The sequence below is a fragment of the Spermophilus citellus genome, assembly GCF_964194105.1.
Source record: "Spermophilus citellus genome assembly, chromosome: 11".
Classification (NCBI taxonomy): Eukaryota; Metazoa; Chordata; class Mammalia; order Rodentia; family Sciuridae; genus Spermophilus; species Spermophilus citellus.
This window is the reverse complement of record NC_138192.1, coordinates 128,995,966-129,140,144: the sequence shown is the minus strand read 5'-3', so window position 1 is coordinate 129,140,144 and position 144,179 is coordinate 128,995,966. Positions and strand designations below refer to the sequence as shown.

The following is a 144,179-nucleotide window of genomic DNA, read 5'->3' as shown; positions in this document are numbered from 1 at the left end:
ATTCCCTCCCCAACATGTTCCCTCACATAGGCAGGGAGAGTCAGCTGCCATCTTTGCTTCTGCTGCTGCCACAGAATGTCACTGCTACAAACTATTCTCATAGTCTAAAAGATACCTGTTGAACAATGCAGTTGATGCATCTTCTGGTCTCAGCCTGAGAGTGCCCCTTGTTACGGCACCCAGGCCCCAGGCTCCTTCTTGAGCTCAGGATTGCCCCCAAACTTCCACACCAGCAAGATGGCTCAGCCCCAGGACTCTCACCTTTGCCCACATTGTACCAGAGTAGCATGACCCTTTCATCAGGAGACCTTGGCTGGAACCCTCTAAATAACCCCACAGGTCTCCTAGCTTCAGATCTCAGGGAAATGGGGGCTAAGGCCCCTGTTCTTTCCTTCCAGGAGGCTCTGGTTTGCTTGTGCCAAATCTCTGCTCACCAGGGAGGCCAGCACCTGCTAAGCCTTGTCTACACTAACCTCCATCTGGAAAATAGGAACCGGCCCTCTTTCCACGGTAAAATAAAGAGGCCACCCAGGGACTTCAAGCAGAACACAGATCTACTCCAAGATGTCCTTCTGTGGGCTTGTTCAAAAGAGCAGCTGGGAGCTTTTCCTTTTCTATTAAAAACAATTGCTGCAGATTACATTGAGTTGAGAGGAATAGATGATGAGCCCCTGGGAAGATATTAATTTCCATTTTGTTACAAAAACATACAAGCAAACTGCTGAGAATCCAATACCCTCATTTTGCTTGTAAAACATATTTTGTATTAGTTCATTCCTTTTTTTCAGAGCATATTAATTTGTATTTGCTCTTTTTGAGAATCTGGTTAATGACTTATTAATTTTTTCACTGACTATAAAGGAATTTTCCTTCAGATAAACATAATATTAATCCTCTAAGCAGCCAGACCAAAAAGAACTTGAAGGCCTAGTTTAGCAGTCTCTCCATTCTGAGCCCATACTGATCACCTGTGCCCTGCTCCACCCTGCCTGGGCTACCTCATCCCCAAATGTTCTGGCAGAGGGCAGGCAGAACCAAGGCCTTGTCTTTTCTATCAGGGCAGAATTTTATTTAGTTATTTTTTTGGGAGGGTATTGGGGATTGAACTCAGGGGCACTCAACCGCTGAGCCACATCCCCGGCCCTGTTTTCTATTTTATTTAGAGACAGGGTCTTGCTGAGTTGCTTAGCACCTTGCTTTTGCTGAGGCTGGCTTTTAACTCCAATCCTCTTGCCTCAGCTTCCAGAGGCACTGAGATTACAGGCATGCACCACTGTACTCTGCTGGAATTTTAAAAAGAAATTTGACTAAAAACAAGAAAGACAGAGGGAAACAAACACCCTATAAGTATTATGACACCAGATGGATTGATGAAATGCCAAGGCGCCATACATGCTATGCCATGCTCACTGCTCACCCCAAGTTGTGCACCTCCTTTCCTCTGGATGCTGGTCCTGGATGCATTCCTAGTTCTGAACATTCTCTATCCCTCCCCAAATGTCTGGAGTTCTGGTTGGGTAAAAAGCTCTAGTCAGAAACCCATGGGCAGTGGTGGCCATGGGATCAACAGAAGCCCCTGCCCCAGACCCACTTGCCTCCAGATGTATGGTGAGAAGGCAGAGCCAGGCTCCTTGGCAGGACCTGTCCTGTCCCACACTGCTCTACTCTGCAGAAGTGGCCACTTCCTCCCAGGTGCTATTAATTAAGTTTATCAATTCTCTCTTCTTCCTCCATTTTCTTTAAATTTATTACTTCCTTTTTCCTCTTTCTCTAGGTTTGTAGCTTAAAGGGAACAAAGTTCATCAGGTACGGACTTGATTTATTATTTCTCTTTTTTTTCCCTCCCTAATGTAAGCACTGGGACCAATAAATCTCCTCTAAGTACTGCATTGGCAGCATCCCAGAAATAGAGATGTGTCACTTTCATGGCTGTGTTCTTAAAATATTCTGTGGAGTCCTGAATATCTTCCCTAACAAAAGTTTATTTAAGGAAGGATTCACTCTGCCGAATGCAATAAGAAACAGCTGAAAAAGAGGTACAGCTGGAGGAAGGAGATAAAATCATTATCTGTTGATAACATGGTTCTATACCCATGATAATCAAATGAAAAATTCTTAGAATCAGTAGGGATTTAATTAAAGTGAATGGATACCAAATAAATATTCATAAATCAATTCCTTCTTTCTGACCAACAACTAGAAAATAAAAGAAGGGGAAAGACCCACACACATAAATAGCACTGTAAAAATAAAGCTCCCTAGAAATTAGCTTAACAATAAATAAGCAGAGGAGGGGAAGATGGCGGCGAAGGGAGTGCATCACCCCAGTGCGCCGCGTCACTGTGCGGGAGAAAGACGAGGTGAAACAGCTGAAGGCTATCTTGTTGGGAATTTCCAGTGAAATTGAGGTGCACCAGAATCTAGTGGACGGATTTCCATCGCGCGAGGTTCGGCTGCGGGGGCTCGGTTGCGGGCGATTTCTCCGCACAGAGGGTCGCAGTGCCTGATCAGCGGATCGCCCCGCAGCTGGAGTCTGCGGCGTGTGCTGGGAAGCGGCGAGGTGCTGGAGCGGGAGTGCAGCGATGCAGATTCTGAGGGCTCCTGCCAGTGGTGCAATGGCCGTGCTTAGTGCTGAGCTCTGGCTTTGAGACAGAGAAGTGGTCCAGTTCGATTCTCGACACCGGTCGGACCACGGAGGAGGACAGCAGCCGCCATCTTGGAGAGCGGATATAATCATCCCTGTTTTCTACTGATCTCAGCTCATTCAGCTACGGAACAGGTGATTTCAGGCTGGTACTTGCCTGCGTCTCGCAGACAGATCGCTTAGGCTCGGGGCTGGAGAACCTGTGGAGAATACTCCTTGGGGCTCGCTCCTGGCAAGGCGTGCGCCGGGCTTTGAGCGGCCGGATTCTGGTTCCCCGGGCTGCTTTGGCCCAGGGCTGGGGAACCTGCGGAGACTGCATGTTGAGGCCAGCTCCAAGTGGAGCGTGCGCTGAGCTTGGGGCGGCTGGGCTGTGACTCCCGGAACAGTTTTGGCCCGGGGCTGGGGAGCCCGCGGGGACTGCGTCTTTGAGCCTGCTCCCAGCGGAGCGTGGCCGGGATCGGAGAGGCCGGGTTCTGGCTCCCGAAGCTGCTTTGGCCCAGGGCTGGGGAACCTGCGGTGACTGCTTCTCGGTCCGGGTCCTGCTGGGTGCTGTGGGGGCCAGGGGGGCAGAGTGGAGCTGCCGCCGGCGCCCAGAGCAGGCCAAGTGACCCGCCGGCGTGGTATCACGACACCCCAACTGCAGCTGGGGCCGAAGAGAGTAGCCGCCCACGCCTAGAACAGGACCAGCGACCCGACAGCGCGGTAGCCAAGTCACCCCATTTGGAGTAGGGGCTGTGCAGAGCCGCCGTCTGAGCCTGCAAGGTAGGCAGACCTGCGACCCACTGGCAGGACAGGCCTGGTAGCCTGCCAGCGTGGTGGACAAGTAGCACCGAGGCAGTCACGTCACACTGGTTGGAGTGGGGGTGGAGCAGAGCCGCCGCCCGTGTCCGGAAAAGGCCCAGCGACCTGTTGGAGAGGCAGTCAGGTACCCCTACTGGGAGTGGGGGCTGAGCAGAACTGCCGCCTGAGCCCGCAAGGTAGGCAGACCTGCGACCCACCGGCGGAACAGGCCCAGAGGCCTGCCAGCGTGGTAGACACGTCACACCAATTGGAGTAGGGGCCGAGCAGAGCCGCCGCCCACATCCGGATCAGGACCAACGACCCGAGGGCGTGGTAGTTACGTCACCACAATTGGAGTGGGGGCAGAGCAGAGCCGCCACCCGCGCCCGCAGGGTGGGCAGACCTGTGACCGACCAGCGTGGTAGACAGATCACCCTAATTAGAGGAGGAGCACAGCCACTACCCGCCCTGCAAGGGAGATTTCCCAACTATACAAGAGCAATATAAATAAATAGGGGGAAAATTTCAAAAACACAACAGTTTCACCAAGCAGAAAGAAACGCGAGCAGTATGAAAAGACAAGGAAAGAAAGGACCACAAGCAATGCAGGTCAACTCAACTTTAGAAGAGGTAATAGCTGCAACAGATGGAATGTCAGATAAAGAGTTCAGGATATACATGCTTCAGATGATCTGGAGTCTCAAGGAAGACATGAGACAGCAAAATCAGACAATGAAAGATCACTTTGACAAGGAACTACATAAACAAATCCAGGAAGTAAAAGATCAATTTCACAGGGAGATAGAGGTAATAAAAAACAAACAAATAGAAATCCTAGAAATGCAGGAAGCAATAAACCAACTTAAAAACTCAATTGAGAATACTACCAGCAGAGTAGATCACTTAGAAGATAGAACATCAGACAATGAAGACAAAGTATTTCAACTTGAAAAGAACATAGACAGCTCAGCAAGTCTGCTAAGAAACCATGAGCAGAACATCCAAGAAATATGGGATAACATTAAAAGACCAAACTTAAGAGTCATTGGGATACAGGAAGGCACAGAGCTCCAAACCAAAGGAATAAACAATCTATTCAATGAAATAATACAAGAAAACTTCCCAGACTTGAAGAATGAAACAGAATCCCAAATCCTAGAAGCCTACAGGACGCCGAATGTGCAAAATCATAAGAGATCCACACCTAGACACGTTATAATGAAGATGTCTAACATACAGAATAAGGAGAGAATTTTAAAAGCTACAAGAGAAAGGAAGCAGATTACATTTAGGGGTAAACCAATCATGATAACAGCTGATCTCTCAACACAGACTCTGAAAGCTAGAAGATCCTGGAATAATATATTTCAAACACTGAAAGAAAATGGGTTCCAACCAAGAATCATGTATCCGGCGAAATTAAGCTTCAGGATGGAAGATGAAATTAAAAACTTCCACGATAAACAAAAGTTAAAAGAATTCGCAGCTAGAAAACCATCTCTTCAAAAAATCCTTGGCAAAACATTACAGGAAGAGGAAATGGAAAATAACATTGAAAACCAACAGTGGGAGGTAGGACAGTAAAGGGGGGAAAGTAATCAAAGAGGAAAACAAATCAGGTTTAGTAACATTAATAAACAAATATGGCTGGAAGAACAAACCATATCTCAATAATAACCCTAAATGTTAATGGCTTAAACTCACCAATTAAGAGACACAGGCTAGTTGAATGGATCACAAAACAAGACCCAACAATATGCTGCCTACAGGAGACGCATTTGATAGGAAAAGATATACATAGACTGAAGGTGAAAGGTTGGGAAAAATCATACCACTCATATGGACTGCGGAAACAAGCAGGAGTGTCCATACTCATATCTAATAAAATAGATTTCAAGCCAAAGTTAATCAAAAGGGATAAAGAGGGACACTACATACTGCTCAAGGGAACCATACACCAAGACATAACAATCATAAATATATATGCCCCAAATAATGGTGCAGCTATGTTCATCAAGCAAACTCTTCTCAAGTTCAAGAGTCTAATAGACCACCATACAATAATCATGGGAGACTTCAACACACCTCTCTCACCACTGGACAGATCTTCCAAACAAAAGTTAAATAAGGAAACTATAGAACTCAATAACACAATTAACAACCTAGACTTAATTGACATATATAAAATATACCAACCAACATCAAGTAGTTACACTTTTTTCTCAGCAGCACATGGATCCTTCTCAAAAATAGATCATATATTATGTCACAGGGCAACTCTTAGACAATATAAAGGAGTAGAGATAATACCATGCATCTTATCTGATCATAATGGAATGAAACTGAAAATCAACAATAAAAGAAGGAAGGAAAAATCATGCATCACTTGGAGAATGAACAATAGGTTACTGAATGATCAATGGGTTTTAGAAGACATCAAGGAGGAAATTAAAAACTTCTTAGAGTTAAATGAAAAAACAGACACAACATATCGGAATCTATGGGACACATTGAAAGCAGTTCTAAGAGGAAAATTCATTGCTTGGAGCTCATTCCTTAAAAAAAGAAAAAACCAACAAATAAATGATCTCATACTTCATCTCAAAATCCTAGAAAAAGAAGAGCAAAACAACAGCAAAGGAAGTAGAAGGCAAGAAATAATTAAAATCAGAGCTGAAATTAATGAAATCGAAACAAAAGAAACAATTGAAAAAATTGACAAAACTAAAAGTTGGTTCTTTGAAAAAATAAATAAAATCGACAGACCCTTAGCCATGCTAACGAAGAGAAGAAGAGAGAGAACCCAAATTACTAGCATACAGGATGAAAAAGGCAATATCACAACAGACACTTCAGAAATACAGAAGATAATCAGAAATTATTTTGAATCCTTATACTCCAATAAAATAGAAGATAGTGAAGGCATCGAGAAATTTCTTAAGTCATATGATCTGCCCAGATTGAGTCAGGAGGATATAGACAACCTAAACAGACCAATAACAATAGAGGAAATAGAAGAAACCATCAAAAGACTACCAACTAAGAAAACCCCAGGACCGATGGGTATACAGCAGAGTTTTACAAAACCTTTAAAGAGGAACTAACACCAATACTTTTCAAGCTATTTCAGGAAATAGAAAAAGAGGGAGAACTTCCAAATACATTCTACGAGGCCAACATCACCCTGATGCCTAAACCAGACAGAGACACTTCAAAGAAAGAAAACTACAGACCAATATCTCTAATGAACCTAGATGCAAAAATCCTCAATAAAATTCTGGTGAATCGGATTCAAAAACATATCAAAAAAATTATACACCATGATCAAGTAGGATTCATCCCTGGGATGCAAGCCTGGTTCAATATATGGAAATCAATAAATGTTATTCACCACATCAATAGACTTAGAAATAAGAACCATATGATCATCTCGATAGATGCAGAAAAAGCATTTGACAAAGTACAGCATCCCTTTATGTTCAAAACTCTAGAAAAATTAGGGATAACAGGATCATACCTCAACATTGTAAAAGCAATCTATGATAAGCCACAGGCCAGCATCATTCTGAATGGAGAAAAATTGAAGGCATTCCCTCTAAGATCTGGTACAAGACAGGGATGCCCTCTCTCACCACTTCTGTTCAACATAGTCCTCGAAACACTGGCCAGAGCAATTAGACAGACAAAAGAAATTAAAGGCATAAAAATAGGAAAAGAAGAACTTAAATTATCACTATTTGCAGATGACATGATTCTATACCTAGCAGACCCAAAAGGGTCTACAAAGAAACTATTAGAGCTAATAAATGAATTCAGCAAAGTGGCAGGATATAAAATCAACATGCATAAATCAAATGCATTCCTGTATATCAGCAACAAATCCGCTGAAACGGAAATGAGGACAACTACTCCATTCACAATATCCCCCCAAAAAATAAAATACTTGGGAATCAACCTAACAAAAGAGGTGAAAGACTTATACAATGAAAACTACAGAACCCTAAAGAGAGATATAGAAGAAGACCTTAGAAGATGGAAAAATATACCCTGTTCATGGATAGGCAGAACTAACATCATCAAAATGGCGATATTACCAAAAGTTCTCTATAAGTTCGATGCAATGCCAATCAAAATCCCAACAGCATTTCTTGTAGAAATAGATAAAACAATCATGAAATTCATATGGAATAATAAAAGACCCAGAATAGCAAAAACAATGCTAAGCAGGAAGTGTGAATCAGGCGGTATAGCGATACCAGACTTCAAACTATACTACAGAGCAATAGTAACAAGAACAGCATGGTACTGGTACCAAAACAGGCGGGTGGACCAATGGTACAGAATAGAGGACACAGTAACCAATCCACAAAACTACAACTATCTTATATTTGATAAAGGGGCTAAAAGCATGCAATGGAGGAAGGATAGCATCTTCAACAAATGGTGTTGGGAAAACTGGAAATCCATTTGCATCAAAATGAAACTGAATCCCTTTCTCTCGCCATGCACAAAAGGCAACTCAAAATGGATCAAGGAGCTTGATATTAAATCAGAGACACGACATCTGATAGAAGAAAAAGTTGGCTATGATCTACATACTGTGGGGTCGGGCTCCAAATTCCTCAATAGGACACCCATAGCGCAAGAGTTAACAACTAGAATCAACAAATGGGACTTATTCAAACTAAAAAGTTTTTTCTCAGCAAAAGAAACAATAAGAGAGATAAACAGGGAGCCTACATCCTGGGAATAAATCTTTACTCCACACACTTCAGATAGAGCCCTAATATCCAGAGTATACAAAGAACTCAAAAAATTAGACAATAAGATAACAAATAACCCAATCAACAAATGGGCCAAGGACCTGAACAGACACTTCTCAGAGGAGGACATACAATCAATCAATAAGTACATGAAAAAATGCTCACCATCGCTAGCAGTCAGAGAAATGCAAATCAAAACTACCCTAAGATACTATCTCACTCCAGTAAGATTGGCAGCCATTATGAAGTCCAACAACAACAAGTGCTGGAGAGGATGCGGGGAAAAGGGTACACTTGTTCATTGTTGGTGGGACTGCAAAATGGTGCAGCCAATTTGGAAAGCAGTATGGAGATTTCTTGGAAAGCTGGGAATGGAACCACCATTTGACCCAGCTATTCCCCTTCTTGGTCTATTCCCTAAAGACCTAATAAGAGCATGCTACAGGGACACTGCTACATCTATGTTCATAGCAGCACAATTCACTATAGCAAGATTGTGGAACCAACCTAGATGTCCTTCAATAGATGAATGGATAAAAAAAAATGTGGCATTTATACACAATGGAGTATTACTCTGCATTAAAAAATGACAAAATCATAGAATTTGGAGGGAAATGGATGGCATTAGAGCAGATTATGCTAAGTGAAGCTAGCCAATCCTTTAAAAAAATGCCAAATGACTTCTTTGATATAAGGGGAGTAACCAAGGACAGGGTAGGGATGAAGAGCTTGAGAAGAAGATTAACATTAAACAGGGATGAGAGGTGGGAGGGAAAGGGAGTGAGAAGGGAAATCGCATGGAAATGGAAGGTGATCCTCAGGGTTATACAAAATTACATATAAGAGGAAAGGAGGGGTAAGAGAAGAATAATACAAGTAGAAGAAATGATTTACAGTAGAGGGGGTAGAGAGAGAAAAGGGGAGGGGAGGGGTGGGGAGGGGAAGGGGGATAGTAGAGAATAGGATAGACAGCGGAATACATCAGACACTAGAATGGCAATATGTAAATCAATGGAAGTGTAACTGATGCGATACAGCAATCTGTATACGGGGTAAAAATGGGAGTTCATAACCCACTTGAATCAAACTGTGAAATATGATATATTAAGAACTATGTAATGTTTTGAACGACCAACAATAAAAAAAATCAATAAGCAGAAGCAATATAAAAACTACAGAATTTTACTGAGATTTTAAAGGAAATCTAGAAAATAAAGAGACATGTCATGTTCATTGTGAAAATAATTAATGTTGTAACCATGTCTTTTCAGATGGATGTGTATATTTAGAGTAATGTCAATGAAAATCTCAAAGAAGCTTCTCGGGAAACTTGCCCAAATAATTCTGAAGCTCTCCTGGAAAAATAGAGAGACAATGAGAAGTGATTATCCCCACCTCTCTTCTTGGGGAGGTAAAGGTCTGAACTGGGTGTGGGGGAGTCCAGATGGCTGGGAGAAAGGCAGGCAGGGGACAGGGGATAGTCACCACCTGGAGTTTTGTGGTCCCCAGGACAAGACTTTGGGCATTTCCCACTGGGGAGGATGTCAGTCTATTCATTCATTCAACAAATCCTCACTGAGCATCTGACATGTCTGAAGGAACATGTCTGTAGGAACAAAAGTCCCTTGGGGATCTCAGGATCTTGTCGGGGAGACTGACACCAGACAAATGAACTTGTATTACCACATCCAGCATGGTCAAGGAAAACTTAAGCCCTGTAAAGGGACAGAAGAGGGTCTGGTGGCTTTGCAGAGGAAGCAGGAGGCAGATTCTTCTTAGGAGACGGCAGGGGGCCCTGATGAAGGGATGGGAGGATTGGTCATGCAGGGTGAAGGCACCTCTAAAACCCAATCTAGGGGAAGAAGGGTGAGAAGCCAGGCAGGGACAAGCTCAGTGGGACCAAGAAGCTGTCACTGCCTCCTTAGAGGACCGTCCTGGTTCCAGCAGGTGTGGTTCCACAGGAACAATGAGACACTGACCTAAGCCCAGCCAGGCAGCCTCTTTGGGAATCTGGAATTCAAAGTCCTGAATACAGTTCTTGAGAAATGAGGCACCCACTGGCAGGGAATGGGGAGTAAGGCTCCAAGTACAGGCTGGACACACCTGCCACATGAGGAGTGGAGCTGAAGGCAGAAGTGGGTGTTAGAAGATGAGGCCAGAGCCAGGAGGGGCAGAGAAGAGCTAGACAGGAATGTCCAGAGGGAGAGAGACAGACAGTCAAAGACAGATAAGAGACATAGAAGCCACCATGACTTTCAGCTGTGGATCTCACAAATTCCATGAGAATTCATCGTTTATCAATTGGTCATCAAATGACCAATTCACCAAACATAGCTAGGACACTAAGTTCTCAAATACCATTTTAGCCAATATGTTTTTTAGCTATTTCATATTCTTTAATATCTTGCCAACATTTTAAGAAATGTTCAAATTGTTAAATGCTACAAGATGAATTTAGCCTTCACTATTCTAAATCTGTAACATCTCATAGAAGAGATTTTAAGTTGACAATGATTTTTTCTTGAATTCTTTTAAAGTCATTTTCTGTTTTGCCAACATTTAACATTTTTAGAATTATACCAATTTCTCTGAGTGACCAATTTGATGAGTTTAGCAAATGTACAGATGTACCAGACTTACTGCTTCTCACTATTTATAAAGTTGACAAGTAACTTGTATTTTATGAAATGGTTTTAGAAAAATTTGAAAGCAGTTTGATTTCTGTCTTCAGATGACATGTGAAGGAATATGCAGTATGTCTCTGTCCCAGAGCTACTGACAGAGGAGAAAAAAACAGAATGGAGAATCGGCACCTCCCACAGCCTGGCTGCCAATTCTAGTAAGGGTCTGGGGCAAAGGTAGGCAATTTTGTCCGCAAGGAAGAAAGGGGCACTGGAAATTGGGTGCCTGTCACATGAAGGCAATCAAGAGAAAACAGAACAGTCCTGAGGTAAGACCTGTAGGAAGACCCCAGAGAAGGGACAGAGGCCCCAAGGCAGTGTGGTTTGGGCAGCTTTCCTGACCCAGGCTTCCACATCCTTACAGTGAGCACATAATTCTTTCTTCCTCACAACCAGAAAAAACAAGTGGAAGGCAAGGAAACTAAATATTTGCCTAACCCATATGCAGGTAAAATTAGGTTGCTTATGCTCCCCATTACAATAATGTTATATAGAATATAATTGAGCATTGAGCTTTTGTTGTCATTTTTAGGATTACTTTCTTAGGATAGAATTCCTAGGAATTAGTGTGTCAAAAAGTTCAAAAATTAGCGTTCATGTGAAATGGCTTCCCCATTTGGTGGAAAGGGATTTACCAGCAATGTCTAAGAAAACCAATAAAACAAGCCTATAGACCCATGAAATGCTTGTTGAGTGTTTGTCCTTAAGATAATTCTTATATTTTACTGTATTAGTTTGTTTCTGATCACCATAACAAAATATATGAGGCAGCCTAACTTTATAAAGTAAAGAGGTTTATTTAGCTCATGAAAATCCAAACAACATGGTTCAGGTTCATACAAGGGCCTCCCTAGGTTGTGTCACCTCATGGTAGATGGCAATGGAGGAGTGCATGTGGGAAAAAGTGATTATATCACCCAAAAAAGAAGGTGAAGAGGCTAATGTCCCATGATCCTTTCCAAGGTCACACCCTTCCCAATGACCTACAGAATTCTACTAGGGTCCATTTCTTAGAGCTTCCATACTACCTACATACTGCCACACTGAAGACCACACCCCATGCATGAATATTGGAGGAAAAATACATCCAAACCACAGTAGTGTGAAGCCTAAGTTCTCTGAAAAAGCAACATCTGAATTGAAAATCCTGCACACTGTTTGACTGCAGCCGAGTAGAACATTGTGACTATGGAGAGATGGTGTTACAGTGGCCGAGCCTTTGAAAGTTATACTTTGTTTATTCTTGTTGTTAACTCTTGGGCTATGGGTGTCCTATTAAGGAATTTGGAGCCCGACCCCACAATATGTAGATCGTAGCCAACTTTTTCTTCTATCAGACGCAGTGTCTCTGATTTGATATCTAGCTCCCTGATCCATTTTGAGTTAATTTTTGTGGATGGCGAGAGAAAGGGATTCAATTTCATTTTGTTGCATATGGATTTCCAATTTTCCTAGCACCATTTGTTGAAGATGCTATCCTTCCTCCATTGCATGCTTTTAGCCCCTTTATCAAATATAAGATAGTTGTAACTTTGTGGATTAGTCTCTGTGTCTTCTATTCTGTACCATTGGTCCACCTGCCTGTTTTGGTACCAGTACCATGCTGTTTTTGTTACTATTGCTTTGTAGTACAGTTTGACCTCTGGTATCGCTATACCTCCAGATTCACACTTCCTGCTTAGAATTGCTTTTGCTATTCTGGGTCTTTTGTTTTTCCATATGAATTTCATGATTGCTTTGTCTATTTCTACAAGAACTGCCGTTGGGATTTTGATTGGCATCGCATTAAACCTGTAGAGAACTTTGGGTAATATCGCCATTTTGATGATGTTAGTTCTGCCTATCCATGAACAGGGTACATTTTTCCATCTTCTGAGATCTTCTTCTATCTCTCTCTTTAGGGTTCTGTAGTTTTCATTGTATAAATCTTTCACCTCTTTTGTTAGGTTGATTCCCAAGTATCTTATTTTCTTTGAGGATATTGTGAATGGAGTGGTTTTCCTTATTTCCATTTCAGAGGTTTTGTTGCTGATATACAGGAATGCCTTTGATTTATGCATGTTGATTTTATATCCTGCCACTTTGCTGAATTCCTTTATTAACTCTAGCAGCTTCTTTGTAGACTCTTTTGGGTCTGTTAAGTATATTATCATGTCATCCGCAAATAGCGATAGTTTAATTTCTTCTTTTCCTATTTTTATGCCTTTAATTTCTTTTGTCTGTCTAATTGCTCTGGCTAGTACTTCGAGAACTAAATTGAACAGAAGTGGTGAGAGAGGGCATCCCTGTCTTGTACCAGATCTTAGAGGGAATGCCTTCAATTTTTCTCCATTCAGAATGATGCTGGCCTGTGGCTTATCATAGATTGCTTTTACAATGTTGAGGTATGATCCTGTTATCCCTAATTTTTCTAGAGTTTTGAACATAAAGGGATGCTGTACTTTGTCGAATGCTTTTTCTGCATCTATCGAGATGATCATATGGTTCTTATTTTTAAGTCTATTGATGTGGTGAATAACATTTATTGAATAAACAAATGGGACTTACTTAAACTAAAAAGTTTTTTCTCAGCAAGAGAAACAATAAAAGAGGTAAATAGAGAGCCTACATCCTGGGAACAAATTTTTACCCCCCACACCTCCGATAGAGCCCTAATATCCAGAATGTATAAAGAACTCAAAAAATTAAACAATAAGATAACAAATAACCCAATTAACAAATGGGCCAAGGACCTGAACAGACACTTCTCAGAGGAGGACATACAATCAATCAACAAGTACATGAAAAAATGCTCACCATCTCTAGCAATCAGAGAAATGCAAATCAAAACCACCCTAAGATACCATCTCACTCCAGTAAGATTGGCAGCCATTATGAAGTCAAACAACAATAAGTGTTGGCGGGGATGTGGGGAAAAGGGTACACTTGTACACTGCTGGTGGGGCTGCAAAATGGTGAGGCCAATTTGGAAAGCAGTATGGAGATTCCTGGGAAAGCTGGGAATGGATCCACCATTTGACCCTGCTATTGCCCTTCTCGGACTATTCCCTGAGGACCTTAAAAAAGCGCTCTATAGGGATACGGCTGCATCAATGATTATAGCGGCACAATTCACAATAGCTAGACTGTGGAACCAATCTAGATGCCCCTTGATAGATGAATGGATAAAAAAAAATGTGGCATCTATACACAATGGAGTATTATGCAGCACTAAGAAATGACAAAATCATAGAATTTGCAGGAAATGGATGGCATTAGAGCAGATTATGCTAAGCGAAGCTAGCCAAGCCCTAAAAAACAAATGCCAAATGTCTGCTTTGATATAAAGAGAACTAAGAACAGAACAGGAAGGAAGAGCATGAGGAAAAGACTACAGTAAACAAAGACGAATGGGGGGAGAGAAACGGAGAGAGAAGGGAAAGCACATGGAAATAGTAGGAGACCTTCAATGATACATAAAATTATAAGAGGTTATGAGGGGCAAGGGGGAGGGAAAAAAAGGGAGAGAATTGAACAACAGCAGGGGAGGTAGAGAGGGAAGATGGGAGGGGAGGGGAGGGGAGGGGGGATAGTAGGGGATAGGAAAGGTAGCAGAATACAACAGTCACTAATATGGCATTATGTAAAAATGTGAATATGTAACAGATGTGATTCTGCAATCTGTATTTGGGGTGAAAATGGGAGTTCAAAACACAATTTGAGTCAAATGTATGAAAGATGATATATCATGAGCTATGTAATGCTTTAAATAATCAATAAAAAAAAAAAGAAAGTTATACTTTGGCTTCCCCTCCTTGGAATTCTAAATTCTAGAGGAAAAACCACATCTAGATGATTCAAACTGCTAAATAATCTTTCTTTAGATTTACAGAACTCAGAACATCTGGTGACCTTCAGCTAACATCAGAATATGCAATGCCTCTCTTTATTTTTCAGTCCTGTGCATCGACTAACTCAAAGCATGTACATTGCTATGAGGTTTAACTTCAGAAAAACAATATGTTTGTCTAATGAATTACAGGAATTAGCCCCAGGAGGTCAAGGTTTGTTGTGATGTTCTGGCCAGAGGAAAATAAATAAATCAATAAAGGAGACATGTGCTCTGGATGACAAAGACCTTGCCCAGCACATAATCTTCCTGTCCGCTGCCCCTTGCACCTTCTCTTCCTCCCTGCATAATACCTTTTACATACTTTAATTCTCTGAAAGTCTTTTTCTTGGGGGTGAGCAGAGATGATAGCTCCCCCATATTCTCAGGGTGTCCTTAAATAGATCTGATTTCCTTTCTACCAATTCTTAGGTCCCAAGTATTGGCTTTGTAGTGGTGAGCAGATGGAGTTGGGTCTGGCAACAACGAAGGTCAAAAAACAAAATTATTTTGGGCTATCTTAATTCTTTAATTGCCATTTACCTTCAACCTCTGAATCTGACTTAATATCCTCATGACTCTTAGGCAAATCTCTCAGAATATATCCATAAGCTTAGCAGATCTCTGTTCTCCACTAACCCTAAAGCTAAGAATATTATAACATCTAAAACCTATGGAAGAGGTTTTACCCACTTTTCTGTAGCCTGCCTATCTAATGCCCCCATAATGTATTAAATAGATGTATTGGTTTATGAACTTTTTAAAAAATATTTTGTAGTTGTTGTTGGACACAATACCTTTCTTCTATTTATTTTTATGTGTTGCTGAGGATCAAACTCAGTGCCTCACATGCACTAGGCGAGTGCTCTACTGCTGAGCTACAACCCCAGCCCCTTATGAACTTTTTTGTTCTGTGGCTATAAACTTCATGTAGCTTTTTCCATGGTGGAAAACATCATTCAGGGTAATTTTAATCCATGTTCCTAGGCCACAGTCACTCTTACTTGGCTCAAAAAAAAATCTATTTTCTTGGTTCTTATTATAGTTTATATATAAACTGCAAAAGTTCAGGTGTGAGACAATGCAAGATGTTTAAAGGTGACATGATTGGGTTATGAAAGCCTTAACCTAATCAGTGCTTTGATCCACTTAATGGATTAAATTGGTGGTAACTATAGACAGGTAGGGGTGGGCTGGAGGAGGTGGGTCAATGGGGATGTGCCTTTAGGGTATATATTTTGTCTGTGGTGAGGGGAGTATTCTTTCTTTTTTCTCTCTTTTCCCTCCACCTCTTCCTTGTTGTCATGTCCTGAACTATATTCCTCTGCCATGCCCTTTTGCCTTGATGTGCTGCCACACCTTGGACTCAAAGCAATGGATTTGGCAATCTATGGAATGAGACCTCTGAAACAATGAGCCCCCAAAAAACTTTTTCCTCCTCTATATTGTTCTTGTCAGGTCTTTTGGTCACTGCAGAAAAAAACAAACAAAAAAACTGAGTAAAACAGTTCGCCAAGTAGAGCTATTATTTTATATATGTAGCAGTTAGTGATCTACAGCTATGAACCATGAGAGAAGAGTTTCAGTTTGGCTCTTGAAACATAATCAAACTCTGTGGCAACACACACTGTCTCCTGTCATAATTGTCACTGATTCTAACTCAGGAAAGGAAGGAGCTCTATCTTCTGGCAGCATTACTGCATTTTGGTCTTTTTCAAGTCCATTCAGCAATTGCTAAATTTGGAGATCTGCATTTTTAAAAAATAAAATGCAGCGACTGTCATCATTGAACACTATCAATTTTCTCAAGAGGTGGACTGACTGGAAAAGGAGCTCCTGTAGTGGAAAGAATGGGAGGGGGAGAATTCATAGTGGAAAGTCTGAGAGGGGAACAACAAAATCCTTATACACATGAGAATTTTACCCAGAGAATTTTACCCAAAAATATGATACCCCAATATGCAAATTATTTTGTCATTTATTTATTTTTGCTGAGTATTGAACCCAGGGCCTTGCACACACTAAGCAAACACTATACCTCTGAGCTATGCCCCCAACCCCCATGATCATTGTAAATTGAAGGCTCTTGAAGATGAGCAGTCACTGGAAGAGGCTTTACTATTATATTTGCTTATCTGCCTTCAGATTGGATTCACCAAAGTGGAAGAAGCTGTGCCTTCCATTCCCTCTCTGAAATTTTACCATCTATCAAAGAAAAGAATACTTAGGAATGAACCACACCTGGATGGACTTCGTGACAAAACATTGTTTCTCTCTCTGGCTCATTCAAATCCCAAAGAGAATCATTTTCAAGATATTATCTCTCTCTGGGGATCATCCCAATTCCAAAGAGAATCATTTACAAGCTAATTTCTTTTTCCCGGAGTCCATTCAACTTCCCTAAAATAATTTACTGCCCCTCAAAATTACATACATCTTCCCTGCTCCCCTCCTATGTAGAAAGGTACTTAGCATCTGCAGTTCACCCGAGTTATTGAGCAATTACTCAACTATGATTTTTACCCCATGATTGTTAAATAAATTTGTATGCCTTTTCTCCTAATCACATGGCTACTATTGGTTCATGTCAATGGACCCTCAAAGGGATAAAGTGGATAAACACCTTCAAACAACCTCCTCATTAGTTGATTCTACTGTGTCTCTTCTGCACCAAAGAGCAGCAGATGCATACACTGCTAAAGTGGTTGGTGGCAACCTAAGTGGATCAAGAGGATGGAGCTAGGCAGAGGTCCCTGTGTGGAACCCGTGAAGCTAAATTTCTCTGAAGAGAATAAAATTTTTCCTTTAAAGCACAGTTGTTATTTTGTGTCAACAACCCTGATGTCTTGGTACAAGCAACTGTCCTAAGCCAGCAATAGACAAGTTCAGAAACCACTTAAAATCTCAATCTATAGTCTACATGTTTTCTGTTTTGAAATTCTTTTTTATTATTATTTTTTAATTTTTTAGTTGTAGTTGGACCCAATACCCTTATTTTATTTATTATTTAATGTGGTGCTGAGGATCGAACCCAGGGCTTCACACATGCTAAGCGAGCACTCTACCACTGAGCCACAACCTCAGCCCCTTTGAAATGCTTTGAATGATTTAAGATGAACAATGAAAATGCAATTTTTTAAGAAAACAGTTTTTATTGAGGCAAGAGTCAAAATTATAGGTTTTAGATGGTTGCTAGGAGAACTGCTATCTCCAAATCCTGGATGGATGAAGAGTGTGTGTATGCATGAGTGCGTGTGAGAACCTGGGGCAGGGGGTGGGTGGAAGGGAACTTAAGTTACCAAGCCATCCTTTTCACTCATTACAAAACCAACCTTGTGTTCAGTGTCCCTTTCAGCAATTAAAAAAAAAAAAAAAAGCTCTGGGAAAAGCTTTCATCTTCATGCTGACCCAATGTGAGAAACCATTATCAACATGTGGATGGAAAAATCCCAATATTCTCTAATTCCAAGTACATCCCTGTTGGAATCCTCAGGGCTTTGTGTGATCAGGCTGTTCATATACTGACCACTGTTTGAAAATCCACAGCAGGGAGGATCTCAGAAAATCAGATCTCCAAAGAAGAACAGGGTCTCTCTGCTGGGCCCAGACTTGAACCCCCAGAATTCCATCAGGGCCCTTGGAGCTTTGAAGAGGACTCTGCCTACCTAGTCCAGGTTCCACTCCACCCCAGAGATTCTGACACCTCCTGGCCTCACCTGCCCTCCAAGATAGCAGGGTCCTGGAAAATCAGCCACGAGCAGCAGGTGGGGAGGCTAGTGTGCCTCTGGAGGGAATCAGTCTACAAAATGGGCAGCACAGGGGGCTGTGGAGTTTGTTCCCGGGACCTGGACAGACCAGGGAAAGTCCTGCTTTCCAGAAAAGGGATGCATGGTTTGCTCATTCATTCACTGAGTACCTACTATGTGCCAGATATTTTGATAGATGCTTGTATAAAGGGAAATACAAATCTTTTTTTTTAGTTGTAGATGGACACAATACCTTTGCTTATTAATTTTTATGTGGTGCTAAGGATCAAACCCGTGCCTCACATGTACTAGGCAAGTGCTCTACCACTGAGCCATAACCCCACCCCACAAATATTTTTTTAAAAAATTAAAATTTTCCCTCGTGCCAAAAAGGAAAAAGAGCTTCCCACCTATCATAGTTTGGGTATGAGGTATCCTCCAGAAAGCTCATGTTAGGCAAAGCAGGAATGTTTAGAGGTGAGATGATTAGATTATGAGAGTTGTGACCTGATTTGTGGATTAATTCATTTGATGGTTTAATAATTTGGATTACTAAGTGATAACTGTAGGCAGGTGGAGCATGGCTGGAGAAAGCAGGTTACTGGGTGTGTGCCCTCTGGAATTATGATTTATCCCTGGTTCATGGCACCCTCTCTGCTTCTTGGCTGCCATGAGCTTAGCAGGTTTCCTCCACCACATCCATCTGCCATGCTGTTCTGCCTTTCTTCTGGCCCAGAGCAATGGAGCTGGCTGACCATGGACTGAACCTCTGAAACCATGAGCCCCAAATAAACTTTTCGTCCTCTAAATTTTTCTTATCAGGCATTTTGGTCATAGCAACAAAAAGCTGACTACTACACCACCTTTTAAGCATTTCCTCTAGAAGCATTAGAAAACTTCCTCTGTCATTTTGACATCATAAAAATTTTTTAAAAATTCAGATAAGTCTCTTGCCAGTTTGTTGTCCTGGGAATTACTTTCTTGGGGGGGGGTCTTTTAAATATGAACATTGAGTAGGACACCCCAGTCTCTCTGTGGGAGTCTAGGAGTTCAAGCCTAGTTCTCTGCTCTAGGATGTGACTTCCCATTTACTGAAAAAACCCAGTGTTTAAACATGTATGTGATAATGGGTTGTATGTGATAATGGGTTGACTCTGATTGCTTTGGTGGATTGGCCTGAGATAGATGTCCATTGCAGCCTAATTTAATATTTATTCAATAGTAAGACCATTTTCTTTCTCTTTTACCTTTATGCAGATATTCTGGATTGGCTGGGAAGTTTACTTTCAACTACTCTCCTAGCATCTGGAGACATCCATGAATGAGGTACAAATGATCCCAGATTTTAGAAGTTTATGATCTACTTGTTTAGAAGTTTATGATCTTCCTTGTTATGAAACAAGGAAGACAGTACCCATGGGCTCTCTCTCATCCAACGAGGAGGTCCACAGAACAGAGTAGAGGACAGTGTGGCTGTGGAGTCGCTAATCAAGACCTCCAGAGACCAAGCAAGAAGCAGGTCTGATGTTATTACACAGTTACCATGTATATATACTCAGGCAGTAGCTAAGCAGATTACAGGCAGCCACCAATGCAATTCCTGCTAACTGTCCTTGCAGTGACCAATTGAGGAGTGGGCCATGGAGCAAGCGCAGGTACTGCAATACCTGGCCTCACGCCCAAGGCTGTGCCTACGGGCTAAGCAGCCTGCTGCTCATGCACCTAGCATGAGGGGAATGGCCTGCCACTCAGATGCCCTTAATGTATCCCATGTATGCAGTACTCCCCGTACCTGTCCTCATGAGTATCAAAATATTGCCAGAAATGAAGACATAGTTAGGGATGGATAATCCTGAACAAGGGTGGGGGGTGGGGATCCCCTCTTCCTTAGGCCAAGTCCAGGCCCCTCTTCCTGGGGAGGAGAACAGGGAGCCTGTTGCCCTGGGGGTTTGTCCTGAGTTAACAGCAGATCAGTACTGTCGCCTAAAGATAAAAGACATAGATTGGTTATAAACTATGCTGGAGAATCTGTGAAGCAAAGGAAGAAATAGCAAAGAAAAACATGAACAGATGTGATCACATAGAAATTTAAAATTTGGTTTTTCTTCTACTTTACCACATTTTTAAAAATTTATTTTTTAGGTGTAGATGGACACAACACAATGCCTTTATTTTTAAGTGGTGCTGAGAATCAAACTCGGGTCCCGGCCATGCTAGACGAGGGCTCTACTGCTGAGCCACAATCCCAGCCCAACTTTACCACAATTTTAGGGCTGATCCTACATGGAACATATTCATATTAATATTCTATAAAAGGTTTGCAAATGTTGATAAAAAGACAAATACTCTAAAAACAGGCCCAACTCAAAAAGAAAACACAGTATAGGGGATATGTTTCCCCTAGAAATAAAAATATCTATAACACAAACCAATAGGGCTATTTCTCACAGTTACCAATTGACACCTCCCAACAGCAGTAACTAGAGGTTATACAGAGATAAATGAGACCTAGTGGAGGCCTGTAAAAATCTGTAAACCAGAGGGGTATGTATACAGGCTCAGATATAGGCTATCTAGCATCTTAAGGAAGTGCCTTAAAAGCTGCCCTAGGAATGGGTGTGGGGATGGGTGCAGGAGAGAAGCACAGGATGGAGCCTGAGGACACGACCTTGAGGAAGGTGAGTCTTAAACAGGGAAAGTCAGGAGCAGTGGTAAAGCACTTGCTTAGCATATAAGAGGTGCCAGCACTGATATTAAAAATTATTTAAGTCTTCTAGGGTTTCCCTCTTATATAATAATTTCTTCACTGATCAAAAATAAAAATAAAGTAAATAAATATATTGAGAAAGGGGAGAGGGTAAGAGGGGTCAAGCTCATACCCTGGTCTCAGTTCCAACAAGAAACTACCCTGCCCTTTTGTACCAAGGTGCTTCCAGACCTCACACATGCCACATGCCTACTTCCCAGATTAAGTCCTGCCCTAGGCCTCTACTGTAGGACCTGAGTGCCAAGTCTCAGAAAACAGGTGAAAAGGAAAATAGGACTGGGGGTGTGGCTCTGATAGAGCACTTGCCCAGCATGTGGAAGTATCCCCAGCACTGAAAGAGAGAGAAAGAGAGAAAGAAAGAGAGAGAGAGAGAGAGAGAGAGAGAGAGAGAGAGAGAGAGAGAGAGAGAATGAGAATTGCTGTGGAAGCAGGTTCTTTACAAAGGAACTTAGCTTGTTATCCTCATTAGCCAAGGAGAGAGCATGTTGTGGAAGTGAGGCTGGTTGTCTTATAGCATTCTTTGCTTTCCTTTTTGCATTGAAGGCAATACATCTTCCAAGAGTCATAAAAAGAAAGCTTTAGTGCCAGGTAATAAACTTTCAGGGTGTTATTTAGTGACAAAGATGAGGCAGTTTTTTGATGACAGTGTGAAAGTATAAGTAGGATATTATATTCCTATATAAATCATGGTTGAGACCAGGTTAATTTTTTCTAGGGTTACATATGGCTGATAAAAAGGGTGCTTGCATTTTTATAAAGCCACAGAATGTCAGAGCTGACTAATGTTTCTGAACAAGTATCTTGTGTATGGAATTTAACCCTCTCCCAACTGCTTCTTGGAGGAAAAGCCAAATAGAGAGCCACCTGCAGACTGACAATTTCTGTGTTGGGGCACTTGATGAAAGACTCACTTTCCCCACAGGGAGGGAGGCCCTTGGAAGTGATCCATGGCATGAGTGACTGATAATCAGCCTCCAGACTGCTTGAGGCTTGACCAAACAGTGAGAAATGCACAGGCCTGGGACATACTCACTGTATTTATAGCATCCAAGTCACAGTTCAGGTCCCACACCAGAGGCCCTGATGGAGTACTAAATTAGTTATATCTCTTTGATGGCACTCCTCAGCACTTGTAATGACACTTTCCCCAAACCCTCCAAGAATATATAAGATGGTAGAACAGAGTGCCTTTAAAATCTACAAAAAGAGCCTGGAGGGCTGGGGCTATAGCTCAGTGGTAGAGTGTTTGCCTCACACGTATGAGGCACTGGGTTCAGTCTTTCAGCACTGCATAAAAATAAATTAATAAACAAAGATACTGGGTCCATCCACAACTAAAAATATATTTTTTTAAAAAGGTGTCAATTGGCCTACATCTTGGAAGCAAATCTTTACCCCTCACACATCAGATAGAGCACTAATCTCTAGGGTATATAAAGAACTCAAAAAGTTAAACACCAAAAAACCAAATAACCCAATCATAAATGGGCCAAGGACCTGAACAGACATTTCTCAGAAGAGGATACAATCAATCAACAAATATATGAAAAAATGTTCATCATCACTAGCAATTAGAGAAATGCAAATCAAAACCACTCACTCTAGTCAGAATAGCAGCTATTATGAAGACAAACAATAAGTGTTGGCGAGGATGTGGGGAACAAAGGTGCACTCATACACTGCTGGTGAGACTGCAAATTGGTGCAGCCAATATGGAAAGCAGTATGGAGATTTCTTGGAAAATTGGGAATGGAACCACCATTTGACCCAGCTATCCCTCTCCTCGGTCTATACCCAAAGGACTTAAAAACAGCATACTACAGGGACACAGCCACATCAATGTTTATAGCAACACAATTCACAATAGCTAAACTGTGGAACCAACCTAGATGCCCTTCAATTGATGAATAGATAAAAAATGTGGCATATATACACAATGGAATATTACTCGACAATAAAAGAGAACAAAATCATAGCATTTGCAGGTAAATAGATGGAGTTAGAGAAGATAAAGTGAAGTTAGCCAATCCCAAAAACCAAATGCCAAATGTTTTCTCTGATACAAGGAGGCTGATTCATAGTGGGGTAGGGAGAGGGAGCATGGGAGGAATAGATGAATTCTAGATAGGGCAGAGGTGGGAGGGGAAGAGGGGGCATGGGGTTAGAAATGACGGTGGAATGTGATGGTCATTATTATCCAAGGCACATGTATGAAGACACGAATTGGTGTGAATATACTTTGTATACAACCAGAGATATGAAAAATTGTGCTATATATGTGCAATAATTGTAATGTAATAATTATAATAATTGTAATGCATTCTGCTGTCATATATAAATAAAATAAAATTTTTCTTAAAAAAGAGCCTGGAAAGGATCCCGAAGAGCTATGCAAACCCATCAGACAGACCTAAAATAACTCCCAGGCCTCTAAAACTCTGGGAGCTCTGCAGATGGAAGACTATCTCTCAAAAACAATCACATCCTCCAGAAGGGGGCTGTCAATGGACACACCAAATGGAATCATAGTGGGACTGGCAAAATCTTGGAGGTCAGAGAATCTGCCCACAGTCTCTAGTTCTCACCCCTTGGAGAAGGCTGCCCCTTTAATAGATAGATGTGCCTTACTATGTTGACCTGATGCCTTTAGCTGTTGATTTATCAGATTTCCTTGTTCTGAAGATGTGGCGACACATAACAGTAATTCTAGCTACCAGGGAGGCTGAGACAAGATGATCCCAAGTTTGAGGTCACCCTGGGCAACTTAGACTTTGTTTCAAAAAATAAAAGGACTGAGGATGTGACTCAATGATAAAAGTGCAACTCTAACATGCATGAGGCCTTGGGTTTAATCTCCTTTACCTCAACAATAACAACAAAATCCTTGTCCTGATTCCATCTTCCCCAAATAATCTGCTTATGGTTTGTTTAACCAAATGTGGGTCTGCCACAGAGATTATAATTTGTGGATTTGGAGCCAGGAGTTTCCCAATTCCTCTGGCAGCAATATTTATCAAGAAAAAGAACTAAATTGATGTTCTTTGGTTGATAAATCAATCTCATGTTTGGTTACTGTGAATCTGTCCTAGCAAGGAGATGGGACTGCTAAATCCAATCAGGACTAACACAGGCCTGACCACCACCCTCCCCAATAGAAAGAACAGGTGACATTCATGTATGTTTTTTTGTGTGTGCACATGTGTGTGCTTTTAGTTCTTTGAGGCATATACCTAGGAGTTTTGGAATTGCTGGATCAAATGGTAACTCTAGTCTAAATTTCTGAAGAACCACTATACTGCTTCCAAAAGTGGCTGTTCCATCTTGTATTCCCACCAGCAGCACAGAGACTCTATCTTTTCCTTATTATCTCCAACACTTGCTGTCCTTTTAATTATAACTATTCCAGTAGATATGAAGTAGTATCTCATTGTGGTTAGTTTGTTCATTTGTTTGTCTTTTGAGTTGACTGTGTTGGTCTAGAATTCTTGGGCTCAAGTGATCCTCCTGCTTCAGCTTCCTGTGTGCTGGAATTACAGGTGTACACCACTGTACCTATACCTGGATCCTTATTGTGGTTCTGATTTGCATTTTTTGTTGGCTAATGATGTTGAGCACATTTTCATGTGCTTATTGGACTTCTGTGTATCTTCTTTTATATAAGTATAAAAATATATCACACATTGGTATGTGTTATATATTCTAATATTTATGTCTATTCAGATATTTTGCTTATTTTTAATTGGGTTGTCTTTTTATTATTTATTGTATTCTAAGAGTTCTTTACATATTCTAGATAATGATCCTTTATCAAATATATGATTTTCAATTCTTTTCTCCCATCAATGGGCTGTCTTTTTACTTTTTTTCTTTTTTGATTTAATATTTGTAGCTGTAGATGGACACAATATCTTTATTTATTTTTATGTGATACTGAGGATCAAACTCAGTGCCTCACATGTGCCAAGCAAGTGCTCTACTGCTGAGCTACAATCTCAGCCCCTAATTTTCTTGTTGGTATCTTTCAAAGCACAAATGCTTTTAATTTTGATCAAGTTCAATTTTCCTGTTTTTCTCTTTGCATGTGAATATCCAGTTGTCCCAGAACCATTTGTTGAAAATACTATTCTTTCCCCTTTAGATACTATTCTTACCATGTAAAAAATCAGTTAACTGCTGCTGTGCATTTATTTCTGAATTCTCAATTCTATTTGGTCTTTACAGCTATCCCTTTGTCAGTACCACACTAAGTTCCTTACTGCTGCTTTTTAGTAAGTTTTGAAGTCAGGAAGTGTGAGTCCTCCAATATTTTTCTTAATTTTCAAGATTGTTTTGGCTGTTCTAGACCCCTTGATTTTCCATTTGAAATATAGGTTCAGTTTGTCAATTTCTGCAAAAAAGCCTGTCAGAATATTGGCAAGAATTGCATTGAATCTGTAGATCAGTTAGGGAAGTAGTGCCATTTTAACAATATTAAATCTTTCAACCAACAAACATGTCTTTCCATTTATTTAGGTCTTTTAAAATTTCTTTAAATGATATTTTGTAGTATTAAGAGTACATTTTACACTTCTATGCATTTTATTTTTTGCTATATAAATTAAATTGCTTTCTTAATTTCATTTTAATTTTTTCTTTGCAAATTCATTTGATTTAGTTATGGATCTTGTATCCTGCAACCTTGCTGAACTTAATTAGTTCTAGTGGTATGCCATACTTTTTAAATACATTATACAACAACAGTAGAGAGAGCACTGAGAATTTAGAGTAGCTTCCTCATTCTACCTCATCCCAAAAGTTCAGGGAAACTAATTTTATATACAAAATAGGTAATACAAAGTAATGCCAAACTCCATTCAAAATGTCTATATCTAACAAAGAACTAAGGAGGCTAGGGTTGTGGCTCAGAGGTAGAGTGCTCGCCTACCATGCTTTAGGCACTGGGTTCGATCCTCAGCACCACACAAAAATAAAATAAAAATATTGTGTCCACCCATAACTAAAAAATATTTAATAAAAAGACTAAGGAGCAGGAAAAGATCCATATAGACAATGAGCTATGCCGGCTATTTCAAACCAAGAAAAAAGGGGCAAGGGATATGGTTCATTGGTGGAGTGCTTTGATCTGCAAGATCCTCCTCCAGTGTCCCTACAGTGCCCTCTACTGACAAAGTTGGCCCCTCGGCAAGAGAGAACTTGCTCCCTTGTTGCAGAACCAACCATTTGAAGGATGGATTGGAGCTGGTATATAATAGATTAACAACTGATACATATGTAAAAAAAAAAAAATTACATAATATTCATGAGAAAAATGGACCCAGAGGGCTACAGATGTAGCTCAGTGGTAGACTGCTTGCCTGGTGTGTACTAGGCCCTGGGTTTGATCTCTAGTGAATGAACAATGCCAAGACATATTTAGCAAATGTACAGAATATTAAAAAGGCTGGGGCTGGGGGCATAATTCAATGGTAGAGCTTGTGCTTAGCATGTACGTAGCACATGCAAGGCTCTGAGTTCAATATCCATCCCCCCAAAACGGGAGAGGATTCCTTGAAGAATCAAGGGGGGAAAGGAGCAAGAGATTTATAAAGGAAAGAAATTTAGATAATCATCACACTTTTCAATAGCATTGCTCTTTATCAGAAAAAATAAAAGTCAGGACTGGGGTTGTGGCTCAATGGTAGAGCGCTCACCTAGCATGTACGAGGCACTGGGTTTGATCCTCAGCACCACATAAATGTAAAATAAAGATATTGTGTCCACCTAAAACTTAAGAATAAATTTTAAAAAATAAAAGAAAAAAAAGGCAAGTATATCTAAAGGAGTAAAATTTGAGCCAAGGATCTGATACCCAGGAAAACTGACTTTGAAATATAAAAGATACAGTGTTATCTAGGGAATATTGTTCCCATAAGCCTTACCTAAAGAATCAAGACTCAGACTTGAGACATCAAGTGGGACATCACACATACACAGGTACTTGTCAAACCAAAACAATATGAGGCTTAGAAGGAAGGAAATGTATAAATAGGCTGCAAGCTCTAACCTAATAGAACAGCTGTAAGACTCAGTGAGTACTTTTAAACTCTCCAATTACCATCTGGGAGGGTAGCACTAGGATTGTTACTTCCTTTTGCCTGAAACAATAGATATTTTTACTATTATCCCCCATGTTCCAAAGAATCAGGATTCTTAAGTGAAAAAGGAGATACATGTGTAATATTCTAAGAAAAGAGTAAATTTAAAAATATGCTACTAAAATTTCAATAGAAAATAACAGTACACACTAATGTGGCATCTTATCTGTCATTCTATGTCTGTTATCTCAGTTAACAGTGAGCGGCTTTGGGGGTCCATGTGTGGTCAGGGTTGTGTGGAAAAAGGCTGATTCTAGGTCTAAGGAGAAAAACATTCAAAAGGAGCCTGGAACATCTTGACATGCATGACAGCATGGAAGCCACACTCCAGAGCCAGCCAGGAGAGGCTCCTACTGGCCAAAGCTGGGACAATATGAGCCACAGTAATAATTTTAACAAAGTGAGACCCACCAAATACATTTAAATCCCCATGGGTTCATAATGGTGTTGAAAAAATGAATTGGTCACCTCCAGAGGATAAAAGAGACCAGTTTATGGCTTTGCAAATGGATACATAAAGGACAAGAAGGAGCATTTATCCTGCCCCTTCTATATGAGCTGTCCTGCTGGATAAACTCACAGTAGATGAAAGGAAGCATCTGTTGATGGAAATAAATGAAAAAGAAATGATGGAATTAAAATATCATCATTTGGTAGTGGCAGCAGCTGAGGTTCTCTCCATTACCTTATGTAAAACACTGGAGCAGCCTCACACGTGCCTCCATCATCTGTCTAGCATTCACAGTCTATTTTCTCAAAGTCTATTTACTTATATATTGTGTGGAATAACAAAATTAAGAAGCAATAAAATCTGCATCAGAGTACAATGACAATATATGTTACCACTCTGCAACTCCCAGGAAGTTAATGGACCCTAGTTCTGAGCATCAATAGTATGAACACCCCTAAAGGAGGGGCAGGTGAACATGACACACCCCCATGAATGAACACACTACCTCCTCGAGTCTCACTAGAGAATAAGCAGATCTGATCAAACTTCCAGGTATGGCTAACAATGAGCAGCACCCACAGAGCAGGAGAAGCACACCAAACCGACCCATGAGTAGGGGGCCAGCAGAATTCAGTAGAAATGCTACAAAAGAAAAGGATGAAGGGATAACATGTGGATTAAAAGAGAGGTAAAAACATGTATTTTTTTAAGTTGGCAAAACAATACCATAATGGCTAGACATGCATGCTTGGTTGACAAAACTATAAAGGAGAATAAGAAGTGGCTGTGTATCCAGGCACAGTGGCATGCTCCTGTAATCCCAGAAACTCAGGAGGCTGAGGCAGGAGGATAGCAAGCTTGAGGTTAGCCACTGCAACCTAGTAAGACCCTCAGCAACTTCATGAGACCCTGTAGATGTAGCTCTGTGGTGAAATGCCCCTGGGTTCAATTAGAGAAAGAGAAAGGGGAGGGGAGAGGGGAGGGGAGGGGAGGGGAAAGGGGGAAGGGGAGAGGAGGGGAAAGGGGGAGGGGAGGGGGAGGGGAGGGGGAGGGGGAGGGGAGGGGGAAGGGGGAAGGGGAGGGGAGAAGGGAGGGGAAGGGAGAGGGAAGGAAAGGGAGAGGGGAGGGGAGGGGAGAAGGGAGGGGAGGGGAGGGGAGAGGGGAAGGGAGAGGGGAGAAGGGAGAGGAGAGGAGGGGGAGGGGAGGGGGGAGGGGAGAGGAGAGGAGGGGAAAAGGAGGGGAGGGGGGAGGGGAGGGGAGGGAGAGGGGAGGGGAGGGGAGGGGAGAGGAGGGGGAGAGGAGGGGAGGGGGGAGAGGAGGGGAGGGGGAGAGGAGGGGAGGGGGGAGAGGAGGGGAGAGGAGGGGAGGGGGAGTGGGGAGAAGATGAGGGGGGGAGGCCGAGGGGAGGGGAGAGGAAGAGAGGGGAGGGGAGGGGAGAGGAGGAGAGGGGAGGGGAGGGGAGGGGGAGGGGAGAGAAGGGAAAGGAGGAGGGGGGAGGGGAGGGGAGAGAAGGGAAAGGAGGAGGGGGAGGGGAGGGGGAGGGGAGGGAGGAGGGGGAGGGGAGGGGGAGCGGAGGGAGGAGGAAGGGAGGGGGAGAGGGAGAAAAAGAAAGGGAAGAAGGAAGGAAGAAAGAAAAAAGTGGTTATATAAAAGAATTGGTTATATAAAAGCAGGCAATTGTTGCTTTGGCAGGGAGTTAGGGGCTATAATGGGGAGAGAGAACCCTCTAACTCTTGGGTTACAAGAGCACTTTGGGTGTTTGCTTTATAATACTTCATTAAGCTCTAGATCCATTTGTATGTTTCTTGGAGACCTCCTGAGAGATCTGTCCAGCTGTCACCCCATTATGTAAGAACTACAGCCCCATCTCAGTAAACACCCTGTACTATGTGATGCTACCCATCTGGTCATAACTGATTTGACCAGGGAGAAACTTGAGACCCCATGCTGGAGGTAGTAGATACCTGTGATTTACTGTTCAGCATCAATTTCCCCTCCCTTCTGCTAACAGCATCTCAAATTTCTTTTCTGAAGCCTCTCCCATCTGGTCTGGGTGGGATAAGCCCACCTCCAATTGAAATCAAATGAATAATACTACTGTAGCCACTACCGGGAATTTGAGGGAAGGAGCCCTAAGGATGAAACCAGAACTCAGAAGTTCACAGAAGTTGCAGAGAAATACAGCAAACTCTCTGATGACATTCTGAACCTGTAGAGTCAATTCAGTCACCCTCTGGATTTTATTACATAAACCAATATTCCCTCTTCTTTTTTTGAGTTTGCATTAGATTATCTGTTCCTTGAAACTAGATGTATATAGGAATGTTATGGCTGCAAAGAAGGAAAACCCAGCTTATGATGATGTAAACAAATACAGATACTTACACAAATCAAGAAGTCAACAGATGACATCGGGGCTGCTCATGTAGCTCAGCAGTGTCATTAAGGACCCTGGCCCTTTCCATACTTTCATTGTATCATCCTCAGTATGTTGGCTTCTTGTCCCTATAGTTGTCACCTGACATCACAGCTGCTGCTGCTGCTCCAGAAATCACTTCTGTGATAAAGGCAGGAGGAGGAAAGGACTGCACAAGCTTCAAGCCACACCTGACTCTTTTTCTTAGGCAAGAAAAAAAAAAACTTTTACAGAAAAGGATGGAGACTGGGGACTTAAATATCCAGTGAAAAAAAGATTAGCTTAGACAATCACAATTTATCACCTGGGCTGGGTACATTGGCATTTAAAACAAAACGGGAATAGTTTGTTTGCTTAGCAAGAATGAAGGGGCAAGTGACTTTTAGGTAGGCATCCAATAGTGCCTGCCAGTTAGATTCTCTCTCCCAGAAATGTGGAGTTGAGACTTGGAGACACTGGTCAGTGCAGTTGGCCACTTCCCAGGGAGTGATGTCAGCCTTGGGAATGACAGCCCATGCCTGGAGAAGTGAGGCAGGGATCTGCAGAGACAGAGCAGGGAGGAGCAGATGGGCAGGAAGCAGAGAAGAGAAAGCAATAGCCCCAAAGAGGAAAGAAAGTATGTGTAAGACAAATATTTCAGTTCTGGTGCCCATCATAACTGGCCACAAGTCCCAGCTCAAGTCCCAGTTTCAGAGCACACATTTCAAGGACCTAAATAGCTGCCAATTCACATGTCTGCTGCCTATTCCTTGGACAATGGGATCAGATAGGGTATTCTAGGACCTATGATCTTCAGCAGCACACCTGTTCACCTGCCTTCCAGGGGTGTTCCCTATAAGTAATCATTGACTGTAGTGGCATTATTAAAGTAATAGCTAGTGTTCATTGAGTACTTATTAAGTGCTACATACTATCTGATATGGTTGAATTGTGACCCCTCCTCCCAAATTCATATATTGAAGCCCTAACTCCCAATAACTCAGAATGTGATCTTATTTGGAGGCAAAGTCTTTATAGAATTGATCAAGTTAAAGGGAGATCATTGCAATGGGAGGAAGTTAATCCTTGTGAAAAAGGGAAACTTTGAACACAGGGGGAAGATGATGTGAAGATAGAGAAGGTCAGGTGAATATGAAGATGACCACCTACAAACCAAGGAGAGAGGCCTAGAACAGATCCTTTCCTCACAGCCCTGGGGAGGAACCAACCCTAACAATCCCTTGAATTTGAACTTCTAGCTCCAGAACTGTGAGACAATAAATCTGTCATTTTAAGTCAGCCAGTTCATGGTACTTCGTTATAGCATATAAATTTTCATTCATTTTATTTAATCCTTAGAATTAACCTTTATATGTGCCAAAGGTCACATGGCACATAAAATTTGAATTTCTCTTGACCCTTCTGCCACACCACTTTCTAAGATACTGTTCATCCAGCCAACCCAGAGGAGGCAAATCATTCTCCCAGCAATGACCTTCCTAAAAAGTCCCCTAAGGAAGTCTGTATGGAGACGAGAGGAAGGGACACAATGGCGATTTTTATTTTTCCATAAGAGCTTCAGCTCTTCTTCATGAGGAGCTGGACTGGGTCCCAAGGAGTGCTCTCAGAGCAGAGCAAGGCTGGCCACAGGGGATGGGAACCAACCAAGGACAAGCCCACATTCCACTATGTCTAACCTTGGGGTGCTTTGGTTCTTAGTAAAGGGTCCAATACTGGCCAACTCAAGCAAGAGGGAGACTGAAAGGATCTCTGGAGCCTTTAATTGATGGGCAGCGGATAAAGGCTTGAAAATGGGCAAGAAGCAAAGGTCCCCTGGGGTAGGCTGGGGGAACATGGCTGCGGCCCAGGTGCAGGGACATGGGGCCACCAACATGATGACTCTGCATCAGACTTAAGCTCCATGGGAGCTTGTGTGAGTGGCTGAGTTTGGCACCAGCAGAGAAAGGTCTGGCTCCATGGCTTCTGGCTTTTGCAGCTGGAATAACTCCCTTCAAGAATACAAAAAAATGGAGTGGGGCATGGTGGTGCACACCTGTAATCCCAGCTACTCAGGAGGCTCAGGCAAGAGGACTACAAGTGTGAGGCCAGCCTGCACAATTTAGTGAAAAGGGCTGAGGATGCATTTCAGTGGTAGAGTGCTTGCCTAGCATGTGCAAGGCCCTGGGTTCAATTCCCTACACCTTTGAAGAAAAAAATAGATGAAAGATAGATAAATTCCACAAAGGGAAATGGAGTGATTGTAGAAAGAGGAAACATGGGCTGAAGGGCCAACAGTCCTGATGGTCACTGCAGGCCTCAACAGGAAAACCTAGGAGGATTCAGATCTCTTCCACTTCAACAAGAAATGAGCCCAGACAGTAGAGCCAAACCAAAAGAAAATCCATCCAAGTGCGTGCCACAGTCTGGTCCCCAACCCCACCTAGTCTTTTCTTTTGGGGGGAATAGTGAAGTAGTGTAAGGGCTCATGCTACCAAGATAAGAGATGGAGACAGAAAGTATCAACAGAAGGGCTGGGGTTGTGGCTCAGCAGTAGAGTGATTGCCTAGCACGTGTGAGGCCCTGGGTTTGATCCTCATCACCACATAAAAGTAAATAAAATAAAGGTATTGTGTCCAACTACAACTAAAAAATAAATATTTGAAAAAAATAAAAAGAAAGAAAGTATCAACAGAAGTAGCTAGCTTTCTCCAAATGAGGCCTGTCTCCAAAAGAGGTCTCTTCCTGGAGGAAGAGATCAAATGTACAGAATTTTGACCAAATTTAGAGAAACGTGTTCCATCAGTTAGTGCCATAATCTACCATTGTCTGTGTACTCCATTACTTCTTAGTAATTCTGCCTACCTCTCCCCCTCCTCCACATGCACACACTTATCTGGGCTACCAAGTACTGCCATGATTTGGAAAGTCACTTAGCACTTAGGTGAACTTGGTTTCACCACAAACCAGCAGGCCACCCTCCAGGAAGTTATGATACAGCCAGCCCTGGCAGCAAGCTCCCTTACCAGAAACACCCACAGGGCTGGTGCTCTCCCAGCCATATATGTCACTCATACACTTCCTGCTAGCACAAGGACTGGTTTCTGGACTAGCCTAAGTTTTTGCTACCAGATGAGCCCTTCCAAGCAAATCTGTCTCCTTTTTTAATCATTCCTGCTTAAGCACAGGCGCAGAGAACTCATTCCTACTCTGATGCTTATGGCTGTGTGGCCTTGGGCAGGTGACTTAACCTCTGTGAGTCTCCAATGCCTCACACATAGTAATCACTCAGCAGACCCTGGTGGTTATTTCTCACACCCAGAGAGCACTTGGCATTGGGGCTACTTCTCCTGCTCAGCTTCCTGTAGCAATTGCATCAGGCTTCTGCAATTTTAGCACTTTATTTTGGATGCCCTTGAGAATATACCTTAGTCTGTCTTCTGTTATACAATATCTGGGACTGGATAATTTGTAAAGAAATTGGTTTATTTGGCTGAAAAGTCCAAGATTTGGGTGGCCACATATGGCTTCAACTCATGAAGGATAGGCAGGTTCATGTGAAAGGAACAAGAGGAGGCAGCCTCACTTTATAACAACCTGCCCTCGGGTAACTAATACAATCCCCCAAGAACTACATTAAATCCTTTTAACATCCTGATCACCTCTTAAAGGCCCTGCCTCCCAGCACCACCACAATGACTATCTTTAGCACAAGCTGTGGAGAGGACAAACCATAGCACATCTGATGACTGCTCTGGATCCTTTCAAGAAAACACATTAAGTAACAATCTTGAAATGATCAAAGTATAAAGATTGAGAATAGGTAGTGGTTGTTAGGAGTTAGGGATGGGGTGGCTATAAAGGGGTAACATTAGAAATCTTTGGGGTGACAGCAAATTCTTGATTGTGGGGGGAGTTACATGAATCTATATATATAATTAAATTGCATAGAACCATACACATATATGTGCACACAAGAATTCATGTAAAACTCATACAGTCCAAAAACCACCTGGATTATACTCATGTCAATTTCCTGATTTAGCTATTGTATTTAAGTTACATAAGAAGTTACTGTTGGGGGAAACTGGTTGAAAGGTATACAGGCCTCTCTACTACTCCTGGGACTTCTTGTAAATCTATAATTACTTCCAAATTTTAAGTTTTTTAAAAGGAAAATATATAAGTGTATGCACAATTCTGCATGATCTCAAGGACTTAACATCTTGCTGAGGCTCATCTGGCCTCCAAGGGTGAAAGGAGCTTGGAGATGCATTCTCAGGCCCTTTCCCCACCACAGCACACACTCCTGCAGCACCACCCAGGACTCTACCCAGGACTCTTTCAGCTGCTTCAATCCTCAAGAGACTGAGAACTTCACGGTGGAGAAATGCTGGCATATAGAAAAGCTTATTCAGCTAGCTTTCAATGGGGGTGGGGTGGGCATCTATGCAAACCCAAACATACACACACACTGCACATATACCATGTTCTGGCAAAGCCTGGAACTCATGCAATGCCAAAACAACTTGAAAAGTGCCTTCTAGGGGCCAGGGATGGAGCTCAGTAGTAGCATTTGCCTTACATGTGTGAGGTCCTGAGTTTAATCCCAGTACCACATACACATGAAAAGATTAGTTAAAAAGTGCCTTCTAGTCAGGCAGGGTGGTACATACCCATATCCAAATATCCCCAGCAACTCTAGAAGGTGAGACAGGATGATGGCAAGTTCAAAGCCAGCCTCAGCAACTTAGCAAGGCCGTAGCAACTCAGCAAGACCCTGTCTCAAAATAAAAAATAAAAAGGTCTTGGGGTGTGATTCAGTGGTTAAGCACCCCTGGGTTCAATGGCTGGTACCAAAAACAACAACAACAAATATGCCTCTAAATCTCTTATGGACAGAATTCATCTACCTCTCTGGGACCTAGAGTCTTGGCCTTTCAAAGTTGATTTTCTTGTTCCCAGTTCACACCACAGACTCTTAGACAAATAACTCCAATCTGGAAAGGACCTTAACCACCTCCACCCCTAGGGCCAAGCTCTCTGCCTTTGCCCAGGATGTACTACTGCTAAGCCTCAGGTTCCAGCACCATTCCCTTAGCATGCTGATGCACTGCTGCCCTCTGCTGTTCATTTCAGGAAGCATTTAAAAAACTATTTTTAAAAATAACCCTAATAGGAAAAGGAGAGAGAACAAGTAACAAAATAAGAAATGCAATGGGATAATAAGCCTATAAAAAAAAGTTACTCTCATTTGTAACTCAAGAAATGCAAACTAAAACACAAAGGGGATGCTCTCCTCTGAGGATGGAAAGATGACAGGCGTCTAGTGCTGTCCAGAGCTAGGGCACATGGCTTTTCACAAGAGGGCACCAATAGAAACTGACCACATCAGCAGGGAACCCTGGGCTCAAAAGAAGCAAATGCTCTGGCCCAGAGACAGGAAGGGTCCACGCTTGGTACCTGTATGGTACCAAATGGAGGTCCTGGCATCCTGCTCTGAAGTTCTGGCTTCAGAACCTGGGGGGATGCAAGTTGGCAAGACCTTCTAGGAGTTGTTTGGTTCTATGTGCCAGTGGCCTTAAAATTCCAACTTAATATCGCAACTCTGAACCTCAAACAGTCCATTTATAGGAACTTTTCTTAAAGAATTTGTCAGACAATTAGGTGAAGTAATTTCAATCAGAAGATCAAATCTTCATATTGCCATATTCTTAGGCAAGGTTTTCCCATTCTGCTCCCAGAAACTAAAGTAACCCTCCTAGACTCACAGAACTGGGGCCAGTTCTGTCTGACATCCTCTCCTATTTATTGTCTATCTCCATCTCCCCACAAGAACAAAAAGTTCTGCATAGTCAGAGATGCCACTCTATTTTGTCCAGTGCTCAGAAAAAAGCCTGATGTGCTATAGACACAATACTTGTTGAACGAATGAACAAATGAACAACCCCATGGGCTTCTGGCCTAGTCTGGAGGGAAGTGGGTAAATAAGGGTGATTGCTGCCCAATATAACAAAGGCAAACGCCAATCACACTGGAATGGTGTTAGATTTAGGGAAATATTTCTCTTCTATAACAGACATCTCAGGGAGGCAACACTGTAGAGCAGCTGAGAGCAGAGACCTCCCCCACTTTCTAGCTATATCTATCATCTTAGGTAAGCTATATCACTTCTCTGACCTCACCTAAAAAAGAGATAATGACACATGCTTTGAAGGGTTAGTGTAGGACATGATCCATGTAAAGTGCTAAGCACAGTGCTCTGAAGAGCAGTGTCATTCAAGAATGTTGTTGGTATGAATGTGTGCACAGGGAGAAGGAAAACCCACTTCTCTCCTCACAACACTTTTGATACAAATGAATGGATTTTTCACACCAAAGCAAGTTTCCAATTTTTAGTGGACATCAACTTGGTGGTTTTTGTAGTTTAATTCAATTCTGAAACTGAGTACCTGGAGTTAGCATAGATCCTGCAAGGGTTTAGTCCCCAAAATTGTTCCCACTTCAGATGTCAATTATAAGTACTGGTTACCCCACTCCCATTTGATGTGGCCACAAATCAGGGGTTCTCACAATTCCCTCCTAGGTTGGATAATATGCTGTAACAGCTCCCAGAACTTAGGAAAACACTTTGCTAATAGTCTATTATAAAGGCGATCATAAAGAATATAAACAAACAGTTATTGAAGAGGTGCATTGGATGAAGCCAAGCAGGGTCCCCAACACAGGAGCTTGTGTCCCTGTGGCACTGTAGTGCCCCACCCTCCCAGCTTGTAGAGACATTCACCAATTCCAAAAAAGCTCTCTGAAACACTTCCTTTAGGATTTTATGGAGGCTCCATTATATGGGCATTATTGATTAAACAACAGATTATTAATTGACTGACCATTGCTTAGCTCAATCCCAGCCCCTCTGTACTTCCTGGAGGTCAGTGGGATGGGGCTAAAAGTTCCTACCCTTGAATTACATGGCTGATTCCTTTGGCAACCAAATACCATTCTGAAGCTCTCATTAAGCTATACCTCATTGTGGGCTGGGGGTATAACAATGGCAGAATACTTGCCCAGCATGCAAGAGGTCCTGGGTTCAATACCTAGCACCCCCAAAAAAGACAAAAGGTGGGGGTCCTTGTGGTGATGGAAATGCTACCTTGACTGCTGTGGCCACACAAATCTACAGAGGTGGTTAAAATTGCAAGAATTTCACACACACACACACACACACACGTAAATCTGAACTTACCTGAGTAAAATCTGCGGATTGAGTCAATGTCAGTATCCTGTCAATCCCCCCCCAAAAAAAAGGCTAAATGTTTTTTCTATGATAAGCGGATGCTGATCCATAGTGGGGGCGGGGGAAGGGGCAGGGAAGAATGAAGGAACTTTGGATTGTGCAGAGGGTAGTGAAGGGAGGGGAGGGGCTGTGGGAATGGGAAGGACAGTAGAATGAGACAGATATTATTACACTATATACATGTATGATTACACTACTGGTGTGACTCACCAGAGGAATGAGAAGTTGTGCTCCATTTGTGTAAATGTGTCAAAATGCATTCTACTGTCATGTATCACTAACTAGAACAAATTGTAAAAATTAAAAAACAAAACAAATTAATTAAAAACATATATCTTGGTTGTCATATGCTAGTTTTCCAAAATGTTACCACTGGGGGAAGCTGAGCAAACTGTACAAGAAATCTCTCTGTATTATCTCTTATGATTGCATATAAAGCTATAATTATCTCAATAAAAATTTTTATGTGGTGCTAGGAATGAAACCCAGGGGCTCATGCATGCTAGGCAAGTCTCTACCTCCAGTTCCCCAATTTCAAAAATAATTTTAAGTCTCCAGTTATCACCAAATGGCCCCATGAACAAAATTATCCCTTGGTTAAGAACTGTTGTGAACAAAAAAGTTCTGACTTTTGGAGTATGCTCCTGGGATTTGAGGAACTGCTGGACCCAGATGCCTGGTGAGGATGGGGGTGGGCCTAGGGCAAGAAGGCAAAGAGGCAGAGATAGGTTTAGTCTGAACAATAGGTGCTGCACTAGGGGCTGAGGTTGTGGCTCAGTGGCAGAACGCTTGCCTGGCACGTATGAGGCACTGGGTTCGATCCTCAGCACCATATAAAAACCAGTAAATAAAATGAAGGTATTGTGTCCATCTACACCCTACTCTCCCCCCCCCAAAAAAAAGAGGTGCTGGGCTAGAGAGGGGCTGAACCCAGGACAGGGGAGGAGGCTGGCTCAGGGCACAGTGTTGCCTCCAGGAAGACAATGGATCCGGAAGCTCCAAGGGGCTGAGTAGCAGGGGAGGAGTGAAGCGCAGCCTGGGAGAGCCAAAACATGGTTAAGGAGGAGCTGCCATCCAGCAGTAAATGTGAAATAACATCTGCCCTTCCACGCACCAGCCTTCAGAGACAGCTGACCTCAGATTACATGTACAAACTTCAGTATGAATAGAGATATTTTTCTCAGAGTCACTTTTTTTGTATGTGTGGGTGGATAACTGGGGATGGAACCCAGGGGCATTCATCCACTGAGTCACATCCCCAGACCTTTTTGGTATTTAGAGACGGGTCTCACTGAGTTGCTTAGAGCCTCCTTAAGTTGCTGAAGCTGATTTTGAACTCATGATCCTCCTGCCTCAGCCTCCTGAGCCACTGGGATAACAGGCATGCACCCCAGCACCCAGCAAAGGATCACTTCTAATAAAAGAAAATACTGAGGTTGGGGTTGTGACTCAGCAGTAGAGCACTCACCTCGCACATGCAAGGCCCTGCACCACATAAAAATAAATAAAATAAAGGTATTATGTCCAACTATAACTAAAAAAATAAACATTGAAAGAAAGAAAATACTGGGGGCTTGGAGTGCAGCTCAGTGGTAGAGTACAGGTTTAGCATGCATGAGTCTGATTTCTAGCACCAAAAAAATAATAATAATAAAAAATCAAAAAGAACATACTGGATGAGTTATAGAATGGATGTACAAATTGGCACATTCACATTATGGAATTCAAATGAGGTAGCACTATCCTCATTGATATGGATTCAAACTATCTAATGCTGGGTAATAAACCACTCCAAATTGCATGCTCAAGCAGCAGCATTTATTTTCCTAACTGATCTGCAGTCTGTGGAGGACTGGGCAGAGATGCCCTGCTCTATTTGGCACCAGCCTTGAAGATGGGGCCTGCTCACTCCCACATGGCGCATGTGCTGTGAAGACTCCTTGGGCATCTCTTTCCCCTCTCCCTGACTCCCCAGTGATCTCTCCAGTAAGGCAGCTTCAGCCAAGTCCTGTGACTCTAGAAAGACAGCTAGGTAGATGCTGGAGTATCTTTTCTAATTTAGCCTCATGTCACTAACCCTCAGTCTGCCACACTGTAGTCAATGGTGTCACTGAGTCAGGGGCAGTGTAATCCCAGTGACTCGGGAGGCTGAGGCAGGAGAATCCCAAATTCCAGGTCAGCCTCAGCAACGTAGTAAGGCCTTGTCTCAATAAATAAAAAGGGCAGGCTGGGGATGTGGCTCAAGTGGTAGCGCCTTGAGCTACCTGGCATATGTGAGGCACTGGGTTCGATCCTCAACACCACATAAAAATGAAATAAAGATATTGTTTCCACCTAAAACTAATAAATAAATAAATAAATAAATAAATAAATAAATAGGGCTGGGGATGTAGTTCAGTGGTAAAGCACCCCTGGGTTTAATCCCCAGTATTAAAAAAAAAAAATGACCTCACTGAGGCTGACCCCTACACAAGGTGAGGGAAATCTGACTACACCTTCCATGGTAGGAGTGCCCAAGAGACATTTTAAAATTACTGCATGGAAAGTTGAGAACAGAGCAAAGTATGAATAGACTGGCTGAGCTGACAGCTCCTCTGCTGCCCACCCACATCCAGTCCTGGGCCCTGAACTTGGGCTTGATCCCTGCCAGTCCCAGTCTCCCAGAGGCAAAGCAGTGCCTGAACTTCAAATCCCACAGGAGAGTGGTCAGGGGCTGAGCCTGTATCACTCTCAGATCTGAGTCCCAGCTCTACCAAACAGCAAGCCAGGACTTGTTCCCTCAATAGCAGGTCAGGAGTTGTAACAGTTCTCACCTTGAGAATTGTTCTGAGAAAGTGAGCTTCCCATGTTTACCCACAACCGCTCTGTACTAAGTGCTCACATGCAACTCTCTGCCCAGACAAGCCTAAACTGGCATAGGCCCACCCCCTGGAAGCTAAGTCCCTGGTGCACATTTTCTGGCAAAGATAGAATGTCTCTGGCAAGGACTAGTTTATGTCTGGACAACAGCTGAGTGGGACTCCACACTCCATAGCTCTTGGAAACCTCAGTGGCCACCTTCCACCCACTCTGGTCTAGACTGCGGCTTCAGCAGTTCCTGTGGGACCCATACATGACCTGTTGGATGGTGTCCCCTTGCCAGGAGTCTTTTTTTTTTTTCTTTTTTAGCTGTAGAAGGACACAATACCTTTACTTATTTGGTGCTGAGGATCAAACGCAATACCTCACATGTGCTAGACAAGTGTTCTACCACTGAGCCACAACCATAGCAACACAACTTCTTAATTTGTCTCTCATGAATAAATTATGATCATTTCACCTTTCCAGAAAATTGTCATTATCATTAAACTTAAAATTGACTAATAGTAATGCATTTTTAAATTTCTTTTCCTGTTTTTTGTTTAGTTTTGTGTTGCTGGGGACTGAACCCAGGTCCTTGCACATGCTAGGCAAGCGCTCTACCACTGAGGTACACCACCACTCCTTTAATTAGGTTTGACAGGTATTTCTTCTTTTTCATGGTATCAAAATCTTTAGATTCATAATTTTGATTTTGCCCATTTATTTCTGCATTTGCCTTTTATCATTTCTTTCTATCTACTTGTTTTTAATATTTTAAATTTCTTTGGTTACATCCCTAGCACATAATGTGTATCTGAAGAGTATATTGAATAAATAAAATGAGTTTTCAAATGCTTGAGGTAGCAGAGGAAATGGAAAAAGGATTGGTTCAAATAATAAAAGTACAATGGTCAGGATGTGATGAATCAAGAGATGGGACAGGCAGGAGTTAAAGATGAATCCCAGCTTGTGGCTCAGGTAAATAATTGTATTGGACTGAATGTGCTGGGACTCTGCCCTAGACTCACATGTTGAAGGCCTAACTCAAAATGTGGCTATATTTATACCCAGAGCCTTTAAAGAGGTAAAGCTAAATGGATGGGAACATCTAATATGACCAGTATCCTTTTAAAAGAGACATGAAGGATATGTATGCACAGAGAAAAGACCACATGAGGACCCAAAGAGAAAGCAACCACCTGCTGGCCAAGAGGAGGCGCCTCAGGACAAGCCAATGCTGCCAACACTCTAATCTTGGACTTTCAGCCTCCAGAACTGTGGAAAAATACATTTGTTATGTAAGCCATAAGAAACTAATAATCTTGGATGATGGGCATCATTTACTGACCGTGGTAGGACCAGAAGATGGCAAGTAAAAATGCTAATTATTCATGTTGGTAGAATGAGCCAAAGATGGAGATCTGGGTGTTATAAATGGAATTAGAGCTATGGGAATGAATCATACAAGCCATGGAGAAGAAAAATAAGGTCACAGTGTAACCCTAGGAAACATTCCCAACTGGACTTTCTTTAGAGGTGTCCTAAAGAAATTTTAGAAATAGGCAGAGAAACCCAGGAAACTCAGGAGATTAGGGCCAGGAAAGCTAAGAACACCTGCAGTGGACTCACCAGTCCCTCTGCAAACCAAAGACCAAGCCAGAGGGAGGCTGAGCAACTCAGCAAGAAAATGATCTGGAGTTGGCCAGGTACCAGTGAGGCAGAAGCAGAGATAAAGTACAGACAAGTCTCAAGAATCTTGGTCACTGAACAGGAAAAAGTTTGGTCATCAGAGGCTGGAAAGACACATCATATTCAGAAAGGGTCTCCTGAAGATGTGAAATTCTTCACCATATCCAGCCACTAGAGGCTAAGGGTGCAAGAGTGAAGACTTCTGGAAGAAAAGGTGAAGTGGATGAAGAGGCGGAGGCATAGGGGGATAAACTGTGCTCACACGGAAGGAGGAGTCTTTTCCACTGTGAAGAACAAGAGATAAGGATGGATGGAGACGAGAAACTGCGAGAGACCCACCTGATATTCTCTATTTTTTCCTATGAAGGAAGTATAATCCTCACTGCAGTGAGAGGAGTGATGGGCTAAGCCACTGTCAGAGACAGTGACAGCTGTGGGGAAAGAGTGAGAGCTCACTGGAGACACATAATGGATGCCTCCCAGCAAAGGCTGGTGAGAGCAAGCCCACAGCAGCCCACAGCAGTACCGTCTGCAGCTGTGAGGTCTCCTCCAGCAAGGAGGAAAGGTAAGTCACCAAACTGATTCACAACTGGGGGTGGGGGGATGGGGGAAGTAGGGAATGCAGGGGAAAATAAGGAAAGGATGGGCACAAATAACCCCAGGGAGAGTGTGGCCACCTCACCTTTTCCTTATGGACTTCATCCTTAACCACGGACAGCAATTCTTATCCCTAATCATTAGACCCAACACTCCATTTTCATAATCAACAGCACCCATGTTTATTGTCCCAAGGTCAAGTCAGTGACAACCTACTTAGCAGACGTAAGTTTAAAGATCAGAGGCCCCAAGGGTAGCATAAAGGAGATGTATGAGGTTTATAATGTGTATTCCAATCCACACATCTCACGTGAAACTACAAGAACACTTTCTGAAGGTGTCAGATGCTCACGGCTCTACAGTCCCCAGGGGGCCACAAGTGCATCCAGACTACCGAAGGAGTGCTACCCTTGACAATCAAATACCATTAGTAGTGTGATGGTTCCTTCAGGACCAGTAAAATTCAACCAACTACCACTTTTCTAAAAAAGTGCTTGAAGTCTCAGGCTGTTAGAGCAACTTGACACACAAGAACTGGAATGCTTGGTGGGGTTTGCACGACCTGGCACTTCAGAGATGCAGCCCACAGCAGTTCTCTCTTGGTATCTTTGGTCATCCATTAACCCCTGACTCAAAGTTTGAGGAGTCAAGTTTGGGGAGAGGAGAATTGGCAGCGTCTTCCAATTTGGGACATAAGAATAGCCTGTATTGGCTTTGACCACCTCTCTAATATTACACAAGTAGGGCCCATAATGAATAATGACTCTTATCTGAACAAACAGTAAAGAGGAAAAGGGGCTTCAGGAAGCAGAAAGCTCTGGCTTGGGCCATCCCCAGGCACTTCCATGGAGCTGAATCTGTTTAATATGGCAGCATCTTCTTCCCTATGATGTTCCACTGTTGAGGACACCTCTTTTGAATGTTGCACATCTGCACATCTCAGTCCTAAGCTCAGCTGTCGCAGTGTGCAAGGTGAGAAACTGCATGGTTTGGAGGCAAGGTCTTTACTCAAGTCCCAGTGGAGCAATGGACCTTCCAGCTGAACCCTCTGCCCCATATTCTCTGCATCCTTATGAAGTGGCTGGGTGAGTCTGGGAAGCAGAGGCTGAGGCATGTGTGTGGTGGGGTGTCCATTAAAAGCAAGACAAGCCTTCAGAAGAACAAGCAGGGAAGGAGTACAGTCAGCTGGAAAGTAGACTGTAGGTTAGTCTTAACCTAGAATGTCAGCACAAGTCAGGATCTGGGAGTCCTCGTTTTACCACCTATCAGGGCACTTTAAACCTTTGAGTTTCTGCTTCATATGTAAAGTGAGGATGACTGTAATAATACTTACCCTTACCAACCTCAGAAGATTAGGCAGGCAACTCACTATACAGGAAGACACTTTGTAAAGTCCTTTACTAATGTGTCATTACTATCACCATCTTCTCTTCAAGGAAGCAGCTCTGTAGCATGGCACATGTCAAACCATGTTTCTTGATCTACTCACCAATGGGAAAAACAAGGATGAAAGGTAGCTTGCCAACAGTGAGTGTGCAAGTTTGGGGTCCAAAAAGAATAACTGGAAAAACCTATGAGGCTGGAGGATGTACAAAACAAGCCCCTATTAAGGTTTTTGAAAAATGATTCCCTAAACTTTCCCACAACGTGTCCCACTAGTTATGACCTGGAAGGATCTGGTGGTGACATGAGTGTAGGCATAGGCTTCCTCCCCCAGGAATTCTCTATGACCTTAGCAATTAACTTCCAATGAGGATAGGGGATGCAGGGAGTGCCACGTTTATTAATAATAGAACCCCCTTTCCACAAGTATGTGACCAGGGAATCATGAAAGACTCTTTGGGAATTACACTTCTCTCTCTCATTGGGCACAGTGTTGTTCGGGCACACATACCAACATGAAAGAGACATGAGAATACTGCAACATCTGCTGAACATTTTAGGAAAAGGAAAAACCCATTTTTTAACCATGGTAGCATCTCATTTTCCTGAACCACCCGACTCCCCACCCCTCCAGATCTACCAGCTATGGGACCCCACACTCCAGGCACATACATCAAATCTACATTTTTATTTTTTTTTTGTTCTAAAATGTGCTTTTTCCTCAATGAACTTTAGTATCAGTCCAGGACTTCCACCTCCCTTTATAAAAACAAAACAATACACACACACACATACACACATGCCACCCTCCAACCAGGTAAAAAAATCCCCGGCGATTAGTCTATAACAAATATTGACACAAGGGGAGAAAAAAGTATGTTGAAATGTATTAGAATTAACCTGTACAAAAAAAAAAAAAATTAAAATATAACCTGAAACTGTTCAAGTTCAGAAAGTCTAGTCAAGTCCTTTTCTCTGGCCAGGAGTATGCTGTCATCAGAGGGCTCTGGATCACCAGCCAAGGAGGGGAAGGAAGGAAGAGAAGCAGCAGCAACAGTCCTTCACCAGACTAAGGGGCCCCAACACCACCACCCCTGCCACAGGGGCGGCCAAGAAGTGTGGAAGGTCTTGGGAGAACAAGTGCTGGCAGACAGCCCCCGAGAGCAGCTGGGGCCTATACACCAAAACAAAGCTGAGCAGTCAGAGGCAGCAGGAAGAGTGGCCAGCAGAAGACACCAAGCTGGGAGAAACACTTCTGCCACCAGCAGACCCACAGCACCCTCTGTGCTCAGATACCAGAGGTTAGTCAGTGTAGCACTCCCAAATAACGAGAGATCCAAGCTGGGTTTAAGAGGCTGAAAACCCAAAGGTTTAGTAAACATAGCCCAGCATCACATCCCTCCATGGTTGAACTGGAGCTGCCAACAGGGATAAGGCAGGAGAGGGAAAACAAGCATGTGGGTACCTGGCTAGAGAGCGCCTGCACCATCATGGGGACTGTGGTACATGGGGCTAGAGAAGGAACGCCCCCTCCTTGCCCAGAGAGGGGCCTTCTCCGCAGTCATCCCTGTGGGCCGGTTAAAGCTGCCTTCGGCTTACGACCAGCCTGACAAAATGACATGGAGCAAAAGAAAACTGGCAGGGAGACAAGCCCATACAGAGACAAGAACCTCCTGGAGAGAAGTGGGCAGTGTCCACCCTGTTAGGATGGCATCCACGGAGCCCCTGAGTCTGAGGGAACAACAGGGATGAGGGAGTGGGTGGGGAAAGGAGTAATGATTTTTCTGGAACGGTACCAATGGGTGGGGAGACGCTGGTGAGGGGATGGGCAGGTCTGGAACTCACTGTAGGTAGAGAAGGGAGGAAATAGGCCCTTGGTGTCCCCTCCCCACCTGACCCAGGCCTGGTGAGTGCCAGCTGCCCCAGCCGGTCCTAGTGGCGGCTGGAGACCAGACCTTTCACTTTGGACATCTTCTTGGTAGGCTGCCTCTGCTCAGCATGAGGGGGACACTCCCGCTCAGCAAGTTGCTGCTCCATTTCCTGAGCTGAAGAGGACGCAGTGGCTTTAAGTGTCTTCTTGATGTTGGTAACCTGGAGAGAGACAGAAGTGGATGTGAGCATCTGACATGCACAACAACTTGTTCTCAGTATAGTGAGGCAGAGAAGTCGCCAAAAATTGTCTGTAAGAAAATTTCCAATGATCTTCAGAAATCCAGGTGAGAAGAAACAAACAGGGGATGCTTAGGAAGGTAAACAGAAATGAGTCTGGCAAAAATGTGGGACCAGGCCTGGGGATGTATCTCAGTGGTGAAGCACTTGCCTAGTGTGTATAATGAGTTCCATCCCCAGTACTATTGGAAGGGGGGAAAAAAGTGGAACCAATGCTTTCTTGTTTAAAACAAGTAGAAGTAAACCATCTAACAAAGCAGTATGACCCAGAAGGTAAAAGAAATTAATGGTAAAAACACGCTTAGAAAAAGAAGGGCAAACCAGGCACAGTGGCACATGCCTATAATCCCAGCAGCTCAGGAGGACTGCAAGTTCAAAGGCAGCCTCAGCAACTTAGCATGGCCCTCAGCAACTTAGTGACACCCTGTCTCAAAATAAAAAATAAGTAAATAAAAGGGCTGGGGATATGGCTCATGGTTAAGTACCCCTAGGTTCAATCCCCAGCACACAAAAAAAGAGTAATGGAATAATTCTAAACTCACCTAACTAAGGCAATGTATGAAACCAAATATTTCTACAAGTACCTTGGACTCCTCTTGAATAAACAACTAGGGCATGAATTTCAACCAAATAATTGACAAAAGAAAATTAAGGAAAAGAACTGGCAAGTCTACTGTTTGCAACATACCTTTTTTTCTGTTAACAAAGTAAGGGCTCAAAAATACCCAAGCAACGTTTTTCCATGTCAACACATGTCCTCTACTGTGCTGTAAATGTTCTACCATTTAAAATTAGCTCCTTGTTTGTTTTCTGGTGTGGGGATAAATGGCCTTCTACATCTACCCTGCATACTTTGTGAAAATCTGTGGAAGACATACTCCAGGACATGAGCTTTCTGGATGAAAGGGGTTCCACATTTTCCCAAAATCAGTATTGCTTATCTAAAATGCCCAGAGCCAGAAGTGTTTCAGATTTCAGAGTTTGGCAGATTTGGGAATATTTGCATAGATTTTACCTATGCTCAAAAATTTCCAGATTTTGGAATGTTTCAGATTAGGGATGCTCAACCTGTACCTTCTGAAAACTGATGATACCAATCCATGGAGCATGTACTCCAGTGCAGTGCCTGTTTAAACGCCCATCCCCCAATACCAGTCCTGATAGCTTTTACATTTTTGCTCTTCAGCTCATTGAAGGGAAGAAAACAGGGCTGGGGGTTGTAGCTCAGTGGTAGAGCACTTGCCTAACAAGTGTGAGGTACTGGGTTCGATCCTCAGCATCTACAACTAAAAAACAAATTTAAAAAAAAGGAAGAAAACATGAAGGAAAAGCAAGCAGAGAAGGAGGTGCTAGGCAAGAGTTCATTCAAATATAAGCCTTCTTTTAAAAAAAAAAAACACACACACACATTAGAAGGAAGGAGAAGGATGCTGCAGAGTAAGTGTATCTTTCCTGTTTGATGGTTTCCACATTCTCTGAGAAGCAGTAATTTGGTTTTCTACAGGGCAAGAAGGGAGTAGGCAAATCAAAAATTCAAAACAGTCAGACTATCAGGAGCTTGAGTAAGAAACAGTCCAAATGCAAATACCAAATAATGACTATGAAAGTGAGAGTAATATTCAGTTCCAGAAGAGGAGCAATCATCTTCAGAGTCAACCAAACTCCACTGTAGGTGGGTATTTGTTGTCACTGTCATTTTGTGAAGTGGAAACAACCAAACCCCAAACTTCTATTACTCACCATCATCTGAATCTTTCTGCCAGGAGAGTTACACAGGACTGTGGGCTGGGACAGGTAATACGGAACAAGGTCTAGGTCAAGTTTGGGTGTATCAGCTGTTCTGCCAGGCCGAACACCCAACTCAGTAGCCCTCCCTCCCTTGGGCTCCCTGCCATTTCGGTATCTCTGCTTCAGCAGTTACTGGTGGAGCTGGTAAGTAAAAGCATGGGGCAAGCAGGCATACCTCTCTTTCTTAAGAGAAAGATTTGTTATTGCCAGTTTAACTTCTAGTACTATTTTGATGGCCTTGAAGGAGAGATTTAAAAATATGATTTCTCAGGTGTCACTGTTTTATAAAATAACATTCCAATGCTTCTGTAGTTTGATATGCTTTCTAAACATTAGGAGGAATATTAAAATCTTAAGAGGTAATGCATGAATTAAATTTGTTTCTTTGCATGCCAGTCACCTCTGACTTCCACAATGTGAGAAGGTCCTGCAATGACAGTACCTGAGGGTTTATTTTGAGGTTTCCTCAAAAGCTAACAAAATTTTAATCAAGCAAGACGATAGTTTTCTATGTTGATTAAGATGTCTTGAGATTTACTGATAGTCTATTAACCCCTACATGAGTTAAAAAAAAAAAGTAATCAATATCCAAATAATGGTTATTTTCAATTACTTTGTACCTGTGTTTCTGTAGCATAAAGTCACTTCAAGTCTATCAAAAATTAATTAGTGCCAGGCTTTGTGGTACACACCTATAAATCCCAGAAACTTGGGAGGTTGAGGCAGGAGGATTCCAAGTTCCAGGCCAGCCTGAACAACCTGACAAGACCCTGCCTCAAAAGAAAAATTGTGGGCTCAGTGGTAGAGCATCCCTGGGTTCAATTCCCAGCACCAGGAAAAGAAAAAAAAAAAAAGGTAAAAAGAAAAAGAATATTAACTAGCATCTCTTTTTTCTGAGTGGTCTCAGGGGTCCTGGGCTAGCTCTGGACTATCTGGAGTATCTACAGCTCAACTGAGCAGTCAGTCCCTGACCTGCCAGCCAGGAGCAAACCTTGTCTGGGCATATTCATTCCCTGAAGCAAGGTTCCCTTGTTGACCTCTGGAACTGCCCCCAGTGTTCTATTTTACTCTTTAAGCTGTACATAGACTTGTTCTTGTCAAAGTTTACTACTTCCAGTGTCATGTCCTCACATAGGAACCCACAGATTCTCACTGCAGCTCCAGAGGAGCCTGCACACAGCCCCTTCTCCTGGCTACACCAGCACCCCTCAGGAGGGTGACATAGCCACCCCATCACAGGCGACTCAATTCTATTGATTCAAGATCCTGTCAAAACCTTTTGAGCAAGAAACAGAACCAGAGCCACTCTCCCCTTCATTCCAATGCCTGTTTACCTTCAAGCAGCTTTCACTTATGGTTTGTACCCACTTGATAAGCTGCTATCCTGGGTGCTTAGTGACCCTGGAAAGCAAGGGACTTGACTCAGGAGAAAACTTGGTTCTTTCTTTAGTTTTAAACACCACTCAACCACTCAAGATCTGGTACCTTCCTTCCCTGCTCCTCAACACAGACCCTTCACTCCGGCTACATTCACTGTCCCTCCCCACCACACCAACACTCAGAAGCACTCATTTTATCTCCGCCTTTCACGACCCTGCAAGTCCAGCCTGGGCAAAACGCCTCCTTAGCTAATCTCCTTACCTGCCTGGAGAGTCAAGTGCCTCTTCCATACAACCTTTCCTGACCACTCCAACCCACACTGACCTGTCTGGAGTTCCCAGGCTGCTTTTTTTTTTTTTTTAAAGAGAGAGTGAGGGGGGGGGGGGAGAGAGAGAGAGAGAGAGATATTTATTTTTTAGTTCTCGGCGGACACAACATCTTTGTTGGTATGTGGTGCTGAGGATCGAACCCGGGCCGCACGCATGCCAGTCGAGCGCGCTACCGCTTGAGCCACATCCCCAGCCCCCCAGGCTGCTTTTGCCTGGCAGTGCTCTCACTCCATCGCCTCCTCTAGCACTGGGTCTCCATGTCTCATGCATACACCTCTCCCTGTACCAACAGGATTACCAACAAATCTAAGTCCTCCACAGTAGTTATCACACAGAAGCAAAATGTAAATACTAAGGGAAAGAAAAGAGGGCTTCTTGGGCAAGTATCTCTATGTGGAAGAAACAAGGCCTGAGAACTCCACAAAGACAACCTCAGGAGGGGGAGTGCTGTGGCCCCCACACTGGGTGCTAGTGTGACAGATACCTTGCTTGGACATCAGCTGTAGTGTTGGCAATTTTTTTCCCCCAAAAAAAGTCTTGTGTGTGCCAGGCAAGCACTTTGCCAGTCCTACCGTTGGCATTTTAAACATACAGAACTCACAAAAAGGACTGCTAAGGCCAATTACAGACGCTTAGGGTTAAAAGGAATATTAGAGCCAGGTGTAGTGGCACACGCCTATCATCCCAGAGGCTTGGGAGGCTGAGGCAGAAGGACTGCAAGTTCAAAGCCAGCCTAAGCAACTTATTGAGTCCTTGTCTCAAAATAAAATAAAAAGGCTTGGGATGTAGCTCAGTGGTAAGAATTTTGCCTAGTACATGCAATGTACTGTGTTCAATCCCCAGTACCACAAAAATGAAGAAGTAGTCAATTAACTTCTGCCAGGAGCTGGGCAGGCTTAAGCACAGAGCTCCTTCCAGAACTCCAGACTGGCCCTGCAGGTAGGTGCACCAGTTACATCTGTTTCAACCTCTTAGACTTTGAGATGTCTAATCCTCTTCCACAGAACCCCATTCAATTGATGACAAATAGCCTCAGACTTGTCTTCTTTGGTGTAAATCTGACCCGACTCCTCCTGATTTTCCTCTTGGAGGAGCCTGGCTTACAAGCCACCCCACCCCACCTACCCACAGATGACCTAGAGTTTGTCAAGCTCTTCAAAACATGGACTTCAGGAATTTCCCAGTTAAGACACCTGCTGGCAAAAAAATAAAAAAATAAATGCAGCCTGGCTCTATTACAGACCTTAAATATTCAGGCAAATGGAGAGAGAAGAGCTTTCTGGGGCAGGAAAACTTCCTTTAGCTGTGGGGCAAAGCAAAAGCAGACAATAGGAAATAGAACCCACAGTTGGAAAATTGCTATAAAGAAAAGGAGCAGCAGGAGCTGGGTGCAGTAACACACGCCTGTAACCCCAATGGCTCAGGAGGCCGAGGCAGGAGAAACACAAAGACAAGACTAGCATAAGCAAATTAGTGAGGCCCTAAGAAACTTAGTGAGACCCTGTCTCAAAATTAAAAATATAAAGGGCTGGGAATATGGCTCAATGACAAAGCACTCCCAGGCTCAAACTCCAGTGCCAAAATAAAAAAAAAAAAAGGGGGAAGCAGGAGATGGGAGACAGCCTATCTAGCAGGTACTGTTAGTGCCACTATAACAGTCAGAAAGCTCAAGATTTGTCACTGACTTAGCTCCTGGGGGATTTTCTACATAACTGAAAATAGAGCCTTCTTTAGCTTTATTACCTATATGAATTGAACACAGCCTATTTTGTAAATGTTTAACTACAGCTATATATTAACATTTCACAGAACATCAGACATGGGCACATTCAATATAAAGAAAAATCTCTTCTAAAATCAAATGAGAGTTGCTTTGTGAACTTCCTTCCCCTCCAGAGCACTTTCTCAGAAACAATGAACTAGCTCATAATATTACTGTTCTGTACCCCCAGACTTGCTGGAATTATAATTAAATACGTTATTTCTATAAAGAGCTAAAAGGAAAGAATATTTCTTTTTATAATTTTGTAATAGGGCTATCTTCATTCAGAGGGAAGGTTTTCTGGAAGGTCCAACTCACCAGAAGAAAGCTATTGTGAGATTTTGGGGAAAAACATTAAGTTTTGCCCTTTGAGAACAGCAATGGACTTTAAGGACCAATAAAGAAAAGATCACCTGTGCTGTGATTGTAGCTCAGTATAAGAACGCTTGCCTAGCATTTGTGAGGCACTGGTTTCGATTCTCAGCACCACATACAAATAAACTAAAAAAAAGGTCCATCAACAACTAAAACAATATTAAAAAAAAAAAAAAAGAAAAGAAAAAGATTACCCATCCAGTTAAGAAAATGGCTATAAATGGCCAAGGGTAACTGAAGTACAAAAGTAAGCAGAATATAACAGAACTACCTTTGTTTTCTGAAGATCGCTGTTTTCTTTTCAACTCTGAGCGTTTGGTAAGCACGTTCCATGTGCCTTAAGCAGGGGATGATCAGCACCTACCCTGGGCTTCAGACCATGAACTAACTGAACAGAAAATAACCAGCCTCTGCGATTCACTCTCTCTTTTCCTATCCATCTGTTCCAAGTTTTCTAGAAGATTATTAAGTCAACAGATCATTTTAAATAGTGATGGAGGTGGCCTTGGTCTTCTCAGATCTCTCTCTCAAACCTAAGTCCTTAGCGCCACCTAGTGGGCACCAGGCTTTACCAGCAGAGGTAGCTGTATTTTCCAAAAATGGACTACCATGACAAACTTGTTCACTTTTTTTTTTCTTTAAATAACCATGATTCGAAGAGTATACACTATTGAGTAAGAACAGAGCATGGTTCACATTGGCCCAGTGTCTACAACAACTCCATGCTCACTTGCTTTTTTTTTTTTTTTTTTTTTTTTTCAGAAAAAGGAAAAAGATTTATTACTTTGCTAGCAAAGAAGAAACACAGGGACTCCTGTCCCAGAGGCTATGATTCTCACACCAGCTTTTCTTCCTTCTGATGCCAGTCACTGAAAGTAACCTTGAACAGTTCAAAATCCTAAAACTAGCATCATTCATCTTTTCAATGACCACAATGATGCCCCTTCCCTACTCACTTTTCACCAGCTGCCACAATCAGCAACAGTCCAGCAACCCGTGTCCCCTGCTAGGTTAAAGGCGGTAGGTTTTACCTAGGCTTCCCTAGGACTAGGTCTCCAAACCTTGTTTTCCTCAGAAATTGATTTACAAGGAAAAATAAAAAGAAAGGAAAGTGGTTAGCCTGTCCTAAGTTGCTCACATCTCAATCCTAGATCAGACAGGAGGCCATATATCCAAGAGGATGGTTGCCCAGCTTACTAAAGAAGTAGGAGGCTTAATTTCCTAATTGACTTTGCCTTTGCTAATGTTAAATTAGAAGTAATTTATCCTTCCTGGCTAGAAGTAGGATTTAAAAAGTACCATGAACTGAACATCCAGAGTGTATACACATGGGGAGGAGGGTATTTGAAATAAATTAGCACTAGTTCATGAAAGTCCTACTTCAGCAGTCCACTGACACACATATATGGAATACCAGAAGCATTCAGTTCAAAATCTGAGTACCTATTGTGGGTGAAGCAGAGAACAAGAGCCAGTTTTATGGAGATAAATAAGCACAGGTTTTCTTTTTAAGGTGTAGAAGACTCTCCAAATTCACAAACCCCTCTGTGAAAAGCATGTCTACTCATTTTTTATGTTCCTGAAACACCTGGAATTCTGAGCCCCACTCTTAAAACACCTGATTTTTAAAACTCATTCAATACCACTGACATTTCAAGCCCCAGCCACACTTAAAAAGGACTTTAATTGCTAAAACAAACCAATACTTTTAATCTTAAGGGCTCCGCGCATCATACTGTAGGCACACAAATGCACAGAACACAAAAGTCAGAGCCTGCATCCATGCAAGAGATTGCAAGTGTCCTGGACAATAAGGCATCACTAAAATCCCACTCACATCCTATGTTTTCCTTTCATGCACAGAATTTTTCGCTTTTCTAGTATAAAACATCATGAAATTAAAAATGTTTGTAATATATGTATATAGTTGAGAGAAGAATAACACAAACACTCTGCACCTGCCATACCACTTAGCCAGGACATTACCAGGCCTTGAAGCCCGTACCTCCTCCACATCTGACAACCACCATCCTTTTAGCTTTCTTCTCCCCAGTGCTGGCTCTTGAACAGGTCCTTGTGCATGCTTGGCAAGCACTCTACCATTGAGCCACATTTCCCAACTCCTTCTAACAAAAAAGATTTTTTTTTTTTTGGGGGGGGGGGGTTATAGATGGACACAATACCTTTACTTTATTTACTGATTTTTATGTGGTGCTGAGGATAGAACACCCTCCAGGGAAGCACTGAGCTACAACACCAGCCTCCTTCTAACCATTTTTAAGATCCATTCCCAAATGTGTTTTCTTCTGCTCTATAGTTGCAAATGCATGTATATCAGAGAATTACAACCTTCTCTGTAATCCAAGTCTGCACACCCTCTACTGACCAAGAATCAGAAGACAGAGAGGATCAAGAGCAGGAGCTATGTCCCACTATGTTTTCCTATGTTCCAGCAACAAAAACAATGCCTAATTGGGGGGACTGCTTGTTTTGGCAATACCAAGGCTCACACAACAAAAACAAAAACACTACAAAGAACAGCCAGGTTACACCCTGGAGAAGAGCCATTCTCTTCTTGCTTACCTCTGCCTCCACCTGCTGCTGAGTCCGGTGGTGGTTCTCTTTGTACTGGTTGGCTCTCAGGACCTGTTGTTCAATGCCCAGCAGAACTGCTTCACAGCCATCACACCTGTAACAGAGAAAACCAGCCCTGAGCTGCAAGAAGGCCCAGAACTCTCCCCTAGCCTCAGGAATCTCTTTCCCAATAAGTCTCCCTAGCACCTTGTAGGACTTCCTTTAACCTCCTCTGCCCTTGCCCCAGATTGTCCAAATAGGAAAGATGGTGATAAATATGGTGGCTTGTGTGTACTTTCTTGGAATACAGCTCTCATATCCAACTTCTGTAGACCATGGGAAATGGTTTTACAGACTGTGGACTAAAGAAGGTGAGCAAGACTTGATAGGTTACACTAATCACTCTCAACAGAAAAAAAAAAAATCCCCAAAGGCATCCTATTTGGGAGATTACCCCTTTCCTCAGAAGCTGAAGTGCCTTTCTAATTGCCATACCCCTCCTATTGCTCATTGTTATTTTCTCCACTTTCTGTGTTTTGAAATTTTTAAAATAAAAAAAATTTTTTTTGAAAGCACAATATTCATATCCCCTCCATTTAAGATTCGATATTAAGCCAGACGCAGTGGCACACACATGTAATTCCAGTGCCTTGAGAGGCTGAGGCAGGAACATCATGAGTTCAAAGCCAGCCTCAGCAACAGGGAGGCATTAAGCAACTCAGTGAGACCCAGTCTCTAAAATACAAAATAAGGCTGGGGATGTGACTCTGTGGTTGAGTGCCCCTGAGTTCAATCCCTGGTACAAAAAATAAAATAAAATAAAATAAAATTCAATATTGTAAACATTTTGCCATTTTTGTGGGACCTCTCAATGTAGCAATTCTGTTCCAAATTGAGTGCCAAACCTCAACAGAAGTTCTAAGAATCTTTCCTGGTGAACACTCTGGGCTAGGAGTCAAGGTACCACATCTTGGCCCAACATACTAGGGGCTTAAAACAGGAAACCAGGCCCTGGTTGTGAAAACCATACCAGCCATGTCAAAACTGGACTGGAACAGACAACTTTAGTAGGATCAGAAATCTAGATTTTGTTTCTAGACCATTTTTTTTTGTGCTGTGGACATTTTATAAGTTTATTCTGATTTAACAGTTTAACAATCTTTGAAAGCTCTTGCTTTTGTCATATGTTGCACAGGGAAGGAGTTTGGGGCTACACTTGGGTCAGAACATAATGTGAGGAGTGGGAAGCACATGCCTGAGGTTTAAGAGTAGTGTCAATGAGGGAAACTGGGGCGGGGGGGGGGGGGGGGGAGGGCATTAGACCTCAGGGATCAAAGGTGGGCCATTCATCCCTGAAAAGACTCCAGGGGATAAAATAGAGATCATTGGTTTTAAGGAAAACAATTTGCCTGTCCCTCTGCATGAAGCCTGCCTGCTTACATTCTCCCCTCACCTCAAATTCTACTCTACTCCTGGCCCTCCTTCAAAGCTCACTAAAACTTCTCTTAAGTCTACCTAAGCTTTATAAGCCCTAAATCATTTAAATAACTCCACAACAAATCCTTGTAGAATGTGTAACAGCTCTTGCAAATATCACATTTCATTGAGAATATACAAATGTCCCAATTCTTTTTATATATCAGGATATAGTTATCAAATATTCTGCATGAGGCTGTGTTCCAAATTAGAACCACCCATTACTTATCCCTTACAGTGTTTCACAAACACCAGCCCAATGTTACTGACACTGAACAAAGGTTTCTTATTCAAAAAAAAAAAAACAACAACAACTTACAAAAAACTTTCTGAGCTTGGCCAAACTTTGAGTCTACATCTGCAAAGTATAGGACTGGCATCACAATAACTAGGATGTGAAGTTCTACCTGCTAGGTCTGGATATTTTAGAGCCCACTGTTAAACAACCCTCGGCTGCATTTAAGGCAAGAACAATCGTACAAATGAAATGAGTGAAATGATTCCTGTTGCCACATATTTGTAATCACAAATGCAGCTCACTATCTGGTTCACCCCAAGCCCTCAGCTGACTCCTGGTGATCACATTTTTGCATGTAGATGCACAAAGGACAAGCTAGCTATCCCCCTCCTCATTTCAGCTTTACCATTCATGCAAGGTCTTGACAATATTATTGATATCCTTCTTGCGGATGTCACGGCCAATGCAGAAATCCACCTCTAGCAGCTGATTTCGCTGGTCCAGCTTGCCCTGGATGATGTCAGTGTAGACAGCCTCTATGATGAGGTCTTCTAATTCCCGGAGATTCCTCATTTCCAGATCCTTCAGCAGCACAGAGTAGGGAATACACTGTGGATAAGGCCATGTGATAGTTATAAAAACCATCTGGCAAGCATTAATGAAAATATGGGCATTACCCACATAGACAACAGCCAATTTTGGGCTCAGGTGATGCAGGTCAGTGATAATCATTCATGTCTAAGGCAACAAAAGTAGATGAATGAATCACAGGACCTGTAACAAGACCCTATGGCATCCAAGAAGGTGCCCTCTTTATTCTTTACATCCTAGACTTCACCCAGACTTCAATTTTCACACCCTGGAGCACAGGGTGTGAAAGATGCCTTTCAGAGAAAAAGGAAACAGTGTGTGCCAGGCTGCCACCTTCCGGAAGCTTGCATATTCTGCATACAATGCCAGATTATCATAAACCTCCAAGAGATCCCAGGCCCTGGAGAGAACTGGCTGCTTGCCCAGCAAAGTGCCATAGCAAAAAAAAATGTGCAGGCCATCACTTGTTCCTACAGGTGGCCAGTGAAGACAGCCAGCAAAGATGGCACCTTAAGGTCTGTATCTGTTTTCTCAGATTTTTGCAACCAATGCAAATCCCCAACAAATCCTTTATTGGATTGTACCAATATACTGCATGCAAGGTCTTGACAATATATAAATATCCAGTTTTCTGCAAATCCTGCCACATTACTACAGTTTGGAAATAAAATACAGAAATCAAATTTGTAGACACAAAGAAAAGAATGATGCGCGCACACACACACACACACACACACACAAAAAAAAAAAAAAAATACAGCAAACACATCTAGAAGGGCACTCCATGGCTAAGGGCATGCTATCCAGGGGTGATGGCTGGGCTTACAATAATAGGCTGCAGAAAGAAGAAAAGTCATCCTACCCTTATAACACTTGAGAAGTCCATGTGCAGGACTAGAAAAAGGTCAGGTCTTCACTTCCCAAAGTTGGACCCACTGGGCTGGTGATATAGTTCAGTGATAGAGAGCAAGCCTAGTGTGCACAAGGCCCTGAGTTCAATCCTCTGCACCACCAAAAGGGATGGGGGGAGGGGGAGAGCCTTCTACTTAAAATGAGTTTCAGAAATTTGTGAATAGATCAGGTAAAATAATTTCAGCAACTGAAACAGCAGCCCAAGAACACATACATATCTCAAGTGCAATCAAAAAAATCAAACTTTTTCAAAAGCATATTCCCACAAAAACTTAGGAGGCTAGGCAAAGAATCCAAGTCAACTATAAATTAACTGAGTCTGGACTGTCTTTATTAATGGCTGGGAGCAGCTGGCTGCAAGGCTTCTTCTAAATCCACTGGAGCACAGAACTCCAAAGTATGATGGAATGAAATCTTACAGAAGGATAGAATGTAAAATTAGCATAAGAGGCAAAAATTCCAATTAGAATAATAACCTTGAAAATAATAATAATAAAAAAGGCTGAGGGTATGGCTCAGTGGTAGAGCATTTGCAAAATATGGGCAAGACCGTAGGTTTAATCCTCAACATGGGGGGCGGGGGGCGGAGGGCGGACACACTCACTCTCAGTAAATCCAATATACCAAGATCTTCCTCCAACATGGGTATAGTTCACTGTGCACTGAGCAACAGAAGAAGTTGTAACTTGCTGCAAGATACCCTGCCATTTGAAAAATATGTATCTTTCAATAGCAGTCTCCCTTTAACATGCCAAAATGCTCAGTTCACGTGAGGACCCATGGCATGCCAGAACAAGACCTGGTGATTCAGCCCCTGCAGGACATGTTTTTCCTAAACACAGGAATGAGAAGTAACTGTTTATGCCACCTTGTCACCTTTTCCTCTTTGCCAAGTAAATTTTATGTATTTAGGATACAATTCTACTGTAAGTAGGTGTGAGTTCCCTCATTGATGCCAATGAGACACCTGACTCGGGATATGGAGGAAGGCAGGGAAGGAGCTGGGACTGTACCTTCATTCTTGATGCCAAGCTCACGATGGTAAGATGTTTCAGCTTGTTCTGCTGAGCTGTACTCAGTTCTGGCAGGCTCTCCTTGTTGGCTGCTCAGTCCCACCCACCACAAAAACCAAGACACAAAATAAAATTAGGATATTTTATGGAATAAGCTCATCAACTCCCCACCAAATGTACTACTAAATCACTATCATGCCTCTGCATTTATTCACTGGGCAAACATTCTATAAGCACCTCCCATCTTCTCTGAAAGACAACATGCTTCCAAAAAAGGAAAGACCAGTCTCTAAACACAAGGAGTTTAGTGTCCTAAAAAGCCAGGCACGAACAAACAAAATCTTCTTAAGTGGAATTATCTTAATGGAATACTGTCTGTGCTCCTTGTGACACTCTCATTTTAAGTTCAACATATCTTCACTGAGCATCTGTTCTATGCAAGGTGCTGTCTTAAGAGAAATCAAGGATGAATAAGATGGGCTTTGTCAAGGCTGCTGCACCACACAACTTCAGGAGCTCCAAACACCTACTGCTGTGCAACTCTTTGGCCCTGGACTTATCCTGTCTTATAATTCAATGTTTCACTAGCTACAAATGCAAAGCAGAGCTACCAGAAGGATACAAACTTCCAAGAGAAAAGGGGAGAGGGAGGAATAGACAAAAAGAGGGGGAGAAAGGATAGAGAAGGAGGAGGGGGGGAGAAGGGGACAGTGAAAACAATCTCATCTGGGAGGTATAGAAGAGAAAGAAAGGCAGGCTTCATGGAAGAGGTGGAGTTTTTTTTGAGATGAGCCTTGAGAGATAAGCAAAACTTTAGTAATAGTAAGAATCACAGCAGCAATCAGGGAGGGCAGTAGCTGCAGATGACATACAGCACACACACACGCAGGCACACAGGCAAACATCCAGTTATCACAACAAACCCAAGACAGATTCCAAATGTCCTCAATCCCTTTACATAATTCTGGATTTCAAAAAGCTGAACCCAAACTGATTGCTTTTTTCTTAAGCAGGGTGCTGAAATTCATGTGGTGGCAGTTCCTGTCCTAAGGACAGGACTGAACTGAGGCTGGCTTTTATCTCACTTGTTGTGAATATTTACTTATTTTGTTGCAAAATTGTGGATATGTTCAAATATAGATGCTGCCCATATCCTTCTTAGAATGTTACATGAAAAGGCAAACACATATTACTTTTTCAAAGTCCACCAAATTCTAAACTGTTAAAACATCTAGCCTCAAGAAGTGCAAGTAAGGGATCATGGACTTGTATTGTTACTCTCATTTTACAACTAAGAAAACTGAGGCACATAAGATTACTTCATTTGCTGGAGAGCACACAACTAGCAGAAGTAGAGTTAGAATATAGGCAATCTGCTTCCAGAGTCTACAATGCTGCCTCCTTAGTAAGTGAGGACAGAAACAGGACACATTCATTGGAACAAAAGAGATTAGAAAAATGTGGTGTACCAAGAAGTGGCAAACTGTTCAGTCTAACAGCAGCACAGAATAAGGAGAAATGAGCAATGAGAAAGGAGGGAAAGTGGAGGATAAAGTAGAAAACAGCTGAGTGTCAGTCTACTTTCATGTGAAAAAAAGCAAGCAAAAAAGAGAAGGAGAGAGGAAGAATGGGAGGGTGCGAGGGGGGGAGAGAGAGAAGGGAAGAGGAAGGAAGAAAAAGGAAAGGAAATCAAAGAGAAAAAAAAAGTGGTTTGGGTATAAGACAAGTTAGCATTTGGATATGCAAGTTCCTTATTCCTGAAACTTAAGATTCTAATTTAAAAACGACTCAAATGGGGTGGGGATGTATCTTTGTGGTAGAATAGGAGATTGTGAGATGTTAAAATTGAGTAAATCCACGTACAGTGGTGCACTTCTACAATCCCAGCAACTCAGGAGCCTGAGGCAGGAAAATTGCATGTTTCAGGCCAATCTGGGCAACTTGGACAATTTAGAGACAATTTAGAGAGACCCTGTCTCAAAATAAAAGGGGATGGGAATTAATTCAATGATAAAGCATCCTTGGGTTCAATCCCCAGTACCAATAAATAAATAAAGTACAAACTTAAAATATAAAGACTTGTGAAGCAAATGAAGTCAAAATATGAAATTGTATATATAAAATCTAATTACACCAATGAATAGAACATTCAAGCATAATGGGAAACAAGTCCAGCACTAAAAAGCTACTAGTAATTTAATGGAGGTACAACTATAAGTTACTTTTAAAATCTATTTTTCAAACATTCTTCAATATAGTATGTTATTTTGATAACATTTAAAACAATGAAATATTTTACAAGTGGGTATTCTGACACTTTATCACATACCAAGTGCCCTATGAACACTAGGTCTCAAGAATCTCACCTGGAAGATAAACAAGGGCTTTGTTTATGGATGTGCATACACACAGCCCCTATTTTACCTGATGGAAAATAAAAAGTGAGAAGGAAAATCCCTTTTGTGAGGTCACCTGCAGTAACATGATAACAGCCCTTTCAAGAATTCTCCCATAAACACAAGCAACATTTTATCTAGAACCTCTATCATCCTCCAAATGGATCAACATAGTTAAGTCTTTTGAAGGATCTTAATCAACTCACCTATATAATCTGGGTATGTTCCATAGGCAAACAGGTTCAGCAACTGCAAATAAGCAGCATTTGCTCCTTCTGCAAGCTGAGGAGGAAAAACAAAGTTTACCACAGACCAAGCTATATACCAATCACTAGAGTGCTTGAACAGAGGTGGGTGACCATGTGCCAAAGATGCCACAGCTGTTTATTCTGTATTGTTTGATAAGGTGGCCCCTGAGGTCCCTTAACTCTTGATTCTTTGGGGAAAAAAAATAAGATTATTAAAATCCCAAATTCAATCTCTCTTCCTTAGGATGACATTTTATTCTACACCTAGCATGTCCCAGTAGCTGCTTCTGACTGACAGACAGACAGACAGACAGACAGACAGACAGACAGACACACACACACACACACACACACACGGCATTAAGCACTGGAAGCAGGTCAACTTTTCTCAGGTCTCCTTTTGCATTAAAACAAAGACTGGGGGCTGGGGTTGTGGCTTGGTGGTAGACTGCTTGCCTAGCACACGTGAGGCACTGGGTTCAATCCCCAGCACAATATAAAAATGAACAAATAAAATATACAACTTAAAAAAAAAAAAAGACTGGGCATCCACCTACGACTTAAAAAAAAAAAAGACTGGGCCAGGTGTGGTGGCCCAGCAACTTCAGAGGCTGAGGTAAGAAGATTTGAGTTCAAAGCCAGCCTGAGCAATTTAGCAAGGCCCTGAGCAACTTAGTGAGACCCTATCTCAAAATAAAACATAAAAAGGGCTGGGAATGTAGCTCTGCGGGTAAGTACCTCCAGGTTCAATCTCCAGTATCAAAACAAAGACAGTCCTGTCCACACAACAGTTCAGGAGGTTGAGAATCACTATCAACCCAACCGAACACAGCTTAGGATACAACTTTCAGGACCATATATGGATTATTCACCCTGGGAAAGAGTAGCACAGCATAAAGTGTGAAAGAAAAGCCAGACTAGGACAGGAAACCAGGATATCAGGCTTCCCCAAATAAAAACTTTCATTAAAATTACTTATTCTTCACTGAAGACACTGTAGAAAAACAGAAGAACTACTACTCTGCCTGGAACTGCTCTGCTGTCAATTACCTTAACTGGGTGCTTCTTTTACTACAATCAAGCACCAATTTTGTTTATGGATGTGCATACACACAGCCCCAATTTACCAAACTCAGTAATATCTAAACGGTAATAACAATACTACTACTATTCAATTTTAGCCATTTAAAAGAAAATTCCAAAAAATTAAAAATTAAAAAAAAAAGTTCCAAGAACTATAATTTCAGACCACTGAAAGGCAGCTAGCTTATTCCCAGCTCACAAATGGAAAAACGCAAACTGTGGAGATAAAGGTGATCTGCTAAGCATAAGAGTAAGAACTCTACCACTCTCTACCTCAGCCTACCTTCTAAGGTATTACAAACCTCTATAGGTCCCTGAATCAGTGTTGGAAGAGACCTGTAAAGACCACCAAATCTAGTCCCCTTTTCAGAGAGACAGTTAAAACACTAGCTGGAACAGACTATTTTCTCGAAAACAGATAAGGCCATAAGGTCTTGCCAGCTTTAATTTCCATGTATTTCCTCTTCACCAATCTTGCACAGTTTCAGAATCAACTGTTTGGCATTTTCATTCAGGCTTTTCATGAATCTAAAGGTCATGTCTTCTGTTGAAAAGTAAACCCAGTTCTCTCAAATCTTCCCAAAATATTAATTTTCCATCTCTGGTAAACTAAATATTCACTGAAAGCCTACTGTGTGTCAGTCTATGTATTCCACTCCAATAAAGTTATGGTGAGCACAAGTCTTTCTTATCCCCACAGAGCTTACAGCAAACAAGACTAACATTAAATAAAAATTTACAGTTAAAAAATACAGTGGCAGGGCTGGGGTTGTGGCTCAGTGGTAGAGCGCTCACCTAGCATGCACGAGGCCCTGAATTTGATCCTCAGCACCACATAAATGTAAAATAAAGATATTATGTCTACCTAAAACTAAAAAGTAAATAAATAAATAAATAAATAAAAAATACAGTGGCTCTCTAGTTCCATTTCTGGCCAGCAGAAGAAGAGGAGACATATGCAGAATGGTCATAAGGAACTACTCTACCTCCTGACCAAGAATTAGAAGCAGACATACAGCACCAAGCTCAATACCCTTAAGGCCCACTGCTGTGTTTACAACTGGCTATGGACACAGACCCAGCAGCTAATGGCAAAGGTGTCATGATGCTCATGAAGATAATGATCCATCCAGCAAAAGTCAGCCACTTAGAGGGAAAACATACAGTTTTCCTACATACAGAACACCACCACCACCAAGAATACAAAGGCCACTCTCAGAAGCATCCAGTACCACGCCTGGATCTGCCCATAGTGGCCATCCTTTAGTCGGCGCCATTCTGCACCACCAGAAACCCAGGATGGCAAAGAGAAAGCGAACCTGCCACCAACACATCAAAGCTTCTGAGAGTTCCCTTCCAAAGCAAAAACATGCTTGCACACTTCTCTAAATAAAATATAAAATAGGGCTGGGGATGTGGCTCAGTAGTTAAGTGCCCCTGAATCCAAATAAAAACACAAGTGCCTAAAGTAGTGTAAGTTGCTTTCCATCTCTTTGTTCCACTTGGTCACTCTTAAAATACCTCATTTTTTAAGGCACATTGACCAAAAAGAATACAACAATCAAACAAATCAACAAAGCTAAATGGAATACTTTCTTGCTTTATTTTTCTTAACTTTTTAACACATCTATTTTAACACAACATTGACCTTTTCCACAGGAACAACACTTTCCTATTCATGCCCATCTCAGGTTCAACACAGCAATAATTTTCTATTATGTCCCTGACCAATCTTCCTTTTCTATATTGTGCTGGAGGATTTTTGTTCCTCAGAATGCCTGAAACTATCCCTATTAAACATCATACCTCACTTATAGCACCATTTTGACTTTTTTGCTATCTTTCAGATAACTAGCAACCCAATCTAATTTTGCCCAAGGGACTAATATTGAATAAAGAAACCCAAGACAACATCCTTAATCTTTTCCTCTGCCTCACCATCTCCTATCACTCCTTAAATAGTACCCTAGAGGTACACAATACTTCAGCAGTGAAATTCCTTGGAAACCTAGAGAAGTCACAGAAAAGGTTTAGAGAAAAAAAAACAGACCAATTATTTGGAAACTGCTCTTACCTCCTGCACATTGGCCAACTCCAGCAGCTCTCCAAAGACATATACTCCAGGAGCTTCCAACACCTGGCTTATGAGAGCAGTGAGGGCTGAGCCACTGGTACCTTTGGCTAATAAAATAAACTGTTCCAGAAGGTTACTTGAGGGTTTCTGTTCACCTGCCATTCTCTGACCTTGAGATCTGTCCAAAAGAAAGGTATGTCAGTCATTCTTCCTTCTCCTTTCCAAAGTCTGTATTTATTTAAAGCTGGACCAGACGCCAGAATAATTTTATAGTGTTCATAAAGATAAAATAGCTACTCAGTCCAGATACAATGACCACTTTTTGAGATGGGTAGGGTTCAACCTGAAGTTAAGAGGATTTTGTCCTAACAATTTTGAGGTTTGAAACACACTTTGTCTAAATCACTTCCCCATCTGTCCCTCTCCCAGAGGCATCCCTTATAGGCTCTTAAAGAGCAGGATGTGGTGGTGCACTCCTATAATCCCAGAGGCTCAGGAGGCTGAGACAGGAGGTCAAAGCCAGCTTCAGCAAAGCGAGGTGCTAAGCAACTCAGTGAGATCCTGTCTCTAAATAAAATACAAAATAGGACTGAGGATGTGGCTCAGCAGCCAAGTTCCCTGGGTTAAATACCCACTCCCCACCAAAAAAAGATTACCAGCCTAAATAAACACAGGAGTTTTTCTCCATACTTGTTTTATATCTACCTCATTTACAAATTCTGGTTCAGAGACAAAGGATATTGCCCATAAACAGAGGCAACTCATTTCAGCTTCCTATGTGTTATCAGAATCTCATCTACAAAAAGAACAAAATAAAACAAACAGCTGACAAGAACCATATTTCATTTAATTTAAAAAGTAATTTAAGGTTTGAGGATGTAGCCCAGTGGTAGAGTGTATGCTTCACATGCATAAGGCCCTGGGTTCCACACCTAGCAAAACACACACACGTTATTTAAGCATTAAGAAAGGAGAAAAAGCATTGTAAAAGATAAGCAACAATATATTCAAACTTAGAAAATACTGTGTAAGTCCACAGGGTAAATTCCTCTATTGATATGTGACATTTTACTAAACATAACTCAATATCTGTATAAAACCTCAATAATAACAGGATTTGGAAAAACAATGCGGATATTGTATTGCTATCCCTAAGACATTAGGTACAGGAAGGCCCCTCAATTTTGTAATCTAATTACATGTTGAGTGTATGTGGACACACAACATACCTACTTGAGTCCCACATAAGCAGAGATGTGTCCTCCATAAATGATGCAAATCGGGGAGTATGACAAAATGAAGGAAAAGAGTTTTGTATAGTAAAATAAAGAACAACTTACAAAAGCATAGTCTGGTTAACAACAACAACAAAAGAAACACTTTTACAATGTTGGTGGGATTATAAATTAGTACAACCACTACAGAAATCAGTATGGAGGTACCTCAAAAGACTAGGAATGGAAACACCATATGACCCAGCTATACCATTTCTCAATATTTATCCTAAAGAATTAAAAGTCAGCATAACTACAGTAACACATGCCAACCTGGTTTATAGCAGCACAATTCCAAACTATGGAACCAGCCTAGTTGTCCATCAATGGATAAACGGATAAAAAAAAGTATATACACACAATGGAGTTTTACTCAGTCATAAAAAATGAAATTATGTCATTTGCAGGAAAACGGATGGAACCTGAGATTATGGTAAGTGAAAAAAGCCAAACTCAGAAAGTCAAAACTGTATGTTTTCTAAGTGGAAGCGAGAGAGGAAAAAGAAAAAGAAAGAAAGGGGGGAGGGGTGTCAAAAAAAAATCCAAGGTAGATCAGAAGAGAAAAGGGACAAGGGGGAAGGAGGAGGAGAGGGAAAGGGTAAATACCGGGGAACCACAATGACCAAATTATATTGTTTGCATGTACAAATAGGGCACAATTAAACCCACCACTATGTACAACTATAATGTACCAATGAAAAATAAGGAAAAAATTTAAGATAGTTTGGTACCAGAAAAACTTAAGTTTTCTTGTGGAGTCAGGCATAACAAAGCTACAATCCTTTCACACTATTATGTTGCCTCACTTAGCATTACCTAAAAAGGTCCTGCCAGAAAAAGAGAAGTGTTAAGAAATGAGTTCTGAGGAGACAAGAGGAAAGGGAGGAAGGGGCGAGATGGGGGAGAAGAGTAAAGGAAGGTAGGTGATGGTGGTAAGGAAACGAGAGGAAAATTGTCCTTCCACGTGGACACGTGTAAAGAGACAGGTGGGTATCTAAGGAAAGAGAGTAAATGGAAGCAGCTGGGGTGGAAAGGAGGTAGGGAAATGGGGAGAAACTTCTGTGCATGCAAAAGATCTCAGCCTGAAGCGCACAGTGTGTGAGGGAGAGTTTAAGAAAACGGTGATAGTCGTTTTCTTTTGGAGTCAAAGGCCCCCTAGGAGGCTAGGGACCCAGCGGAGGTGAATTCCCAACAGCGGAGGGCGCTATTTTGATGAACCGGAGAGGGGCAAAGGGGTGGCCTTTGGGGGGATGGGGCAGCGAAGATATCCACAACGAGGAAGCTGAGGGCGCAAGCTGGGTGGTCCTCAGGGCTGGCAGCTTGCTTCAGGCAGGGCCGCTGGCGTGGAGTGAGGAGCCGCGGGGCGCGCTCCTGGGGCGGGGGCGGGGCGGCGTGGCCGCGGGTTTCTCTGGCAGAGGCCGCCAAGCCGGAGGTCTGGACGAGCCTGGAGCGTCGGCCCCGGCGCGGCCTGCCCTTTCACCGGCCCCTACCTGTCCCTGCCGCCTCTGGGTCCTCTTCGTTGCTGGCTCGGCCTCCCGGCGCCTGACCGCAGGTTGTCAAGCGTCCATGATCAGTCCAGCGTCCGGCGTTTTTCTATCTCCGCCGACCCGTCGACCGTGCGGTTCCCCCCGGAAGCCTCCCACCGCTGCACTCAAGTTCCGCCCACACAAGGTTCCCCGCGCTGAGTTCACCGCCTCTGATCTTCAGGTGGGGCACGGCGAGAGAAGAGGGTCCTGGATGGGCTGCAGCCCGGGAACCGTGAGGGGAGGCGAGTGGAGAGGGGCTCCAGGAGAAGAATGCGGCCTAGGTGATATGGGAACCCAAACCATAGCAGCCACCAATCACCATCCTGGACCCCCGAAACTCATCCCTTTGGCTGAGCTTTACCCCAGGAGCTCTCTGTGGCAATTGCTGCTACCCCTAGGAACAGTGAAACATTAAGCCTAAAAACAACTTCCATTTATTGAGCCTTTTTTCCCCAGGTGCTTTATATGTATTATCTTGTTGAATTCTCATAACATCATGACCTGTAATCATTTCATTTTTCAGGTAAGCTGAAATCTAAAAGTCCAAGTGCCAAGCCTACTTTGGAATCCGGACTGTGTGAGCCAGAGACCATGTTCTTGATCTCTATTCAGAATAAAATAAACAGGAGATGGCTGCAGCCAACAACAATAGTTCTAAAACTAAAATGTCATTCGTGGCATTGCATTTTTGTCAACCGACTCCCCTAGAAAGATGGCTAAGAAATGCCACATAACTGAACGCTTGAACTAATTTTATTTCAATATTTTTAAGTTGTTGATAGACGTTTATTTATTCATAAATATGTGGTGCTGAGATTCAAACCCAGTACTTCACACATGCCAGTCAAGTGCACTACAGCTGAGCCCCAGCCCCAGCCCTCAAACTGATTTTTTTTTTAAGATTACATGACACAGATCTTCAGGTCTCAAAGTCGAGGAAAAGAGCCCCATTTACTTACTGTGCATTATAGTGCAGAAGTCAGAACAATGCTATAGAGTCTAGCCCCAACCAATTCATTCATTTACTCAAAAAAATTAGTGCGTATTATGTTCTAGAAGGTTACATAAAATTAAAACAAGGTTCTTGTGCTCAAAAAGCTCCAATGTATTAAGTGCTACGAGATGAATATGATATAACTTTGGAGGTACGAAATAGATTTGGAAAGGAAAAAAATCATTTTCCAGGCCAAAAAAAAGCAGAAGAGGGTAGTGACCATAATCACAGAGACATGCACTGTGCAGCATACACTGATGCAGAAAAAGAACCAAGAGTGGCTGGAACCCAGGTTTCAGGTGCGGGAAATGAGGAGCACAAAGCTGGAGCCCAGTCATCAAGGGTCTTGGAATTCACATGCCAGTACTATACACTGTGAAAGTCTAAATACAGCAAAGTCCCCACTTGGAGATCTCACAGCCCCCTGGGGGAACAAATATGACTGACCTCACTGTGGCCTGGGGAAGGGTGATTAAGGATGGGCATCTGGAGGAGATGAGGCTTGAGTTAAGTCAGGAAAAATGAATAAGCAAATCAGAAAGGACAAGTCAAGGGGTTTTTAGTTTATCTTAAGGGCACTGAATAACCATTTAAGTTTCTAAAGCTGAAAATAGGAAGAACAGTCAATTTAGAATGGTTGTACTAGTTAGAACAGGAACTAACTATGTGAAAAGAACTGGAAGCAGATGACTTATTTCAGATACGAGACTATAAGATCTTAAACAAAGGTAGTAGCAGTTGGAGATGAAAAAGGAGACGTTGTTGGAGACATTTAGACTATTATATCTATGAGGCTTGGTGACCAGTTGAATGCAGGGAGAGGGAAGGAGGATACCCAGGATTCTGGCCCAGGAAGCCAAAGCTGTCTGACAGTGGTGTTAAAACACAGCAACGAAGGATGAGGGGCAAGTTTAAGGGTGAGAGAAAGACAACTGAGTTCAATTTGAGCTTATAAATATTCTGGCAATCCCTCTGCTTCTTCCAGAATAATGTCCATACTCCAGGGCTACAGTTTAAGTCCTTTGCAGTATGCCTTTCTTCTAATATTCCAGCTTTGCCTCACCCCACTCCCTTCACAGGCCTCTCCACTCCAAGCCTTCCAATGCCCATCATGAATTCAAACAGGCCTGTGTCCAGGCTTGCTTTAGATAAAGCTTTTTTTTTTTTTTTTTTTTTTTTGCCATGTTCTTCTCTCACATTTGCCTGTAAAAATCCTATTAACCCCACAGCCAAAGCTTTCTTAAAGTCAATGCAAAAAGTGTTACATAAACACAAAACCATTACACTTCATTGTAATTAAGAAATTCTGTTTCAAACGACACCAGTAAGAGTGAAAAAACATGCCTCAGCAACTTAGAGAGGCCTTAAGCAACTCAGTGAGACCCTGTCTCTAAATAAGATACAAAAAAAGGCTGGGGATGTGGCTCAGTGGTTAAGTGCCCCTGAGTTCAGTCCCCCTTACCAAAAAAATTAATAAGTAAAAGTGGGCAAAATACTTGAGCAGTCACTTCACAAAAGAGGACATTCAAATTGGCAATAAGCATTCTGACACTGATGCTCAGTGTCAGAAAAATGTAAATAAATACTTTGATGAAATTCCACATTTAGCCAAAATTGCTAACATAAAGACTGACAACAAAAACCCTGTGTCAGCAAGGATAAGAGGCAACTAGAACTCTCTTATATTGCTGGACAAGACACTTTGGAAAACTGGCAATATCTCTGTTGCTGATCACATACATACTCTACAAGACAGCGACTTCTTCCCTAGAAATGTGTGCTTATGTCCACAAGAAGAAACAAAGGTTCATATAAGAATGTAGCTTTGGGGCTGGGGTTGTGGCTCAGTGGTAGCGTGCTTGCCCGGCATGTGTGAGGCACTGGGTTCGATTCTCAGCACCACATAAAAATAAATAAAGTTCCATTGACAAATAAAAGAAATATGTTTTTTAAAAAAGTATTTTAAAAAAGAATGTAGCTTTGTTAATAACAGCCAAAAAATGATAGCAACCCAGATGACCATCAACAGATCAAATAAACTGTGATCATATGGCATACTACTAAGCAAATGAAAAAAAATTAAAAAAAGATATACATACCAAGGATGAATCTCATAAAAAACACCAATGAACAAGAAAAGCCAGACATATAATGTACACACTGTATAAGTGAAATTCAAGTACAGACAAAATTACCTATGGTAATAAAGCCAGAAGAGTGGTTATTTCTAGATGTGTGGATGTAGTACAGATTGAGAAGGGGCACAGTGAATGCTGGAAACGTTCTCTATCTTGATTTGGGTGATGGCAATATGGGTGTATACATATGTGAAAAGTCTTTCTCTACTCTTTTACCTCATTGACAAAAGCATTTAAGGATAAATTTTTTAATGTAGGAAAAAATCCATCCTTCAAGTTCAAATGCCACTTCCTCCATAAAGTTTGTCAGTGGTTATAAATCTCCCCAGCAGGACCTCTGTGGCATTCTGATGTTATTTCTTTTATGCATCATAATCCAACTTGAATCTCAATGGAGTCTCCTTATTTCCCTAAATCAATGGTTATCTTCCTAGTGACAGTGATCATGCCTTTCACCTTTTACCCACTCAGTGCCTGACAAATGACAGAGCTGAAAACATGTTTGTTGAATTATACGGAAGAAAAAATTGAGTGTGTGCTCAGATGGGTGAGAAGAGGGAAAGAAAGAGGAAGACAAACCTAGGAAGATCTCCAAGGAAATTGTGGCTTAAATCAATTCTACCTACTTCCTGAAATCATGTTAAACATCTTCCTTGAGTGACAAAGAAAGAACAAGTCAAAACATGAAATCCTACCTAGACTCAAGAAAAACAAATATCACACTTCCTCACTTGCAGTAAATTCACTAAATAAATGCTTACCTAATTTCTGGATATTTCAATCCTGGATGAAGGTTGATTTCCTGTTCATCAAGAATAACAATCACATTGTCATACTGCTGAAAATATCACCTTCCTAGTGGAACCCACACTCTGGGGTCAGCAGGCTTAGAACTGAATTCTAATTCTGTCCTAACTTGCTAGAACTGTGGCCAACATCTCCCCTCTCTGGGCCTCAACTTCCTCATGAGTAAAAACAACAGGGATTGGATTAGCACATTCTTTAGTGTCCCTTCCCGTACTGATATTCCGAATATACACAATCGGTAGATTTCCCAGTTCAAAGAAGGAATGAACCAGAAAACCCTGCGAAACACTTAAAAGACGCCCCAAACAAACGAAGACGATTTGAGGAAGTCATTTTGTTCCACAATCTTTCATGGTTTAATCAGTTTTTGTTTGTTGTTTGCAACCTTACCATGATTTGCATAAGACTTCTGAGCTGCATGTAAACAGAAGTTAATTCTCTGTGGGTTGTCATCTTCTTGTGAGAATGAAGTGGGTCTTCTCGTCTAGTTTTAAGTCTCGGATTCAGAACCCACCATCCCCGCCTGCGGGATTCCGAATTTGCGCACATTGCGCGGCACATTAGAGTCTAAGTTAGGAGAGTGGGGCGCGCGGCATGCTGGGATTTGTAGTATCTGGCCTCTCGGCGGTGCGCCGGGATCTGTGGTCCCCGGGCGCGCCCTGGAATGCTGGGAAATGTAGTTTCCAACACTTCGCACTGGGCAACCTGCCGTCGTCTCAGACCGCTAGTATGTCAACCAGCGAGAGCAGGTCCCTGGAGTCTGCAGATCTCAAGCCAACCCTCCGCTGGGGCAAACTCTAGGCAACAACATCGAATGAAATTTTTGTCCCACGGGACTTCTTGGGGAGGGCCTTTCCCATTGACGCTCTCCGTCCCCCTGCGAAGCCGCTGAACGTTTCTATTGGCTGGCCAGGATGCCAATCTCCGAGACGGGTTTTCCATTGGCTGCGGGGCGGGCGCTCCGAGGCTAGAGGGAAGGAGAAGGGATCAGGAGCTGGAGCGAGGGGGAGGGAGAGGCCGGTCAGTGTCTGGCCGCTGCTTGCCCGAGGTCTCCAGGCCCGGCTGCGGCTCCTTCCTCGACTCCTGGGCACGGTCTGCGAGGCTCCGCCGGCTAGTGTGGGAGAGCCGCGGGCGGCGGCCGCCGCATCATGTCAGCCAAGGACGAGCGGGCCAGGGAGATCCTGAGAGGCTTCAAACTGTATCCGCCCGGGAGCGGGGCGGGGCCGGGAGGACTTGGGAGGCGGCCGCTCCCTGAGGAGACCGGCCGGGGCGGGGGCGCCGGGTGGGCACCCGAAAACGAGGGCAGCGAGAGCCGCCAGGAAAGGAACGGCGTCCCGGGCCCCAGTGGGACCAGGCGCGGGCAGCGGGCTCAGGGGCGACCTGCGGGAGGAAGGGGACGGTGACGGGAGCCTCAGGGGGTGGAGACGGAGGAGTCCCGGGACGGGCTGCAGAGGCTCCGGCGTCGGAGACTGGCGTCCAGCAGACCAGCTGGGTTCGGAGCTCCGGCCGGGACCCGGAAGCCGGGAGGGGCCGCGGCCCGTGGACCAGGGCCGAGGGGGCGCGGCGAGCTGGCCTCGGAGACTGGAAGCGTCTTTGGCGGGAAGCCCACGGGGGAGCAGGGAAAAGTGACTCCGAGCGAGTGACCTTGTGTTTGACAGATGCAAAATGCTACGTTAAACTCTGTCAGTCCCCACCCTACTCCACCCCGTCTGTTTCCCCAACTTCTTTGCCTCACTTGTGGCGTCTCGCAGGGCTGTAGTAGCCGAGGAAGGTGGGGACAGAGAAATTATTAACTCTCTCGGCCTTTAGAGACGTTGGGTGGTCACTGCTTCTCTCAGCTCAGTTTTCGTTCCAGCGAGATGAGTGAGGACGGTGAGCTTGTGTGCGGGATGCCTTGTACTCGTTTGCACTGAGACTTCTGGTAAAGGGAACTTCGGGCTGGCATTGGTGTGGCTGCAGCTAGCTGTGGTGGAGCTGTCCAGCTTCACCAGTGGTGAAGACCCGGTAGGTAGGACGTGGTAGGATATGGAAATCATTGCCTCGGGCCTGTTGTGCCGCTTTTGCAACCTGCTTCTCCTTCATATAGCAAGGAAGTTTTGTTTTTCAATGGAGTATTGGTCTGTCACCCTAAGATGCCGACAGAAAAATACGATCTTGTGTATTCCAATTTTACGATCTCCTGCCGACCTTAATCTCTTCTTACATCCCATCTCTACAGTATAGACCGGTCTTAAATTCCTCTCTTAGTGAAATGCAGTCATCCCTTTAGGGTTCCTCCCCGCTAAGGTTTAGTAAAGCACTATTCTCTGAACTGCCTGTTTCCTCCCCAGGAAATTTTAACTGCTTTGTCATGTCAAAAACCAAGTTGGTAGTAAATTTTAGGATACAATGCAAAAGTGTACACAGGATGTACAACTGAAATATTACAAATGAAAACTGACCCACTATACTTTTTTAAAAAACTGAAAGCTGTATCATTTTTTATAGACTGTCATATTTGTGATAAACTTTCAGTACTTTAATATAGTGAAGTTTACTGACTTTTTCATAGTTCCATGTATTTTTTCTGTTTCTCTTCATAACAGAACCTTTAAGTAGATAAGGATAACCAAAGTGTTAGAAAGCTATGGCATGCCAGGTAAGGTGGCACAAGCCTGTAACCCCAGTGAATCAGGAGCCCGAGGCAGGAGGATCCCAAGTTCAAAGTCAGCCAAGGTAAAACACCCCTAGGCTCAATCCCCAGTACCAAAAAAAAAAAAAAAAAAAAAAAAAAAAAAAAAAAAAAATCCACACCCTATGGCATGATTTTATTTTATTTTTCCCTTAAGCTATTTACATTATTTAAGTTGTTTATATTGTTAAGTTATTTATATAATTATTTATTATGCTATAAACGGTAAATTAGATACTATGGAGTATTGAGAAATTTCGGAAGCAAAATTTTTGTTTAATTGTAAGTAATATATTACTGAAAAAAAAGAAATGTTTTCAACACATTTTTTTTGAGGGTGCTACCAGGGATTGAACTCAGGAGCACTCAATCAATGAGCCACATCCTCAGCCCTATTTTGTATTTTTTATTTAGAGACAGGATCTCACTGAGTTGCTTAGCACTTCACTGTTGCTGAAACTGGCTTTGAACTTGTGATCCTCCTCCCTCAGCCTCCTGAGCTGCACGATTACAGGCATCTGCCACCCCACACTGCTAACAACAAAAGGTTTTTGAACATGGCAAAAAAAGGAAAGTTTGAACTTCTTACCTTCCATCTTGGCTCTTGAACCTGTTCAGAAAGAGGCTAAGGGGCAAATATGAAAAAGAGTAGAAAACAGACCTGTTGTTAGCCCACTAGAAAGAAAGGTGAATTAATCAATTCCATGATGGTGTTAGTGCATCAAGAAAGTTTGACCTGAATTGACTGAATCCTGAAACACAAGGGAAGCAAGGCATATAGAAGTGTGGGAACAAGAGAGTGCCCATCCATCATACAGTGGCCTTTGTTGATGTCTGAGGATTAAGAAAGAAGAGGCAAACAGAAACATTTAAGATTTGATCCTACTTTCATGGAATAATAATAATGTGTTAGTAAGAAACCACAATTATTGTCCACCCATTATTGGGTAAATTTGGTTTACATGAACTTTCAGAGTGTCTGTTTCTTTAAAAAATACATATATATTTTTTTGTAGTTGTAGATGGGCAGCATTCCTTTATTTATTTATTTATTTATTATTTGGTGCTAAGGATCAAACTCAGTGCCTCACACATGGTAGGCAGTCCACTACTGAGCTACAGCCCCAGACCTTAAGAGTGTCTATTTCTGTAAGAATCATTTTTGTTACTTTAAAAAAAAAGGGAAAATACCCTTATGTTTTCTCACCAACAATGTTGACAATCCTTAATTTTCCATATTTCCTATGTGAATCTTAAATTTTTGCAAATTTGGACAACAAATGGTATTTTGCTTTAATTTGTATTTTCCTGGATCCCTAGAGAGTATGGTATAGTGGTTAAAAGCTATACTGGAGTTTACAACACGGTGCATACCTGTAATACCAGCAATTCAAGAGGCTGAGGCAGGAGATTGCAAGTTTGAGGCTAGCCTTGGCAATTCAATGAGACCCTGTCTCAAAGTAAAAATGTGGTAGAGCATGTCTGGGCTCAAACCGCAGTACCCCCCCCAAAAAAAAAAAAAAAAAACTAGGTCAGGAAGCTGTATTGTCTACATTAGAATTCTAGTCCGCACTCCTAGTTGTGTGTCCCTACACAATTTCCTTAAACCTCTGCCTCAGTTTCCTCATGTATAAAATAGAAATGATACTAGGACCTGACTCTGGGGCTGTTGTGAGATTAAATGAGTTGATACCTAAAGCATTTTGAAAAACACTTGATGCGCATTATGTGTTGGCTAATATTATTACTGTTGTTATTAGAGAAGTTGCAAGTCTCATATTTGGTCATTTCATTTTCTTTTGTGAAATGCTTGTTAATTTTGTTTTTGCCCATTTGACTTATTTTTCTTGTTGCTTTGTGGGTGTTCTTTTTATTTATTTATTTTTTAGTTGTAGTTGGACACAATACCTTTATTTATTTATTTTTATTTGGTGCTGAGGATCGAACCTAGGGCCTCGCACATGCTAGGCAAGCACTCTACTGCTAAGCCACAACCCCAGCCCTGTGGGTGTTCTTTATATATTTTAATATCAATCATTTGCCTGTTATGTTGCAAATACTTTTTCTCAATGTAAAATGGTCTCCTTTTTAAAGAAATATTTATTTTTTAGGTGTAGTTGGACACAATGCCTTTATTTTATTTACTTATTTTTATGTGGTGCTGAGGATTGAACCCAGGGCCTCACATGTGCTAGGCAAGCACTCTAACGCTGAGCTACAACTCCAGCCCCAAATTGTCTTCTTTTTTCATTGAACAGAATTTTAAAATTATTATTTCAAATTTATTAATATTTTTCATTTGATTCTGTGGTTAGTTCATCTTTTCCCCATTATTTTGAAATGCTGCCTTTGTTATAAACCAAATCTCCACAAGACATGGGTTTATTATAAATATTTCTGTTTCATTGATCTATTTGTCTTATGCTAGCATGCATTTTGTTTAACTATAGCTTTATAGTATAATTAGTATAGTTTATAATAGAATTGGTATGTCATAAACAGAGTATGTGTGTTAAAGTCATATTGTGCTGGGTGCAGTGGTACACACCTGTAATCCTAGCTGAAACAAGAGGATCATGAGTTCAAAGCCAGCCTCAACAATGGTAAGGCACTAAGCAACTCAGTAAGACCCTGTCTCTAAATAAAAAATACAAAATAGGGCTGGGGATTTGACTCAGTGGTTGAATGCCCCTGAGTTCAATCCCCGGTATGAAAAAAAAAAGTCATATTATAAGCTCCATATAAATATTGGTGTTCCTTTTATTCACACAGAATCTTTCTCTGTAGATCTTCAATGAGTGTGAATATCATATTGCATAAATCAGGTGTGGTCTGAGATAATTCAGTGTTCGTGTGTATCTTAAGTTATTTCAAAAATAAAATATTTGGGGCTGGGGTTGTGGCTCAGTGGAAGCGTGCTTGCCCGGCATGTATGAGGCCCTGGGTTCGATCCTCAGCACCACATATAAATAAAAATAAAGATATTGTGTCCAACTAAAAAAAATAAACATTTAAAAATAAATAAATAAAATATTTTGCCAGGTGTGGTAGTGCATGCCTGTAATCCCAGCTACTTAGGAGGCAAAGGCAGGAGGACAGCAAGTTGGAGGCCAGCCTGGGCAATTTATCTAGATCCTGTCTCAAAATAAAAAATAGAAAGAGCTCAGTGGTAGAGTACCCCTGGGTTCAAACCCCAGTACCCCAAAATAATATATTTGTAAGATTTCTTTCTCATATCACTTCCAGCCCATCCCACCCCACTCCTTTTTAATTCGTACACATCAAAGACTCGAATTTCTCTCTTGTTGTTAAATTATAAATCAAAGTTATGAATGAAATGTTACTTGGGAAACAAATGTGATTGTTTTGTGAGTTTTGGATTTGATAATTTTAAGCAGCTGATATAGAGTCTTCCATTTCATTCATTAAACAAGACTATTGGGTGACTGTTATGCATAAGGGCTCTCTGTTCTTGAAAGGATATGAAAATGAGTCTCAGTTCCTTCTTTATCTATATTTAGAAGGGATATCTTCCAAAGCACAATGTATTTTTTAAAGTAATGTTCAATTTTTCTATCATAAACCCCAGCACCTAGAATGACCTTTATTAATATTTTAATGTAGGCTTCAAATGTGGTTAGTGTTTATTATATTTGTTTTTTGCCTTTTTCTTCCCTTCTTATTTTTTGGGGGGTCAGGGTGTACTGAGGATTGAACCCCAGGGCACTCTACCATAAAGCTACATTCCCACCCCTTTTTATTTTCATTTGAGACTGAGTCTTACTAAGTTGCTCAGACTGCCCTTGAATGTTGATCCTCCTGCCTCAGCCTCCTAAGTTACTGGAATTATAAGTGTGCACCACTGCATCTGGCTGTATTTGCTTTTATAAAAATGGATCTAGAGCTAGATGTGGGGGTGCACACCTATAATCCCAGGAAATCCCGAGGCTGAGGCAGGAAAATCACCAAGTTCAAGGCCAGCCTTAGCTACTTAGCCAGGCCCTACACAACTTAGCAAGATCTTTCCTAAAAATAAAAAAGGCTGGGAATGTGGCTCAGTAGTTAAGCACCCCTGGCTTCAATCCCCAGTACCAAAAATAAATAAATAAGTAATGGAACTAGAATAATGTTTTGTAAATTACCTTTTCACTTAATGTATCATGTTCATAATTTCCAAAAATGGTTATTATGAATTGTTTCAATGCCATACATTCATCATAGTACTCTTATAGTAGCTTTCTAATATAGTCTATAATGTACTGTTTTGCCTATTTGAATTACTTTTTCAGTGGCATAAATACATATCTTATTACATTAATATCAAGAAACCAACAGACAGTCATCAGAAAGGATTATGCTTTTATGATTTTATTACCTTTAATCCACCTGGAATTTGCTTTGATAGATGGTATAGAGTAGTGATTTAGCTTTTTTTTTTTTTTTTTAAGCTTAACTAATAGTCTCTCTCTCTCTCTTTTTTTTTGTAAGCCATGCTGGGGATTGAACACAGGGCCTCACACCTGCTAGGCAAGTACTCCACCACTGAACTGTGACCCCAGATCTCATTTATTTATTTACCTATACTCCAAATATTAATGTAATATCCAGAATATAAATGGCTGCCTATATATCAATAACATAATTATTTAACTCAAAATGGGAAAAGGAGCCAGATATGGTTGCACCCACCTATAATTCCAGTGAATTAAGAGGCTGAGGCAGGAGAATCACAGGTTCAAGGCCAGCTTGAGCAACTCAGCAAGACCCCTATCTCCAAATAAAAATTTAAAAGGGTTGGGAGTATAACTCAGTGGTAGAGTACCCCAGTACCACACACACAAAAAAAAAAAGGTGTGGGGGGGGAGATATGGACAATTCCCAGAAGAAACAAATAAATGAAGGAGCTACTCAGGCTTATCAAAACAATAGGTTATCCCCTAATTTCAAATCTGACAGAAATTTTAAAGATTGATAATATTCAGGATTGGCAGCTTTTCCGGGAAAACTGAAAAGCTTTTCATTCTCATTTGCTCTGTGTGTGTGTGTGTGTGTGTGTGTGTGTGTGTGTGTATCCTCTATGGAAGGTAGTTGGTGCCCATCAAAACTTACCATGTAACTTCAGGGGAGCATGGGACACAGTGATTAAGAGCGGGAAGAGTGGTAGGCAAGCAATCCACTACTGAGCTATAGCCCCAGACCTTAGAGTGTTTCTGTAAGAACCATTTTTGTTACTTTAAAAAAAGGGAAAATATCCTCATGTTCTCTCACCAACAATGTTGACAATCCTCAATTTTCCACATTAACTATATGAATCCTAAATTTTTGCAAATTTGGACAACAAATGGTATTTTGCTTTAATTTGTATTTTCCTGGACAGGGTGTGGTATAGCAGGCCTGTAATTCCAAATGTTCGAGAAACTGAGGCAGGAGGATCATGAGTTCAAAGCCAGCCTCAGCAATGTCGAGGTGCTAAGCAACTCAATGAGACCCTGTCTCTAAATAAAATACAAAATAGGGCTGGGGATGTGGCTCAATGGTTAAGTGCTCCTGAGTTCAATCCCTGGTACCCGCCCCCCTCAAAAAAAGAGCACAAACAGTTAAGGTTCAGCCTTGCTGCCTCCACATAGTGCCTCTCAGTGGAGCACTCATGCTCTTTGCACCTCTGTATCCATATCTCATACCTCTGAGGGTTGTTATCATAATTAAATGAAATGAAATTTTTAAAATGCTTTGCATAATGGTACCTGGCACATGGTGAATAATAAATGTTAACTACTGTTAACCATTCTATTAATAATTATGAATGATAATAACTATAGTGTTAATAGTTCCATAAAACCACTATTTCTCTGGGATGTAACCAGTTCCTTAATGCTACTATCAAATTTTCTTACTGGGAATCTCTAACATTTGTTTTGCTCTTGAAGAAATGACTCAGTTTATAAACATTGATATGTACCTGGTGTTTATATTATTATCTAGGAAAGACTCTTAATCCAATTTATGGCAGGTTGACAAAAAAAAAATTAGTTCAGAAGCTTTCTGAAAGCACTCTTCTCTTTTTTTTTTTTTTTTTTTTTTTTTTTGCTTTTCCTCTCCCATAGTTTGGTCTTAGAACCCAGATATCCTCTTTCCCATAACACTTTGAAGTTTGATTTTTTTTTCAATATTTATTTATTAGTTTTCGGTGGACACAACATCTTTATTTGTATGTGGTGCTGAGGATTGAACCCAGGCCACATGCATGCCAGGCGAGCGCGCTACCGCTAGAGCCACATCCCTAGCCCCTTGATTTTTATTTCTAGTCTAAAATAATTGGCTTTACATTTTCTATTCACTTAGATTTCCTAATTAAGATAGACTGTTCAACTTCTCTTGAATGTAACTATTGCCTTATACTATTGCCTTGGTCAGGTGTTAGAAATGAATTTGAAGTTTATGATTTTCCTAAAACAGTTTTATCTGTCAACCAAAGTACTTGGAGAGCAGCCAAAACATACCACCCATGCAGCCTTAAAAACTGTGGTCACAGGTCATCTAGTCATGGATTCCAGGTAGATTATGATTGTTTGCTTGTTTCTCTCCCGCATGGACTCTGAGAAGTTGTTATTGTTATCCTAAATAGATTAAATTAATATAATGTCCTATTGATTATATTACTTAGGATTCTTAAACAGGCATTCCTACTTTTGCAGTTCAGGAAGAAGTTGGGATAAAATTCAACATTTTTGATCTTCTTCAGACCTTCTTTTTTTTTTTTTTAAAGAGAGAGTGAGAGAGGAGGGGGATAGAGAGAGAGAGAGAGAGAGAGAAAAGAGAAGAGAATTTTTAATATTTATTTTTTAGTTCTCGACAGACACAACATCTTTGTTGGTATGTGGTGCTGAGGATCGAACCCGGGCCGCACGCATGCCAGACGAGCGCGCTACCGCTTGAGCCACATCCCCAGCCCATTTTCTTCAGACCTTCTAAGTTTCTTTACAGGAGTATGTCATATGGTTTATAGTGAAACATGATAATAACTTCTGGAATAGTGAGGCAGAATTCTGGTAAGACTGTCGTGGAAAAATTGGGTAGTACTGTCACTGTATTTGATAAAGGACTAGTGGTGGTGCTAAGGCTTGGCAGCTCTAGCTTCTTATGAGTTTTGACATCACTTTTCCCCCCACAGGCCTCATTTGTGGACATTCTGTGTCCACAAATTCCCATTTGGGGGCGGGATTTGACTTCTGAATTTGTAGACCTGTCCCTATTCCTGAGCTTTAACATCATAGGAAGGAATATTAAAGGTCATCTTGTCTAGTAACCTGACAGTTCTTAAACATTGCTTGAATGCTTAAACTCAAAATTGTCAAGGTTTCAAAAACAGCATTCTTTGTTTGCCTTTGACCTGCTGATAATTTTAAAGCTGGAAGGAAAAGAAAATATATTTTCTTACAGTCTGATATGCATAAAGATATCAGTGGCTTGGACAAAAGAAGCATCCTGTTTCTGGCAAAAAGGTGATAGTCTCACTGTAGGGGTACACACAAAAGCTTATTTAATCTGCAGTGATGCGGCCAGGGCCAAGTGGAGCTGGTTCAGAGAAGAGGTACTTGAAATGTGCCAGTAATTAGGAAACGCAGGGGCCTTTAGCCTAAAAATGAAAAGAGTTGTTCAAAGAGCAAGGGTGTTCTTTCCTAAATTTTAAAAAACTGCTCTAAAGGAGAGGAATTAAATGTATGTGGTGTTGCTCTCAGAGGAAGTATAAGACTCAGGAATAGAAATTATAGGAATCAGAGTTTAGCCCAATTTCTAACTATTAGAGTTACCTAGAAAAAAAAAAAAAGACTTTTCCAATAAACATTTTAGGCAACAGATGAATGTTCGACAATCCAGAGTGTTTGCAGAGGGAAATTGTATGCATTATCAAATGTGTATATTATCAGAACAGGTGATCTCCAGAAGGACTCTAAGATCCTTTTCCAATACTACAATCTTTTGATTTGGTTGACAACCTTTTTTAATTGTAAGAACTCTTTCCAGCAAGTATTTCTATTGATGTATGTTCCACACCTAAAATAGGCACAGTTTTTTTGTGATGTAACTAAAGAATATAGTCTGGTTTCCTTTTTGTTTTTAACCAACTCTTTTCCTAGTATTGATGAATTATCTTATTTAGTGAATTTTGGATACACTGATTCAGAGTCAAGAGGAGCAATTATTGCCTCTGAATCTAGATAAAGGGTAGAGAATTAAACCTAAATAGCTTTGCTATAAATAATGCTATTAATTTGGTCACAAGAAGAAAGGATGTGGCCTAATAATATCTGGTATTCCTATTGTTTTTCAGGTTTTCAAAGCACTTTAGTACATTATTATGTTATTACAACAACCCTACATTATTGTCTTTACTTTATAGATTAGGGAATTGAGGATCGACATTTGATAAAGGTGAACCTCTATTTAAACCTTGTTTCTGTACAAAGTCCATATTTTCCATAATATATTATGCTGCCTTCCTGGGGAATCTATTTTTGATACTATATCCTTGATTTTTGAGTCAAAAATTTTCCTCATTATTTAAGTCACAGATTTATTTTTCACTTGAAAATTATTTTCTTCCATTATAGCTATAAATCCTATACTATTTTTAGTTTTTCTTCGATTCTCAGATACAAAAGGCAGGGCCTAGCCTGGGATAAGGAAGAATAATTTAGCAATTCGTTATCTGCAAACAAGAGACAGTCTCCCCAAAGTAATTAAGCAGCAATTGGTTGTTTTCTTTCACGTGTAGTCAAGAGGTGGTCATATACAGGAATCTGATTAGCAACTTTGATCATAATCAAACATACTAAAATCTAATAAACACAAAGATTGTGAACCATGCAGTTTTATCCAGTTAAATTATTCACACAGTTTATTCCATGAGGAAGTGGTCTCAGATGAGCAATTCACGTCATCTCATAGGATGAGGAGAAAGAATGTCTTACGGGATCCCTTTGGACCTCGCACAAATAAGTGAGCATTTCCTGGCATTTCAGATAGACAGTCCTACCTGTGAGCAGCTTAAGTTATTTTAGTTTCATAATGCAACCTTTTCTTTAAAACTTCTATGAAAATTATCAAGTGAAAGTATATTGGGTGTGGATTTTGGAACCAACTCCAGGGTTCCTGTTACAGAGTGTTACATACTTTTAGGATTAGTTTTAAAGGTTTCTTGAAGTATTTATAGATTGAGACAAGAATCTAGCAGACCCTCCTGAGAACCTGAGCACTTTCATGGAATAAGAAGTGAGAAATGTCACCATAAGCCTTAATTACTTTTGAGCCATCTTCTATGTAAGTATTAAATAGGGAGGATCCAGAAGAGCTAGGTTCTAGTCCTAGGGCTGTCATTTACTGGCAGTTGTTTCAGACATTTTTTAAGATAATCTGTAAGTGGCAAATCACCTGCTAAATCCAAGATAAAAGATATAAATAAATAAACTGGTTTCTGTGTCCAAAGGACATTTCTGGTATAAGGGAGAGAGAATAACAATGAGAATACAATGTGATAGGGGCCTAGCAGTAGACATTAAGTGCTATAGAAACAGGAAGAATGACTAGTGCTGGGGGTGGTGTGGAAGACTTCAGAATTGTCATTTGAATAGTACCATGAAAGATGAGTAGGTGTTAAGTAGTTTAATCTTTTAAGTTACTGAGGAGTTAGAGAAGGAAAATAAGTAATGACATGAAAAATGAGGGAGGAGAGTGTTTCAGGAGTGAGTTGGAATCAAGAGTGAGGAAGAATGGAGGATCAAAAACAAGTCCTTGAGATTCCGGAAATTTTATTCATTCAACAAATATTTAAGAATATACTAAGAGTCCCATTATACCTTATAGTAACTAGTGATTTAAGAACAATTGAGGGCTGGGGATGTGGCTCAAGCGGTTGCACGCTCGCCTGGCGTGCGTTAAAAAAAAGAGTGCACCACCCTGGCAGAAGATGTATTTAAAAAAACAAAACAAAAAAAATTGATATTTGAGGAAACAAATTAACTATAGTCTGCAAAAATTAGAAAATGAATAATGAGAAAAGAAAGTCATCAGGAATCAATTTCTCTTCAAGAAATCTGGTGGCCTAGGAAAGCAGAGTTTAGGGGACTAGCTTGAATGGGTAAAAAGATTAGGACTGGGTATATAAATCAGTGGTAAGCACTTGCCTAGTATGCATAAGGCCCTAGGTTCCATTACCAACAATGCAAAAAATAATAAAAAGGGAAATCACTTTTTAAGTTGTCACTTTTGCACAAGTCACTTATTCTGTAAAATGAGGTTAAAGCTTGCCCCATCTGATTTACAAAGATGTTATGAAATTTGAATGACATAATGTATGCCACCTCATTTTAAAAACCATAGCTCCTCACCAGGCACTGTGGTACATATGCCCCTAATCCTAGCAATTCAAGAGGCTGAGGCAGGTAGATAGTCGGTTCAAAGCCAGGCTCAGCAATTTAGCAAGGCCCTAAGCATCTTAGCTATGCCGTGTCTCAAAAAATAAAAAGATCTGAAGATATGGCTCAGTGTTTAAGTGTCCCTGGGTTCAATCCCTGTACAAAAAACAAAACCAAAAAAATTTAAATGCATTTTTTTTAAAGAGAGAGAGAGAGAGAATTTTTTTTAATATTTATTTTTTAGTTATCGGCGGACACAACATCTTTGTTTGTATGTGGTGCTGAGGATCGAACCCGGGCCGCACACATGCCAGGTGAGCGCGCTACCACTTGAGCCACATCCCCAGCCCCTTAAATGCATTTTTGTTATTATATTGTTACAGTCATTTATCTCTGCTGTACAATTCATGATTGGGTCCATTTTGCAAATTTGTAGATTTCATATATCAGGGTGACAGAAAAGCCAGAGACTTGATAATTCTTTTTTTTTTTTTTTTTACTCTAGCTTAGACATCTGAACATCTTTTTTCACAATTCTAGTAAGCAATTGGCCATGGAGTGACAACAGAAGAAGCCCCCTAGACAACACTTAAGTCCCACTTGAAAACTAAAATTATCTTTGGCTTTGCTTTTGCATGTTTTTAAAGGATTATCATTTGAGAAAGATGTTTTCCCTCTCAATAATATAGCGTTTTAAAAAAACTAGGTGAAGCTTAGGAATCTCTGAATGTAGATTTTGATAGGATTTAAGGCAATATCCCAGTGCCTCCAAATAACATGAAAGAAAATGCCCTTTGGGAGAAAGGCCCCTGGGAAAGACCTTGTATTATCCCTTCTTCAATCAAGAGGTTGGGAAGCAAAGGAAAATGCAGAGAGAGTCTCCTAAGAATCCCTTTGGTTGTCTCTCCCAGCTTGTTTCTGACCAATTTCAGGCATATAACTGCTCACAGTAGAATAATAGACATACTAGAAAAAGAAAGATTTGTTTTATTGTTTGACTTTGCTAGTGAGAAGACATTACGTTTCAAATGGTGATCTCTTTCTCATTACTAAATTACTTACCTCCACTGTTTCCCAGGCCAATTTGGATTTTTATTGTACCCTTTCCAAGCATAGTAACTTTGCCAGGCCAGAGTATCATTTCATAGGGATATCAACCACTGATTACAGTGCTGCATATTAAGTTTCAAGGATACTGAAACCTGGGTTACCAGGGATCCATTTATATTTTCTCATCTTGTCTCTCATAAATGGAACATCACTGAGAAATAATTGAGTAGAAAGTATGTTTAAATGTTTGTGAATTAGAATTGTTTTTTTTTTGTTTTTTGGTTTTGGAATTTTTTTTTTTTTTTTTTGGTACCATGGATTGAACCCAAGAGTGCTTAACCACTGAGCCACATCCTCAGCCCTTTTTATTTTTAATTTTGAAACAGACTCTCAGTGGCTTAGAGTCTTGCTAAATTGCTGAGGCTGGCTTCAAACCTGCAATCCTGCCTCACCCTCCCAAGCCTCTAGGATTACAATCCTGTGCCACCACTGGCTAGAATTGATTCTTAAAAATGTACAAACAGCTGGGTGTGGTGGCATATGCCTGTAATCCCAGTTTATCCAGAGGCTGAAGCAGGAGTATTGCAAGTTCAAGGCCAGCCTAGGCAGCTTAACTTAGCAAGACCCTGTCTCAAAAGAAAAAGGACAGGGGTGAAGCTCAGTGGTAAAGTGCCCCTGAGTCAACCCCCTACCACAACAAAAGGGGGCAGCTGGGTATGTAGTTCAGTAGAAGCAAAAGGAAAGAAGGGAGAGAGGGAAACAAGGGAAAGAAAAAGAAAAGAATGAACTAAAAGACATCATCCTGCTCTGTATAACCAAGACTAGCACAGAAGAAACAGGAGGATTTTAGCAGAGGGGCATTTGAGAATTAGTGAAGGTAGGAGTGAGAGAAGGAAATGAGTTCAGAAACTGAACAAGGAGGGGAGACTGAGAGGAGAGAGATCATAAAGGGAGAGTATTGAAAGACAAAGACAACAAGAAGAAAATGAAAAAAAAAAAAAAAACACACAACCAGAAACTGGGAGAGCAAAGCAAAGAAAGGCATTTCTGTGATGAAAATGAATGTTCAGAATGCCACCAAATATAAGCTCCCTTTGTTTACTGCTAGTCACTGCAGTTGCTGCCACCCCAAAGGAATAAGAAGGGAGAAGTTTTTCTTTATGCCTATGACCTTGGTATTGAAGCTTTGCCTGGTATTGAAGCTTTGCCTGTATTGCTCTGGTCTGCCATGGTAGACATTAGCATATATCATTATGTGCTTAGTCAGCCATTTTGCCTGAAAAATCTATTTACCTTGAAATTACTCAGAACCACATGCCTGTATATAATTTACAAGTATTCTGCCAAGTCATGAATTCAAACTTAATGCAGAACAGCCTTTTTTTATTATGAAAAATTAATTATTTTGATTCTCACATTGGTTTCACAGTTACATATACATGAAATAAATAAACAAAAATTGTACACCCTAATGATGTTCAGTATATTATAGGTCAGTTTTACTTCAATAAGTATAAAAATGAACTATTAAAAATGTTAAAGGTCAAGTAATTTTCCTCAGAGAAGTCCTCTTTTAACTCCTTTTCACCATGTCCTGCCTATCAGGCATCATGTTTATATAATACAAATTAATTTTTAAAAAAATTTTTTTAAGAGAGAGTGAGAGGGGGGGAGAGAGAGAGAGAGAGAGAATTTTTTAATATTTATTTATTTAGTTAGTTTTCGGCGGACACAACATCTTTGTTTGTATGTGGTGCTGAGGATCGAACCCGGGCCGCACGCATGCCAGGAGAGCACGCTACTGCTTGAGCCACATCCCCAGCCCTAAAAAAATTTTTTTAATTAGCTACACATGACATTACAATGATCTTGGCGATTCGTACATTTGAATCATTGGGGTATAATTTCTCATTTTTCTAATTGTACATTTTTCTAATTGCAGAATCACACTGGTCATTAGAGTCACCTATATACATACAGCAATCATAATGTCTATTCTATTCTGCTGCCCTTCCTATGCAGAACAGCCTTTTAAATCTAATGTTTTTACATGCAATTCAGCTGCCTGACTTTGCTGTTCTCCGTAGGGGGGTAGATTTGGTTTGTTTACTTGTTGTTTTTGCTGAGAACCAGCTCTAAGTTGCCCCTTGTACAGGCTTCGGAACCTAAATGAGCAGCTCCCCTGCATTGCCTTCTAGATACTCTTCAGTAAGACTTGTTTTCTGATGCTTAACCTGAAAGAGAATTCTAATCAACCCTTAAAACTTGCTCACTGATGCTCAGTGTGGTTCAACATGTATTTGAGTGTCCATTATGTGCTGAGAAAGTGGAATTTGACTTGCAAACTTAAGTGTACATAGTACACCCTGGTAAGTACTACTGTAACAGATAGCACTGAAAAGTAGATTGGATAGCAGGGCCTGGACTCAGTGTCTTCCTCCTTCCAATAAGCCTTGATTTGCCTTCCTGACTTTTTCACCTCAATCTTGTAGCAGTTTGTAACCTTTAACCTAGTTGCCTGTGATTTCCTGTTTATCAAACTGTCTTTCTCTCAGCTCTACCTTCCTATTTTACCCTCCTCTCTTATCCTTTTAACCTATTAGTAATTCACTTTTTCAAAAAATTTGTATTTTCCAAACCTACTTACAAAGCCTAAATTTTATATTTCTTCAGAAATGTGAATGTCTGAACCGGGCATGGTGGTGCATGCCTGTAATCCCAACAGCTCCGGAGGCTGAGGCAGGAGGATCACAGGTTTGAAGCCAGCCTCAGCAACTTAGCCATTTGTAAACAACCTAGTGAGACCATGTCTCTAAATAAAAAATAAAAAGGGTTGAGGATGTGGCTCAGTGGTTAAGCACCCTTGGGTTCAATTCCCAGTACCACCCCCCCCCGCGCCAAAAAAAAAACCAAACAAACAAGTTTATGTCTGAATGTGAAAGGATTTTTTTTGTTGGACACTTATATAACACTAGACAAACCTTGTCAAGAGCAGAAGCCGTGGAATAATACTGTTTAAACTATCACTGATGAATAGCCCAGTTTTAACTTCTAATTCTTTATAGACCAATCTTTTTTAAATACAATAAAATAAAGTGAATTATTACAAAGATGACATACAAAATAAAAGTTTAAAAAATTGTTAGAATCCACAAACAAATTACTCTGCTAAGTTGATATTAAAAATTTTAGGAATAGATGAACTCTAAATAGGGCAGAGGGTGGGAGGGAAATCGGGGGGGGGGGCAGGGGGTTAGCAAGGATGGTGGAATATGATAGACATCGTTATCCATAGTACATGTATGAAGACACGAATTGGTGTCAACATACTTTATATACAACCAGAGATGAAAAATTGTGTTGTATGTGTAATAAGAATTATAATGCATTCCACTGTCATTTATTTTTTAAAAAATCAATTTTAAAAAAGTGAAAAAAAATTTAAATATTAGCCAGGTGCTGTGACACATGCCTGTAATCCTAGCTACTCAGGAGGCTGAAGCAAGAGAATCACAAGTTAGAGGCCAGCCAGAGCAATTTAACAAGACCATGTCTCACAAAAAATATTTAAACAAATAAATAAAAGACTGGGGATGTAGCTCAATGGTGAAAGCACTCTGAGTTCAATCCCTCATGACACAGGAAAAACAAATGTTTTAAACACTGTCACAGATGTGCAAATGGATTCATATTAATCTAAATATGTATAGACTACATTCTGAGTAGTCACACAGAATGGGGATTCACAGCAGTGGAATCCCCAAAACAATCTGTGCTTAACATGTAGTACTTCTATATGTGTTTGGGAAATAAATAGTGAGTGAGATGGTTGGCAAGATTATAGTTATAGGCAAGGCAAAAGAACAGTAGAGGCTCTTTGGAGAGCTGGAGGGAAACGAAGATAAGGGAAGAAGGTAAGCAAGCCTTCAGGTAAAACTTTTCCCATTACTCACTCTGAACATCATTCCTTGAGCTCTCTTGTGAGACAGACCTATTCTAATAAATCCCATGTGAATTCCTGAGAAAGTTTTGATAATGCAGATATAGTTATGATCTCCTAAATGACTGGAGAAGGATGGCAACCTGATTCTCTAACTACCTCTTAGAAGCAGATCTGTGGTTGGCATTAACCCCTTCTCTTAAAATCAGTGTGTTTCTCCATCTTGTACTATGGAACATAATTGCCAAATGTCCACCTAAGATTTCTTGTTTCCTGTCTTCTCAGAGATTAGCTGAATAGGGTAAGAATTCTGGGACTGGAGTTGTGGCTCAGTGGTGGAGCACTTGCCTAGCATATGTGAGGCACTGGGTTCCGTTCTTGGCACCACATATAAATAAATGAATAAAATAAAGGTCTATCAACAACTAAAAAAATAAAAAGAACTATTTTTTACCAAAAATTTTGTAACAAGCAAAACTTCTATGTCAATTGAGGTAATTTTGGGTTCTTTGCAACACTAAATCTTTATAAAACCAAATTGTAGTTAAGAACCTATCAGATAACCTATCCCCTTCAGATAAAAGAAATTCATGGTCACATTCAGTATATATTGAAAGCAGGGAGACTACTTTTTAATAGCCAAACCCACAGCTCAATTGAAGGAGATCATTATTTTGAAATATTTAAGCTCAAATAATATGTAACCACTGCTTGTAATAGGGAAGTTTTATTATGCATAGAATTTTGTTTCCATCATGGATCAATCAGTACAGCTTCCTAGCTGCATACCTCTACTAAGCTTATCCCAAAAGACCATTTCCATGGTGTATTTGCCTTTTTCGCTCTTTCACCAGTTCTCTCAGCTCTTTCATCTCTGTTAGGCTATCCACAAAGGGAAGACCTAAAACCCTGCAGATGCCTGAAGTCACTCTTCCCAGGCAACGTGGACAGACCTGAATGTTACTTACATTGTTTTCCAGCTGTAAGTTCCTAAGAAAAGTATTTAACTGCTGGGAGCACCATTATTTCATGTGGGCATGAGTACTAAATGAATATTGAAAAATAGGAGAAAAGAGGAGCCCGAACACTACTACACTTGACATATTTATTGAAAGTAGGTACTGAAATATCATTCTTTTACCTGCCTCTTCTTTCTTTGAAGACTGCCTGTAAACCAAGAATATACCTAGCTAAATGCTAGATAAGCCTGTAAATATTGTTTATGTTTTACATTGCCTTATGCTGTTTTCAGTTATCATGTTAAACATAACTGTTAGGAAGGTAGCCCTGAGAAGTGCAAGAGTTAAGACTTAATCTATCTGTACCGATAACAAAATATAGATTAAGGATTATTTACCTCATTGGGCATGGTGCCACACACCTGTAATCCCAGCAACTTGGAATGCTAAGGCAAGAGCATTGCAAGTTTGAGGTCAGCCTGGGCAACTTTGTGAGACACTGCCTCAAAAATAAAAATACAGCCTGGTGTGGTGGTGCAAGTCTGCAATTCCAGCAGCTCAGGAGGCTGAGGCAGGAGGATGGCAAGTTCAAAGCCAGCCTCAGCAAAAAAAAAAAAAAAAAAAAAAAGCTGCTAAGCAACACAACGAAACCCTGTCTCTAAATAAAATACAAAAAAGGGCTGTGATGTGGCTCAGTGGTTGAATTCCCCTGTATTCAATCCCCAGTACCAAAAAAAAAAAAAAGAAAAAGAAAAAAATAAAATACAAAGGGCTAGGGATATAGCTCATTAGTAGAGTGCCCCTAGGCTGAGTGTTTGAGTGCTTGCCTAGCGTGCATAAGGCTCTGGGTTCCATCCTCAGCATCACAAAAAAAAAAAAAAAAAAAAAAAAAAGATTGGCCTTTGTAGCCATTATTGGCTAGTATAATGAATGGGATTTTCCTGAACCTTTGGAGATTTATAGAAATTCAAAATAGAGACAGGAACCTCAATCTTGGACTGATTTGTTCTGATAGATTTTAGTATCAAGATGTCAGAAAACACTATCATTTAATGTAAATGAGACCAACCCTCAACTGGTATTAGATTTATTTCCTAGAAACTGTTGTGGCTGATCAATTTTATATAGTTTGATGTAGTTCAATAATTTCTGGAAAGCTTGCCTGAACTAGAAAATAGTGTATCTTCTTTTAAATGTATCTTTTACCCATCAAAGATATATAAAAAGATCAAGAATCAAGGACCCCAAATGAAATGAGATCTGACTTGTGGGATACACTAGCATAATCTGCTAGTCAGATTTCATCTCATCTGAGTTGGCATTCCATGACACCAAAACCTATTCTGCTTCCTATAGTATTGAGAGTGCCTTTCTTGTGTCCTGGAAGCACTACTTGTCTTGAACTTAAGGATCATACCTTATTCATCTTGTATCCCCCAGTCTTGAGTATAGCCCCTCCCTGGGACAAACAGCATGCAGGATAGCTGATAATATCATATAAATATTAAAAGAATGGCCTTTGGAATCAGGCAGTCAAAAAAACCAACTTTACCACTTTCTGGTGTTATGAACTTTGAGCAATGTACGTACCATCCCCAGACCATAGATTCCTCATCAACATATGGGTTATATAATAATGCCTGTTTTATAGAATTTGAGGATTCATGTGGATATGGATAAAGTACACATCACAGTATCAGACACTCACTACATGTTAACATCACCATCATACAATAAATAGCCGCTAAATGTAAAGATTGCTAACATTTCTGCAAAGACACATACAGCATGCATGAATCATCTGACAACAGAATTCCTTCCACTTCTTAGTAAAGTCTTCTCCTTTAGTTTCTTCTATTTAAACACAAATTTACCTAGATATGGCCCCTGTTTTATATTGCTCCAGATAATTTTACATGAAAGTTGACTTATTGTTTTTAGAAATTATCTTGCAGGAATAAGTCTGGTAGTGATTTATGAACATTTTTATACTAAAAGTTTACTTTGTCATTCTAAAAAATGTACTAATTAATATACTAATATTTCCAATTACCATGGGAAAACCCTCAGGAAAAAAATGGTTTGTTTGTTTGTTTTTGCCTTTTGTTGTTGTTATGTGTCTAGTGAAGTAGGTCTGGATGTTTAGAAATTCACAGAAGGGTGCTGTCAGGAAGCTGCAAAGGGACCCCATGTTTGAGCCCAGATGTTCTCTTTGCTCACAGAAAAAGGCATTTAAACAAATGGTTCACTGTTTGTTGTTAGTTCCCAAAGCACTGCCAGGGGAAACTTATACTCCTGGGGTCCCTTCTGTCCCCAGAAGGGATTTGATAGAAGATGGTTGTTAATCTGCACCAACGTCAGTTTATTAGCTGTACTGGTTCCCAGATGTTTTTGGCAGAGAAATAGATTCTGAAGATCCCCTTATACCCTTCCAGATTCACTCTATACCTTTCTAGTACTATGGCCAAGGGCTTTATTTTTTCCACAACTTTCTAGATATTTGATATTTTTTTTTCTCTCACTGCCCACTCTTCTCCCCCATGCCTGCTTATGCTCTATTGTTCACACAAATACATAAACTCTAATGACTGTTCCCCGGCCCCCCCCCCAAAAAAAAACGTGCTATTCCAAATATTGGGTGGGATAGTTCCAGTGCTGGGGATAGAACCCAGGACCTGATATATGCGAGGCAAGTGCTCTACCGCTGACAACATCACCAGTCCTTTTTTATTTTATTTTGAGATAAGGTCTATCTAAGTTGCACATGTTAGCCTCAAACTTTTGATCAGTCATCCTTGCTGATGATAAAGAGTATGGACTTCAATGGCCATATTTTGGCTATATTTTTCTTACTGTTCTGTAGGAGAATTTTCTTTCCCAGAATGAAAAACAAAGTGTTCATCAAAGTGTGGTCCCTGGGCTGATAGCATTGGCCTCACCTAGAGCTGTTTAGATATGTTTAATTTCAGGTCCCACCGCAGACCTACTGATCCAGAATGTAGTTTAACAAGATCCCCAGGTGATTAGTATGCACATGAAATTTGAAGAAAGCCTGTCCTGCTTTACCTTTTACTCAAGGAGTGTAAAACTGTGTCAAGTAGTGTTTCTCAATTCTGGCTTCCTTGGAATCACCCAGGGAACTTTGAAAAATACTGATGCCTGAGTTCCAACTCTGGAGATCCTGATTTGATTGGTTGGCTTTTTTTGGGGGGTGTCTAGTCCAGGTATTGGGAATTTAAAAATTCCCCCACTGCCAAGGTTGAGAACCACTGTTGTACATGAATCTTATAATTTGCCTTAGTTTTCTTAGAGCATCATGTGTGTATAAATTTATTATTGGGGCTGGGGATGTGGCTCAAGCGGTAGCACGCTCGCCTGGCATGCGTGAGGCCCGGGTTCGATCCTCAGCACCACATACCAACAAAGATGTTGTGTCCGCCGAGAACTAAAAAATAAATATTAAAAATTCTCTCTCTCTCTCCTCTCTCACTCTCTCTTTAAAAAAAATTTATTATTACATTTACTGGGGAAAGTATATATTCACAGAAAAAATATAAAATGATAATCTCTGGACTAAAGAATTATAGCTATTTCTTATTTTTTTTGTCCTTTTCCAAACTTTCAGTAATAGTCATGATTCTTTTAATCAAGAATCCTTAAATGTACATACATACTGTTTAATGAACATGATCATATTATACAAGTTTTATAAATGATTTTTAATTTTTAAAAATTTTTATCCTGGGATGGGGATGTAGCTGGTCTGTAGAATTCTTGGTTAGCATGTGCGAGGCCTGGAGTTCAATCCCTAGTACCAGAAAAAAAATTTTATTCAACCATGTCACCTTTTATATTGTTTTAAGTGAATTCTGACCCAAGGTAACCTGATTCACTGACTTGGGTTGGGGCTGGGGCTCAGCCTGGCATGTGTGTGGCACTGGGTTTGGTTCTCAGCACCACATATAAATAAATAAAGATCTATGAACAACTAAAAAAAATTTTTTTAATTCACTTTCTTTACAATGTGGGGTCTTTGACAGACTATTTTACTTTTGGAAACATTTTTATACATTTAGTATAAAAGATGAGAAATGTGCAATTTTTCATTTCAGAGAAATAGACTTAATATTCTATTCACAGAACTTGTTGTTCTTCTACACAGAAAGAGACATGTGTAAAGGGAGATGTCACAGTGAAGTCAGAGACCTTCCCAGAGGCTCTTACAACTACCATCAACTAAGCACCAGCATTTTTTTTGTGTTTAAACCTAACACATAGAACTTGACCTTACCATCTCTTAAGATGCTTTGCCATAGGAAATTCTTAATGGTGTTTAGATTGTAATTTATGAATCATATTGGAGGGAATTATATTTCTAAATTTTTTTAATTCCTTGATTTAGTTGGAATTTTGCTTCAAGACAACCAATATCTGAAAGTTAGAGGTTCCTCTGCATTAATATGTCTGTGTGGTAAGCAAACTGGAAAATCCTGAGAGCAAATCCTTGAAAACTTAAGCAATTTATGGTTAGCCACACTGTGTTATAATCAAAGAAAGTCATGGATAACCTCTTTCCCAAACTTTTGAGAATAAATACCAGTCTTATTACTTCAGAAACAATGGTCTGCACAAGTGTAGCTCAATGGTAGGGTACTTGCCCAACTTGCCTAGCATGTAGAAAGTCCTAGGTTTGATCCCCTGCACTGCCAAAAAAAAAAAAAAAAAAAAAAAAAAAAAAATCTGTTCTTGCCTGGTCCAATTGCATTATGAAGACATCCTGCAGCTAGGAACCTTTTTAAAAGATACACACTGGTTTACTCTGCAGGAGAAAAGCTCTACTTGGCATATTATTGCCCCTTTTTCTACCAGTATCTGTGTATAAAAGATGAGAAATGTGCAGTTTTTCATTTCAGAGAAATAGACTTAATATTCTATTAACAGAACTTTTAAACTTAGCATTTCTTCTGAGGAAGATTACAAGGTAGTTCATGACCAAAAGAATTTAGGAGCTGTAGCTATACCTGTTGAACAAAGTCAGGACAAGATGTGAGCTCTTTTGAGTCATGTTTGATCTCTGTGTGCCTTAACCTGATATGGTAACCCTATCAACCTTGGCCATCTTGTCTGGATATGCAAATCAGGCAAGAAGGAGACACCTGGGTATGGCAAAGTACTGAAAGGTGATACAAGTTAGTGAGTAGATATTCACCTTAGGAGGCATGTTTTAGACACTGATACTTATCTCACAAAACCTGAGCACAGGCAAGCCCAAGATGGTACTTTGTAAAAGCCTCCTTTGTAGATAGTGCATCTCACATTACATTGTAATTACTTTTTTACCTGGTGGTTTTCCCCACCTGGAGGAAACTCCAGAGACTATTGCAGGGACTATGTCTTATTAAATCATACTATGTGTTAGCCCTGAGTCAAACACATAAGTTTTCAGCAAATGTTGGACAAATGAAATGCCCACTTAAGCCTTGTTATAGCCCAAATAGCTTGTTAGAATTCAAGTCTGGATTAATTTCACTTTTTAAAAAAATATTTATTTTTTAGTTGTAGTTGGACACAATATATTTAATGTATTTACTTATTTTTCAAAATTTATAGTTGTAGATGGACAGCATGCCTTTATTTGTTTAGTTTTTTTTTTTTTTAACGTGGTGCTAAGGATCAAACCCAATTTCACTCTGCCACTGAGCTATAGCTACAGCCCCGTTATTTACTTATTTTTATGTGGTGCTATGGATTGAACCCAGAGCCTCGCCTGTGCTAGGGGAGCACTCTACCGCTGAACCACAACCCCAACCCCAATTTCACTTTTTTAGGTACCAATTATATGTTGATTATTATCTGATACTGAAAAGGGTTTAACAACTATAAAGTAGATAATGATTTTGGATATTCTAGATGAAAAATGGAGAATAATAACTATAAAACTTTCCATATAAAATTACATCAAAATTTAGTGATTAGATTTTTGGACCAAATTTAATTATTTATATTCAGAATGATATCGTGCAAGCCAGGCACATTGGCCGACACATATAATCCCAGCTATTCAGGAGGCTGAAGGAGGGAGGATGGTAAATTGGAAGGCAGCCTGGGCAAGTTAGTGAGACCCTGTCTCAGAAGTAAAAGGGGATGGGGATATACCTCAGTGCTAGAGCACCCCTGGATTCACTCCCCAGTATTAAAAAGGAAAAAGTTCAAGACACTAATGTAAGAAAAAATTCACTAAGAAATATTTATATTAAAATAAAGAAATATTCTATACAAAAAGCAACTTTTTATAAGCTTAGAAGATGGCTTAATAGAGAGATAAGACCTAGGTTCTAATCCATCACTACCTTTCACTACCTGTTAGTGTCTCTGAGGTTGTTACTTTACAATGAGGGTGAAACCCAATTAAATCAAGAGGATCAGCTAAGATACTGTGTATAAAAGTGCTATACAAATGCATGATGGATTTCATTGATGGTCTTAGTGGATTTGAAGCCCAGTTCCTTTTTTATAATTATTAAAACAATGATTTTATAAAACACTGGGGTATCATAAATAGCTATTGAGCTTTTCATGTATCTTTAGAGTCCACATACAGAGTAGTCATTTTTGGTCATTTATGCATGAAAACTGAGAAAGTGGTAGAACAGGGTCATTTTATGATTCTTTGAAAGACTTTTGATATCTCTATAATTCTTTTTTTAAATATATATATATATATAGTAGCTTTATTGAGATAAAATTCATATACCATATAATTCACCCATTTGAAGTGTAAGATTCAGTGGTTTTTAGTAGACTTGGTGTTTTGCAACCACCAACACAATCACTTTTAGAACATTTTCATCACCCCAAAGGAAACCCTGTACCCATTAACAATCAATCCCCATTTTTCTACCCTTACCCAGCCCTAGGAAACTCTTAATCCATTTTCTGCCTATAGATTTGCCTATTCTGACATTTCAAATAATTAGAATATTTGGTCCTTTGTGACTGGCTTCTTTCATTTAGCATACTGTGTTCATCATCCATGTTGTAACATATATATATTTAATTCATTTTTATGGCTGACTATCCATTGTGTGGATAAAGCACATTTAATTTATTCATTGGCTGATGCACATTTAGGTTGCTTCCACTTTTTTGGTTATTGTGAATTATGCTGCTATATTAATTCATAGACAAAGTTTGTTTTGTTTTTGTTTTTGTTTTTACCAGAGATTGAAGCCAAGGGTACTTAATCACTGAGCTACATCCCCAGCCCTTTTTATTTTTTTAAATTTTGAATCAAGTTCTCACTAAGTTGCCAAAGGCCTTGCTAAGATGCTGAGGCTGGCTTTGAACTTGCAATCCTCCTTGCCTCAGCCTCCTGAGCTACTGGGATTATAGGCGTGTACCACCAGGCCTGGCCATAGATAATTTTTTGGTGAGGGTGTGGAGTACTGAGGATTGAACCCAGGGATGCTTAACCACTGAGCCACATCCCCAGCCCTTATTTATTTATTTATTTAAAATACAGGGTCTTGTTGAGTTGCTAACTGCCTCACTAAATTTCTGCAGCTGGCTTTGAACTTGTGATCCTCCTGCCTCAGCCTCCTGAGCAGCTGGGATTTCAGGTATGTGCCACGGCACCTGACCATAGATAAACTTTTTTGTGAACTTATGTTTTTGTTTTTCTTGGGTATACACCTAGGGAGGGAATTGCTGAGCCATATGGTAATTTTATGCTTAACTTTTTTGTGTGTGTGGTATTGGGGATTGAACCCAGGGTTTTGTGCATGCGAGCCAAGCTCTCTACCAACTGAGCTATAGCCCCAGCCATGTTTAACCTTTTGGTGAAATACCAAACTATTTATTATAAAGTTTATGTACTATTTCACAGTGCCACGAATAGTGTATAAGGAATTCCAGTTTTTTACACTCTCATCAATACTTGTTATCAGGACTCTTTAAAAGAACCCATCCAAGTAGGTGTGATATTGTATCTCATTGTGGTTTTGATTTGCATATCCCTGTTGACTAATGATGTTGAGCATGTTTTAATGTGCTCATTGGGTTTTTGTGTGCATATGTATGTATATGTATATATGTCTATATGTCATATATCCTTTGCCTATTTTTTAAAAATGTGTTATTGTCATTTTATTATTGAGTTCTTTATCCTGGATACAATACCCTTGTCAGGTCTAAGATTTGCAAATATTTTCTCCCATTCTGTAGGTTGTCTTTGTTGTAGTGTATGTGTGTGTGTGTGTGTGTGTGTGTGTGTGTGTGTGTGTGTTGATACTAGGGAATTAACCCAGGGCCACTGAGTTATACCCCCGACTTTTTTATTTTTTATTTTGAGAGAGGGTCTTGCTAAGTTGCCCAAACTGGTCTAAAACTTGAAATCCTCCTGTCTTGGCCTCCCAAGTACCTGAGATTACAGGTGTGCCACTATGTGAGGCTAAAATTAAAAATTTCTTATGTTTTAAAGTTTGTCATCAGAAAGCAAAAGGACATGATATATTCCTGTAATTCCATGTACTCAGGAGACTTAAGCAGGATGATACAATTTTGAGGCCAGTCTTGGCAACGTGGACCCTGTTTCAAAATAAAAAGAGATCAGATATAGCTCAGGGTGCATCACCCCTAGTGCAGTTCCCATCACTGAAAAATAAAGGGGGTGCAGGGGAGCAGGGAGCTGGGCATAGCAGTGCACACCTATAATCCTAGCAACTCCAGGCTGAGGCAGGAGGATGGCAAGTTTGAGGCCAGGCTCTAAGTGACTTAGTGAGACCCTGTCTCAAAACAAAAAGGGCTAAAGGCTAAAGGATGTAGCTCAGTGGTAAAGTACCCCTCGGTTTAATCCCCAGTACCCCCACCAAAAAAAAAAAAGTAGGAGAAGAACTGAGATGTAACTCAGCGGTAGAGTGTTTGTCTGGCATGCTCAAGGCCCTGGGTTTAATCCCCAATACAGGGAGGTGGGTGTTAATTTTGATGAAGTCCAACTTATTTTTCTTTTGACACTTGCATTTTGGTTTTGTTTTTTATTTTGTCATACCTAAGAAGGTTTTTCCTAACCCAAGGTCACAAAGATGTATTCCAATATTTTTGTAAGATTTTTATAATTTTATCTCTTACATTTAGGTCTACAAACATATTTTGAGTTGACTTCTATATAGGATGTGAGAGTAGGGGCCCAATTTTTTTTTTTGGAGGGGGGGCGTTCCGGGGATTGAACTCAAGGGCACTCAACCACTGAGCCACATCCCCCACCCTATTTTGTATTTAAAGACAGGGTCTCACTCAGTTGCTTAGTACCTCACTTTTGCTGAGGCTGGCTTTGAACTCTGGATCCTGAATCAGCCTTCTAAGCTGCTGGGATTACAGGAGTGCACCACCACACCCAGCCCAATTTTTTTATTTATATAAGTATGTGAATATATATTCATATATTTTTTCAGATATGTGAATATTTGCATATTCATATATTCATTCATATATATTTGTATATATGAATGTATATCCATATGCAGATATATATTTCTGTATGTGTGTGTGTGTGTGTGTGTGTGTGTATATATATATATATATATATATATATATATATATGTATTATATATCCATTGTCCCATTACTATTTGTTTAAAAGACTGTTCTGTCCTCCATTGAATTATTTTGGTACCCTTGTGAAAAATCAGTAGACTGTTAATGTGAGATTTATTTCTAGACTCTCAATTCCATTCCATTGATTTTTGTCCATTCTTCTGCCATTTCCACACAGTCTTAATTACTGTTGCTTTATAATAAGCTACAGCAAGATGGGTGATGCATGCCTATAATCCCAGTGACTCTGGAGGCTGAGGCAGGAAGATCACAAGTTCAAGGCCAGCCTGAGCAACATAGAGAGGCCCAAAGCAACTTAGTGAGACCTTATCTCAAAATAAAACATAGAAAGGCTAGGGATGGGACTCAGTGGCTAAGTACCCCTGGGTTCAATACCCAGTACCAAAATAATAATAATAATAATAATAATAATAATAATAATAATAATAATAATGTTAAAGCAGGAAGCATGAGTTGTTCAATATTTTTCTCTCTTTCAAGATCAATTGGCATTTTTAGTTTTAGAATTAGATGGTCTGTTTCTTCAAAGAAGCCCACTGGATTTTGATAGGATTGCATGGCATCTGTAGATGAGTTTAGGGAATATTATCATATTAATATTAAGTGCTACCTATTTAATTAGTTTTTGATCATAGGAGAGAATAAAAGGCACTATTAAAAAAAAAAGTTAAAAAGAGTTCTCTTCACTCCCACCATAAGGAAAAAGCCTCTGGGGAGAATTTGACAAGTGAAGGAACCAATGGAAAAACCTCAAACCCCTCAGTCATCAATCCCAGTCTCCTGGCAAGGGGAGTTATAAATTCTGGGCCTTAAAGAATCCCTACCCATGGCTGGGGTTGTGGCTCAGTGACAGAGCACTTGACTAGCATGCGTGAGGCACTGGGTTCGATCCTCAGCATCACATTAAAAAAAAATAAAAATGATAAATGTATTAAAAAAAAAATCCCAGGCTGGGATTGTGGCTCAGTGGTAGAGTGCTTGCCTAGCCGGGTTTGATCCTCAGCACCACATAAAAAAAAAATAAAGGCATTGTGTTGTGTCCATTTACACCTAAAAAATAAATATTAAAAAAAAAAAATCCCAACCCAGAGGGTTTCCAGAGATTGACAGTAGACAGGTCCCCTACTAAGAAGAATGTGTTGTGACCTCTAAAATGTCCCTGGTGACTAGAGATAGTGAATGGGAAAAATGGGTTTGTTAATTTCCTAAGTAGATGAATCTGTTTTATTTTCCTGGACATTAGAAGTTTGCTTTTTTGTTTTGTTTTGTTTTATGGTTATTGATTTCTTTCATTTGTCTGTTTTGGAGCGGCTCTTTAAACTTCATCAGCCAAAACATTTTGAAAGGCTTGGTGCAGAGGCTATACTTTTTCACAGGTAAAGAAGCCTAATGTATGATGATTCCATTGGAAGTCAGTTCATAAATATTATTATATTATCAATATAACCTTTTTGTGTTCCTTTAATTTAAAAAACATAGGGGTATATATTATATCCTCACGTGTTCATACTGAAGAATAAATAGTAGTGGAATCTGCTCTTCCCAAACCCTTTAAGGTTTAATATTTCTGACTCTTAAAACTTACTCTTAAGTGTTACCTTTGCGGAAAACTGGCCTCTTCTGTCCCAGGAAGCTTGCTCTTTCTAACAAGAGCCTATCCTTTTTTCCCTAAGAAAACTCAAAAGGATAAAGGATGCTTTTTGCTGGTAGAAACTTGGGTTTTATTCTGGATACCCATCACATGGTTTCTGACTCAAGAAGGGGTCTTTCTCTTCTTATAGCAAAAGTCAAAGGCTAACAGCACTCCCTGGAGAAAGCACAGGCTGTGGCTGGCTGGCTGGGGAATGAGGTTAAAGCCAGAGCCAGTGACAGTGCTCAGTTCTCCCTGGGGAAGATCTGGTAAGGGAAGAATCAAAGAACTAGCTCATTAGGACTGCCCACTGAAAATTCAGAGAAATTCTAGGAAACTTTAAATCTTAAAAATAAAGCAATACAAAGTACCACCTGCATCTTTATCCCACTACTACTAGCTTTTTGATTTTAGGTATGATTTTAATATTTTTAAGACTTAATTTTCTCATACAGAAAGTAAAGTAATTGAGCTAAGAAGACCTAATAGGGGGTTTTTGTAAAGCATCTAATACAGTACTTGACACACACTATCTATTAATGAGGTGAAGTGTATAAAGTATCAGCAAACATGCTAATGTACCCACATTAGTACACACCTCTAATCCCAGCTACTCTGGAGACTGAGGCAGGAAGATCACAAGTTCAAAGCCAACCTGGGCAACTTACCCAGATTCTGTCTCCAAAACAAAACAAGACATAAAAAGGGTTGAGATGTAGCTCAGTGGTAGACTTGCCCCCAAGTTCAAACCCCAGTACCAGAAAAATAAAATATTAAATATTTTTCTAATTTTTCATTTGATTTTATCGTGATTTGGAATTACATAAGATTTTCTATGTTTTTACTTTCTGAAGTTCTTTTAAAACTAAATTTACTTATTCAGGCAATACACACATTCTCCTTGTCAAAAAATTAAAACGATTTTTTTTTTTTTTTTTTTTTTTTTTTTTGGTGCTGGGGATTGAACTCAGGGGCACTCGACCACTGAGCCACATCCCCAGACAGGGTTTCACTGATTTGTTTAGTGCCTCACTTTTGCTGAGGCTGGCTTTGAACTTGTGATCCTACTTCCTCAGCCTCCCAAGCCACTGGGATTACAGGTGTGAGCCACCACACCCAGTTTAAAGCAATTTTTAATTGGGTCTCTTCTGACTTCCATTCCCAACCTCAGTCCCTACTTCTCCTTCTGCTAAAACCATTCAGATCCTGAATTCTTTCTGTGGAATTATATATACATATAATTTTAGTCTTTATGATTTCTTCTTTAGCTTTCTGCGTAGAGAGGCCTTTCTCATCCTCTGGTTACATAAATATTCACACACATTTTCTTTGTGTCTTTATGTTGAGGTCAATTGTAGTGTATTGTATTATGTAATATGAAATGACCATTTTTCTTCACTGACTTGAATTTAAGCATATATAATACATATGATGAGATCATATCTAGGTTTTTCTGCTACATTGATCTGCTTATTTTATGCCGGTATACCATACAATTATTGAAGTTTGAAGAACTTCATGTCCACCACTGCCATTTATGATAACGTTTTTCCTTTTCATCTTTGAAATTCATAAAGGACCTCCCTGTTAGCAACTACTCTTCTCTTCCTCTCCAAAGTAAGATCAATTTGCTTCCTTGAATTCCTTAATTTTTTGAGGTACCTTTATTTTCTAGTTACCCAGGTTCAAAATCACTGCCATCAGCAACTCTCTCCTCAGCTATTAACTCTGCTACATCCTTCTCTCAACCCAAAACTTGTAATTTTCAGAGTGAGAAATAAACACCCTGATAATAGAGAACAAGGAAAGGATTTCCAAAAACTCCTTCTTCTAGCCCTCTCAACTGTTTCTCTTTAATTTCATTGCCCCATTTTCCTATTGAAATTTCTGTTATGATATTATTGTAATAGTTTTTGGGTTTGGGGAGGTGTTTTTTTGTTTGGTTGGTTTTTTTCTTCTGCTACTGGGGATTGATCCCAGGGGAGCTTTACCATTGAGCCCATCCCCATCCCCTATTTTGAGATAGGGTCTCACCAAGTTGCTTAGGGACTTGATAAGTTGCTAAAACTGGCCCTGAGTTTGCGATTCTTCTGTCTAAGCCTCCTGAGATTACAGGTGTGCACAAGTGCACCTGGCTACTCTGATATTCTTAAGGAAAAAAAAAACTGAGTGATAAGGTTTATTCCTAAGAAAAGTACAACAATGGGATGTTGAGGGCATTTAAAAACCCACAGGCCAGACACCTGTCAATCTTAGCTATTTAGGAGGCTGAGGCAAGGGGATCATAAGTTCCACCAGCTAGGGCAACTTAGAGACACCCTATCTCAAAATAAATTCTTGGGGTATAGCTTAGTGATAGAACACTTACCTAGCATGTGCCAAGCCCTGGGCTCAATCCTCAGCCCTGCAAAAATAATAATTTTAAAAAATAAATATGTGTGTGTGTGTGTTACAGTGAGTTTGCATGTACCCTCCATCCATTGTCTCAGTGATGAATGACATCTCACAGTAGTCATGGTGTATTATCAAGACCAGATAATCAATATTAGCACAGTACCATTAACTACTTTTTACCTGGATAATGTACTCTCTCATTATCCTGTGAGTTTATTTGGTGAATGACCATGCAAAACAGTCATGGAACCAGCTTTCTTTTCTTATTTACAGTCAGGTTCCACTATGTGCATTAAAAGCCAAAAAGTTAGCAAATGTTATACATTATTATACATCAATCAAAAGAGTTTTTAGGGCTGGAGTGTAGCTCAGTAGTAGAGCATTTGCACAGCACGTATGAGGCCCTGGGTTTGATCATCAGCCCCCCCCAAAAAAAAAAAAGTAAAAAAGGGATTCATTTCAATAAAAATCCTTTAAAGAAAAGTACGACAACAAAAAAGTGGTGAGCAAAGGGTCAAAGGAACTTAGTCTACTCAAAGTCCACTTCCCTGCCACAGTCAGCTTTATAGAATTTCCTTTTGTTCCTTCCTCTTTAAAGTAATTTCCATGTTCCCTCAGTAGCCAACCACAAGTTTCATGACATAGCCAATTATTCTTACTCTTTGGTATATTCTGTCTTCAGTTTTATCCTGTTTCCAGGGGAGGAGCAGAGTCAAGTTAGGCCGAGAAGGGAATCCACTGCCTCTGCTGTTGTTACCAATCAAAAGCAAACTCTGTAGACCTCCCCTGTGGCTCTGAGACAAAGGAAAATAGTGGTGACAGGAAAAAATTGACAGAGGACATCCCTGCCAGCTGTTCCTAATGCATCATAGAATTACAGGTTGTCTTGGCACATTTAGTGAAATTGTTTTAGATACAGATATTTTGGTCTTGGTGCTTGTGTGAGGTATGCTTGATGCGCTGGGGCTATAGCCCACTGGTAGAGCACTTGCCTAGCACATGTGAGACACTGGGTTCCATCCTCAGCACCACATAAATAAATAGTTATTTTTTTAAAAAAGAAAGTATATGCTTATAAAGTGCTATTGATATAATAGTGATTGTATTTCAGATTCTTTGACTTAAAAAAAATATATATATATGAAGATATCAAAAATGTTTTAAAGACTCCTGTGGTAGAAAACAACATATTATTGTAGTGTGACAAATGTTTCTGTTTAAGAGGTTCAGTATCTGAAATGTGATTACTTATAAATGGAGCATAAATTTTAGAAGTTATCACCTAGCTTGACTCAGATTCTTCCCTGTCAGGATGAAGCCCCTAACCAGTAGGACATGTGCCCTGCCTCACTGGACACCATGGCTCATGCCTGTAATCCCAGCTACTTGGGAAGCTGAGTCAGGAGGATCAGTTGCAAATTCAAGGACTTCTTAGTGACTCAAAATAAAAAATAGAAAGGGCTGGGGATGTAGCTCCGTGGCAGAGCACTTGTCTAACATGGATAGGATTCTGGGTTCCATCTCCAGTACTGAGGGAGGAAAAAGGAAAAAAAAAGAAATTTTGTTTTTATTTTGTTTTTGTTTTGCCTTAATTCAAACATGAATTACAGGGCTGGGGATATATGTGGCTCAGTGGTAGAGCACTTGCCAGTCTCCAGTACCATAAAAACTAACAAATATGAATTACATGAAAAATCCTTCTTAAGAAAAATCCATGTACTCTAAGGGATGGTAATATAGCTCAGTTGGTAGAGTCCTTGCCTCGAATGCACAAGGCCCTGGGTTCAATCCCCAGCACACACACACAAAAAAAAAAAAAAAAAAAAAAAAAAAAAAAGTCATAAAAAAATAATATTGACTAGCCTTATATAGATTATCCAAATCTAAGTTGTAAGCAGTTTCTCCTTTATTTGTCCTTCTTCTCCATAATTCCTCCCCCCAAAATAAAGATTTTTCTAACAGACTTTGGTACATTATAAAGTTACTGATCAAAATGACCAGACTAATGCCAGTAACTCTCAGCCAGAGACTCCCCTGCTTTATTTATCAACTCAAGGAGAGGAAATATCTACATCCTTAAGAAGCCCATAATCAAATTAGGGAGGTGATAGCTAACACTCAAAACACCCACTAAGAGCAAGCACTACAAGAGTTCAGAATAAAGGGAAGACTAAGGAGGAGAAGGTACTAGAGAATCAGACAGAGGAAGACATGCAGGAGCCATTTGCAAGTGGAAGCTAATTTTTAAATGTTGATTAGTTCAGATGAAGGATTCTTGTGTCTCTTTTAGCCAGGAGGTACAAATGTATGATCTGTTAATTCTGCCCCTTTTATTCAAAGAAGCCACACACCTCTACCTTTAGTGAACTGAAACCAGGTGACTATGGAGTTGATGCAGAGAGTAACCTGATCAAATTAACAGATCCTGCCAGAATCCATCTCTGCAAGAAGTTATGTATGTTAGAGTAAGGAGGAACCCAGCCCCAGTCAACACTAAAAAGAAACTTTCTGGTAGAACAAAGAAATTCAAGGAAACAATTATATGAAAAATTAGGTCTGTCCTCTGGTTAATAATTAAGAAGTGATTTTAGGACTGGGGTTGTGGCTCAGTGGTAGAGCGCTCACCTAGCACATCCTCAAAACCACATAAAAATAAATAAAATGAAGGTATTGTGTCCAACTACAACTAAAAATAAATATTAAAAAAAAGAAGTGATTTTTAAATCCAAGTTATTTATGTCTTTATAACATTTTAAAGCAGTATAATAGATTATATGCCATGAAAACTCAGTCCCTCTAGCCAAAAAAGAAAATTTTCTTAGGTTTAAAAGCCTCTTTTTTGGGGCTGGGATTGTGGCTCAGCAGTAGAGTGCTCGCCTAGCATGGGCGGGACCCGGTTCAATCCTCAGCACCACATAAAAATAAAGGCATTGTGTTATGTCCATCTACACAAAAATAAATAATTTTTTTTAAAAAAAGCCTCTTTTTGTTGTTGTTGTTTAATCTGAAAAAGGGCCTGGCATGATGGCACAGACCTGTAATCCCACCTAGCTCCGTGGTTGAGCACTTGTCTAACATGGATAGGATTCTGGGTTCCATCTCCAGTACTGAGAGATGGAAGACTGAGGCAAGTGTAAGCCCAGCAGGGGCAACTGAGACCCTGCCTAAAATTTTTTTTTAAAGGACTAGGGATGTTGCTCAGTGGTAGAATGTTTGCCTGCCATGCACAAGGACCTGGGTTCGATCTCCAGCTCCAGGTAACAAATAAATAAATATTTTTAAAATTATTTTTAAAATAAAGGGTCGGCCATAGGAGGATCACAAATTCAAAGCCAGCCTCAGCAATGGCGAGGTACTAAGCAACTCAATGAGACCCGGTCTCCAAATAAAATACAAAATAAACCTGCGGGTTTAGCTCAGTGTCCAAGTACCCCTGAGTTCAATCCCCAGTACCCCAAAAAAATTACATAAAGAAATAAATTATATATTAAAAAAATAGGGAGTCTTTGCAGATGTTATGTAGAGGATAAGACAGTGACAGTGCCATTGATATCACTCTGCCATTGATGATTGACTCTGTTGTTGCAGTTTGCAGGTTTGGTCAGAAAAGGAAGAAGCAGACGTACTGTAAAGGCTTCTGGACTTTTTTATTACAATAGACTTTCCCTACTTTTTCTAGATTATAAAAAGGATCTCCCCAAGATTCCTGAGGCTTTTTTCTGGTTCTTTCTTTTTTCTTAATCTTTGACCTATCTGAAATACATTTTAGTGGACAGAGGTAGAGATTTAATTTTTCTAGATGTCAGTCCTTGATCCCAATGGTATTCAACAGTCCATCTTTATGCCACTGATTTAAAATGGCCCCACTGACATATGCTAAATTCCATATGATTTATTTTTCTAGGTAAACTTTATATTCTTTTCCATTGATCTGTCTAGTCATATCCAACCCTGTATACACTATTCTATTCCAATTACTATTCATTTATAAGTTTTACTGTCTGAAAGGTTATTCCTTTTTTTTATAAAGAGAGAGTGAGAGAGGAGAGAGAGAGAGAGAATTTTTAATATTTATTTTTTTAGTTCTCGACGGACACAACATCTTTGTTGGTATGTGGTGCTGAGGATCGAACCCGGGCCGCACGCATGCCAGGCGAGCGCGCTACCGCTTGAGCCACATCCCCAGCCCTATTCCTTTTTTTTTTAAGAGAGAGAGAGAGAATTTTAATATTTATTTTTTAGTTTTCAGCAGACACAACATCTTTGTTTGTATGTGGTGCTGAGGATCGAACCCAGGCTGCACACATGCCAGGCGAGCGTGTTACCGCTTGAGCCACATCCCCAGCCCTGAAAGGTTATTCTTAGTGTTGTTCTTTTCAGGATTTTCCTGGTGATTCTCATACTTCCTATAACTTTAGAATCAGCTTATCCATTTGTTTTTATCTTATAAGTTATAGGTACTCTACTAATTTACAGATTAATATGGAATATTACATCTTTCTCACATTAAGATTTTTTTGTGTGTGTATGGGGGAGTACTGGGTGTTGAACTCATGGGCACTCAACCACTGAACCACATCCCCAGCCCTATTTTGTATTTTATTTAGACACAGGGTCTCACTGAGTCACTAAGGACCTTGCTAATTTGCTGAGGCTGGCTTTGAACTCAAGATCCTCCTGTCTCAGCCTCCAGAGCTGCTGGGAATACAGGCATGCTCTATCACACTCAGCCTCATATTAAGTTTTTTGATCTGAAAGTAGGATGTTTCCACATAAAGATTTCTTTGGGGAGATGGGGATATAGTTCCGTGGTAGAATGCTTGTCTAGCATGCATGAGGTTGTGGGTTCAATTCCCAGCACTTAAAAAAAAAGGTGGGGGAAAGAATATTTCTTTTGTATTTCTCAATAGCATTTAACATTTTGTAATAGTTTACAATATCCTTACTGTTTGTTTCTTCCCAGGCGTTTTCTGTTGCCTTTGAAAATTTTTCATTCTAAATCTTTCATTTTCTGACTTATTAACATAAAAGATATTTATTACTTTTTTCTTTTTGGTACCCAGGATTGAATTTGGGGACATTCAGCCACTGAGCCACATACCCAGCTCTATTTTGTATTTTATTTAGAGACAGGGTCTCACTGAGTTGCTTAGCACCTCATTTTTACTGATACTGGCTTTGAATTTATGATCCTTCTGCCTCAGTCCCCCAAGCCACTGGGATTACAGGCATGGGCCACCACACCTAATTATTATTACTTTTGTATATTGATTTTGAGCCAAGCAACCTTTATTATTATTATGGTAGAATCTCATTTTATTCTTTTGGGTTTCCAGGTATGAAATCATATCACTTAGAAACAATAATAATTTTATTTATTTTTTCAACTTTTACATTTCTTATTCCTTTTTTTCATAATTATATTGCCTAGTACCTCCAGAATAATATTAAATAACAGTGGAAGTTAGAAGGTGTCTTTGTCCTCCTGACTATAAAAGGAATGCTTCTAAAGCTTTCCCAGTTAGCATGAATCACAACTTATATATTTGCATCATTTTTTCTCATTTCTAAACATCTCTTGAATCATTCTCTTAACACAAAGTGTTGTTTTCATATTCACAGAACACAAAAATCCCTTCTGTCGCAATATTCAAGTATCTTTAGGTCTACCCATAAAACACAGGATATATAAGAGTGAGCAAGATAAGGGAGACCTGAACAGCTGAAGTGAAAGGATTAAGTTGTATTTTACCTGTGAATCTCTTTTATGAACAATCAAGTTCCCTAAAAGTGGGAGCTTATGACTGAAATCAGAACTGTTATTGGTTTGAACAGTTCAGTTTAGAAAACTGCTTAAGACTTAGTTTTTCTGGATCTTTTTGTGAATAAATTGTTCATTAAGAATAAAACACAGGGGCTGGGATTGTGGCTCAGTGGTAGAGTGCTCATCTAGTATGTGTGAGGCACTGGTTCAATCCTCAGCACCACATAAAAATAAATAAAAATAAAATAAAGCTATTGTGTCCATCTACAATTAAAAAACATTTTGGAAAAAAAAAAAAGAACAAAACACAGACTGGGGGTATAGGTTCAAGGTAGAGCACTTGCCTAGCATGTATAAGGTCCTGAGTTTGATCCCTAGCATTGGAAAAAAGAAAAAACAGTAATTTTTAAAGTTGCCATAGAAATGTCTTAGTAAGTTTGGGATGCTGTAACAAAGTGCCTCTGGGCGGCTTATTGTATACAACAGAAACTTACAGCTTCACAGTTCTAGAGGCTGGAAGTGTGAGACAGAGTGCCACATGGTCAGGTTCTGGTGAAGCCATCTTCCAGGGTGCAGACTGCCCTCTTCTCTTGGTATCCTGGCAGTGGAGAGGGAGGGAGAGAGCCGTCTACCCTCATGACCTAGTCATTTCCCAAAGTCCCCATCTTCTAACACCATCACATTGAGGGTCAGGATTTCAATATTTGAATTGAAGAGGGATGCAAATGTTTAATCCATTGCAAGAAATAAAGGTGAATTTCAGTCTTTGGAGGAAAGGATAAGAATGGCATAGCAGAGCAAGAAGAACCTTGTTGTTTTATCATTGCTTTATTTCTCATCACAGGGAGGAGAAGGGTAAGGGGGACCGCAAGAGACTTGGGCTTCAATCTGACCATTATTGTAGTTCCTGGTCCACAACTTCTACCTGCGCAACTTGGCCAAGGCACTTGACCATTCTCTGTATTACCTGTGAAGTCTCATCAAACAATGAGAAATTTTCTTAGGATCAAAGGTATTCTTCTACAAAAAAAAAAAAAAGACATTCTCTTCTCTCAAAAGAGATGTGATGTATTCGAGAAATTTTCTTAGGATGATATGGCTGGCTTTGCCCTGGAACTGGTACCTCTGGGACAATTGCTGTGTTGTTGGTCCTACCATTTGCTTTTGTCATGATTGCCTCCACAGGGGTCCTCTAGGGTAAGAAAATCTTTCTTTCTGTGTCTTCAATCAGTTTTGTCCTCAATCAGCTTGGCCTTGTAGTTATCATAACACTTGAATAGATCCCCAAAGACAACTCAAGTCTTTTGATTTTGCTGTCTCCTCCTGCGAAAGGTTTCCAAACCTACCTGAGAGCACAGGCTTTTCCCTGTGCCCCAGTGACAGTTGGGGTGGGAAGGAGCGTCAAGCAAGAAGGGAGACTAGAGATGTTAGAGCCACAAAGAACTTGAAATGGCAAATTAAGAAAATAGGACTTGGGGCTGGGGTTGTGGCTCAGAGGTAGAGCGCTCACCCAGCATGCGTGAGGCACTGGGTTCAATTCTCAGCACCAAATAAAAATATTGTGTCCACTTTTAACTAAAAAATAAATATTAAAAAAAAGAAGAGGGGGATGGGGCTGTAACTCAGGGGTAGAGTGCTTGTCTAGCATGCGTGAGGCACTGGGTTCAATCCTCAGCACCACATAAAAATAAATAAATAAAATAAAGACATTCTGTCCATCTACAACTACAAAAAAATTTTTAAAAAAAAGATAGGACTTGGGGTTGGGTTTGTGGTTCAGTGATAGAACTCTTGTCTAGCAAGTGTGAGGCACTGGGTTTGAGCCTTAGCACCACATAAAAATAAATAAATAAAATAAAGGTATTGTGTCCATCTACAACTAAAAATAAATAAATAGGGCTTTCATCTTAAACAGTGAAAAACTATTGGAGGTTTTGAACAGGCAGTGCTGATCTGAAAGCTAGGCAGGTAGTTCTTAGATTTTATTGCCCATAAAAATCTCTTTTTTAAGAGGAGCATTCCCAGCCTTCACACTTAGATTCTGATCACATAGGTCTGAGATGAGGTCTGGGAAGCAATATTTTTAACAAGGGCATGGAACCATACTTTGAGAAACAATGGACTAACAACTAAAGGAGAAATATTAGGCAGCTGTTATACCAACAGTATAAAAGAGAAAAAAGGGAGTGGATGTAGCTCAAGGGAGAAAATTGCCTATGCCTAACACACACACACACACACACACACACACACATATCTTAAGAGCACTAATTTAGCAACACATGCAACAGTAGAACATAGTCATTGTTTTCTAATACTTTTTCCAGAAATAACCCATCCTACTCCTAATTTTGGTTGTTACATATTAGTCCTGAGTTCTGCTGGTAAAGTAAAAAATTAGAAGGAATTAAAATTAGGTTTTATTTAAAATGCTAAAACTAATGGAGCCATTCCCTTCCTTTAATCTCTTTCTAGGTTAAGCTACTCAAATTAATCCATGCCTGTACTTCCAGCACCTTGGCAGAGAGATTGCAAGTTCGAGGCCAGCCTGAGTACCTTAATGAGACCCTGTCTCAAAATTCAAAAAAAGTTCTGGGGAAACTTTTGCAAATTTCCTGGACCTCTTTCTTCCTTTTTTTCTTTTTCTTTTTTTTTTTTTTTTCTTTTTTAAAATTATTCCTATTACTGGGGATTAAACCCAGGGGTACTCTACCACTAAGCTGTACCCCCAGCCCTTTTTATTTTTTGAAACAGGGTCTCACTAACATGCCCAGGCTGACCTCAAACTTGTGATCCTCCTGTCTCAGCCTCCTGAGGAGCTGGGACCATAGGCATGAGCCACCACACCCGGTTGCTTCTTGTTCCCTTGCATCTTGGCCCTGTCTTGGTTTTCAGTTGTATGTGGGCATTTCTTGGTGTGTCTTTTTCTCAATGTCTTTTTCCCATCTCATCGCTCCCTTCTTATGTCTTTCTCTTCCTGTGTTTGTTTCTTCTATCCCCTCTTTGCCATCCCATTCCCTCACTCTCTCTGCTGTCTTCCCTTAAAATAATTTCTCTCATTTTTCCTTCCTCCTTTAACTCACCAGTGAGGTGCTAGCTCTGTTTATAATGTAAAAACTGATATTGAGCCGGGTGCAATGGCACACACCTGTAATCCCAGGAACTCAGGAGGCTGAGACAGGAGGATCTTGAGTTTAAAGCCAGCCTCAGCAACTTAACAAGGCCCTAAGTAACTTAGTGAGACCCTGTCTCTATGTAAAATACAAAAAGGGGCTGGGGATGCCACGCGCGGCGAAAATGGACCGAGTCCGCGGGAGACGTCAGGGTTAACAAATTCACAGGACACCAAGGTTCTTCATCCAGGGGGAATCTCTCTCTTTATTATCTCAGCTCATACTTATATATTTCTTTCAGACAGAATGGAAAGTTACTGGTAGGCAGAAGCAAGGACGGAGGGGGGCAGGTGGTCCTTGTCGACTCATACTAAGCCTTCAACCAGGAACCTTATTAGACCCAAGCAGGTCAGGACGTTCCCACATGACTGTTATAGGCTGAATATGAAAACAGACACCACAAATCTTTCAAGGCCTTGGGAGCTGGCCTCTTTGGCGTGCACACAAGAAACCAGGGCCGGCACCAAGCCCCGGGGGCCAGGGGGAATCCGAGCCAGCAGTTCCCCCTCTTTTGTTTGTTGCACGCCAAAGGGAATCAAGTAGCCCCTGTCTTAGGTCGTTCACTATCCTTACACTGCTTACCCGTCTTTGGGGAGGCCCCATTCCCCTGTCTTAGGTTGCAGTGCAAGCGTGAAAGTTGCCCGTCTCTGGGTACTACAAGATCAGCTTGTTGTAGTCAAGGCGTTCAGTGGTATCTATTCAGCCAGTCATTATTGGGTTTTTAATTGGTTCTGGTTCGACAAGGCATAGAGTCAGAGGAGAGGAATAAAGAAGAAAAAGAAGGGGGCAAAAGGAGGAAGGCATGAAGCAGGGATCATTGTAGAAAAATCATCTTCGAATCGGTTGGAGACAAACTTCAGCAAAATCATCCTTGGTTTGTAGGCGTTGATAATGAACCTGTATTGGCTTAGAAGTCAGAATGTTAATTTGATCTTTAATAAATTGTGTCATTCTCTTGACAAGGCAGGGGCCTACAGCAACTATAAGGAGGAGACCGAAAAGCGGTCCCATATTGTGAGTGGCGGCATTTGCTTTAGCATTGCCTTCCGCCAGAGGCCCAGAAAGCTCTGAATGTCCTCGGATATGTCCAATGAATAAAGGATCTCGTCTAGCCCAAACAAGAAGCTGAACCGTTTGTAATTGTTCCATGATAGTAGATTGCCTGCCAATATAAGGGGCTGTTTCAATAACTAAGGCTAAATTGGCAACATAGAGACTATCAGTATACACATTAAGTGGGGTGGAATTGTAAAGTTTAAGAGCCATAATTAGAGCCTCAACTTCTGATCTTTGGGCAGACAGTTTAGGAACAGGGTGTCGAATTACTTGAGATCCATCAAAAACAACAGCAAATCTCCCTTTTGTTCCGTCTGTATAAACAGTCTGAGCCCCCGGGATAGGTTCCCCTTTAATAATTTTAGGAAAAATAATAGAACATTTTTTAAGGCCTTCTAGAAGTTTATGTCGGGGGAAGTGATTATCAATTTGACCTTTGAAATTACAGAGAAAAAGACACCAAAGATCATGTTCTTGTTGTAATTTTAAAATCATATCCTGGGTATAAGGCTGAATGAGAATGTCAAAAGTTTTTCCAAACAGTGCATCACCCAAATATTTGGCTTTCCAGATCAGATTTATCACTAGTTCACAAAAGGGAGTTATTACCCAAGAGTTAGAAGCGGGTAGATGGACCCAATAGATGGGACCTGTATGCCAAAACACTCCAGTAGGAGTTAATTTTGATGGCAGGATTATAAATGATAGGGGTATAGAATAATCTATCTGGGTAACCTGCATGTCTTGCAGAGCCTTCTCTATTAACCTGAGGGCCTTCAAGGCTTTTGGAGTAGGTTTTCACAGGGAGGTGGGTGAGGGGTCTCCTCTCAAAAGGTCATACAGGGGTTTAAGTTAGTAGTTCAATATACTTAATATTTAATCAACAATGTGAATTTATTTACCAAAATTAATCTTTATCTAAACAGTAAAAATTATTAGGCAATAAGGATCTTTCTTTAAAAAATAAACTTACATTTCAATAGGTGTTTATCATATCAAAATATGGACAAAATTTTTGCTCACATTAGTATAGTTAAATTAGGAAAATAACCTGAAATACCCTTAAATTAATTATAGTCAGTTTAGTATATATAAATCTCTTTTTTAATTGTTCTAACTTTTTACATCATCTGTTTAGATAACAATATAAAAATCTCTCTCTCTCTTTTTTTTTTTTTTTTTCCTTAGGAAAATGAATATAAAGACCTTGTTTTACCCAAAGATGATTTCTTTCTTCTTTTTAGGATCTATGTGTGCTTTTTCTTTGTTGAAGCACCTTTTTCTTAAAAAAAAATATACTTTGGAACAATTTCTGAAAACCTTAGAATCTATAAACAAATTATTATACTTTGATAAGAAATATCAATGAAAATATAGTTAAAACCCTTAGATATTTTGTAGAAATAATTATAATAATTTATCATCTTATAAGTTTAAACAGTAACCTTGAGAATTAGAAACTACTTGATTGTATTTTCACTTAAAAGTAAATTTATAGTAAACACACTTATCTCAAATATCTGTAACTGAAAAGGCAGAGTATCTTGATAAATGTAAATATAAAACATAAATTATGGGTTTCCTGTTGAAGAAAAACAATTAGGCAAATATATATTAACTAATCAATTAGGCATGTGTTAATTAATTTATGGATTAACAAATATAGGTTATTTAAATATCTAAAAAATATACATTAAGAATAAGAACTTAACTTATAATTGTATTAACTTTATGTAACCACGTGGTCTTAAAATATTTGGATCCATTTTAATTTATTTTTAACTAGGAGTGCACTCTTTTATGTGATGTCACTTGATGTAACTGAAATAAGATCCTTGAGTATACATTTTTATTTTTATAGTTAGCAATGAAAATAAGGATTTTTTGGTCATCACAGGAACTTTGCCGGCTTGTTCCTGTGGCAAGCAAATGCATCCTCATAACCTCCAAAATTAAAGGTAAAATATAAAGAAGCATATTTGATATCTCTCATCAATAGAACATTATTTAGTAACACAACTATAAAGAAAAAGTCAGGTTATTTAACTTAGAACTAGCTTAAATTTAGGACTGTAACATAGAAACCTGTAGAATTAAATTTTGTCTGAAAAAGATATCTTTCGTTAGCATTTACAGGTAGGCATCTTTTAAAAATACAGGCTCTGAGCAGCTCCGGTAGAAATCTGAAACACAGCAGTACAGGTTAGTGGCTGGAAGGTGGGACTAGAAGTCCTGTCTGAGTGACTGTGGAAGAACCAATCGGTAGCCCCAAAAGTGTGGGAGGTGGGACCAGGAAGCCGCTCTTCCGGCCAGGCAGCCCATGGTTACCATGGTGATGTAAACAGCATGGAGTTCGCTGCCCATTTTCAGGGCAAAAGTTCCCCAAGTTTTCTTAGCCGATTGCATTTTGTTTGATTTTGTCTGCATTTTTCCCTGCCTGGCCAAGATCTTACTGCGGTAGCAGTTTGTTCTGTCTCTGTATCGCCCCGTACACTCTGGCTTCCGGGCCCGGGGCGGGCCTTTGTTCCCGTTTCCCGGCTGCAGCTATCTGAGCATAGACCCCAGGATCATAATTAATTTGTTGATTTATGATAGCATATTGTCTCGAGCCTGTTAACATTTCAAGGTTACGCCATGGGAAGCCGGCGTCCTGATTGACTCGGGCTAGCTCGCGACACCTCTCTTGATTTTCACTTTCCCACAACAAAAAAAATCCCCTCCGAACAATACAGCCCTACAAAGCTGTTGCCAGTCACTAGGTGTCAGCTGATTGGCAGAGAAAGACTTGAAGAGAGTCAATGTGAAGGGGGCATGGGGTCCATAATTTATAATTGCCTCCTTAAGTTGTTTGATATCTTTAAAGGCTAAAGGAAATGCACTCTGGCTGGCTGTCCATCGGCATCCAGGTTTTCAATTACTGGAAAAGTTTGGGCCGTCTTAGGCTGCCACTGAACCTCTCCCCCCCCCCACCTTCTGGGGTTGTCCTCGTCCCAATCGGGGTTATAAGGAGGGAGCACAACAGGGATCGGGGCCGTAGGTGCCTTAAATCTTGACTTCTTCATTTGATCCTCCAGTTCCTCTATCTCCCTTTCTAGTTCCTCCTCCTGCCAGCTGTTACCATGGAGCCCAGTTAGTAACTCCCTTATCTTAGAAATGTACTCAGCACTGTGAAGCCCAGCTCAAGGCCAGAGGCCTTGTTTACATATTTTTGTGAAAAACTAGTAAGGGAGTGTCCAGCGCCTGGAGTGCTAATTTTTTCAGACAGTAGCCAAATAAAACAGGGAAACATGAAAATAGGAAATTTATCCACATTGAACTTTTTTGTAGAGATTCTTTTGTTGAAAATCCTAAAATAAGCCATGGTGAATATTTTGGAGAAGGTCAGTTAAGACTTTTCTGTGGGCCTATTAGGGAGGGGGAAGATGAGAAGGCAGGGTTGAGAGCAGCTAGGGTGGATCTAAGAATGAAGAAGGAGATATGAAAGAATAATGGGAAAGGGGTAAGGACTCTGCCATTTGCTCTTCCTGGACCTGGTTAAGGACCTGTTCACATTCTGCAAGCTGTTCCTTAATCTTTATTTTATCTATTAACAAAGCATCTTTAACCAGTCTCCATAAAGAGAAAGTGGCGATTGGAATACTTTCCGGACCTTGATCCCTCAACAATCTTTGTAAATCACATCTGACCTGATCCCAATCATTGTTATTAAGAAATCCCCCTGTCAGAAACCAAGGACATGCCTGGGCAATAACTTCAACAAATTTGGTTACAGTTTTTGTTTTTATTTTGGTTCCCTGTGTGTTCAACAGCTCTCTGAGTTCGTTGGCCAGACGAACTTTGGCTGCTGAGTTACCCATGGTAGCTACCTGTTCCTAGTTTAAGTTTCAATTTTTCCCCCTTCTCTTTACGAAGGCTATTTTTCCCCTTCTCTTTACGAAGGCTATTTTTCCCCTTCTCTTTACGAAGGCTTCTTTTCCCCTTCTCTTTACGAAGGCTATTTTTCCCCTTCTCTTTACGAAGGCTTCTTTTCCCCTTCTCTTTACGAAGGCTTTTTTTTTTCCCCCCTTCTCTTTACGAAGGCTATTTTTCCCCTTCTCTTTACGAAGGCTATTAATCCTCCCTCTTCGTGGAGGGAGCCCCGCCCGCTTACCTTCCGAGATCTCGGTAGGAACCTCCAAATGCCACGCGCGGCGAAAATGGACCGAGTCCGCGGGAGACGTCAGGGTTAACAAATTCACAGGACACCAAGGTTCTTCATCCAGGGGGAATCTCTCTCTTTATTATCTCAGCTCATACTTATATATTTCTTTCAGACAGAATGGAAAGTTACTGGTAGGCAGAAGCAAGGACGGAGGGGGGCAGGTGGTCCTTGTCGACTCATACTAAGCCTTCAACCAGGAACCTTATTAGACCCAAGCAGGTCAGGACGTTCCCACATGACTGTTATAGGCTGAATATGAAAACAGACACCACAAATCTTTCAAGGCCTTGGGAGCTGGCCTCTTTGGCGTGCACACAAGAAACCAGGGCCGGCACCAAGCCCCGGGGGCCAGGGGGAATCCGAGCCAGCATGGGGAGGCCAGGGTTGTGGCTCCGTGGTAGAGCACTTGCTTAGTGCCACCCTCCTCCTTCACTGCCTTCTATACCTCATATGTATCTTTCCCCAGCTACTGCACTGGCTATACTGCATCACACCAGGGCACATATGTTCTTCTACATAAGAGAACTTAGCTCACCTTTCCTTTGAGCCAAGGGCCTCCAGTTCTTCTATGATGTTTATAGAATGTTCACTTCCTTTCTCATCTTTCCTGAGATTCAACACTTTGCAAACTATTGATTTTGCTCTGGAGCTGGGGATTAAACCCAGGGGCACTCTACCACTAAGCTGCACCTTATTTTAAAGATGCTCACATCTATAATCCAAGTAATTTGGGACTGAGGCAGGGGGATTGCAAATTCAAGGCCACCCTTGGCAGAATTAAAAAAAATAAAAAGTCTGGGGATACAGCTCAGTGGTAGAGCATCCCTGGAATCAATCCCCAGTGGCAAAAAAAGAAAGAGAAGGGGGGGAGGGGGGAGGGAGGGAGGGAGGGGGAGAGAGAGAGAGAGAGAGAGACTCTTATTTTTACATATGAGAATTTTTTTTATTCTGCCTGGTTCCAAATAAGAAGGTCCCGGTGCCAGAAGATAGCTCTCCTCTAAGCAGGAGGCTTCCTGTAGTACAGGAGGGCCCTCTGTGCTCATCCAGCATACAAATCACCTGGGAGCTTTCAAATGAGAAAAGACCTGGGTGACCCAGAGGGTGGTATTTATAAATAGTACTCCAGCCCTCACCTCCCTTAAAGCCTGTCTACCTAATCCTCCTCTCTCAAGATTGGAAGAGACTTGACCTTTGAGTCTTAAAACTCAGGCTCCTTTCTCTGAAAAATATGGTTAGCAAGAAGCTGTTAAGACAAAAATGTTTCAGCCAAATGATGACCAGTCATCAAAACTCACCTTTCTATTTCTAGTATTTTTAGCCAGATGTTTCTTCTTTTGAGGATCACCTGTTCTTTTTATTATTTTAAGACACTTACCTTGATAATTTTTATTTGCTATAGGCTATTATGAATTTGCATTTTATAATTTATAAATCAGTTCCCAATATTCATCCCCATGAACTAAGAGCCTTCCTTTTCTTCCTTCTTTCTTTTCTCAGGGCTGGGGTGGGACCCAGGGTCTTGCCCATATTAGGCAAGAGCTCTACGCTGAGCCACACTTCCATCTTCAAGCCTTCCTTTTCACCTCAAAAATTACAGAACTTGAAGAGGCCTTAAATAGCCTTCCTCTAACACCTTTGTATGGAATGCTTTGTATTTCTCTAATTTTGTATTAAATATTGAGGATAGAATCTTACAACTCTTGTTAGGATTGTAAAATGAAGCACTTGAGATAGACATTGATTGCCATAATCACAGCAACTTGGGAGGCTAAGGCTGGAGGATTGCAAGTTTGAGAGTCCCTAAGCAACTTAGTGTGACCCTGTCTCAAAATAAAAGATTTAAGAAAGGTCTGGAGATGTGATTCAGTGGTAAAGCACCCCTAGGTTAAATCCTCAGTAAACCCCCCCAACAAAAAAAGAACCCAGGCTGATCTCAAATTTGTAATCCTCCTGCCTTGGCCTTCCAAGTAGCTGGGATTACAGGTGAGCACCACCACACTGAGCCTCAGACAGGAATGATTTTTTTTCGTGTTTTTTACTGGTACATTATAATTATACACCATGGTGAACTTTATTGTTACCTGCATACAATATAATTTAGACAATATCATACCCCTATCTTTCCCCTTTCCCTCCTCTCTTCCCTCTCTCTGGTCCCTAAAAGTGGGTAATTCTTGAACTAGCCAGAGATTTTTTTTAAATAAAAGATAATCAATTATATCTTTAACTTGATTACTTATAAAGAGAAGAGCACTGGGCTATGGAGACTAACAGTGTATTTTTAGCTGATTCTCCCCCTTAGTCTGAAATAGACAAACATCAAATTCACTCTTCACTGAATGTCAGATAAAAGACTAACTTAAAACTTTCTTCTTTTTAGGACTTACTGGACAGATGGAAAAGTGATCTCTAGTCTCAGGTTTTTCTTATTGACCTGGGTCAGTGTTTACTGGAAGCTGCAGGGTCTGATCTAGGAAACCCCTTCTCCAAGGTGTTTCTCACATTAGTTTTACTAGAATGCCCCTCCTGCCTGTAAGTCTGGAACTGTGGGGGTAATCCCCATTTTGTTTAGTTTTGTTGTTTAATTTTAAGAAGTCTGATGCCCATATCACTGTAATGGGGACATGCCAATGTCTGGGCTTGGCACAGAATCACGAGCCACCACACACCTTGTAGATTCAAACAGCAATCCTTTATTCCCGAACTCACACCGGCCTCTACACACGTTCAGGGGAAATCCCAGTTCTGCCGCCGCCCAATTCACCTACTCCACAAGGCTTTCTTTTCCAATACTTTCTGAATCTCACGAGAACTCAACGGGAACTCAGGCAGCAGGAACACCCTAATCCCAGCAGCAATAATCTTCAACCTCCAACTTCCCTAAAACCCCTATTGTCTTAAACCGGGAACGCCTTAAAACCAAATTATCTTAAACCCGGATACTCCCTAAAACCTGGATCCACCCTGGTCATTGAGCAGGGTCACCGTTCTCAAACACACATGCAAGGTCACAGCAAATTTCCAAGGCAAGTCCATTTAACATGGGGTACGCTGGCAAGGAAATATCGATGTGTCATTCCTACTTGGCAATGGCCCTCAGCAGGGACATGGGATGCTCTCTGTTATGTCAGAATGAGAAGTCTCTCCTGAGTTGTCTGAATAAGGACTGTTTCTTCTGGAAACCTTGGGCTTACGTGTCTAGGACATGTCTGTTAGATCTGAACTCAGAATAAGTTGACAGGGCAATATTATCTGTTGTTTCCCCCTCTCCAGTTGGAGAAGCTTCTCTTAATATACAGAAACCCCAGGACTGGTAGACAGATTTGTAGTACTTGGAATTGAGAGACATGACCTAAGCAGGATCATATATTTTTTAGTTGCCTTTGAATTTAGTTGTAGAAAAAAAGATGGGGAGTGTGGCTCAGTGGCAGTGCACTTGCCTAGCATGCAAGAGGCCTAGCAAGAGAAAGAAAAGGTGGAGTTTGGAAATATGAAGTGGAGAAGGCCAACCAGCTATGGGTAGAGGATCTGCAGTGCCTAGAGACCTGGTGAACACACAGGTGGGTTGATTAGGACCTGCACCCCCAAGAGGAGAAATATGCAGTCAAGTTGAAGGCATAGGAAGCTAGAGTCCTCATCTCATTTCAGGTGCTCTGCTGGACAGCCCTTTGTTATCCCTTGTGATTCTCCTATATGACAGCAAAACCTAGAAGGAATCTCTCCAGAGGGTTAAATGTAGTGCCAATGCACATGAGATGTGCGTCAGCTGTGTTGGGCTGGGCTCTCCACTGCCAGCCAGCCAAACAATGAGAAAGTGTGCCAAGGTATCTGGGGCTTTTGGAACTGCTTGGAAAGGCCACAGAGCAGAAAGGGCAAGTTGGCTGCCTCTCACTCCACATGGAAGACTCCCAAGTTCTTGAATGACTCCAGAACTGGACACCCCAGGCGTACAAGACTAAGCCTCACACTGTCTCTAGTTGCACCAGGGTGAAAAGAGAAGGATCTGCCCTCCTACCTGCCACAGTGCCGTGTAGTCTCTGCCTCCCCCAGGGAGAGAGACAACAGGGTCCTGTGGGAAGAGTGTTGAATTGCTAAATAGCAAAGAAAAACTAAATCAATATGTGAACTGTATTTAGTTGGTACTCAATCTACAAAATTTACAAATATTAGCCATCTTTCACAGATTTGGCCTTTAATCTTGGAAAATACTTCTTTATCTTTTTTTAAAGAGAAAAGACATGATTTATTTTCTTGTTTACCTATTTTGTTGTTTTTAAACAAAAAAGCTTGAGACTATCTTTGGGAGAGGGGATGGTTGGGAGGGTGTTAGGACTGAACCCAGTAGTTTTTTTGGGGGAGGGGATGTACTGGGGATTGAACTCAGGGGCACTCCACCACTGCGCCACATCCCCAGCCCTATTTTGTATTTTATTTAGAGACAGGATCTCAGTGATTTACTTAGCCCTTCACAGTTGCTGAAGCTGGCTATGAACTCAAGATCCTCCTGTCTCAGTCTCCTGAGCTATGAGTATTATAGGAATGCGTCACCATGCCCAGCATGAACCCAGTAGCTTTACTACCCCTACCCCTTTTTACTTTTTGAGACAAGGTCTTGCTAAGTTGCCCAGTCTGGCCTTGAACTTGCCAGATACGTTTTTTTTAAGCTTACTCTTTATTTTTATAAAGTCATATGTATCTACCATTCAGAGTCAGTTCACCAAGTTTCTAATGAAGAGCAATATGCTCTGTCCTCATACCCTATTTTCTACTCCCCAGAGAAGACTATTTTTCATTCTTCTTAGCTGATTAATTTGGTGTTTATCTTGATATTTCTAAAAAGCACCCTGTGGCTACACTCTAGTGTTTCAGTTTTAAGTATTATTTATTGATTTTCTGCTATTGAAAATGATGATTTTGTTGTTTATCCACACTTCATTCCTGCGTGCCTTCCTGTTCCGTGTCTTCCCATAAAAATCATACTGAAGCTGTAGTCTGTTTTTTTTTGTGTGTGTGTGTGTGTGTGTGTGTTGTTTTTTGTTTGTTTGTTTGTTTTGGTTAAGGTAGTGGTAGTAGTGGTGATACTGCAGATTGAACCCAGGGCAGCTCTATCACAGAACTACATTCCTAACCCTTTTATTTTTTATTTTGAGGACAGGGTCTCACTAACTTGCAGAGGCTAGCCTCAAACTTGCAATCTTCCTGAGCTGTTGGGTTTACTGCATGCACTACTGTAGTCCATTTTGATCATAATGACTGTGTTAATACTATTTACAGTGAAGCCATGTTGTGTCCCGTGACTACTCTTTCCTTCTAATACAACCTTTGGTTTTTCCCTGATATCAGTAATTGTATTGTTTTGTGATTTATTTGTTTAGGTGTCCTGTATTATATACTAATTTGACCCCAGACTCCCCTAATTATGTGGATCTCCTTTCTGTATAAATGCATTGGGTATTCTGTGAAGTTCACCTTATGGAGAGAAAGCCTGTCTCTTGCTTCTGCCCTGCTCTTTTCTGCTCCTGGGCCAGGCACTCAAGATTTCTTGTCTTGGGATCTTCAGCACCACCACTCCAGTTCCCATGCCTGCCTCTTGTGTTAGAGCTCTTGCTTCTGTATCCCGTGTAATCTTCTAACTTTGATTTTTTGGGGGTTTTTGTTTGTTTTTGTTTTTGTACTGGGGATGAAGCCCAGGGGTGCTTAAACACTGAGCCATATCCCAGCCCTTTTTTATACAGAAGCAGGATCTTGCCAAGTTACTTAGGGCCTCTCTAAGTTGCTGAGGCTGGCTTTGAACTCGAGATCCTCCTGCCTCAGCCTCCCTAGCCACAGAGATTACAAACATGAGCAACTGCACCAGGTTCCCTGTTATTTTGGTAGAGGTTGTTATTGTCAGTTTATTGAAAAATTAAACAATATTTTCAGTTTGTATCAAAAATTGTTTCCCTGAGAATATTAAAGGCACTGCTCAAATTTTCTCTCATTCTCCAGGGTTCCTGTTGAAAAGTCTGATTCATTCTGATTTTTTTTCTTTTCCCATTATGATTTTGATCCTTTATATGACAATTTCTTTTTCCTTTGGAAGAAAACTTCTCTTTATCTTTGATATTCTGCACATTCACTAAGATGGGAATTGGACATTTGTAGAACACTTACAATCTGGGAAGTTTTCTTGAATTGATGTATTTATTGATGACCTCCCTGCCCCCTTATCTCTGCTTTGTTTTTCTAAAACTCCTGTTAGTTAATAATTGGACCTTTTAGATGCCCACTTTTTGCATATCTACTCTTTTCTCTCCTTGTCTTTTCTTTCTCTTTCTGAGAGCTTCCTTCTGCTTTATCTTCTAACCCTTGCATTGAGTTATGTGGTTCCTCCATGAAAATATGTTTTTCTAAAGGATATTTTTTCTCAAACTTATTTTTTTAAATTAGAACAGGAATCTCTTTAATAAATTATGTGTATTTTATTCTTTTTTAGTTTTCTTTTGTTTTTTATTTATTGTTTTAATTTTATTTTAATTAGGTATATGATAGCAGAATGCATTTTGATTCGTTGTACACAACTGCAGCACAACTTTACATTCTATGATTATACATGATGTAGCGTAACTCCATACGTGCAGTCATATATGTACCTAGTAGGGTAATAATGTCCATCTCATCCCACCATCTTTCCTACCCCCATGCTTCCTCCCTACCCCTCCCTACCCTTTGCCTCATCAAATTTCCTCCATTTTTCCCATGTCCCCCCCCCCATTATGGATCAGTATCCACTCATCAGAGAAAACATTTGGCCTTTGGTTTTTGGGGATTGGCTCACTTCATTTAGCATGATATTCTCCAACTCCATCCATTTACCTGTAAATACTATAATTTCATTCTCTTTTAATGCTGAGTAATATTCCAATATATATATATATATATATATATATATATATATATATATCACAGTTTCTTTTTATTTAAAAGAGAGAGAAAATTTTAATATTTATTTTTTTTTTAGTTTTTCCGCCGACACAATATCTTTGTTTATATGTGGTGCTGAGGATCGAACCTGGGCCGCACGCATGCCGGGCGAGCGCACTACCACTTGAGCCACATCCCCAGCCCTCTCACAGTTTTTTAATCCATTCATCTGTTGAAGAACATCCAGATTGCTTCCACAGTTTAGCTATTGTGAATTGAGCTGCTATAAACATTGATATGGCTGCATTACTATAGTATGCTGATTTTAAGTCCTTTGGGTATAGACTGAGAAGTGGCATAGCTGGGTCAAATGGTGGTTCCATTCCAAGTTTTCTAAGAAATCGCCGTACTGCTTCCCAGATTGGTTGCACCTGTTTACAGTCCCACCAGCAATGAATGAGTGTACCTTTTCCCCCATGTTGAACATTTTTTCATATATTTGTTGATCAAATGTATATCTTCTGAGAAGTGCCTTCAGCTCCTTAGCCCATTTATTGATTGGGTTGTTTATTTATTTATTTATTTTGGTGTTAAGTTTTTTGAGTTCTTCGTATATCCTGGCGATTAGGGCTCTATCTGATGTGCATGTGGCAAAAATTTGCTCCCAAAAGGTAGGCTCTCTCTTCACTTCATTGGTTGTTTCTTTTGCTGAAAAGCAGCTTTTTAGTTTGAGTCCATCTCATTTATTAATTCTTTTTTTTTTTTAAGAGAGAGTGATAGAGGGAGAGAGAGAGAGATAATTTTTTTAAAGGGCTTTTTTTTTTAAAGAGAGAGAGAGGAGAGAGAGAGAGATTTTTTAATTTTTTTTTTTTTTTTTTTTTTTTTTTTTAGTTCTCGGCGGACACAACATCTTTGTTGGTATGTGGTGCTGAGGATCGAACCCGGGCCGCACGCATGCCAGACGAGCGCGCTACCACTTGAGCCACATCCCCAGCCCCAATTAATTCTTGATTTTATTTCTTGTACTTAGAAGTCTTGTTAAGGAATTTGGGGCCTAATCTGATGTGATGAAGATTTAGGCTGCCTTTTCCTCTATTAGGCACAGGGTCCCTGGTCTAATTCCTAGGTCCTTGATCCACTTTGAGATTTGGGTTTTGTGCATGGTGAGAGATAAGGGTTTATTTTCATTTTGCTGCATATGGATTTCCAGTTCTCCCAGCACCATTTGTTGAAAAGGCTATCTTTTCTCAGGATGTATTTTTGAATTGGCATTATTGACTCATTTGTTTTGCCAAATGATACAAGAACTAGAAAATATAAATACTTAGGTTAGAAGATTTTTTGGACTGAGAGTATACTCGCCTCATATATTATAACCTTCAGCCAGAGAAAATCACCAAAAATATACACAATCACTTATATATAACATCTAGTTGGGGCTGGGGATGTGGCTCAAGCGGTAGCGCACTCGCCTGGCATGCATGCGGCCCGGGTTCGATCCTCAGCACCACATACAAAATAAAGATGTTGTGTCTGCCGAAAAACTAAGAAATAAATATTTAAAAAAAAAAAAAAACATCTAGTGCCTATAAGGTTATGCCTTGCCACTTCCTGCCACCCCCCCCCCCTTGGTACTGGGGATTCCAGAAGTGCTGAATCACATTCCCAGCCTGTTTTATTTTTTATTTTCAGTCAGGGTTTCACTCAGTTGCTTAGAGCCTTGCTGATTTGCAGAGACTGGCCTCAAATTTCAATACCTCCCAAGTCACTGAGATTTTAAGTGTGCATCACCACACCCATATTTAATACTCCTCTTAAAAGTTTGCATCTGAAAAAATAAAAATAGTGATGGCCGAACCAGGAAAACATTTTAAAAGTTTCCATTTGTCTATATTCTCTTTTTTCCTTTAAATTGCTTTTTTTTTTTTGTTCTCGTTCGTTTTTTCAGAGTAAATGCCTTCTTGAATTTCTGGTGATATTTCACTATCTTCTCATTTTTAAAAGCAGGACTGGGGCAGTAGCTCAACTATAGAACACTTGCCTAGTATGTATAAGGCCTGGGTTCAAAAAAAAAAAAAAAAGCAGAACTTCTGTGCTTATGATTGAAGCTTATGCACCATGATTTTCACTTTAGGGGGACCCACATGTGTCATTTCCTTCAGGGACCTCTGATATATGTTCTTCTAGGTCTTTTGGGTAATCATATTCAGTTGGTAAATTGTAAATTTTTCGATGTTGATTTTCTGTCCCTTTCTTGGAATTTCTAGGTGCGTGCAGTCTTTGGATTCTTATATTGTAGATAAAAACATCTCCTGTAGGTCTCTGCACCTTCTTTTAAACATCTTTTGGACTCTGCATATTCATTTCAACTTTCTTGGCACTTAGCAGTTTGGGAAACTTGCTAAAAAACTAAACAAGAAAGTAGAAGCAAATACATGATCCATAGAGTACAAAATTGGAGTCACTTTCAGAGCCTTATTTTTCCTTAATTATATTTGATCAGAAATTGGATGAACCTTCGAGATGCTGAGACAGGGAAAATACTCTGGCAAGGAACAGAAGACCTGTCTGTCCCTGGTGTGGAGCATGAAGGTACTTTCTAATACCTGTATTCACAGGGCTGTAGTCAATACCAGAACCAGCTCTGGGCATCAGGAAGCTAAGTAAATGCATACCTAATAAGTGTGTGAGCCCTGATAGCATATCATACAAATCCACATGTTGCTGGCATTTTTTGTTCCTTTCTTATATTTTTTTCCCACTTCCCATTTTGTGTTGAAGTTTTAGCATTACAATAAACCTAAAGATGTGAACTAAGGTCTCAACTTTTTTTCCAAAAGAAAATTTGCATTTTTATCTCCCTGAAGTAAAAGAGAAAGCAGAGTTAAAATTGAGAGTAGAGGGGCTGTGGCTGTGGCTCAGCAGTATAGAGTTCGCCTAGCATGTGCGAAGCACTAGGTTCAATCCTCAGCACCACATAAAAAATAAAATAAATAATTGAGAGTAGAGTCAGGCACAGTGGCACACACCTGTAATCCCAGCTACTCAAGAGGATGAGACAGGAGCATCGCAAGGTGGAGGCCAGCCTCAACAATTTAGTAAGACCCTGTCTTAAAAAGGGCTAGGGATGTATCTTAGTGCTAAAGCTCTTGTCTAGTATGCATAAGGCTGGGTTCAATCCCAGTTATATAACAACAACAACAAAGTACGAAAAGAATAAAAAGAGGGCACCCATGCAGCCCTGTGCCTGGTGAAAGCAGCTACACAAGGCCCTGAGAGGCACCAAATCTGGTTTTCCTTGAAGATCTTTCAGGTACAGTGGGTGCATTCGAGTTCTCTCCCTTCAACTGAAGTTTCATGCAGTTACAGGGGCATTATCTGAATTTAATATATATATAACAAGTTTCCTAAATCAGCAGTAACAATTTCCCAGAAACTTGAGGCATCATTGTCATGTGGTTTTATGTAGAATGGATCCAACATTTCTATTTCTTTTATCAGCTCGTGTTCCCAAGAAAATCCTCAAGTGCAAGGCAGTGTCTCGAGAATTGAACTTTTCTTCAGCAGAGCAAATGGAAAAATTCCGTCTGGAACAAAAAGTTTACTTCAAAGGGCAATGTCTAGAAGGTATTCTGCTGCCTACATACCTGAAATCAGGGCTTAGATGGAATTGGGACAAAAAGCAAAGGAGTGTTTTGAAAACATTCATTTTTCAATTCAGTTTGTAATAGGATTTTTACTATCTTCAAGATCGGGGACCCCCAGTGAAAATAAACCCAAAACAAGTCTGGCTATGATAAGGGGCTTCAAGGTCCCTGACACTGAGAGTCTGGGCATTGGTGCCTGGCTTGGCACTGATATGATATTTTGACATGGTCGTGGAAAAAGCAGCTGTGCTCAGGTCTAGTGCAGTGCTGTACATATAGTGCCATAAGTAAGATTCAACTGCAAGGGCACCCTGCATTGAGTTCTCCCCATAAAGCCTAAGAGGGCATTAGGCACCTTAGCACTAAAGTTCTGAGTGAGAAAGTCTACCTCTGTTTTAGTTCACATTCAGTCTGCTTTTAAGAAAATGCTGCTTATCCTGTGTCCTGCTTACTTGTCCTCCTTTGCTAAGCCACAAGAAGCAAGCCTCTGGCACTACTCAGAGGACCACCTGAGGGGACTTCCTCATCCTTTCTTATGCCTTTAGGGTCTGGAAAGTTTCTGATCACTAACTTCAGTAGTTCTGGAGTAAAAAGAGGTCATCTCTAAAGGGAGACAAAGAGCCTGGTAACTTTATGTGGGGGCACTGCTCACCAGCTTTTCCTTCTTCCCTCAGAATGGTTCTTCGAATTTGGCTTTGTGATCCCTAACTCCACAAATACCTGGCAATCCTTGATAGAGGCAGCACCTGAGTCCCAGATGATGCCAGCCAGCGTCTTAACGTGAGTGAGGTCCCAGGAAACTGCAAAGTGTATCTCAAAGCAGGCATTCCAGGCCCAGGGAGCCCCTGATCCTGGTCAAGGGGGCAGAGAACTAGGTTGAGAAATAAAGGTAAAGGAGTATCCAGGGATGTCTTAATTTACAGGTTACTGACTTTTGTTCTATAAAAAAGATAGTGTGGCCAGGCGTGGTGGCGCATACCTGTAATCCCAGTGGCTTTGGAGGCTGAGAGGAAGATCACAAGTTCAAAGCCAGCCAGAGCAAAAGTGAGGCACTAAGCAACTCAAGTGAGACCCTGTCTCTAAATAAAATACAAAGTTGGGCTGGGGATGTGGCTCAGTGGTCGAGTGTCCCTGAGTTCAAACCCTAGAATCCCCCAAAAAATAAATAAATAAATAAGATAGTGTGATAAGAGCAGAAAGAATAAAAAACTTTGGGCTGTGGCTCAGTGGTAGAGTGCTTGCCTAGCACATGTGAGGCCCTGGGTTCAATCTTCAGCACCACTAAAAATAAATAAAATAAAATAAAGGTGTTGTGTCCATCTAAAATGAAAAAAAAAATTTAAAGAATCAAAAACTTGATTAGACCACATTTTTTTTTAATATTTATTTTTTAGTTATTGGCGGACACAACATCATTGTTTGTATGTGGTGCTGAGGATTGAACCCGGGCCGCACGCACGCCAGACGAGCGTGCTACCGCTTGAGCCACATCCCCAGCCCCTAGACCACATTTTAAATTCCTGATTTAGGAGGCTGGGGATATAGCTCAATTGGCAAAGTGCTTGCCTCGCGTGCACAAGGGTTCAATCCCCAGCACCACAAAAAGAAAAAAAAAAAAAAATTCCTGATTCATACCGGGTGCGGCAGTACAACACACCTGTAATCCCAGCCATTTGGAAGACTGAAACAAGAGAGTCACAAGTTCATGGCCACCTAGGCCACTTAGTGAGTCTGAAGGGCTGGGAGTGTAGCAAGTAGTAAAGCATTCCTGGGTACAATCCCAAGTACCCACCCACCCACCCCCAAAAAGAAAAAAACCTTCTGATTCACCCTAACTTCCTGTCATCTTGGGTAATAATGTATGTTACTTCTCTGAGCCTTAGTCTTTCATCTCTAAACAAAGAATGAATAGTTCTTTCTCACAGAAGCATTGTGAAGATAAAATGAGATGATGTGCAAGGGAACCGGCATGTAATAGATACCAAATCTAGCTACCTCACTCCCTGTCCTAATTGCCATCCTTCTGGTATCTCTAGGCTTTATTTTATCACCTTAACAGAATCTGCCAAACTCTAAGTCCTGACTTAGAGGATATGTTTGGTTACAGGTTTCCAGTGACTAGCTTCTGATTTAATAGCTATGCTTCTGCACAAAGAACAGTTCATTTGTCCTTTGCCCAAAAACACCATCAGTTACTGCCCACCTACCATTTTCTCTAGGGAAAATATATTAGTCTTTCAAATGTTTTATCTCTGTTGAAGGTATAGCTCAGTGGGAAGGAGCTTCCTAGCATATACAAAGCCCTGGGTTTGATCCCCAGCACTGTTGGGGATGTTTTAGTAATAGTGACTTCTAAAGAGTTAGTCCTGCTGGGTGCAGTAGCACATGCCTTCAATCCCAGCTACTTGGGAGGCTGAGACAGGATTACAAATTCAAGACCAGCCTGGGCAACTTAACAAAACCCTGTCTCAGAATAAAAATAAAAAGGACTGGAGATGTAGCTCAGTGTTAAATCACCCAAGGTATCAACCCCTAGTTCTATGGGGGAATAAAAAGACTACCACAGGGGGCTGGGGATGTGGCTCAATTGGTAGCACGCTCGCCTGGCATGCATGCGGCCCGGGTTCAATCCTCAGCACCACATACAATCAAAGATGTTGTGTCCGCCAATAACTAAAAGAAATAAACATTTAAAAAAAAAAAAGACTACCACAGATAACTGTGTACTATCAGATCATCTCTTTCAACAGGTCCTTTTTAAAAGCCACATTAAATATGTAAATAGAGGTTATTTACTTTTGAGTTTTTAATAGTCTTTTTTCTTTAATAGTTTTTTTTATTACAGTAGTACCTTTTTATGTTTTAATTTTTTGTAGTTGTAGATGGACACAATACCTTTATTTTATTTGTTCATTTTTTTTAAAAATATTTATTTTTTAGTTGTAGTTTGACACAATACATTTATTTTATTTGTTTATTTTTATGTGGTGCTAAGGATCAAGCCCAGGGCCTCACATGTGCTAGGCGAGCACTCTACCGCTGAGTTACAACCTCAGCCCTATTTGTTCATTTTTAAGTGGTGCCAGGGATTGAACCCAGTGTCTCATGTGTGCTAGGCAAGCACTCTACCAATGAGCCACAACCCCAGTCCCCTTTTTTGTTTGTGTATGGGGATGGCACATAAGGCCTCACACATGCCAAGCAGAGGCTCTACCACTGAGCTACACCCTAGCCCAGTAGAGTTTTAGTACCTTATTTACCTTTTTTATAATTGATCACCAGTAGAAATGTATCTCCTGGTTATTAATTACCCTGAAAAAAATACAAGGTAGAAGAGGAGGACATTGTTTTAAATTTGATTAATCTTTGTTTAACTTCTTGGCCAGATCTGGTTTCTTTCAGGTACTAAAGCCAGCCAATCTACTGGAGTATGTGATGTCTTACTTTTTAGAGCCTCCCAAAATAGTTGTTAACTTTTGAGAGCCCCCCCCCCCAAAAAAAAAAAAAACAGTTGCCTTTCACTCAGCTTAAGTGATTTGGTAAGGTCACAGTCTCTCCTACTTTACAAACAAATGGGGGCACTGAGATAGCCACCCAGAAAAATAAAATCTCATCCTCACAATACAGGTACATGGTTTAAGGGTCTTTGACTATAAGCCACTGGAACAGACTCTGGCTAATAGAACAGAGTTGAAGGAGCCAGGGAGAAACCTGGGCAGCTTAGAAGATGCAGGGGTAGGAGTCTATGGATGGCTTCCTCCAGGAGCAACCAGAGGAAGGATCCTGCTCAGGGGAGAGATTGATTGATCTGAGTTACATTCCATGGTCACCCCTCTGCAAGGTACAGGAGGAGCCACTGGTTTGACACCTGGACTAGAGGAAGGACGGTTCCCCAAATGAGAAGCAGAGTACTGCTACTCAAAGTCAGGAGAATTGGTACAGGGCAAGCCAAACCTCAGCTATCCACTGCAGTAGGTATTATAGGAAAAGGTACCTCTCTAAAGGGCAGAGGCAGTTTGCAGGTGGCTGTTTGTAATCCTGCCTCCAGCTTGGTATCATGAGGACCCTGGGCTCTGTAAGCAGCCTATGCGTAGAACACTCTATGAAGGGTGTAAGAGTACACCAAGACAAGCTCTCATGTCCCATTTTTAACTCAATGGAGACAAACTAGTCACATAAGTATCATGTGAGACTTCTAACCCGTGTGGACTAGTATTCTAATGCCCCACGGTAAGGCTTTGACTTGTGCATGATACCAGGGCCAGAGACCCCAGAAGGAAACCACCTATGGAAGCCAAGTCTTGTGCCTTGTCAAGCTCATGCTTTCTCTTGCCCTCCCATTTCTCCTTCCTCACAGTGGGAATGTTATCATAGAAACAAAGTTTTTTGACGACGATCTTCTCGTAAGCACATCCAGAGTGAGACTTTTCTACGTTTGAGAGAAGAATGAGTGTGCACTTCAAGAATTTGGGTTTTGGGGAGGGAGGAAGAAACCGTTTACTTTTTTCCTCCACATGTTTGATTTATGACACTTCACCCCTGATTCCCTTGACGCAGAGCCTGTCTGTGGCCACCAGGGGACCAGCTCCGTGTAGGTAACCAGATGGCTTTTTTCTCCCAAGCCGCCATCTTCCACTGACCAGATTAAACTCCAACCCCAGACCAAGGTAGGGGACTTGCCTGGACTCCTTCCTGGTGCAAGCAGGGAACAAACCAATGCCAGGAACTGATATTGCGGTCACCCATCCCGCCTCCTCCTTGGATCCTGCAGGCTTCCTTTGCCCTTGGTTTTGGAAAAATTCATGTTCCTGACCCATGTTTAGTTTTTTCCTACCATTTCTATTTCATACATTCTCATACATTTAACTTGTAAAATAGACTGTGATATTATTACATAATGTAATTAAAACATGAATTAAAATATTCCTACAGTTTTAGCATGGCACTGCTTCCATCTCTCCTTTTTTCTGGAACATGATTTTGTACCACAGTGAGACAAAAGATATTTTATCAGTGATAGGATCTCAATTGTATTTTACTCCAGAGATTGACTGATCTGGTTCCTGAGAGCCTCGGTTGTTGCTTCCAAGGGTGTACATCAGAGACAAAACAAGAAAACCATGGGGAAGCAGCTGGCTGGGGAGGCTGGGCCGCTGCAAGACCAGTAGAAGGAAGCTGGTGTGGGAGAGACATGATTTCATCAGCAGTGCTTTCAGGTCTGACAAGAGAGAACCAAAAAGCATTCTCTTTTAGAAACTTACTTCTGAGCTGCTATCCCTGTCACTGTCCTTTATAAAATACCAGTGATTCAAAATTTCTGGAGCTGGCACAGTGGCGCATGCCTGCAATCCCAATGATTTGGGAGGCTGAGGTAGGATGACAAGTTCAAGGCCACGCTCAGCAACTTAGACACTGTCTCAAAATAAAATAAAAAGGGCTGGGGTGTAGCTTAGTGGTAAAGTGCCCCTGAGTTCAATCCCCAGCACTGGGGAAAAAAAAAAAAAGTTTTCTGTTACCAAAGAGGTAGGTCTGAGGCCATTACCTGGCTCTCTTTGCATCTGTGGGTGGCAAGGAAACTCAGCACTAGCACCATCTTTCAATGACAATTCTGTTCCTCATTAAATTAATCATTGTCTTCAAAAAGCTGTTCTTTAAATACCAAATATTGGGGAAAACAAGGTGAAAATGAGTTGAGGTTTCCTTTTGCTTTCTTTTTCAATACTTTTTAGTTGTAGATGGACACAATACCTTTATTTATCTTTATGTGGTGCTAAGGATCAAACTCAGGGCCCCACACAAGCTAGGTGAGTGCTCTACCACTGAGCCACAACCCCAGCCCCTCTTTGTGCTTTCTTGAAATGCCATCTCTTTTCTCAGAGTGGGCTCATCACCTCCCCTTTTTCTGAACTGTATCTGTTTCCCAGAAGTACCTCAGGAAACGCTCTCTGGAAACTAGACCCACTCTATGCAGAAAGAAGGCATTCCTAGAGAACACATCTCCACTCACTCACCTGGCCAAAACTGTTAGACTGTGCTAGCTGCTCTGAGGAAAACAGAAGGAATTATAACCCAGTCATTCTTAGAAGCCTTGCATCTTGGGCTGAGGATGTGACTCAGTGGTTGAGTACTTGTCTGGCATGAGCAAGGCCCCAGAACCTCTTTAAAAAAAAAAAAAGCATATGTATGAACCCCAGCATCTCTTTGGGGTTGATACATATTCTCAGGAAAGAGTTATCATTTTATTATAAAACATACAATGTAAAACTTGTGCTTCAAGCTGGAAGGGAGGAGGCAGACTGCTGAACAATGGAAGGAGAAGGAGGGAAGTGGTGTAGGTCATAGGTGAACTCAGCAAAAGGAGAGATTAAGGGTGCTTCAGACACTAGGCCACTTGCTGGGTCTCTATCAAGGGCAGCTCTTGTAGTTTGGTTGAAGGCTAGGATAGCTGCCTGAACACCTGGGTATTTTCTGGATATGTTGAAGGCCACAGAATGTTAATAGAAGGAGTGTATAAACCAGGGTATAACCACTGGTTCTCAAATACTGATGGGCATTTTCCCAGCCTCCAGAGATTCCATTTCCATAGATGGAGGGCCCAGAAACCTGCATGTAAAAGCACCCCAGGGGCTGCTTATTGGTATGGCACGTACCTGAGCAAGTATGCTAATAAGTTGTACAGTGTGTACCTATCATGCATAGGCCCCAAGTTCAACACCCAGCAAGAAAAAGAATAGAAGAAAAGAACCTTTGGTCATTGCAGTATACACAGTTTGCAGACCCATATTTTGGGAAGCGCTGGCATAGGCATTTAATAATTGCTAGAGACATAAATATGGCCCTGGTAGGGCATGAGAGGCTCCCAAAAGGGTTCAGCCATGTTCAGGCCACTCTTATAGTCCAGTATACATATCAATAAGAGGCTGTGCTCGACATGGGCCTGGCTTCCCTGAGCTTTGTCTCTAGCAAGGGATATGACAAATAATTATCAAAAGTGCCCTAAGAGAAGTACAAGGTAGGGATCTAAAGGATGAAGAGATATGTTTTTTACAACATATATATGTGTGTCTATATAGATTTTTTTTAATTTTTAAGGTGCTAAGGATTCAATCCAAGGCCTCACACACAATCTACCAATATATATATTGACCCAGGGACACTTCACAACTAAGCCACATCCCAGCCCTTCTATTATTATTATTATTATTATTATTATTATTTTGGGACAGGGTCTCACTGAGTTGCAGAAGGCTGGTGTTACTGCCTCAGCTCCCCAAGTCTCTGGAATCACAAGTGTGTGCCACTGCACCTGGCTAGTCTTCATTTTTTTTTTTTTTTTTTGGTACCAGGGATTGAACTCGGGTACTCAACCACTGAGCCACATCCCCAGCCCTTTTTGTATTTTATTTAGAGACAGGGTCTCCCTGAATTGATCAGGGCCTCCTTAAATTGCTGAGGCTGGCTTTGAACTCACTATCCTCCTGCCTCAGCCTCTCAAACTGCTGGGATTACAGGTGTGCGCCACCATTTTATTCCCTCTCCCTGGTCTCTAAAACCTTTCAGATTTATTTTATTTGTTATTTGGGGATTTTGTTTATTTGTTTATTTCAGTGCAGAGCCTCACACATCTAGGCAAGCAAGCATTCTATCACTGAGCTACGCCACAGTCCTTGGATTTTTAAGTTATCATGTGTGAGGAATGTGCTGTATGCCAAATCTTTAAATATTACACCTTCGCTCATGCATATTTACTGAGCAACTTTTTAATGTAGTAGACACTAAATAGATTAATATTTGTGGGACAGGATGAATGAACTACCTCCCTTCCAGTAGATTCTAAGGAGACGAGACACAAAAAAGCCTGGTATGGTGGCTCAGGCCTGAAAACCCCAGTGACTCAAGAAGCTGAGGCAGGAGAATCACAAGTTCAAGGCCAGTCTGGGCAGTTTAGAAAGACCCTGACTCAAAAAATAAAGGGCTGGAGATGTAGTTCAGTGGTAGAACACCCTGGGTCTAATCCCCAGTACTGAACAGGAAAAATGAAGGAAGGAAGAAATGAGATAGTGATCTGAGGAAGACTGGGAAGTGCAGTGGCCGCGCAGTCAGCAGTGAGGGGTAGAGAGACCAGGCAATGCATGGCCTTTGACTCCCTAACCAAGATTGCCAAGGCCCCCGCAGGCTAGGAGTCTGGAAAGCTAGGCTTTAATCAGGGAAGGATTTGTAAAATCCCTAACATGCCAACCACAGTAAGAACCAAATGTGCCACTCAGTTGTCTGTGAACTCCAGAAAACGCAGGCTCTGGACAGGGAAGGCCCTGCCTTGTGGGTAGAAGATGAAAGCCATGTGCCAAGTTGGTGTAGGAGGAGAAAGGAGGGAGCCAGATACTGGCCCCCCCTCCTGATTCTTCTTCCAGAAAGAAGAGCATCCTAGGATGTAGATCTGATCGCCAGTCCCCTGTACTTAACCACATTGTCTTGTTCCCGGGAGGCAATACTTTCCACCTGTATTGTCAAGTTTATTTTTAGAACCCCTTGCTAGTGACCTGGTGTCTCTTTCACAGCTTTCAAAACACAGTAGTAAAATAATCCTCAAAATGAAGACATAAGAAGCTTAGCAGACAGCTGAGCCTGGTGGTGCATGCCTATAATTCCAGTGATGCAGGAGGCTGAGGCAGGAGGAGCACAAGTTCAAGAAGGCTTAGCAGTGCTTTTGGTGATTTTATCTGGTCTGCAAACTCATGCTTCCACAACAGCTTTGAATAAACAGAAGCAAGAGAGGTGCAAATTTGGTGAATACATTCAGTTCTGAAGCTGTGTTCCAAGGGACCCCAGGACACTGAGTTGCCATGAATTTTTTTAACTTTAAAAGGACATACAATGATACTGAATACCTGTCTTGTACTGCTCAGTTAGCTCAAGACAACTAAATTTTGTTGGGTAAAGTGGTGCACACCTATAATCCCATGTTTAATATAGACTCGGGAGGCTGAGAGAAAAAGATCACAAGTTGGAGGCCAGCCTCAGCAACTGTGCTCAGTGAGTAAAACCCTGTCTCAAAATTAAAAATTTAAAAAAACAAGGCTGGGGATGTGTGGCTCAGTGGTAAAGCACCCCTGGGTTCAATCCCTTGTACCAAAAAAAAGTTTCAAAATTAGGCCATGCTACATAATTCTCTGTGATGCAATATCTCTAGTGATCAGGCTTTCAGAGATATTAGGAAGCAAGTTCCCAAACAAAATCAACATGAATAAGAAACAAGGGTGTGATATCCTGTCTGATCTCAAGGTTTGAGAAGATGTACAGTGCCCAGAAATCACAAACCATGCAGGCGCTATTCATTGTGCTTTAAAAATGAAGTAATAAGCCAAGCATGGTGGCATACATCTATAATCCCAATGATCCAGAAGCTCAGGAGATTTCCAAGTTCAAGGGCAGCCTTATAACTTAGAATTTATCTCAAAATAAAAAATAGAACAGACTGGGGATGTAGCTTAGTGGTAGAGCACCCCTGGGTTCAATTCCTAGTAACAAAAAAATAAAAATGTTCTCAAAATTTATGTGGCTTACACACACACACACACACACACACACACACACACACACACACACATTAAAGCTATTAAGGAGCTTAATAAGTTGTTTGGACTTACTTACTAAAGAAAGAGAAGTGCTTATTTTGGCTTGGGTGCACCATGAAAAAATTATGGAGATACTAAGACGGCTATGAAGGGAGACAGTGTGGGAACTCCAGCAATGCTGTAGTTTTAGAATATACCTGTTATGACTGGGGAGGTAGCTTAGCAGCAGAGAACTTGCCTAGGTTCCATCTCCCCACATCACAAAAAATAAATAAAATACATCTTTCAGAGGATTAGAAGCACACATACATCATTGTCACTGGTATTGACTGCCCTCTGGACTTCTGGACTTTGTTGCAGTGGCAACAGATAGGCATTGACACTTTTGGATCCTAAGACAGCACTTGGTTCCATGAAATTATTTTTGAATTCTTGCACTTATTAAAGGAAATGTATTCAAAGAAAAAGGTGCCTCCTAAAATCTCTTAGAATGGCTCTTTAAGTGATTTAACTTATTTAAAACATTCCCGAAACAGCTCTTCTTCATTATGAGAGGATAAGCCAAATTATTGTCACTCAAATGTTTAATATAGATTATAATTATTACTTTCACTTCAAGCTAAATTATGTGCCTCAGAAATATACAGTATGCTATCTGAATATTTTATTGGGCTCAGGACACCCCTGTATAATCAGGTTGTAGATAATGGATGTGTCTACTTATAGAACTTGAAATTTCACTTTATTACTTCATGTACTACAGACATGGAGAGTGGTCATTTATGTCATCGTGCATTTTGGCCACGCACATGGTTTTGTCCACTCCTTGGTTAGGCTTAGAATCCAAATCGTGTCTTCTGGTAGATGCATACCAACTATTCGGGATGCTAGAGATCAAACCCACAGCCTCAAGCATGCTAAGCATATGCTCTGTCATCAGTTCAGCTCCAGCCCCCCAACCAACTTTGAACTTACTTACATTCAGCAACAATCTACAATTCATTTAGTATAATTAAACCACAATTATAACGAGTTTCTTTTGGAGGATTCCAAGAAAGTAAAAACAAGTTTACTTAAAAGTAGATATTTTGTTGTGCATGGTGGTGCATACCTTTAGTCCCAACTACCCAGGAGGCTGAGTGGGGAGGATGGCTTGAGCCCAGGAGTTCACACCAGCCTCAGCAACATAGTTGGATCCTGTCTTAAAAAAAAAAAAAGATATTTTATGATATTGAAATGATTTTTTGATCCTAGTGACAAACATTTCCAGGCTGCAAATGATGGTGTATTGCACCAAATTCTAGATCCCCAGTTGTGGATTTAGTAGTATGCCAAGGAATACAGAGCTGACAAGGATCCCACTGTACCTGAAACTATGCCATGTTAGAACATCCTAGTCATAACAAATCTTCTTTTCTCATAAACTAGTTTGCAACTGAGACCTAATGGATATATGGATTTCTGTCTTGCCTTTTTTTTTCCCTTATTTGCTTTCTCTATTCCTACTTCTCTCCCTCCCTCCCTCTCTTCCTTCCTTCCTATCTCCCTCTCTCTTTCTTCCTCTTTCTTTTAATTTGCTTCCCTATAAAAATTCATATGCTCACTTTAAAAAATTTAGAACATACTGAATCAATCTTAAGAAGAAAAGTTACAGACCCTCTTCTCCAAGGGGAAGTGGGAGGGGGAAGAAGAGGAGGAAAGTTACAACCCTACTACCAAGAGACGACATCTCAGGAGATTGCCTTCCTAGCTTTTCTTTCTTTCTTTTTCTTTCTTTCTCATTATATGATATTGTAGATACCATTTTCATTTCTTTTTTCTTTCTTTTTTTATTATTTTTTGTAGTTGTAGACGGACAGACTGCCTTTATTTTATTTATTTTTCTGTGGTGCTGAGGATCAAACCCAGTGCCTCACTGTGCTCAGTGAGCACTCTGCCACTGAGCCACAGCCAAGACCTGTAAACACAATTTTCTGTCAACTTCTTTTCTCTTGACATTTTAAAATAAGCTTATTTTATAGCTTATTTTCCCCACATTATTCAAAACTACTTGTAGTTCTGGAAGGAAGGGCACATGCCCCACAATAAACATTAATGTGTTAATTCCAGAAAGGGTGGCTGCACTAAAAATGGGTTGGAGAATACAGCGAGCCTAGAACACGTCTATATATTTTAAAAGAATCTTCAGGGCTGGGGTTGTGGCTCAGTGGTAGAGCACTCACCTAGCATGTGTGCACCCTGGGTTCGATCCTCTGTACCACATAAAAATAAATATAGGTATTGTGTCCAACTACAACTAAAAAATAAATATTAAAAATAAAAATAATAATAGAAAGAATCTTCAATCATTGGCGCACACCTGTAATCCCAGCAATTAGGGAGGCTGATCCAGGAAGACTCAAGGTAGAGGCCAGCCTGAGCTATTTATTTAGTGAGACCCTACCTCAAAAAAAGAACTGGGAGCTAACTCTGTGGTAGAGTTCCCCTGGGATGGATGGATGGATGGGTGAGAATGGCTAGATAGGTAGATAGATAGATATTCAGTTCTTTGTGAACATTGCTCTGTCCCCTGAGTGGTTATACTGTTAGTCACTTGCCCACTTCCTGACTGTCAAATACGTGGCATGTTTCTAATTGTTTATTCTGCTCAATATCACTACTGTGTACATCTTCGAGTCTATTCTAACTTTATACCTTGAATAGTTCCTGTCAGTGGAATTTCTAGTTAAAATATATGTATAGGGCTGGGATTGTGGCTCAGCGTAGAGCGCTCACCTAGCATGGGCGGGACCTGGGTTCGATTCTCAGCACCACATAAAAATAAAGACATTGTGTTGTGTCCATCTACACCTAAAAAATAAAAATAAATATTTAAATATATATATAATGTGTATATATATTGTTTTGGATCATGATATGTTGAGCCAAAATGCTTTCCATAGTCATACCAGTGTCCACCCTTTGCTGACCCCACCTACTAATGGCAGTGACCTCCTTAGCCAAGACACATCCCCCTTGTGCTTAGTGCTGACAGTGGTACCACAAGGAGCACAGGTCCAGCCTTCCTCTGCCATAGGAGGAGGAGGCCCCTGCCGGATTCCAAGAGCCCGGCTGTGCAATATGTTCCCAAAGGAATCCATCATTTGTTTAGTTCAGCAAATATTCCCTGAACCCTAGTGAGAGTCTGCGTTGTGCAAGATCAGCTTTTTCTGGACATTAATGTCCTTCGATATGCTAATTGGCTCTATTGAAAAAAATCCAGGTCAAATAAATTTAGAAGGAATGGCATGTTAGCCCTTCCTCTTGGAGTCACAGCACCCCTCAGTATGTTAAAAGCCCAGAAAACCCTGCAGAAAGAAAACCCTTTCACATCTCTTACCAGCACTGCACGAAACAGGGTGGATCTCACCTCCTGTTTCTTGGCACATCTTGGGAAAGAGGCACCAAGCTGCACAACATGAGGGTCTCACCACTTATCCACAAGCCTCACAGAACAATTAGGTTAGTTCAATGACCATGTTTGGCTGTGAGGCATGGATGGGAAGGCAGGAAGGTCAGCAGACCAGAAATCACTGTGAGCTGGAGAAGAGGGAAAGGGGGCTCTAAGCAAAGGATGCAAGGTGGGCCACTGGGAGTGACTAGGCCAGGACTCTGTAACCTGTTGAAAGACGGCCCATAAATGTCACAGCCTCCCCTGATGCTCATTCACCTCTCTATTTTCCTTCCAATCTGGAAACACACCAGGAAAGGGGTCCCCAGCCATGCCCTTTCCTCAAGCTATCTTTGCTGAGGAGGCCTGGAGACCTTGTAGACTGGAGTGTGGAGCCCTGAATTCTTCCTGTGTACTGATGAGAACTCCTTCAGTTTCAGATAACAGATAATCCAATCTGAAACAGCCTAAACTAAGAGGAGGGTTACTGGTTTGTATAACTGAAAAGTCCTGAGATGGATCTAGAGCTTCAGGGACAACTGGACTCAGGGGCTCAAACAGTGTCATCAGAACTTAAGATTTCTCTCTGCCTCTTGGCTCAGCTCTGCTCCTCTCTGAGTGACCTGCATCTAAATCCTCAAGAGACAAAACCAAATGTTCTTTGCTTTCTAACAACTTGATAAAAACAAACAAACAAAAAACCCAGGGCTCACTCTGATTGGATGACTTGGGTCATATGCCAACTCTGAACCCATCAGTGTGGCCAGTGGGCTCAGGGCACTGATTGGCCAGGATCAAGCCATATGTTCCACCCTGGAGTTTGCTGAGAATGGGAAGAGGAGAGTTCTCTGGAAAGAAAACTGGATACTGCCTGCAGTGATTATTGCTAGGAGGATAGTGAGGGGATAGCTGCTGGAGGTAAAAACAATAGGTGCCCCTAGTGCCTTCTGGAACCCTCCCCCACAGCTCCTACTGCTCCCTGCCAAAAGCCTCACAGCTGAGGTCTCCCCCACCAACAGGCCCATATGAAATGAGATTGTCAAGTGATCACCTGGCACTTGTGCTATGAGCAGCAGCTCTGCTGGAGAGCCCATGGAGGCATGCTCCCTCCAGCCTGGCCTCCTCAGCTGTGATCAGGACTTCATGGAATCCAAACCAGCCCCCAACTGCCAGGACTTTTCTGCAAATAATACACCTAACACTCACCCAGCTTGTAAAGAAAATGGGCCAGGTGATTTTAAGAAGTTTCCGTTGTTTCCTAAGTTGAGCTTCTACCACCTCTCAAGAGTTCAGCCAAGACCCTGCCAGCACAAGGTCTCCCAAATGGAGGGCCTTAGGGAATGATTCTCCACCCTTTCCTGGCTGGCCCTACCCTTGTCTATAAGGGCTTGGAGGACAAGCAGCCACACTACAAATGGGAGCACACCTGTAGCAGGCTCAGGCTGCTGGACAGGCTGGGCAGAGTCAAGAGGAAGCTGGCCTGCAAGACCTAACCGGACTGAGGTAGGCTCCAAGTAAAGCTGAGCCCAGGGTTTTCTGTCCCTATGAAGCAGTTTCTACCAGGAGGGGACCACAGAGTGGCCAAGAGCCTGAGGCAGGCAGGGCTGGCCCATATCCAGGACACAGGCTTGGAGAAGGTTGACAACAGCAGGCGAGGCAGTGGGGCCCAGGAAGGACTAGAGGCTGAGGATCCTGACCCCTGGGATCCTGCCAACAGTGCAGGAGAGATCATGCCAGATTCTGGCACTTGGGCCTGGGAAAGTATGGTAGGCAGCTCAGAGATAGCCAAGCAGTTCATCTGGGGGGCCCCTGACCCCCAATTTCCAGTTATAGTGATTCATGGCCCTCAAGCTACAATCATAGCAAAGCCCACAGTGAGAAGGACATGTGGCATCCTACCAAAGTTGCTCATGAGCTAGCGAATATCCATCCCCAGAGCTGGGTCAGCCCAGGGAGTGCAACATGCATACAGCATTTGAATGAGGCTGAACAAGAGGGCACGTGGTCACAATGCTGAGCACTAAAGGAGCCCAAGGATCCAGAATCCAGGGTAGTTCACAACCCCAGAGATAGCAACCCTGGACCCCAGCTCTAGCTCTGGGGAGGCCTATGGTTTCCTCTCCAGGAAAAGAAGGACCAGGTCCCTAGGCTGGGGCACCAGCTCCCCAGAGGGAAGGGATGGGAAATGACATTGACTTGCCTCTGACTGGGTTCTGGCAACAGAGAGGGAATAAGGTCTTGTAAAGGGGAGAGTACTAGAGGGTTTCTGAGGCCATCTCTTCTCTGGGACCAGGGAACTAAAGGGCTCTTTCCTGTACTAAACAGAATATAGGAGCACCCTGCTGTTTTTCTGTGTCCACCAGAGGGCGCCCGTCCCTTGCTAATCTCCTAACTTGGGCTCCTTGGGAGGTCCGGTCCTGCTGCAGGGGACTTTGGGAGTGGGATCAAGGTGACCCTGGATCCACTGGACAGACACTCACACAACGGTTAAACACATACTAAGCTCAGAATCAGGGAAAGTGTGTTCTGTCTGGGGCAGCAAGGGCTATTCTAGAACACAACTTTTGTGGAGTGAGGGCCTA

The 144,179-nt window shown here is 41.1% G+C and overlaps 2 protein-coding genes across 7 annotated transcripts; one reads left to right on the top strand and one right to left on the bottom strand.

Moving 5' to 3' along the window:
- Positions 1-44,295: 44,295 nt before the first annotated feature.
- COPS7B (COP9 signalosome subunit 7B) lies at positions 44,296-71,858 on the bottom strand. Of its 5 annotated transcripts, XM_081261994.1 has the most exons (9): positions 71,568-71,858; positions 71,132-71,172; positions 68,680-68,733; positions 64,439-64,616; positions 61,240-61,315; positions 58,638-58,726; positions 56,528-56,730; positions 54,417-54,522; positions 44,305-46,121 (listed from the first exon to the last, which is right to left on the bottom strand). In XM_081261994.1, exons 1-9 carry the CDS (start codon positions 71,736-71,738, stop codon positions 45,963-45,965), a joined length of 1,077 nt encoding a protein of 358 aa, XP_081118120.1. In that variant the 5' UTR covers positions 71,739-71,858; the 3' UTR covers positions 44,305-45,962. The 5 variants fall into 5 exon arrangements, with proteins under 5 accessions (XP_081118119.1, XP_081118120.1, XP_081118118.1 ...); XM_081261992.1 differs by lacking the exons at positions 68,680-68,733; positions 71,132-71,172 and having other exon boundaries at positions 44,309-46,121; positions 71,568-71,703; XM_081261990.1 differs by lacking the exons at positions 68,680-68,733; positions 71,132-71,172; positions 71,568-71,858 and adding an exon at positions 65,144-65,242 and having other exon boundaries at positions 44,309-46,121.
- Positions 71,859-72,153: 295 nt separating this feature from the next.
- PDE6D (phosphodiesterase 6D) lies at positions 72,154-133,534 on the top strand. Of its 2 annotated transcripts, none has more exons than XM_081261996.1 (5): positions 72,154-72,375; positions 127,449-127,537; positions 128,447-128,572; positions 129,267-129,372; positions 133,150-133,534. In XM_081261996.1, exons 1-5 carry the CDS (start codon positions 72,326-72,328, stop codon positions 133,229-133,231), a joined length of 453 nt encoding a protein of 150 aa, XP_081118122.1. In that variant the 5' UTR covers positions 72,154-72,325; the 3' UTR covers positions 133,232-133,534. The 2 variants fall into 2 exon arrangements, with proteins under 2 accessions (XP_081118122.1, XP_081118121.1); XM_081261995.1 differs by having other exon boundaries at positions 72,156-72,375; positions 132,950-133,534.
- Positions 133,535-144,179: the final 10,645 nt, after the last annotated feature.

Coding starts and splice junctions, on each gene's coding strand:
- COPS7B (XM_081261994.1), bottom strand. CDS start 71,738: ATGTGCCGCGCAATGTGCGCAAATTCGGAATCCCGCAGGCGGGGATGG. Junction 64,617..68,679: donor CTTCCCCAGGCCACAGTGAG/GTCAGTCATATT, acceptor TCTTTTGGACAG/ATCTCAAGGTCAGAGAATGG. Junction 56,731..58,637: donor GCTTGGCATCAAGAATGAAG/GTACAGTCCCAG, acceptor CCTTATCCACAG/TGTATTCCCTACTCTGTGCT.
- PDE6D (XM_081261996.1), top strand. CDS start 72,326: ATGTCAGCCAAGGACGAGCGGGCCAGGGAGATCCTGAGAGGCTTCAAA. Junction 72,376..127,448: donor ATCCTGAGAGGCTTCAAACT/GTATCCGCCCGG, acceptor ATATTTGATCAG/AAATTGGATGAACCTTCGAG. Junction 128,573..129,266: donor CAAAGGGCAATGTCTAGAAG/GTATTCTGCTGC, acceptor TTCTTCCCTCAG/AATGGTTCTTCGAATTTGGC.